General features: G+C 45.0%; 2 protein-coding genes across 8 annotated transcripts in view; one reads left to right on the top strand and one right to left on the bottom strand.

The window, feature by feature from the left end:
- Positions 1-7,798: 7,798 nt before the first annotated feature.
- PRELID3A (PRELI domain containing 3A) lies at positions 7,799-82,872 on the top strand. 2 transcript variants are annotated; one of them, XM_077267689.1, is made up of 7 exons: positions 7,799-7,912; positions 41,900-42,068; positions 42,578-42,667; positions 45,240-45,310; positions 58,613-58,715; positions 63,836-63,922; positions 82,685-82,872. In XM_077267689.1, the coding sequence occupies exons 2-6, from the start codon at positions 41,931-41,933 to the stop codon at positions 63,887-63,889; spliced, it is 456 nt and encodes a 151-aa protein (XP_077123804.1). In that variant the 5' UTR covers positions 7,799-7,912; positions 41,900-41,930; the 3' UTR covers positions 63,890-63,922; positions 82,685-82,872. The 2 variants fall into 2 exon arrangements, with proteins under 2 accessions (XP_077123804.1, XP_077123803.1); XM_077267688.1 differs by lacking the exon at positions 7,799-7,912 and adding an exon at positions 8,182-8,434.
- Positions 82,873-95,243: 12,371 nt separating this feature from the next.
- Positions 95,244-129,462, bottom strand: part of SPIRE1 (spire type actin nucleation factor 1) — a 230,589-nt gene continuing 196,370 nt past the window's right edge. For 2 of the 6 annotated variants that reach the window (XM_077270155.1, XM_077270156.1), the window contains 8 exons: positions 118,789-118,879; positions 112,173-112,315; positions 108,651-108,821; positions 105,360-105,497; positions 102,978-103,048; positions 102,333-102,360; positions 102,092-102,228; positions 95,244-98,552 (listed from right to left, as the gene is read on the bottom strand). In XM_077270155.1, the coding sequence (XP_077126270.1) occupies positions 98,291-98,552; positions 102,092-102,228; positions 102,333-102,360; positions 102,978-103,048; positions 105,360-105,497; positions 108,651-108,821; positions 112,173-112,315; positions 118,789-118,879 (1,041 nt within the window). In that variant the 3' untranslated portion in view covers positions 95,244-98,290. Of the gene's footprint in view, positions 98,553-102,091; positions 102,229-102,332; positions 102,361-102,977; positions 103,049-105,359; positions 105,498-106,744; positions 106,781-108,650; positions 108,822-112,172; positions 112,316-118,788; positions 118,880-129,462 lie in introns of all 6 variants that reach the window. The other 4 variants (XM_077270159.1, XM_077270160.1, XM_077270158.1 and 1 more) reach the window with 3 other exon arrangements.

Raw genomic sequence — 129,462 nt, 5'->3', positions numbered from 1 at the left:
TAATACTTCCATCAGCTGCTGCCTGCTCTCTCTGTTAACAGTTGAGCACAACTCTCAACATTGCCCCTGCTAGCGCTGATCGCAGCGTGATCAAGCACACATCAAAATTCACAATAGACTGCCTCAAAAGGTGCAAGCTGAAGGGATTACAATGGCCCTCACAGTCCCCTGATCTGAACATCATTGAAATTCTGTGGCTAGACCTCAAAGTAGCAGTGCATGTCAACCCAGCAATCTCACAGAACTGTAAGAATTTTCCAAGGAAGAATGGAGGAAAATCCCTCAATTACTGAAAAACTCTTGGCTGGCTACAAAAAGCATTTACAAACTGTGATACTTTCACAAGGGGGTGCTACTAGGTACTAACCATGGACAGTGCTCAAATTATGCATCAGCTCATGTTCCTTTTTATAGTTTTTAAAAAGTAAAATATGAAAAAAAAATATTTTTTGCCTAAAATACAAAAGAAATTTGTGATCTTTAACTTTAGCCCTTTTAGAGATCATTTAATCTTCAACTTGTTTAACTGTTCACTGTACCATTTACTTAACAGTAATTTTGACTAGGGAGGTCCAAACTTTTACATGTAAAGAAGAAGAACAAAGTCCTAGAAGTGATGATGTGACCCCACAGACAGACTTCATGATGGTGAGATCAAGGCTTTGTGGGCCTGTCTTATCATTTCCAGGACTCTTTGCTCTTCTGTACCTAGAAGAATTCTTGCCGTTTTGAATGCAAAGGGTGTTCACTGACTGGCAAATATTAATTTTAGATTTCTCTTTTGTTCACTCGCTTTACATTTTGTTGATAAATATAAATTATAACACTTCTATTTTTTTCAAAGCATTCTTATGGCATGGTCATGTCAGGTCATGGCTGGTGCTGAGCGCAAGTCAGAGGTGTACGCAGAAAGAAGACCCCTATGCAAGCCTTTTGCAGTCTAATAGCTCATCATAATGTACAGTTTCACCCAGTGTGGGACTGGGACCCCATTGTCCCACCAGTAACCAACTCTAGGGTCGCACTTTTCAGCTACATGAAAATGTGACATTATCCTCAATTGAAAATTTATATAACAATGAACTGGGTAGATTGTTAATGAATTTGACGCTGCCTTTGTATGTACATAGTGATTCAAGTCAGTAGCGTAGCCCGTGAGCTGGGAAGGGAGGGTGGTACCAGCATGGGGCACCCCACCCATCATCACAAGTTCAACTGTATTGGCTGGATGCAGCATCTGATGTCCCTGACACAGACACTGACGAGTGCGATGATCATTAGTTGATGCCCACTGTCCTGAAATTAGCAGATGCTCGGAGAAGTGGGGAAACAAATAGATGTTGTAATTTTTCTGAGGGTGCATTATACTATATAGAGTCTGAATATGGGTAGTACATTACACCATATAAAATCTGTCTATGGTGGTGCTTTATACTATATAGAGTCAGACTATGGGGAGTGCATTATACTATAAAGGCCTATTGGGAGTGCATTATATTGTATATAGTCTGTCTATGGGGGTGCATTATACTATATAGAGTCTGCCTATGGAGACTGCATTTCACTATATGGAGGCCTATGGAGAGTGCATTATACTATATAGAGTCTGCCTATGGGGAGTGCATTATACTATATAAAGTGTACCTATGGGGAGTGCATTATACTATATAAAATCTGCCTAAGGGAAGTGCATTATAGTATAGAGGCCTTTGGGGAGTTTATTATACTATATAGAGTCTGCCTATGGTGGTGCTTTATACTATATAGAGTCTGCCTATGGGGAATTCATTATACCAGAGAGGCCTATGGGGGTGTGTATTATACTATACAGAGTCTGCCTATGGGGTGCTTTGTACTACATAGTGTCTGTCTATTGGGGAGTACTGAATGGAGGCCTATACGAGTGCATTATACTATATGGAGGCCTATAGGGGTGCATTATACCATATGGAGGCCTATGGGGTGCATTATACTATATACAGGCCTATGGAGAGTGCATTATATGCATTATACTATATAGGCTTATGGAGAAATCATACTATACAGAGTCTTCGTAAAGGGAGTGCAGTATACTATATAGTCTGCCTATGGTGAGTGCATTATACTAAATAAAGTCTGCCTATGGGGAGTGCATATACTATATGGTGGCCTATGGAGGTACATTATACTATATAATATAATAGTTTTCACCTTTCTGACCCAGCCAATTTTTACAATTCTGACCACTGTCCCTTTATGAGGTAATAACTCTGGAACGCTTCAACGGATCCCACTGATTCTGAGACTATTTTCTCGTGACATATTGTACTTTATGATAGCAGTAAAATTTCCTTGATATGACTTGCGTTTTTTGTGAAAAAAAATAAATTTGGCAAAAAGTTTGAAAATTTAGCAATTTTCCAAATTTTAATTTTTATCCTCTTATATCAGAGAGTTATATTGCACAAAATAGTTAATAAATAACATTTACCACACATCTACTTTACATCAGCACAATTTTGGAACCACATTTTTTTTTTGTTAGGAAGTTATAAGGGTTAAAAGTTGACCAGCAATTTCTCATTTTTTCAACAAATTTTAAAAAACCATTTATTTTAGGGAACACCTCACATTTGAAGTCACTTTGAGGGGTCTATATGATAGAAAATACACAAAAGTGACACCATTCTAAAAACTGCACCCCTCAAGGTACGCAAAACCACATTCAAGAAGTTTATTAACCCTTCAGGTGTTTCACAGGAATTTTTGGAATGTTCAAAAAAAAATTAACATTTAATTTTTTTCACAAAAAATTTACTTCAGATCCAATTTGTTTTATTTTACCAAGGGTAACAGGATAAATTGGACCCCAAAAGTTGTACAATTTGTCCTGAGTATGCTGATACCCCATATATGAAGGTAACCCACTGTTTGGGCGCACGGCAAAGCTCGGAAGGAGCGCCGTTTGACTTTTTCAATGCAAAATTGGCTGGAATTGAGATCGGATGCCATGTTGCGTTTGGAGAGCCGCTGATGTGCCTAAACAGTGGAAACCCCCCACAAGTGACACCACTTTGGAAAGTAGACCCCCTAAGGAACTTATGTAGATGTGTGGTGAGCACTTTGAAACCCCAAGTGCTTCACATAAGTTTATAATGTAGACCTGTAAAAATAAAAAATCATATTTTTTCACAAAAATGATCTTTTCGCCCCCAATTTTTTCTATTTTCCCAAGGGTAACAGAAGAAATTGGACCTCAAAAGCTGTTGTACAATTTGTCCTAAGTACGCTGATACCCCATATGTGGGGGGAAACCACAGTTTGGGTTCATGGCACAGCTCAGAAGGGAAGGAGCGCCGTTTTGGAGTGCAGACTTTGATGGAATGGTCCGTGGGCGTCACGTTGCTTTTGCAGAGCCCCTGATGTAGGAAACCCCCCACAAGTGACCCCATATTGAAAACTCGACCCTCCAATTTACTTATCTAGATGTTTTATGAGAACTTTGAACGCCCAAGTGTTTCAATAAAGTTTATAATGCAAAGCCGTGAAAATAAAAAATCTTTTTTTCCCACAAAAATGATTTTTAGCTCCCAAATTTTTATTTTCCCAAGAGTAACAGGAGAAATTGCACCGCAAACGCTGTTGTACAATTTGTCCTGAGTACGCTGATACCTCATATGTGAGGGGAAACAAAGTTTGGGTTCATGGCACAGCTCAGAAGGAAAGGAGCGCCGTTTTGGAGTGCAGACTTAGATGGATTGGTCTGTGGGCGTCACGTTGCATTTGCAGAGCCCCTGATGTACCTAAACAGTACAAACCCCCACAAGTGACCCCATAATGGAAACTAGATCCCCCAAGGAACTTATCTAGATGTGTTGTGAGAACTTTGATCCCCCAAGTGTTTCACTAAAGTTTATAATGCAGAGCCGTGAAAATAAAAAATCTTTTTTTTCCCACAAAAATGATTTCTAGCCCCTAAATTTTTATTTTCACAAGGGTAACAGGAGAAATTGGACTGCAAAAGTTGTTGTACAATTTGTCCTGAGTACGATGATACCCCATATGTGGGGGTAAACCACTGTTTGGGCGCACGGCAGAGCTCGGAAGGGAAGGAGCACCGTTTTACTTTTTCAACGCAGAATTGGCTGGAATTGAGATAGGAATTACAGGTAATACAGGGATCAGCAGTGACATTATACACAGGAGCTCTGTGTATAGTGTACAGGTAATACAGGGATCACCAGTGACATTATACACAGGAGCTCTTTTTATAGTGTACAGGTAATACAGTGATCAGTGACATTACACACAGAAGCTTTCTATATAGTGTACAGGTAATACAGGGATCAGCAGTGACATTATACATAGGAGCTCTCTGTATATAGTGTACAGGTAATACAGTATCACCAGTGACATTACACACAGGAGCTCTGTATACAGTGTATAGTGTACAGGTAATACTGTGATCACCAGTCACATTACATACAGGAGCCCTGTATATACTAGTGTATAGGTAATAAATACAGTGATCACCAGTGACATTGTACACAGGAGTTCTGTATATAGTGTACAGTTAATACAGTGATCACCAGTGACGTTATAAACAGGAGCTCTGTATATAGTGTATAGGTAATACAGTGATCACCAGTGACATTATTGACATTATACACAGAAGCGCTGTATATAGTGTACAGGTAATACTGTGATCACCAGTCACATTTTATACAGGAGCTCTGTATACACTAGTGTATAGGTAACATATTGACTCAAAAGTAACTTCTCTAGTTGAAGTCCTTCATCTTCGCTTTTGTTCTTCATCCAGCTTAGATCACCATCACTTTTTCCAACCAGGACTCGTCTCTGCAGAAAATAACAAAGTTATCTAGTTGCAGCGCTTGCAGGGCACATAATTTTTCTCCAACTTCTACACTACACCAGATGAAAAAAAAAGTGCAGCTCCCCCAAAACAGTAACAGGCCAACTACATTGAAAAGAGTATCCTCATTAATACAATATATCACTAAAGTAAAAATATCCCCATCCTGGCCCCCTTGTGTCAAAGCCTAGCCCCTTGTGTCTCATTCCTGGCTCCAACCACATGTTCTCCCATCCCGCTCTATGTGTTCTCCATCCTGCCCCATGTGTCCTATGATTCTGTCCCATATGTCTCCATCCTGCCATATGTCTCATGATTTTTTCCCATGATCCTGTCCTATGTGTCTCCATCCTGCCCCTTAATGCTCCCCATCTGTCCCATAATTCTGTCCCATGATTCTGTCCCATGTGTCTCCATCCTGCCACATGTGTCTCCATCCTACCCCATATGTTCGATGATGCTATCCCATGATTTTGTCCCATGAGCCTGTACCATGATTCTGTCCGATGAGCCTGTCCCATGTGTCTCCATCCTGCCTCGTGTCAACATCCTACCCATGTAATAATTATAGGGGATAACTCAGGAGACTCTTTGCGTGGAACAAGACGACTACAGGACACAGTTTTATAAGTGGTAAAGTCTATATTATCACACGGTGATTCAAACAGGTGCAGAGAGAAACTCAAGTCCAGAACACTTGGTGTAAATAATAAACGCAGCTTAACAGTCTATAGGGAACTTCAGAGGAAAATGCAATCACGCAGAAAGTCTATGAAGCACAATTATTCTTGAGGATACTTGACACAAATAAGTCCTTGTTTTAGTCCAAACACAGATAGATATGCTGATAAGGCAGTTCAAATAATATCTTAGCTCAACCAGGGAGGTCTGGGTAATAGTCTCAGGTTTAAGCAGAGCAGCAACAGCTTACATGTCCAGCAAATGCAGATGGAAGTAAACATGAGCAGCAGATGAAGGAGGATTACTGGAAACTGGTGTATGCAGCAGGAACTCAGAGCAGAGTAGCAGGATCTCCACACAGGTTCACAGGAGCAGGTATATAGCCAGGGAGTCACCAGAGTCAGGAGCTGGATGCAAGGCAGAATACTCTAGCAAGGAAGAAGGAAACATCCAGCTCAACGAGATAGTGAAAAAACGTGTCGTTCCTTTATTCACTTCAATAATATATGTGGAGGATAAAAACATCAGCAACAACAGGAATAAAAACAGTATCAACGCGTTTCTGGTGACAGAGCACCCTTAGTCATGATATCTGTTATGAGGTCCGTCTCATACTTTTATACCAAGGTCCGGTGAACACACCGGTGCTGCAGTTGATTAACACATTTAACACAGTTGTTAAAAAAAGTGAAACACATGTGAGTGCATACAAAGCAAGATATAAGACAGAACAGAAAACACAAAAACAAATGATATGGCTAGATGGAAACACACAATATTACTTACAAAATTGTGTAAATTTTGTAAGTAATATTGTGTGTTCCCATCTAGCCATATCATTTGTTTTTGTGTTTTCTGTTCTGTCTTATATCTTGCTTTGTATGCACTCACATGTGTTTCACTTTTTTTAACAACTGTGTTAAATGTGTTAATCAACTGCAGCACCGGTGTGTTCACCGGACCTTGGTATAAAAGTATGAGACGGACCTCATAACAGATATCATGACTAAGGGTGCTCTGTCACCAGAAACGCGTTGATACTGTTTTTATTCCTGTTGTTGCTGATGTTTTTTTATCCTCCACATATATTATTGAAGTGAATAAAGGAACGACACGCTTTTTCACTATCTCGTTGAGCTGGATGTTTCCTTCTTCCTTGATCCTTCTACGCCCTGACACAGCGGTTCCGTGCTCCGAGTATCCAGAGATGTCAACCATGGTGAGCTGGACTTTGCTTTGCTTTATTAGAATACTCTAGCACAGACTGAAGGCTGGGGTGGAGTTTTATAGCAGGAAGACACAGTGCACATGAGACCAAAGACACCATCTTGGAAAAGGGCAGTAATGCACAAAAGGTAATAAAAATGTTCAGCGTCCTGACAACCCCATATGTCCTATGATGCTGCCCCATGTGTTTCCATCCTGCCTCATGTGTCCCATGATGCTGCCCCATGTGTCCGCTGATTCTGTCCCATGTGTCTCCATCCTGCCCCATGTGTCAAATGATGCTACCCAATGTTTCCCATGATTCTTTCCCATGTGTCTCCATCCTGCCCCATGTGTCCCATGATTTCGTCCCATGAGCCTGCCCATGTGTCTCCATCCTGCCCAATGTGTCCCATGATGCTGCGGATGCCCCATCTGTCTCCATCCTGCCCCCATCTGTCTCCATCCTGCCCAATGTGTCCCATGATGCTGCGGCTGCCCCATCTGTCTCCATCCTGCCCCATCTGTCTCCATCCTGCCGTATGTGTCCCATGATCCTGCCCAATCTACATATTGTGGCTTGCTGCTTTCCATAAAAAAAATAAATAAAAAGATTTTCTTTTCCTGGCTGCGGTCCATAGGCGTAGTCTCCTCTATCCATTTGAGGTGCGGACTCACCGGCGTATGGCAGTGATATCATACGCCAGCGACGTGCGCGGCGACATCAGCTGTCGGCCTGTGATTGGCTGACAGCTTTTAACTACTGCCGAGCGGGCCTGCACGGCAATAGATTTTAACTGAACATGCGTCCAAGGATGCATGTTCAGCTACTGAACCGGCAGGATCCTCATTCCCCAGGGACCAGGTGCCCAGAGGGGGGCCTGCTCCGTGCCCTTCTGCTCGCCGTGCCCCATATGCCAGGACAGTAATGCCCTGATGGCGGCCCTGGGCGGTAATATTAGTGTTGATCTTTGTACAGAGATTTTTTTTAATGAGAGCTCTGTCATCTGCTCAGGTTCCCCTATACCTACAATTAGTTGTAATCAGTGGCCCACCGGAGGATTCCCCTCTGGGCCAGTCCAAGCCTGCTTCGGAGGTAGATGTGGCCCCTTACTTACCCCTGTAGGACTGCACAGGTTGCACCAAATAATATGTCCGCCCCTTGCCCAGGTAAGAAGGAAACACAAGCTGTGACCAGGTGAGCTGTTTTAGTCCTCATGAACTATTAATACAAGGGCTGCGCTGAGAATGGTGGCAGCTCAGCCATGATGCCCAGTAACAGCCCATGCTGCAGTGAGTGCCATCTGCTGTTATCAGGAGGCAGCCCGTCGTGCCGTCCTCCATGTGCCTCCCTCAGGGCCGCACAGAACACAATGGACTGGACCAGCCCTCACGGTAATGACAGGAGTCCCGTGACGTGCGCTGCTGCTGATGCGACACGGTGGAGGGAGGGAGCATCCTCAGCAGCCGGTAACCAGGGAGGCAGCGGCAGAGCCGGTACACCGGAGCCCTCACATCCACTGGCTGCACCGTTCCTCAACCGCCCCATCCAGACATGCCGTATGCCGGGCGCGCACCTACAGGGCTGAGGACCCGTCCCCGGAGATGAGCAGCTCCACACCGCACTGAGCGCACATCTTCTCCGCACAGGGAGGAAGACATGAGGATCTGGAGCTCAGAGCATGTGTTCAGGTACCTGCGCCGGGCACTGTCCTGGGTCTGCACAGCCAAGGGATGCTGAGATGTGTATATACCTGATATAACGGTATACAGACGACTAATATATTACTGTATACACATGAACGCCATATAGTGTGATATAGTGACTGTATGTACCTGACCGCCAAATAGTGTGATATAGTGACTGTATGTACCTGACCGCCAAATAGTGTGATATAGTGACTGTATGTACCTGACCGCCATCATCCATATAGTGTGATATAGTGACTGTATGTACCTGACCGCCATCATCCATATAGTGTGATATAGTGACTGTATGTACCTGACCGTCACCATCCATATAGTGTGATATAGTAACTGTATGTACCTGACCGTCACCATCCATATAGTGTGATATAGTAACTGTATGTACCTGACCGCCACCATCCATATAGTGTGATATAGTGACTGTATGTACCTGACCGCCAAATAGTGCGATATAGTGACTGTATGTACCTGACCGCCATCATCCATATAGTGTGATATAGTGACTGTATGTACCTGACCGCCATCATCCATATAGTGTGATATAGTGACTGTATGTACCTGACCGCCATCATCCATACAGTGTGATATAGTGACTGTATGTACCTGACCGCCACCATCCACATAGTGTGATATAGTGACTGTATGTACCTGACCGCCACCATTCATATAGTGTGATATAGTGACTGTATGTACCTGACCGTCACCATCCATATAGTTTGATATAGTGACTGTATGTACCTGACCGCCACCATCCAGATATCTGAGGAAAATTTAAAAAGATGGGACAGGTGAGAGTTATATTAGTGAAGTGAGGTGATAGACCTGTCTAAAGAGATGTATTTTTAAAGCACGCTGAAAAATATGGGGGCTAGGGATTAGTCAGATTGTTTGGGGTAGTGCAATCCATAAAACTGGCGCAGCACAATAGACGTCTTGGGGAGCATGTCATAAGAATTGGAAACAGTCTTATCTGTCAGAATATGAATCATCAGATAACTTCTCCCACAGATAGGTTTGTATCGCTATATGATACCAGTCTGGTTACTGGTGTCCCAATCTATCAAACAAACTGGGGTCCATTATCCACCTTGTATGTGCACTACCGCTCCTTTGAAAGGTTTCTGGTGCATTTACTTTGGTCAGTCTCCCACTTTGTGTGTATTTAAGCTCCTGAGCGTCTGTGGATCGCCAGCTCAGACGGATGTTACAGCCCTGGATCAGTTTCCTAAATTGTTCCTCTATGGACATGAATGTTCTCTATTTCTTCCAAAGTTTGTGCTCTGATTAAAAATGAATACCTGTGGTTGAGTTGAATGGTTGTTTGTTCCACATTATAGATTCTGTCTATAATGGCTGGTAATTAGAGAGGGATGCAGATAATAGAGCATTGGAAGAGGAAGCAGAACTTACTAATGGCACTACACTGATAGGAGTTCATTCAGCAGAAATGTCATCATTGCACCGTTATAAGGCATGTCTTCAGGAGAATGACGTGTAGGAGAGAAATATAGACTTGAAGCCCCTAATACACACTGATCCACCTTAACATATGATTAACCCTTGTCCCCTGATATAAGGTTTGGAAATATAAGGCAACAAATGTACAGATCGTTCTTGAAATGGATCTGTTTGAAGCAGGAGAAAATGCAAGTATTGTGTGTAGCTCCTGGATCTTGGGAATGATTTCATGAAGCTTCCAATACATTGTCCTTGTACCAGGGCCGGACTGGCCATCGGGCAGTTCTGGCAAATGCCAGAAGGGCCGGTGCCAGTAGTGGGCCGCTGCACGCCGACTCCTCCCCCCCCCAGCGCCGCCGCTGCCGCATTCAACTATATAGTTGAATGCAATGATGGAAGAGAGAGCGTCACCTGATGCTCCCTCTCCCATCATTCCCCGCTCTGCCTCTGACACTGCGGGTGCCCGCGCACTCACTGTGTCCCAGGCAGTGCAGCGGCAGACGCCGAGACAGGAGCAGGGAGCACCGCAGGCACGAGGAGAGGTGAGGAGTGTTTTTTTTTTCTGGACTGTGGGGCCATTCTAGGGAGTGAGGAGTGATGTGGGCTCTGCTGTATACTACTATGTGGGCTGTGCTATATACTACTGTGTGGGCTCTGCTGTATACTACTGTGTGGGCTGTGCTGTATACTACTGTGTGGGCTCTGCTATATACTACTATGTGGGCTGTGCTATACACTACTATGTGGGCTCTGCTGTATACTACTGTGTGGGCTCTGCTATATACTACTATGTGGGCTGTGCTATACTCTACTATGTGGGCAGTGCTGTATACTACTATGTGGGCTGTGCTATACACTACTATGTGGGCTGTGCTATATACTACTATGTGGGCTGTGCTATACACTACTATGTGGGCTGTGCTATACACTACTATGTCGGCTCTGCTGTATACTACTATGTGGGCTGTGCTGTATACTACTGTGTGGGCTGTGCTGTATACTACTATGTGGGCAGTGCTGTGTACTACTGTGTGGGCTGTGCTGTATACTACTGTATGGGCTCTGCTATATACTACTATGTGGGTAGTGCTGTATACTACTGTGTGGGCTGTGCTGTATACTACTGTGTGGGCTCTGCTATATACTACTATGTGGGCTGTGCTATACACTACTATGGGCTCTGCTGTATACTGCTACGTGGGCAGTGCTGTATACTACTATGTGGGCTGTGCTATATAATACTGTGTGGGCTCTGCTGCATACTACTGTGTGGGCTGTGCTGTATACTACTGTGTGGGCTCTGCTGTATACTACTGTGTGGGCTGTGCTGTATACTACTATGTAGGCTGTGCTATATACTACTGTGTGGGCTCTGCTGTATACTACTACGTGGGCTGTGCTGTATACTACTATGTGGGCTGTGCTGTATACTGCTACATGAGCTGTGTTATCTGCTATGCGGGTTGTGCTATATACTATGGGGGTATATTATATTCTATGGGGGAGGCTGTGTTATATACTATGTGGCTGTTATATACTATTGTGGGGGTATATTATATTCTATGGGGAGGCTGTGTTATACTATGGGGGGCTGCAGTATATTCTATGGGGGCTACATTATATATTATGGGGAGGTGGGCTGTATTATATTCTATGGAGTGGCTGTGCAGCGCCCCAGAGTCCTGGTCGTTGCAGTACTGTGGCTCCACCGCTAAGGGGGGCTATGGTACGTCTGATGGCACTGAAGGAGTTCATCTGACCAGGTATCACAGACACCAATACATTTCACAGTCTGGCCTCCAGGGGGAGCTAAGGGTTCTATTTATTAGGCCACTCCTCACAGTCTGGTAAAACTGAGGGTTAGGCAAGAAGTTAGATAGAAAGATGACTGGGTTGGAACCAGGCAACACCTTGTGGCAGAGGGTGTTGTAGGGGAAGATTCGGAGGGGTCCCTGTCAGGGGTGGGATCCTGACAGAGGCCTAGCAACCAGAGAGAACGTTACGGGACCGCGCCTGCACGATATAGCGGCGGTACCCCAAGAAAGGATAAGAAGCGAGGTATATTGTGCTGAGTGAGAAACGAGATCAACGCAACAAGGAGAATACCAGTAGGAGTCGTGCTGTAAGACGAGGCAACATCCTACTGAGGCGCATAACCGGTGGCCGGAACGCCGAGGAAGTATAGAGCTCCAAGCCAAACTTCGAACCTACAGCAGGACAGTCAGTTACAGGCGGGCTGTCTCACCCAGACCCAGGAAGACACAGGGGGGTAACAACAGGAGTGGGGCGACGCAAGAGTCCCGGAAGAGCTCCGAGCCTCCTGTCATACGGGTGCGTCCTAACCGTAAGATCAGGGGGACGTAGAGGGAGAACATCAGAATCGAGTTGTGAGGGAACACGAGAAACAGACACAACAGTTGTGGGGTACTATCCCGTAAGCACAGCAGGGGAGGACCACAATACAAGCGCAGGAAGGTAGGCACAGATTTCCACCTGCAAAGGGAACTCTGGAGTTGCCATCGGACCGGCCGGACTTGCGCAGCCCTGTTAACCGTATTCCGGATTGAGGACTCAGAAGCCTTCAGTAAAGAGGTAAAGAGACTGCAACCTGGTGTCCTCGTTATTGACCGCGACCGGCACTACACCGCACCATAACCTCAGCACCATACCACATCTATTATTGTACGCCCCTCAGCAGGGTCACGGACCGGGTCTAGCCACCGTGACAACCCCAGAGCAGAGACTCAGAGGCCCGGTACCAGGTACCCCACGGCCCTGCGGCAGTGGGGGCGCTACAACTTGGCGTCACGAACAGGATCTACTTAAGCCTGAAGAATCAGGTCATGTGTGCCTTGGAACTGTGCTTTATTGTACTTGGACTGTGACTTATTGCAAATACTGTGTAGTGCTACTGGCCGCCACTTGCCGCCAAAATCCGCCATTACAGCGCTGAGGAGAGCGCAGGAGAAGAAGAGAGGCGTGGAGTGGGCGTAGACAAGCTGGAGAGCGCGAACGACCATGGCCGCCCAGTCTAAATATTTCTGTGTCCTGAGGACGTGTCCGTCAGCAGCCGAGGTCCGCCTCCTCATTCTCTTTGGAGGATGGAGACCATGGAGACGGGGCCGCCCACGAAAGAGACCGCGGGAAGAGGACACCAGAGAGGAAGCGAAAATGGCGACGCCGGAAGCACCGCGGGGGAATGACCCGACTCAGCAAGAGGCTGCACAACCCGACACAGCCCCGGACATGCCATCGTTGCGGGAACTGACCCTTGCGGAGCTACCGATGGGCCGACCCCCTCGGCCGCTGTCCGAGGAGTGTGTGGCTGCAGCTGAGGCCCGGCAGATAGCCTACCGCCTGGAAGCCGATGCCCGTGTGATCGCTCGGCTGGGCCAACCTACAGAGGTCCGCCTGTCTCCGGTGTCCCCCGCTTCTTTCATCCCGACCGCGGCGGAGTGTGAGCTGCAGGCACAGGGCCTGAGGATCCTGCCGGAGGCGGAGCACCTGCAGTGCCTGATGACAGCGAGGCGGAACAGACCCCAACCGGCAGCCCAGGTCGATCTGAGGAGCGTTGAGGAGGTTCCACCGTCGCACTGGGGTGTAGTGATATCCTTTAACTCCCGGAAAGGAAGGGGAGTTATCCAGGAGATCGGGGAGCCACTGCAGGTCCGTGTAGATCGGGAAGAAGTGTAGCCCTGCGGGGGAAGGTACGATTCCGACCTGGAGCCTGGCGATGCGGTGACCTACACCCGGTGGAGGAGGGAGGTCGGCTGGATAGCTCGGGGCGTCCAGCGATGTGTCGCACTCCAGGCCGATACCGGGACATCTGAGGACGAGCCCCCTGCAGAGAAGGCGATGGAACCTGCCTCTGTGGAACCCCCAGAAGTCCGGGCTCACCGTGTGCCCCTGGGTCGTGCTTGCCCACGAGTAAGGAGGGCATCTCGCAGAGGGATCCTGTCGCTGCTGGAGCCAGGACCGGCCCTTGCTGCACCAATGCGACCCGTTGGCCGGGTGAGGCCTGGAAGGAGACCACCCCCTACACTACAAGAAGACTAAGTAAGCAAGAATGCTTTATTGATTGTACATAGTTAATTGTTTTCACTGTTTTGCTGCTAAAACCCGTCCAGGGTTAACTCTTAAAGGAATCCCTTTGTTGACCCGGGATCCCTTTGTTGACCCGGGATCCCTATTGCCTTTTGTTTGTTTTCTATTTTTGCTCCGTTATCAAAGGACTGCTGAATCATGGACGGTGAATGATTCAAAAACTGATCTTGTAAATAGTTTGCACCTTCTTAAAGGTGCTCTCTACTGGTTTTATAAGCGAAAGGACTCTTTGCAAAGACACTGGTCGCAGAACCAGCATCGGAGTCCTTACTGCAAACAGACTTGCAGCTTGAGAAGTTGCACTACCTCATAGAGACTTGGTCCCCTCTTAAAGGGGATGTTCATCAAAAGCACTTAAAGAATGATGATGTTTTGAAAGAAAGTACTGATAATGCTGATATGTAAAAGTTATATGTAGCTAACTGGTTGATTGTAAGAAATGTTTAATAATGTTAATAGAAGAATGAGGACAGGAAGTTAACCCGTAGGGGTTAGTGGTGAGTCCTCTAAGGAGCCATATAGAGATGGCTCAGTGATCTTGAACTGAAAGAAAAATGATATGTTCTATACTGTGTATAGTAGTGGAAGGACAGTAGGCCCGGGCGGAAAGGGGCGGTCCTGTATAGAAAGGAGAGGCAGTAGGTCTGGAGCAGTTAGGACAGGCGGTCCTGCAGACGTAAAGAAGGAGAATGCATAAAAGTTAATTAGCCTTATATGTGATATAAGAAGGTCTTTAGTGGATTTAGCGAGTACGTCCTTAAAGGCAAGGTTAAATTATTGTTCAAAGATTTTGCACTTAGTAGAATACCCGGTTGGGTAAGAAAAGTTATTTAAAGTATTTAACTATGTTTGTAACGTTCAAGTGTCCTCACCTCCCATAAAGGGAAGCTCTGTTAAAAAAGTTTACTTGTACTTGCATTTTCAAAATTGTATGTCTTTTTGCTGACATGTATTGTTGTTTTCTTCCCAGTCCAGGAGTACTGGATTTAACCGGGGGGGAGTGCAGCGCCCCAGAGTCCTGGTCGTTGCAGTACTGTGGCTCCGCCGCTAAGGGGGGCTATGGTACGTCTGATGGCACTGAAGGAGTTCATCTGACCAGGTATCACAGACACCAATACATTTCACAGTCTGGCCTCCAGGGGGAGCTAAGGGTTCTATTTATTAGGCCACTCCTCATAGTCTGGTAAAACTGGGGGTTAGGCAGGAAGTTAGATAGAAAGCTGACTGGGTTGGAACCAGGCAACACCTTGTGGCAGAGGGTGTTGTAGGGGAAGATTCGGAGGGGTCCCTGTCAGGGGTGGGATCCTGACAGAGGCCTAGCAACCAGAGAGAACGTTACGGGACCGCGCCTGCACGATATAGCGGCGGTACCCCAAGAAAGGATAAGAAGCGAGGTATATTGTGCTGAGTGAGAAACGAGATCAACGCAACAAGGAGAATACCAGTAGGAGTCGTGCTGTAAGACGAGGCAACATCCTACTGAGGCGCATAACCGGTGGCCGGAACGCCGAGGAAGTATAGAGCTCCAAGCCAAACTTCGAACCTACGGCAGGACAGTCAGTTACAGGCGGGCTGTCTCACCCAGACCCAGGAAGACACAGGGGGGTAACAACAGGAGTGGGGCGACGCAAGAGTCCCGGAAGAGCTCCGAGCCTCCCGTCATACGGGTGCGTCCTAACCGTAAGATCAGGGGGACGTAGAGGGAGAACATCAGAATCGAGTTGTGAGGGAACACGAGAAACAGACACAACAGTTGTGGGGTACTATCCCGTAAGCACAGCAGGGGAGGACCACAACACAAGCGCAGGAAGGTAGGCACAGATTTCCACCTGCAAAGGGAACTCTGGAGGTGCCATCGGACCGGCCGGACTTGCGCAGCCCTGTTAACCGTATTCCGGATTGAGGACTCAGAAGCCTTCAGTAAAGAGGTAAAGAGACTGCAACCTGGTGTCCTCGTTATTGACCGCGACCGGCACTACACCGCACCATAACCTCAGCACCATACCACATCTATTATTGTACGCCCCTCAGCAGGGTCACGGACCGGGTCTAGCCACCGTGACAACCCCAGAGCAGAGACTCAGAGGCCCGGTACCGGGTACCCCTCGGCCCTGCGGCAGTGGGGGCGCTACAGCTGCATTATACTCTGGGGTGGCTGCATTATACTCTGGGGTGGCTGCATTATACTCTGTAGGGTGGTGGCTGCATTATACTATATGTGGGCTGCATTATACTGTATCGATGATTATGGGGAATACGTTATACTTTATGAAGAACTATGGGGTGTATTATACTATGGGAAGTGAATTGTACTACATGGATGACTATGGGGGTGTATTATACTATATGGAGCACTATGAGGAGTGTATTATGCTATATGGAGGACCATGAGGAGTGTATTATGCTATATGGAGGACTGAGCAGTGTATTTTAATATATGGAGGACTATAGGGAGTGTATTATACTATATGGAGGACTGTGGTGCACATTATAATATATGGAGGATTATGGGGTGTATTTTACTAAACAAGTAAAATGCTGCATATTCAGATTGTTTTTGCTGGAACAAAAATCATTGTTCTCAGCAGCACATCGCCGTGTAAACTGTAAATGCTGCTGATATCATGATACTGTACGGGGATCTGTTAGTGATCGTTCTGTCCCATCATTATTCCTCAGCTGGTGGAAAGAGGCCGGGAAACAAGTGTGAACAACTTCAGTATTGTCCATCAAACTCATTTAGCGGCCTGAACTCAGCGCTTGTAAATACAAACGAAATGCTTTTGTGTGATGTGCAATATGTTAGCACTTGGGGCCCCATTTTAAACTTTTCTTGGCGTAGGGCCCCACTTTGCCTAAAACCGTCCCTGCCTACAAGTGTACAAAGATATACAGTCACCATGTGACAAGTGGGCCTGTGTAACTTAAAATGCCAGGGCTGAATTTTAGTCCCAGTCTGGCCCTGCCTTGTACCGATGTCACATCCAGAGGCAGTTGGGAGCTGTGTAGTGAGTGATGCCATGGAGAATAGGTGTTGTTTATGTGCCATGTCCCTGGGAGTACATGGTCTACCCCTTGGGGGATGATTTGTGTTAGGTGCCTTCACTTTAGAATAACAGCACGTACAGGTGACTATGGCAGATCTTGCAGATCAGAAATTTCACAAAAGCTTGTGTGGCATAGCTGCCATCCTATGATAACTAAGTATTTAAATTGTTTTTCAAAAAAAGTAATCTAAAATGTCTGCCATCACCTATTTCAGGCTACAACCCGTCCTTGGCAACCATTATGATGGGTTGCTGTCTGTAGACACAAAACATGTCTTAGATCTACTGTAAATCTGACAGGCTTACAACGAGATGTGCAGCAAATCAACAGTAGGTAAATAGGCATAAAACAATGGAGGGAATGGGATGATGCAAAAAATGAGAGAGAGAAAATGGTATTCTCAGACTTCTGCCAGGTACCTGGGTAAGTTAGCCTGAAAGCCTGTAATATTGCACAGCATCATTTTGTACCACCACTATGGTTTACAAACATTAGCTAAATTACTTGGATAGTGTGGACTGTAAAAATCGAGATATGGTAACTCTCACAAATATGTAAGGGGATCTGCAAAATGGCTGATTAACATACAGTATCAGTACAGGCAGCTAGGTCATAGTGTATCGTGCTATGGAGAAAAACATGCACTGGCACTGGGACATCCTCTTTTTTCTGCCTTCTAGTAGTCGCTTTCACCCGAGCAATATCTACACTGACAAGTAGGTGATAGCACTTCAGTAAATAAGCATTGGGATCAGTGCCAACCATTTTCTATGTATTTATTATTTATAAAATTCAGAAAAAAAGGCGATTAAACTTCACATTAGTGCATGTTTTTAGTCATTTTTTATGCAGATATGTGGCTTTGTGTGTTCTTCTGCAATTTTTGGGATGGCCGTTCTTGCTGCTGTGACATTACATCCTCTGTACAAAGCCACACCTGCAGTATTTTTTTTGTGGGGAAATGCACATAAAGCATCTATAAAAATACAGCAACCTTTTTGATGCAGAAACTGAGCTCCCCATTAAAAGAAGCTTCTTTGTTGCCCATCTGACTCAAGGTGAGCCTCCAAAAGCCTTTGGCTCACTCTTGAGTGCAGATGCACCAACTTCTGTCTGCTGCCACTCCTGAGCAAGCTCTGCACTGGAGTTTAACCAATCCCATGGCTGAATACTCTTCAGGAATTAATCCGGACACTTTCTGGACTTTCTTGGGAACCCTGAAGCCTTCTTCAGAAGATGCGAACTCTCGCTTTGAAGTTCTTGATAATCCAACAAATGGTTGATTTAGGGGCAATCTTACAAGCAGCAGTGTCCTTGCATGCAAAACCCTTTTAATGCAAAGCAATGTTGACTGCACTTGTTTCCTTGGAGGTATTCATAGTAATCAGAAGACAATGATTTCAAATACCAGCTCCCTTTTAAAGCAACAAGTCTGCTCTTATAAATCCAATTAGCATGACAGAGTCATATCAGCTGCCTTGCACTCTTTAACGCTTAGGGTAGAGACAGACTGCTGTATTTCGCTTGTGAGAATCGCATCGTAAATCTCGTACTGGCTGTCGGCTCACCTGAACTGAGCTTGACATCTGCATAGTAATCCATCACGCTGTCTTGCTCAGGTCAGGAGAGGTGCCAGGCCAGTGCGTGCAGTGCGATGCGATTATCGCACGAGAAATACGGCAGTCTGTCTCTGCGCTTACTCCTGATCTAAAGAGAAGATTTCTGAAATGATGTAAACAGATCATTTTATGGCAGGGTTGAAATTCAGTGAAAATTAGGTTTTTGTGATTTCACTAATATTTATATCAAGGAATTACTTTTCATTTTTTTGCAATTCATCTGATCACTCTGCATAATAATCTAGAGGTAATGCAAATTGCCATTGTAAAAACTGAGGCAGCAAATATTGTGAAAAACAAAATTTGTCAGTTTTTAAAACTTTTGGCCACAACTGAATGGTAAATATAGACATACTATACAGAGTTTTGGTTTATGACTTTATTGCCTTCAAAATGCAATGCTCTGATTAAGACATTTTTCCATTTTTCCATAAACTTTTCTTTAGGACTTGGAAAACATCTTAACAAAATATTACAAAGTAAAAAAAGGCTTCGAATTTGTGTGTTTTTTTTTTTTTCAAATTAAATACGCTGATGAAATGGTATTCTTTGTCATGTTGTGGTGGATTAGATGATCTCGTATTCCTTTTCAGTATTTTTTACTAGGCTTAGCTCTCTTAGAGGTGAAGGTTTTATTTAATTAACAGTCATATTGCTTTTGGGATCATAGACGTCACCATTGTCTACCGTACCTTCCATACACAAAGACATACCCTTCGTCACCCATTCACTCTTTTATGTCATGTCTGTCACGTCCCGGGTACAAACCTTTTTGGAATAATATAAGTCTTCTCTGGACTGAGTGCTGCTGTGTCCTGAATATCAAGCACTTTAAGTCAGCTGCTTTTATGTATCGCACATGGTATTGCACTTATGTAATGGGAAAGGAATGGTTTTTGTTCTAATGGCAGTGCCAGGCTTACTGAAAAAAATAACAGTCAATAGTAGGACACAGCACAAAGTAGATTAGGCTAGGAACATAGCCTGTAGCTAAACAGTTCGCCCACAAATAATTGTAATATTAGAGGCGATGTACTCCCATGAAGGTAGACACACAGAAAAGAAGAGTGTAGTAAACTATTCAAAAACACTAGAAAATACCTGCCTACTATAAACAAACAACTTTATTGATCCAGTGTTAAAAAGGGGGCTTTTTACTATATCAGGGGGAGCCAGAATGGTGAAAAGTGGGTGTACTGGCCCTAATAACGGCCTAGCAGTTACCCTACCTTGCCATGGAGGTTGGCACCCTAGGAATCGATGTGGCACCCCCGCTCCACGTCGGCTTACCCTTACTGACCATATTGAACTCTGAAGAGAAAAGAAAAGAAAGAACCACCGTGAAAAAATAAATGCTAAAATGTAAATGTGACCCTAATAAACCAGATTATTGTAGACACAGGGTGGGTCTAACTAAACTATCCAGTTCATTCACATATTTGTTACGGACTTCAATATTGGAATACAGAGTAATTGCTCATCAGGAGCAAGCAATTCTAAATCAAAATGTTGGTAAACAAGGCACAGGGGAATGACCAGTAGGTGATGAATGGGATCCAATAAATCTTAGGACATGGCCCAACATATGCACATGAACAAATTCATAATAATCCAAGACATACAGATGATATCTACAAGGTATTCATCATTAGTCTATTCATATCTGTCCTGTAAGCAACCAGTTGAAGACACCAAATCCATAATTATGCATGGAGTAAAATCCCGAAGATAGAAACAAGTATGTTGCACTGTCCCGATTGGCCTCAATAGGGTAGTTAAATAATCTGAGACCACGGATTACATGATTCGGGTCGGTTTTTACCATCCCCAGTCTCGTGATCACTGTTATTCACAGAATAACGGCAATTGCAAAAAAGAGTCTGATTTCTCATTCATTTCTCTCTCCTCTGATATGATCTAGCATACCAGAGGAGAGAGAAATGGGGTCCCCTGAATTCCCCCCGGTACCTCCGGTATCCCTGGACCCAGTGGCGTAACTACAAAGTTATGGGCCCCGGTGCGAACTTCCAAATGGGGCCCCCCCCCTACCTCCGTGACGCCCCCCCACCCCCTTCCCCTAGATACGCCTCGGACTGTTGCAGGAATCTCCTGCACTGCAACATGGTGTTGGGTGCCAGCACAGCCCGCACAGTGGTATATCCAGCACAGCCCGCACAGTGGTATATCCAGCACAGCCCGCACAGTGGTATATCCAGCACAGCCCGCACAGTGGTATATCCAGCACAGCCCGCACAGTGGTATGTACAGCACAGCCCGCACAGTGGTATATACAGCACAGCCCGCACAGTGGTATATACAGCACAGCCCGCACAGGGGTAAATACAGCACAGCCCGCACAGGGGTATATACAGCACAGCCCGAACAGGGGTATATACAGCAGAGCCCGCACAGTGGTATATACAGCACAGCCCGCACAGTGGTATATCCAGCACAGCCCGCACAGGGGTATATACAGCACAGCCCGCACAGGGGTATATACAGCACAGCCCGCACAGGGGTATATACAGCACAGCCCGCACAGGGGTATATACAGCACAGCCCGCACAGTGGTATATACAGCAGAGCCAGCACAGGGGTATATAGAGCACAGCCCGCACAGGGGTATATACAGCACAGCCCGCACAGTGGTATATACAGCACAGCCCGCACAGTGGTATATACAGCACAGCCCGCACAGGGGTATATAGAGCACAGCCCGCACAGGGGTATATACAGCACAGCCCGCACAGGGGTATATACAGCAGAGCCCGCACAGGGGTATATACAGCACAGCCCGCACAGGGGTATATACAGCAGAGCCCGCACAGGGGTATATACAGCAGAGCCCGCACAGGGGTATATACAGCACAGCCCGCACAGGGGTATATACAGCAGAGCCCGCACAGGGGTATATACAGCAGAGCCCGCACAGGGGTATATACAGCACAGCCCGCACAGGGGTATATACAGCACAGCCCGCACAGGGGTATATACAGCAGAGCCCGCACAGGGATATATACAGCACAGCCCGCACAGGGGTATATAGAGCACAGCCCGCACAGGGGTATATAGAGCACAGCCCGCACAGGGGTATATACAGCAGAGCCCGCACAGGGATATATACAGCACAGCCCGCACAGGGATATATACAGCACAGCCCGCACAGGGGTATATAGAGCACAGCCCGCACAGGGGTATATACAGCAGAGCCCACACAGGGGTATATACAGCAGAGCCCGCACAGGGGTATATACAGCAGAGCCCGCACAGGGGTATATACAGCAGAGCCCGCACAGGGGTATATACAGCAGAGCCCGCACAGGGGTATATACAGCAGAGCCCGCACAGGGGTATATACAGCACAGCCCGCACAGGGGTATATACAGCACAGCCCGCACAGGGGTATATACAGCAGAGCCCGCACAGGGATATATACAGCACAGCCCGCACAGGGGTATATAGAGCACAGCCCGCACAGGGGTATATAGAGCACAGCCCGCACAGGGGTATATACAGCAGAGCCCGCACAGGGATATATACAGCACAGCCCGCACAGGGATATATACAGCACAGCCCGCACAGGGGTATATAGAGCACAGCCCGCACAGGGGTATATACAGCAGAGCCCACACAGGGGTATATACAGCAGAGCCCGCACAGGGGTATATACAGCACAGCCCGCACAGGGGTATATAGAGCACAGCCCGCACAGGGGTATATAGAGCACAGCCCGCACAGGGGTATATACAGCAGAGCCCACACAGGGGTATATACAGCAGAGTCCGCACAGGGGTATATGCAGCACAGCCCGCACAGGGGTATATGCAGCACAGCCAGCACAGGGGTATATAGAGCACAGCCAGCACAGGGGTATATAGAGCACAGCCAGCACAGGGGTATATAGAGCACAGCCCGCATCTCATCCCCCCCCCCCCCCGATAATGGCCCCACAGTCCGGTGAAAAAGAAAAAAAAAACTCTCCTCACCTTTCCTTTTGCCCGCGCTGCTCCTGGTGGCTGCAGTCTGCCCAGGACACTGCAGGTGCGCGATGATATGACGTCATCGCGCACCCGCAGTGTACTGTCAGAGGCAGAGCGGGGAATGATGGGAGAGGGAGCGTCAGGTGACGCTCTCCTCCATCATTGCAATTTGCATTGAACTATACCGGTGTCATAGACGCCGGTATAGTTAAATGCGGCGGCGGCGGCGGCGGCGGGGAGGAACAGTGCAGCGGCCCACTACTGGCATCGGCTCTTCTGGCATTTGCCAGAAGTGCCCGATGTCCAGCCCGGCCCTGCCCTGACCTGCCGGCCCGGGGCCCCTGACCTGCGGGGCCCGGTCGCAATGGCGACCGCTGCGACCGCGGTCGTTACGCCCCTGCCTGGACCCTCCAGCTCTGTTCCCCGGCCCTCAGCATCTTCTTCCGGGAAGAAAATAGCAGGTGCATGTGCAGTGTGTCCGCTGAGATCTGCCGGCCGGGACCTGGCAACAATAGATTTTCCTATTGGTTAATTTTGATCACTGTGATAGACCCTATCACAGTGATCAAAATAAAAAAAAATAGTAAATCAAACACCCCTTTATCAGCCCCTTAGTTAGGTAAAAATAATAACAGTTAGAAAAGTATTTATTTCCATTAGAGTTAGGGTTGGGGCTAGGGTTACGGTTGGGGTTAGAGCTAGGGTTAGGGTTGGGGCTAGGGTTCGGGTTAGAGCTAGGGTTAAGGTAGGGGCTAGGGTTGGTGCTAGGGCTAGGGTTGGGGCTAGTGTTGTCTTGGGGTTAGGGTTGTGTTGGGGTTGAGGTTGTGTTGGGGATTCGGTTATATTGGGGTTACTAATAGAGTTAGGGTGGTGTTGGGGTTAGGGTTGGCATTAGGGTTAGGGTCAGGGGTAGGGCTGTGTTAGGGTTGGAATTAGAATTGGGGGGTTTCCACTGTTTAGGTACATCAGGGGGTATCCAAACACGACATGGTGCCCACCATCGATTCCAGCCAATTTTGGGTTCAAAAAGTCAAACGGTGCTCCCTCCCTTCTGAGCCCTGCCATGCGCCCAAACAGTGGCTTTCCCCCACATACGTGGTATTGGTGAACTCAGGAGAAATTGCACAACAAATTTTGTCATCCATTTCTCTTGTTACCTTTGTGAAAATAAAAAAGTTCGGGTCTAAAGTACATTTTTTGTGAAAAAAGTAAAATGTTCATTTTTTCCTTCCACATTGCTTTAGTTTTCGTGAAGCACCTGAAGGGTTAATACATTTCTTGAATGTGGTTTTGAACACCTTGAGGGGTGCAGTTTTTAGAATGATGTCACTTTTGGGTATTTTCTGTCATATTGACCCCCCAAAGTCACTTAAAATGTGAGATGGTCCCTAACAAAATGGTTTTGTAAATTTTGTTGGAAAAATTAGAAATCGCTGGTCAACTTTTCACCCTTATAACATCCTAACAAAAAAATTATGTTTCCAAAATTGTGCTCATGTAAAGTTGACGTTTGGGAAATTTTATTTATTAACTATTTTGTGTGATGCAACTTTCTGTTTTAAGGGCACAAAAAAATAAAAGTTTGAAAATTGCAACATTTTTGCCAAATTTCCATTTTTTTCCCATAAATAAACGCAAGTTATATCGAAATTTTTTTACCACTAACATGGAGTACAATATGTCACGAAAAACCAGTCTCAGAATCAGTGGAATCCGTTGAAGCGTTCCAGAGCTATAACCTTATAAATTGACAGTGGTCAGAATTGTAAAAATTGGCTTGTTATTAAGGTCAAAATTGGCTCGGTCATTAAGGGGTGAAATGAAGATCTTTATTAATAAGGGAAAAATAAATCCAAACCTAAAGGGCCTTGTGAGAAAGTGATTTCCCCCTAAACCTAATAACTAGTTGGGCCACCCTTAGCAGCAACAACCGCAATTAAGCATTTGGATAACTGGCAACGAGTCTTCGACAACTCTCTGGAGGAATTTTGGCCCACTAATCTTCACAGAATTGTTGTATTTCAACCACATTGGAGGGTTTCCGAGCATGAACCGCCTTATAAGGTCATTCCACAACATCTCAACCGGATTAAGTTCAGGACTTTGACTAGACCACTCCAAAGTCTTAATTTTGTCTTTCTTAAGCCATTCTGAGGTGGAGTTGGTGTGTTTTGGATCATTGTCCTGCTGCATAACCCAAGTGTGTGTCAGCTTGAGGTTATGATCAGGTGGCCAGACATTCTCCTTCAGGATTATTTGGTAGACAGCAGAATTCATGGTTCCATTTACCACAGCAAGTCTTCCAGGTCATGAAGCAGCGAAACAGCCCTGGAGCAGCACACTACCACCACCATATTTTACTGTTGGTATGATGTTCCTTTCCTGAAATTCTGTGTTACTTCTGCGCCAGCTGTAATGGGACATACACCTTCCAAAAGGTTCAACTTTTGTCTCGTCAGTCCACAGAGTATTCTTCCAAAAGTCTTGGGGATTATCAAGATGTTTTCTGGTAAAACTGAAACGAGCCTTTATGTGCTTATTGCTCAGCAGTGGCTTTCATCTTGGAACTCTGCCGTGCAGCCCATTTTTGTCCAGTCTCTTATGGTGCAGTCATGAACACTAACCTTAACTAAAGCCTGCAGTTCTTTGGATGTTGTTGTGGGGTCTTTTGTGACTTCTTGGATGAGTCGCTGCTGCTTTCTTGGGGTAATTTTGGTCGTCCGGCCACTCCTGGGAAGGTTCACCACTGTTCCATGTTTTCGCCTTTTGTGGATAATGGCTCTCCCTGTGGTTCTCTGGAGTCCCAAAGCTTTATAAATGGCTTTATAACCTTTTCCCAACTGATAGATCTCAATTACTTTGTTTCTCATTTATTCCAAAATGTCTTTGGATCACGGCATGATATCTAGCATTTGAGGATCTTTTGGTCTACCTCACTTTGTCAGGCAGGTCCTATTTAAGTGATTTCTTGATTGAGAACAAATGTAGCAGTAATCAGGCCTGGGTTTGGTTAGGGAATTTGAACTCAGCTTTTCAAAGATGTGATAAACCACAGTTAATTTATGTTTTAAGGGGAGGGGCAATGACTTTTTCTGTGGGTTTGGTTTTCTTTTTCCCTTAATAAGACCTTCATTTATAAACTGCATTTTGTGTTTACTTGTGTTATCTTAGTCTAATATTTAAATTTGTGTGGTGATCTAAAACATTTAAGTGTGACAAACATGCAAAAGAATAGGAAATCAGGAAGGGGGCAAACACAAGAGCCAAAGATGCCAAAAAGTAGGAGGCTGTTTCCAGAGCTCACTAGCCACTGGACCGGGTTCTGCAAATCGATTCACACCAACCCTATGGCTAAGCATATAGAACATGTGTGCCAGTCTGTTAGGCACTGCATCTGAGGAGTCTTGGTGGGCATGAAACACTGTGAGAACACATAGTGATAAGAGCATGGTAAACACTTCCATTAAGACCTTTAACCCCTTTCTGACGTCAGATGGGATAGTATGTCCGACGTCAGAAGCCCCGCTTTGAGGTGGGTTCCAGCGGCGAGCCTGCCTCAAGGCCGTGACATGTCAGCTGTTTTCAACAGCTGACATGTGCCCGCAATAGGCGTGGGCGGATCGTAATTCTTTTTAACTAGTTAAATGCCGCTGTCAAACTCTGAAAGCGGCATTTAACGTGCGCTTCTGGCCGTCGGGCCGGAAATACGCGCATCGCTGACCCCCGTCACGTGATTGGGGTCAGCGGTGTGTCATCATGACAACGAGAGGTCTGGTTGATGCCGGATTGCTATGAGCACCACCCTGTGGTCGGCGCTCATACAATGCTGTAATTCTACTACACAGATCGGAGCATCGCCTTTATGTAGCAGAGCCAATCGAGTTATGGCAGCTTCTAGCCTCCCAGGGAGGCTACTGAAGCATGCCAAATGTAAAAAAGTGATCAAAAATATGAAAAAAATAAAAAATATATAAAAGTTTAAATAACCTCCCTTTCGTCCCATTCAAAATAAAGCAATAAAAATAAAATCAAACATGCACATATTTGGTATCGCCGTGTTCAGAATCGCCCGATCTATCAATAAAAAAAGGATTAACCTGATGGCTAAATGGCGTAGCGAGAAAAAAAAATCAAAACGCCAGAATTACGTTTTTTTGGTTGCCGTGACATTGCATTAAAATGCAATAACGGGCGATCAAAAGATCGTATCTGTGCAAAAATGGTATCATTAAAAACGTCAGCTCGGCACGCAGAAAATAAGCCCTCACCCAACCACAGATCAAGAAAAGTGCAGATGCCATGGGTCTTGGAAAATTACGCAATTTTTTTTTCTTTTTTTTTTTTTTTTAGCAAACTTTGGATTTTTTTTCATCACTTAGATAAAAAAAAAACCTAGACATGTTTGGTGTCTATGAACGGATCGAAGCAACTCCTAGGGACTCATTTCTTAATCCTAAACCCAGATGCACGAATGACCGTTTGAGATTCATTACTACCTTCCACAATCAATAGGATCGCATGAGTAAACTCTTCAAACACCATTGGAGCATTCTTAAAGGGAACCTGTCACCCCGTTTTTTCAAGATGAGATAAAAATAGCGTTAAATAGGGGCAGAGCTGTGCTTTACATTAGTGTATTTTTTGTGCCTTTATTCCCCACCTATGCTGCCGAAATACCTTTGTAAAGTCGCCGTTTTGGGCTGTCACTCACACTGGTCTGGTCATATGGGCGTGGTGACATCGCTGTTTCTCCCCCAGATCTTGCTCATCTTTCCGTTGGTGGCGTAGTGGTGTGCGCATGCCCAACAGGCGAATCCACTGCGCAGCTGAAGGAAAAGAGCGCGCTCTGCTCTATTCAACTTTTTATCGGTGGGCGCGGCCATCTTCCTGAGGCCGCGCGTGCGCAGATGGTAGTGCTCGGCTTCCCGGGGCTTCAGGAAAATGGCCGTGGGATGCCGCGCATGCGCAGATGGAGATCGCGGCGGCCATTTTCCTGAAGCCGAGTTTGCATCAGTGGCGACTCATTTTCTCCAGGTACATTCTAGTAGCCTGCGAGGCCTACGAGTGGTGGGTTTGCAAAAATTACCTAATAACATCCGTAAAATTGATTTACAGGGTGAACTGTTCAGACTGGAATCCAGATGGATATGCAGACTCAACACGGTTGCCCCTCAGGGTTTAAATGAGGAATTATTGTTTTCACGATTCTTCATGCCATAAATTAGTGGTCTACAGTATGATGCAAAGCTCTTTGATCATGTCTGACGATTGAGGGTACACTTTATAATTTATAATTTTTATTTTAATATATTTTGTTTCAAGGTGGCTCCTACCGTCAGATATGATGAACCTTCAAGCTCATTGCATATGCTGTTTTTAAAAAATTCACAAACATTTTTTTTTGTTTAATTATTGTTTATTTTACAGTGACTTATTTATACTTTATAAAACGTTGGTTATTATTTTTCTTTTGCAGTTTCTCAGTTCTTATATATGTAATAGAGTGCAGGGTTGCGTATGTCACCACGGAACAGACAGACCAACTGTTGAGGGGAATTTATTAACAGGAGTAGATTCTCCTCGCAGGGAGTAAACGGGGTTAATAGAGGTAAATCAATAGTAAACAGTTAAACGGAAACGAATGGGTTAACGAGTGTTCTTGTAACTTATCAGTCCAGGGAGATCCTGACTGAAGGGTCCTTATTCCAATGTGGGTACCGTCACCAGCAACACTTGTCACAGGTCTGTCTGGACCTTGGTCTGTCTCTATAAGGATGTCGCTAAAAGGATAATAACAAATATTATAGCAGAAATATGCCAGAAATGAGCCAGAAGTGAACAGAAGGTAAGACTAACCCCTGTTAATAACTGTACTCAATTTCATTAACTTTCTGCCACACTATGCTGTCATACGCTCTAACAGTTTTGGCTCCCTTACTCCTCACTCTCCTTCGCTATCCTCAAACACCAGCACCCCCTAACCAAGTAATAATCTCTCCTTCCCTCCTGCCTCCCCACCTGACCTCCTCTGCTGACCTTCTCCTCAACCTCAGATCTCTCCTAATAAAACACAAAACAAGCCGCCCACTCTCCTTCTCTCACCTGCTCTGTCTCTCTCTGCTTCTCCTCACTGCTGGTGACATATCTCCCAATCCTGGACCCCCACAGCTCATACCAACCATTACTACCCCCTCCTATCGCTCCCAACCCACTATAAATACCCGTAATCTTGCCCACCTCAAATCCGTGCCCATGACACCCACCCCCCTGCAACCTTTCTCTGGATCACTATGGAATGCCCGCTCCATCTGCAATAAACTCCATGTGATTCACGACCTCTTTACCTCTCGCAATCTTTTCTTTCTGAGCATCACCGAAACATGGCTGACACCCTCTGACACAGCCTCCCCTGCTGCACTATGTTACGGTGGGCTCCTCTTCACCCACACTCCTCGCCCTGGCAACAAACATGGTGGAGGAGTGGGCCTTCTCCTTTCTTCCAACTGTACCTTTAACGCAATCCCACCTCTACCCTCCCTTATCCTCCCCTCTTTTGAAGACCACTCTGTCCGCATCTACTCCCCCTACAACCTCCAAATGGCCATCATATACCGACCTCCGGGCCCGGCCACTGCCTTTATTGACCAATTCTCCACCTGGCTCCTTCACTTTCTCTCTGCTGACATTCCCACCATCATCATGGGTGACTTCAATATCCCCATTGACACCCACCAGTCAGCAGCCTCCAAACTCCTGTCCCTTACTTCATCCTTTGGACTTACTCAGTGGTCCTCCTCAGCCACCCACACAGATGGACACACATTAGACCTGGTCTTCACCCGTTTATGCCCCCTATCTAACTTCACAACCTCCCCTCTTCCTCTATCCGACCACCATCTACTCACTTTCTCATCCCTGCCCTCCTCACCTGTCACCCATGTCCAGCACCATGCACACCCACGCAGGAATCTCGCACACCTAGACACCCACACACTCTCTGACTCTATCCTACCACTGTCCTCTATATCCTCACTACACGACACAGACACTGCCACTGCTTTCTACAATGCCACTCTTGCATCAGCTATTGACACGGTTGCCCCTGTCATGCATAGCAGAGCGCGACGAACCAATAGACAACCCTGGCACAATAACATCACTAAAAAGCTTCGGCAAGTGTCCAGAATTGCAGAACGGCGTTGGAAGAAAACGCATTCACAAGATGATTTCACTGCACTCAAACAAGCAACACTGGCATTCAAATCAGCTCTCACCTCTGCTAAACAGGCCTATTTCACAACCCTCGTATCTTCCTTATCCCACAACCCCAAACAGTTGTTCAACACTTTTAACTCCCTCCTCCACCCACCACTGCCCCCTCCAACTTCCCTAATCGTTGCCGAGGACTTTGCCACGCACTTCAAAAATAAGATAGACCAAACAAGGCAAGTCTTTGTTGTCCAACCACCACTACCCCTTTGTATGAGAGATCAATGCCCAAACCCCATAACTTCACTCTCCAAAATCTCTGAAGGGGAGCTTGCTCAGCTTCTCTCCAAATCACACCTCACCACTTGTGCACTTGACCCCATCCCATCCCACCTCCTCCCCAACCTCACCACCACACTAATCCCATCCCTAACCCATCTCTTCAACCTTTCACTAACTTCTGGTACCTTCCCCTCTGCCTTCAAACATGCCACAATCACACCTATCCTCAAAAAGCCATCCCTTGACCCAAGCGCCATGTCCAGCTATCGCCCCATATCTTTGCTCCCATTTGCATCCAAACTCCTTGAGCAGCACGTCCATGCTGAACTTTCCTCTCACTTTGCATCTAACTCTCTCTTCGACAACCTACAATCTGGCTTCCGTCCCCACCATTCCACTGAGACTGCCCTGACCAAAATTACTAACGACTTACTTACAGCCAAAGCTAACAGACAGTTCTCTATTCTCCTCCTCCTAGACCTGTCCTCTGCCTTTGACACAGTTGACCACTGCCTCCTACTACAGATCCTCTCTTCCTTTGGGGTCAAAGACCTCGCCCTATCTTGGATCTCCTCATACCTTGCCAACCGCACATTTAGCGTTTCCTACTCCCATACTACCTCTTCATCTCGCCCCCTCTCTGTTGGTGTCCCTCAAGGCTCTGTCCTAGGACCCTTACTCTTCTCAATCTATACACTCGGCCTGGGACAACTCATAAGGTCCTATGGCTTCCAGTACCATTTATATGCCGATGACACTCAGATCTACCTCTCTGGTCCAGATGTCACCTCCCTGCTCTCCAGAATCCCAAAGTGTCTATCAGCCATATCCTCCTTCTTCTCCTCTCGCTTCCTCAAGCTCAATGTGGACAAATCTGAACTAATTATCTTTCCTCACTCTCGCATATCTTGCCTACCTGATCTATCTATCAAAATAAATGAAATCACACTTTCCCCTGTCCCCAAAATCCGCTGCCTCGGAGTAACCCTTGACTCTGCCCTGTCCTTCAAACCGCACATCCAAGCTCTCGCCACCTCCTGTCGCCTCCAGCTCAAAAATATTTCCAGAATCCGTCCTTTCCTCAACCCACACTCTACCAAAATGCTCGTGCATGCCCTAATCATCTCCCGCCTCGACTACTGCAACATACTCCTCTGTGGCCTACCTTCTAACACTCTCACACCCCTCCAGTCCATCCTTAACTCTGCTGCCCGACTAATTAATCTCTCTCCTCGCTACATTCCTGCTTCCCCTCTTTGCAAATCCCTTCACTGGCTCCCAATTTCTCAGCGTATCCAGTTTAAAATACTAACACTGACCTACAAAGCCATCCATAATCTTTCTCCTCCGTATATTTCCACACTAATCTCTCAATATCTTCCCTCACGTAATCTCCGGTCCTCCCAAGACCTCCTCCTCTCCTCCACGCTTATTCGCTCCTCACCCAATCGCATCCAAGACTTCTCCCGAATATCACCCATCCTCTGGAATTCAGTGCCCCAACACATCCGGTTATCCACTACTTTTGGATCCTTCAAAAGAAACCTGAAAACCCATCTCTTCAAAGAAGCTTACAGCCTGTAAAGACTACACGGCCACCTCAACACCAATGGAGCTACTGCAACCCTCGACCTACTGTCTCCTTCCCCATAATCCTGTAGATTGTAAGCCCGCAAGGGCAGGGTCCTCTTCCCGCTGTACCAGTCAGTCATTGTTAGTTTTGTTTACTGTAAGTGATATTTGTATTTTGATGTAACCCCTTCTCATGTACAGCACCATGGAATTAATGGTGCTATATAAATAAACAATAATAATAATAAAGTCTGAAGTCTTTCCTGTCTTCTGAGAACTGGAGACTCCTGGAGACTCCGGGGTTAAACTTTTGCAGTCTGTTCTTCTCAAAGTGAAACTGGAACCAGGAAATATAACAGTCTCCGTCGCTGCTGCAAGAGCCTCTGTGCACCAGGCTGACAGTCTCTCTGTAGTAACGGTGTCACACACACACTGGGCAATTACTTATCACACTCAGGGATCTTCGCTTGTCACTGCGGTCACCAGGGTTGCACAGTCACTGTCTCTGATTCAGGAGGCTTCCAAATCTACACCCCCACATCCAGCCTTCACTCTGGTGGGTATCTCAGCCTCAGTGCCCTCACGGGGAGCACTACTTTTAGGGGAGCACGGCGCTGCAGCCTGCCCTCTCTTTGGCGCGCTGCCTTCTCTCCGCTCTCCCGCTCTTTTCTGACCACTCCCCTCTCTTTTCCCAGCAGTCACCACGTCCCCTCTGTCCAGGGCAGAAAGTCTTCCCCCCAGCAACCCAGCTGTCTGGCTAAGTGGTTCCAGGCAAGGAGCAGGGAAAGCAACCTCCTTACATTCCCCCTCTCTTAAAGCTCGCCATTCCACGGGCAAGGACTCTTCGTGCTTCTCTTTGTTCTTTGGAGGGGAGTCAGATACCTGCGATTCTCGCATCTTCTTCTGCTTTTCTTCTTGTACATACTCCCAGACTAAATGGTTTAGGAGCTGCTCATCAGTCAGGTTGAGATATGCTTTCTCTGCTTCGTCAACAACTGCTGTCTTCTTCTTTTTCTTCTTCTTCTTCTTAGCTTTGCCGCTAGCAGATGTCTGCGTAGATGATTCATCCTTCTCCTTGTCGTTATCGGAAACTTTAGGGACTTCTTGTTCAGGCTCCTCAGTTTGGGGGCTTAGTACAAGCAATTCTTCTCCATAGCTCCCCCTCTCTTTGACAGGAGCATTCTCGTCAAAGCTTGAGTCAGATGAATTAAGACCTTGCAGGCCGGACTCTTTGTCATCTGCGTCGGGCTCTGCAGACATCACTACCCAGGGCTTCTCAACCACACGCCCTGTCCGATCAGGAACTGGTGAGCTGACAGCCAGCACATTCTTCACCTCAGGGGATGACATCAGTGGTTCCTCCTTCTCATTGGCTCGGACCTTGAAAACGAGTGTCGCAGGAACACTTGGCACTTTCTCTCCCTCTTCGGGAACTCGTGCTGGGCAAGGTAGTAAAGCACTTCGGTGGTCTTCTTGAGTGAACGTCACTTTCTTTCCTCCGGACTGAGTCTCACCAACAAAACCTTCAGACCCAGGCTGTAGATCCACCAGGTTCGCCTTTACGCGTTGGGACAGCGCAGTCATTTCACCAGAGATGCTTGACACCTTCTCCACCTCTCCTTGGTGTCTGACATTGTGATACTGTCTTGTCCTAGGTGGAACTCTTCTCTTCCTGCCGTACCATTCCCTCCAGGGGCGACGTTCCCTCCAGTTAGCAGGACCCTCAGAGGGGTGAGCGGATCTCTGCCACCGCTCTTCTCGGGTAGGGCAATTTCTGGACATGTGTCCCACCTTTCTGCACGACCAGCACTCACGTCTGCGTCGGTCTGGAGGGCGCTTCAGTCTGGATCGTCGACTTCGGCGGGGGACATCTCTCATCTGCGGTTGCTCTTCACCCCAGGATATGGAGTTACACTCTGGGGCCACCACTGAAGCCATCTTCATGCTGCGCACCTCTCCTCTATCTCTTTCTGGCGGCTTCCGCACGTTACCTCGGGGTATGCCGCTGGTCCCCAAAACGGCAGTAAGGGCTTTCCCCAGACTCTCAATCTCCTCCCAGATTCTTCTTATCTTCAGCTGGGAATCTCGGGTCCACATCGCCTCCTCTTCATTGTGACAGAGTACTCCGCAGTTGTAGCATCTAGGCAGTCGTCTTCGCCGAGCGGCACTAGTCTCACTTTGGGGGGCGGTCTCTCTTTCTCGCACTAGAGGGCTGTACTCTGCAGCAGGGATCTTCTTATATTCAGCCACCTCCTCACGGACTCGCTTAACCTCCGTCTTCAAGTCTTCTACCCATTGAGGGGCTGTTACCTCCCTGCTCCATACCTTTCTCACTGGCCCTACCACCCCTTGCTCTTGCTCGCGCGTGCGTGCCTCACTCCCGACCTCAGAGAAAGTCATATCTAGCTTTACGCGCATGCGCTCTCGCAGGGCCTGTTTCACTAACACATCTCGCAAGCCTGTCACCAGTTGGTCTCGCAGTACAACGTCAATTGACCCCACACCTATGCCGTCCTTCCGTATAATGGCAGTATGAAGCTCCTGCAGTGCGTTCATATATTGCGTCACGGTCTCCCCCTCTCTTTGTACCCGGCGGAACAGTCACATGCGCAGCTCCCCTACGTCAGTGGGGTCCCTGTTATGGTTCTCAATGGCAAGAGAACATAGCCCAGCAAACATAAGTACTAGCTCTTGGAAGGATGGAAACTAAACTGACCATGAACTAAACCTGCCGCACAACTAACAGTAGCCGGGTAGCGTTGCCTACGTTTTTATCCCTAGACGCCCAGCGCCGGCCGGAGGACTAACTAATCCTGGCAGAGGAAAATATAGTCCTGGCTCACCTCTAGAGAAATTTCCCCGATAGGCAGACAGAGGCCCCCACATATATTGGCGGTGATTTTAGAAGAAATGACAAACGTAGTATGAAAATAGGTTTAGCAAAATTGAGGTCCGCTTACTAGATAGCAGGAAGACAGAAAGGGCACTTTCATGGTCAGCTGAAAACCCTATCAAAATACCATCCTGAAATTACTTTAAGACTCTAGTATTAACTCATAACATCAGAGTGGCAATTTCAGATCACAAGAGCTTTCCAGACACAGAAACGAAACTACAGCTGTGAACTGGAACAAAATGCAAAAACAAACGAGGACTAAAGTCCAACTTAGCTGGGAGTTGTCTAGCAGCAGGAACATGCACAGAAAGGCTTCTGATTACAATGTTGACCGGCATGGAAGTGACAGAGGAGCAAGGTTAAATAGCGACTCCCACATCCTGATGGAAACAGGTGAACAGAGGGGATGATGCACACCAGATCAATTCCACCAGTGGCCACCGGGGGAGCCCAAAATCCAATTTCACAACAGTACCCCCCCCCTCAAGGAGGGGGCACCGAACCCTCACCAGAACCACCAGGGCGATCAGGATGAGCCCTATGAAAGGCACGGACCAGATCGGAGGCATGAACATCAGAGGCAGTCACCCAAGAATTATCCTCCTGACCGTATCCCTTCCATTTGACCAGATACTGGAGTTTCCGTCTGGAAACACGGGAGTCCAAGATTTTTTCCACAACGTACTCCAACTCGCCCTCAACCAACACCGGAGCAGGAGGCTCAACGGAAGGCACAACCGGTACCTCATACCTGCGCAACAATGACCGATGAAAAACATTATGAATAGAAAAAGATGCAGGGAGGTCCAAACGGAAGGACACAGGGTTAAGAATCTCCAATATCTTGTACGGGCCGATGAACCGAGGCTTAAACTTAGGAGAAGAAACCCTCATAGGGACAAAACGAGAAGACAACCACACCAAGTCCCCAACACAAAGCCGAGGACCAACCCGACGCCGGCGGTTGGCAAAAAGCTGAGTCTTCTCCTGGGACAACTTCAAATTGTCCACTACCTGCCCCCAAATCTGATGCAACCTCTCCACCACAGCATCCACTCCAGGACAATCCGAAGATTCCACCTGACCAGAAGAAAATCGAGGATGAAACCCCGAATTACAGAAAAAAGGAGACACCAAGGTGGCAGAGCTGGCCCGATTATTGAGGGCAAACTCCGCTAAAGGCAAAAAAGCAACCCAATCATCCTGATCTGCAGACACAAAACACCTCAAATATGTCTCCAAGGTCTGATTAGTCCGCTCGGTCTGGCCATTTGTCTGAGGATGGAAAGCAGACGAGAAAGACAAATCTATGCCCATCCTAGCACAGAATGCTCGCCAAAATCTAGACACGAATTGGGTTCCTCTGTCAGAAACGATATTCTCCGGAATACCATGCAAACGGACCACATTTTGAAAAAACAGAGGAACCAACTCGGAAGAAGAAGGCAACTTAGGCAGGGGAACCAAATGGACCATCTTAGAGAAACGGTCACACACCACCCAGATGACAGACATCTTCTGAGAAACAGGAAGATCCGAAATAAAATCCATCGAGATGTGCGTCCAGGGCCTCTTCGGGATAGGCAAGGGCAACAACAATCCACTAGCCCGAGAACAACAAGGCTTGGCCCGAGCACAAACGTCACAAGACTGCACAAAGCCTCGCACATCTCGAGACAGGGAAGGCCACCAGAAGGACCTTGCCACCAAATCCCTGGTACCAAAGATTCCAGGATGACCTGTCAACGCAGAAGAATGAACCTCAGAAATGACTTTACTGGTCCAATCATCAGGAACAAACAGTCTACCAGGTGGGCAACGATCAGGTCTATCCGCCTGAAACTCCTGCAAGGCCCGCCGCAGGTCTGGAGAAACGGCAGACAATATCACTCCATCCTTAAGGATACCTGTAGGTTCAGAGTTACCAGGGGAGTCAGGCTCAAAACTCCTAGAAAGGGCATCCGCCTTAACATTCTTAGAACCCGGCAGGTAGGACACCACAAAATTAAACCGAGAGAAAAACAACGACCAGCGCGCCTGTCTAGGATTCAGGCGTCTGGCGGACTCAAGATAAATTAGATTTTTGTGGTCAGTCAATACCACCACCTGATGTCTAGCCCCCTCAAGCCAATGACGCCACTCCTCAAAAGCCCACTTCATGGCCAAAAGCTCCCGATTCCCAACATCATAATTCCGCTCGGCGGGCGAAAATTTACGCGAGAAAAAGGCACAAGGTCTCATCACGGAACAATCGGAACTTCTCTGCGACAAAACTGCCCCAGCTCCGATTTCAGAAGCGTCGACCTCAACCTGAAAAGGAAGAGCAACATCAGGCTGACGCAACACAGGGGCGGAAGAAAAGCGGCGCTTAAGCTCCCGAAAGGCCTCCACAGCAGCAGGGGACCAATCAGCAACATCAGCACCCTTCTTAGTCAAATCAGTCAATGGTTTAACAACATCAGAAAAACCAGCAATAAATCGACGATAAAAGTTAGCAAAGCCCAAAAATTTCTGAAGACTCTTAAGAGAAGAGGGTTGCGTCCAATCACAAATAGCCTGAACCTTGACAGGATCCATCTCGATGGAAGAGGGGGAAAAAATATATCCCAAAAAGGAAATCTTTTGAACCCCAAAAACGCACTTAGAACCCTTCACACACAAGGAATTAGACCGCAAAACCTGAAAAACCCTCCTGACCTGCTGGACATGAGAGTCCCAGTCATCCGAAAAAATCTAAATATCATCCAGATACACAATCATAAATTTATCCAAATAATCACGGAAAATGTCATGCATAAAGGACTGAAAGACTGAAGGGGCATTTGAAAGACCAAAAGGCATCACCAAATACTCAAAGTGGCCCTCGGGCGTATTAAATGCGGTCTTCCACTCATCCCCCTGCTTAATTCGCACCAAATTATACGCCCCACGAAGATCTATCTTAGAGAACCACTTGGCCCCCTTTATGCGAGCAAACAAATCAGTCAGCAGTGGCAACGGATATTGATATTTAACCGTGATTTTATTCAAAAGCCGATAATCAATACACGGTCTCAAAGAGCCATCTTTCTTAGCCACAAAGAAAAAAACGGCTCCTAAGGGAGATGACGAAGGACAAATATGTCCCTTTTCCAAGGACTCCTTTATATATTCTCGCATAGCAGCATGTTCAGGCACAGACAGATTAAATAAACGACCCTTAGGGTATTTACTACCCGGAATCAAATCTATGGCACAATCGCACTCCCGGTGCGGAGGTAATGAACCAAGCTTAGGTTCTTCAAAAACGTCACGATATTCAGTCAAGAATTCAGGAATCTCAGAGGGAATAGATGATGAAATGGAAACCACAGGTACGTCCCCATGCGTCCCCTTACATCCCCAGCTTAACACAGACATAGCTTTCCAGTCAAGGACTGGGTTATGAGATTGCAGCCATGGCAATCCAAGCACCAACACATCATGTAGGTTATACAGCACAAGAAAGCGAATAATCTCCTGATGATCCGGATTAATCCGCATAGTTACTTGTGTCCAGTATTGTGGTTTATTACTAGCCAATGGGGTGGAGTCAATCCCCTTCAGGGGTATAGGAGTTTCAAGAGGCTCCAAATCATACCCACAGCGTTTGGCAAAGGACCAATCCATAAGACTCAAAGCGGCGCCAGAGTCGACATAGGCATCCGCTGTAATAGATGATAAAGAACAAATCAGGGTCACAGATAGAATAAACTTAGACTGTAAAGTGCCAATTGAAACAGACTTATCAAGCTTCTTAGTACGCTTAGAGCATGCTGATATAACATGAGTTGAATCACCGCAATAGAAGCACAACCCATTTTTTCGTCTTAAATTCTGCCGTTCACTTCTGGACAGAATTCTATCACATTGCATATTCTCTGGCGTCTTCTCAGTAGACACCGCCAAATGGTGCACAGGTTTGCGCTCCCGCAGACGCCTATCGATCTGGATAGCCATTGTCATGGACTCATTCAGACCCGCAGGCACAGGGAACCCCACCATAACATCCTTAATGGCATCAGAGAGACCCTCTCTGAAATTCGCCGCCAGGGCGCACTCATTCCACTGAGTAAGCACAGCCCATTTACGGAATTTCTGGCAGTATATTTCAGCTTCGTCTTGCCCCTGAGATAGGGACATTAAGGCCTTTTCCGCCTGAAGCTCTAACTGAGGTTCCTCATAAAGCAACCCCAAGGCCAGAAAAAACGCATCCACATTGAGCAACGCAGGATCCCCTGGAGCCAATGCAAAAGCCCAATCCTGAGGGTCGCCCCGGAGCAAGGAAATCACAATCCTGACCTGCTGAGCAGGATCTCCAGCAGAGCGAGATTTCAGGGACAAAAACAACTTGCAATTATTTTTGAAATTTTGAAAGCAAGATCTATTCCCCGAGAAAAATTCAGGCAAAGGAATTCTAGGTTCAGATATAGGAACATGAACAACAAAATCTTGTAAATTTTGGACTTTCGTGGTGAGATTATTCAAACCTGCAGCTAAACTCTGAATATCCATTTTAAACAGGTGAACACAGAGCCATTCCAGGATTAGAAGGAGAGAGAGAGAGAGAAAGGCTGCAATATAGGCAGACTTGCAAGAGATTAAATTACAAGCACACTCAGAACTGAAGGGAAGGAAAAAAAAAAAAAAAAAAAATCTTCAGCAGACTTCTCTTTTCTCTCCTTTCTCTGTCAATTAATTTAACCCTTTTTGGGCCGGTCAAACTGTTATGGTTCTCAATGGCAAGAGAACATAGCCCAGCAAACATAAGTACTAGCTCTTGGAAGGATGGAAACTAAACTGACCATGAACTAAACCTGCCGCACAACTAACAGTAGCCGGGTAGCGTTGCCTACGTTTTTATCCCTAGACGCCCAGCGCCGGCCGGAGGACTAACTAATCCTGGCAGAGGAAAATATAGTCCTGGCTCACCTCTAGAGAAATTTCCCCGATAGGCAGACAGAGGCCCCCACATATATTGGCGGTGATTTTAGAAGAAATGACAAACGTGGTATGAAAATAGGTTTAGCAAAATTGAGGTCCGCTTACTAGATAGCAGGAAGACAGAAAGGGCACTTTCATGGTCAGCTGAAAACCCTATCAAAATACCATCCTGAAATTACTTTAAGACTCTAGTATTAACTCATAACATCAGAGTGGCAATTTCAGATCACAAGAGCTTTCCAGACACAGAAACGAAACTACAGCTGTGAACTGGAACAAAATGCAAAAACAAACGAGGACTAAAGTCCAACTTAGCTGGGAGTTGTCTAGCAGCAGGAACATGCACAGAAAGGCTTCTGATTACAATGTTGACCGGCATGGAAGTGACAGAGGAGCAAGGTTAAATAGCGACTCCCACATCCTGATGGAAACAGGTGAACAGAGGGGATGATGCACACCAGATCAATTCCACCAGTGGCCACCGGGGGAGCCCAAAATCCAATTTCACAACAGGTCCCCATGCGTCTCCTCAAGTATACGTAATACTTTGCCCAGGGTATCTCTCGCCTGGGGGGGTCTGAGCATAACAGAGTCCCGTGCATCCCCCTCTAGGGCCATCACAGCTATTTCTGCCTGCAGAGCCGGTGTCATAGGATGCATCCGCATCATCCCTCGGATGCGCTCCGTCCAACCCCACAACATGACATTACTCCCTGAAAATCTTGGCAGGTTAGCTAACATGGCTCCCAGGGAGATGCTAGACCTGGGACCTCCATCAACTGCTTGGTCTGCCCCTTCCGCGCTACCGTGTGACATCCTGCCGACTACGCCAAGTGTAATAGAGTGCAGGGTTGCGTATGTCACCATGGAACAGACAGACCAACTGTTGAGGGGAATTTATTAACAGGAGTAGATTCTCCTCGCAGGGAGTAAACAGGGGGTTAATAGAGGTAAATCAATAGTAAACAGTTAAACGGAAACGAAAGGGATAACGAGTGTTCTTGTAACATCAGTCCAGGGAGGTCCTGACTGAAGGGTCCTTATTCCAATGTGGGTACCGTCACCAGCAACACTTGAAGAGTCTGAAGTCTTTCCTGTCTTCTGAGAACTGGAGACTCCTGGAGACTCCGGGGTTAAACTTTTGCAGTCTGTTCTTCTCAAAGTGAAACTGGAACCAGGAAATAGCACAGTCTCCGATACTTAAATTTTGAAACATCTCTATTTACTTGCTGAACAGACACTATCTCTGAGGTCGTGCTGTACGGGCTTCTTTTGTGAGTGCATAAGTCCTCCCCAAGGGGTGAGATGCATGGGTGCACTTCCTGTCTATATGGAACGCACAAGTGTCTATTGCGCATGTGCGGTAAGTTGCGTTGGCAGGAAATTTGTCTGACGTATTGCCAGCTGTACACACGCAGCTTTTGCCACATTTCCGGCCAGCGGAAGGCATAATTGCGTGGCTTAAATAGTGGAACGCACGCGGATACACTGCGCAGGCGCTATATTCTGACCGGGGTTACATACAGAGTTATAGATATCGTTTACAGTAAACAAATTTACGATGACAGACTAGTACAGAGGGGAGAAGACCCTGTCCTTGCGGACTTACATTCTATGTTTGCACTTATTTTTTTTAATAAAGCTTTTTTTCACTTATTATATACGGTGTGGGTACCTTCATATTGCGTCCTCTTGTCCTCTTCTTCTCGTGTCTATGAACTCGTAATGACCTAGAGAATCATAATGGCAGGTCAGTTTTAGCATTTAGTGAACCTAGCAAAAAAGCCAAGCAAAAAACAAGTGTGAGATTGCACTTTTTTTGCAATTTCACCGCACTTGGATTTTTTTTTAACCGTTTTCGAGTACACGACATGCTAAAACCAATGGTGTCTTTCAAAAGTACAACTTGTCCCGCAAAAAATAAGCCCTCACGTGGCCATATTGATGGAAAAATTAAAAAGTTTTGGCTCTGGAAAGGAGGGGAGCGAAAAACGAAAACGCAAAAGGGTAAAAAAAAAGTTACAGTCATGAAGGGGTTAAATGCTATCGCATTGGGGTTTGTTAGTCAGGTTAGGGAATGGTCACTGCCGATCTGTCTGTATCTAGTAGAAATGATCACTGTATAAACTGTACGGGCATTAGTCTGTAGTCAGTACTACGTATTGTTGTAGCCGTCCATGTATGATATTCTTGGCTCACAGTTGTCCTTGGAAGTAATTTTTCTTCGCCCCCAGAAAGACTTACTAGAGTTACGTATCTTTCCATAGTAAGAAATGATGGCTATAGTTTTGATATTAATATTTTCTGTATTATTACTTAGTCACCCATGGGACACCGTGATAAAGGCGGCTATGAAGAAGTACCCTAATCCCATGAATCCATGTGTAGTCGGTGTGGATGTGGTTGATCGGAATCTGGATAATCAAGGAAGGTTACACAGTTACCGTCTTCTTAGCACTGAGTGGCGTCTGCCGAGTCTTGTCAGGGCAGTAAGTACAATTTGGTAGAAATCATTTAATCAAAAAGTCACTTCACATACTAAAAGATTTTTTCATTATCCATCCAAGTCAGATGCTATATTGGCGTCACAGATATTGGGTTAGATATCTAATAGCCCCCAAAAGTTGTGAAATCTGATTTTCCACACATTGCTATATATTCGACTTATGCATATTGCTTTATTCTTGTTAAACTGTGGGAATAAGCCCAGATTCACACATCTGTGTTTTGCGGACTGTTCTCGGATTGGCCACTGCTCCACTCACCCATATATGTCATGATGCCGGTCTGTGCATTGCAGTCCTACCTAGACCGCAGAACACGCCTGAAGCCGACCTCAGGTTTGCACATTAGTGGAATGCATTCCCACGTTTTTTGCTGCAATCATGGTAGAACTGCAATGTTTTTGTCACGATTTTAGAAAATTACGACAGAAAGATGTGTTTTCTGTAATCAGAACCTTAATGGGCTAAATTATATTACCAAATTTTAATTGCAGATTCTTGGAACCAGCAGAACGTTGACGTATATAAAGGAACATTCTGTAGTGGATCCAGCAGAGAAGAAGATGGTGTTATGTTCAACAAATGTGAGTGCCATTTGGATATGTTTCCTCGCTAATATTCTGTAATAATCGCATTGGGCAAGCAGACTCGAGACAAGCATTTCTATGTAACTTTTGCCTGTGGCTGGTTTGTAGTGGTTTATATTGTACCATGTATCATTTATTTATTATGCTTACTTATATAGCGGCATCATATTCCGCAGTTCTGTACAGACATTGTCATCACTGTCAATCTAGATTGGCTCACAATCTAGATTTCCTATCAGTATGTCTTAGGAGGAGACCCACACAAACACGGGGAGAACATACAAACTCCTGGCAGATGTTGTCCTTCGTGGGATTTGAACCCAGGACCCCAGCGCTGCAAAGTAACAGTGCTAACCACTGAGCCACCGTGCTGCCCACGGTCTATATATACTGTATAGTCCCATTCACCTCACATTGTTTTATACTTATAGTGGGTAATTCAACAAGCTGTTTCCTCCAGTTTTCCAGAGTAAAACTGTTTTATTAAAGGTCACAAAGTTTTTACTGAATTCATATTTACGCAATAATTCTGCGACTTTGGTGCTTTTACAGCTGCGTCCACGTTTTGAAAAGTGGTCTGATCTCGCTCTACAAATTCACAATTATATCACAAAAGTAGCGTACATTATGACAGAAATGTGCACTATCTTATGAATAGAGTACACGTTGTGCAGTGGCTGCAGCTTAAAGAGGCAGCAAATTCACCAAGAGGCGCACACCTCCTAACTGAATTTGCTGCTTCTTACCACAGCATACACTTCATCAACACTGAATCGGGGTCCTAAACTTTTTTTTTCAAAACATCTCCATGAAGTATATTAATGTTTTTTCTTAAAAATATTTTGTGAAAATGATGGTCTTTGCAAATCTAACCCTAATTAAAGCCTGACTAAGGGACTCAGGAGTCCCAGTACCAGAGATAGATGGGGGTCTCATTATAGTTATCTACTAGACGTTAATGGCATATCCTGTGAATGTACCATTAATATCTAGAATAAGCATAACCTATTAATGATAGCTGTATATCATCTCTAGGCAGGGGAAGCAGCCCAAGGTTCTCTAAGCAGAAATTGGAGATCTTTTATCGTCACCCTATACATCCATGGACTATTGCTATGTAATGGCCTAATCAAGAAGTGCAGACAAAAATAGTTGCATTAGATTCCAGAAATCTTTAAAGTACACCTGAAAAATTGTGAGTTAAAATAGAACTTTATTCCGTCATTTTAAAATTGTGGTACAAAAAGTAGTCATATTATGTGTTTCAGAGTTATGCCTCATTCATGACTATATGCCATGTATGACAATTGGTAATGGAACACAATCTCATTGTCAAGCTAAATTTAAAGTATTTTCATATAGTGAATATCGCAAACAAAACTAACAAAATAGTATAATAGAAAAAGGGGGGAAAAACCTGCATATACTGTACAAACTATATTTCTCAGGATTTCCTTTCTAAAATCAAGTCCTGCCGGAAGTCTAATATACGCATCAAACATCCAGCACCCCTCTCTATCATGTAACAGTCCTGCCTCTTGCTCCAGGTAGAGACCAGTTGCACAAATAATTTGCATTAGACAAGCTTATGCCTGCCATATTGGACTTCCCATAATTACTTATTATCCACATGTGTACAGGGTGTGTTTTCTTTGAGCTGAATTGTTATTTAACTGGTTTTATTGTTATGCCAGGACTAAGAATGCATGTTGAATTCAAAACGCGTTAGTTTTCAGCTTTTCTTTTTTCTTAAGCGTTATATATTTGCCATGGATTTTAACTGACAGGCAATAAAATATTTTTATTTTTGGATGAAGCTGAACAACTACATGTCGATAGCCCCGTCAGTGTGTGTACGCCCAAATCCCCTTTTTGATGTTTTCCCCAACAGAGCAACTAAACTTATGCTAAGAAATTTAGAAGAATAGGAGAAGATAAATCAGTTAAAAGGAATCTGTCAGCAGGTTTTTCTACCACAAAGTAGCATGCATCTAAGAAAGGTCACTGTAAAGGAGTTAAGGTCATACTTTTGTTGCATAAAATCAGTTTCCCATTTTTTAGTAATCCCTTACACAATATTTATGCTAATGAGCCACAAGTACTGTGGGCTTGGTACTCCACTTATAGCTCACCTGCCTCTCCCCTTTATTCCCCATCAGCCTCTGGTCATTGACTTGACAAGTCACTGTGCTCTGAGTGACCTTCCTCCCCCACCCCAAGATGTCCTGCAGGCACCTTACAGCGCATGCCCCACCCCAGGGAATAACATCATGTGCGCAAAATCTCAGGAGGGGGAGGCAGGTCACTCAGACAAGACTGATCTGTCAAATCAATGACCAGAGGCAGGCAGCGGGTGGAGAGCTGTAAGCACAGTGCCTCCTTTACCACTTTACAGCAACTTTGCTTAAATGCCATTAGTTGGGGAAGAAAATCTTCTGACAAATTCCCTTTAATGGATTGGAAACAGTATACTGAGCATAAAATCATACATTTTGAGTAGCATGTATAGAATTGAAATTAGTTTCATGCTAGATGGTTCTAACAATGGTATTTTATTTTGTTATTTTAGATTTCACTTACAAATTTAGTATCTGTGGATGAAAGGTTGGTTTATACTCCTCATCCTGAAAATTCAGAAGAGTAAGTAAAGTAAAAAAATAGACTTTTACGTTTATATTTCATTGTTTTTCACATTTCTATCTTATTTAATTTAGTGGTAAATGGTATGATTACATTTGCATTTATTTTTTTTATTGGTACCAAATCTTGAAAGGCCTGAAATAAAAATGATAATCTTTATTTAAAAGTAAACTGACAGCTGATGTATGCTACCCAAACCAACACTGGGACGTTTCAGTGAAAATTTACATTAAAAAGCCATCCGTGGATCAGGCAGCTCTGGTGACTTGTCCACTTCTCGCCACTTAATGGATAGATCGCTCCCTATGTGAGAGTAATAATAATAATAATAATTTTTATTTATATAGCGCCAACATATTCCCCAGCACTTTACAATTAAGCGGGGACATGTACAGACAATAAATTCAATACAAGTTAAGACAATTTAAACAGTGACATTAGGGGTGAGGTACCTGCTCGCAAGCTTACAGTCTACAAGGAAATGGGGGGACACAATAGGTGAAAAGTGCTTGTTATTTCAGGTCTGGCAATTATAATAAATAGGGATTTTCATATAAAGCTGCATGATCCGGTCATCAGCTCGTGTGTTTAAGTGCAATATTCAAGTATCAAATGCAGTTATCATGTGCATGGAAGGTGTGGGGACAGATGAATAGTAGGGTGCAGATTCCCATGCAGATAATATCTGGAAGGAGGGAACAGGACAAAGTTAGTTTACTGAGTAGTTGATGTGGTAGGCTTGTTTGAAGAGATGGGTTTTTAAAGCGCGCTTGAATAGGTCAGGGCTAGGTATCAGTCTGATCGTCCGGGGAAGTGCATTCCAGAGAGCTGGCGCAGCACAAGAGAAGTCTTGGAGACGGAGGTGCGAGGTTTGGATTACGGGGGATGTTAGTCTTAGGTCATTTGTAGAACGGAGGGCACGTGTAGGGCGATAGATGGAGATGAGAGAGGAGATATAAGGCGGTGCAGAACTGTGGAGAGCTTTGAGGCTGAGAGAGATGAGTTTATACTGGACCCTGTAGCGAATGGGTAGCCAGTGTAATGACTGGCACAAAATGGAGGCATCGGTGAAGCGGCTGGACAGAAATATGACCCTGGCTGCCGCATTCAAGATGGATTGGAGAGGAGAAAGTTTGGAAAGAGGGAGACCGATCAGAAGAGAGTTGCAGTAGTCCAGACGAGAATGATTAAGAGCGACAGTAAGAGTCTTAGCAGTTTCAAAGGTGAGAAAAGGTCGGATTCTGGACATGTTTTTAAGATGCAGGTGACAAGATCGAGTGACTGATCGGATATAGGGAGTAAAGGAAAGGTCGGTGTCGAATATGACCCCAAGACAGCAGGCATGCTGCTTGGGAGTTATGGTTGAACCCTCCAGGGTAATTTCGATGTTGGGTAGAGTGAGGTTAGTAGAAGGGAGAAACACAAGTAGTTTAGTTTTGGAGAGATTTAGTTTCAGATAGAGGGAGGACATGATGTTAGAGACAGCAGACAGACAATCCTTGGTATTTTGAATTAGAGTGGGGGTGATGTCAGGGGAAGAAGTGTATAATTGGGTGTCGTCAGCATAGAGATGGTACTGGAACCCAAATCTGCTGATTGTTTGTCCAATAGGGGCCGTGTAAAGAAAGAAGAGGAGGGGGCCTAGGACTGAGCCTTGCGGAACCCCGATAGTAAGGGGACGAGGAGAGGAAGAGGAGCCGACAAAAGATACAGTGAAGGAGCGGTCAGAGAGGTAGGAGGAGAACCAGGAGAGGGCTGTGTCCTTGAGGCCTATGGAGCGGGGCATAGTGAGAAGGAGCTGGTGATCCACAGTATCAAATGCGGCAGATAGATCCAGGAGAATCAGCAGAGAGCAATGACCTTTGGATTTAGCTGTTATTAGATCATTAGAGACTTTAGTGAGGGCAGTTTCAGTGGAGTGTAAAGAGAGAAAACCAGATTGTAAGGGGTCGGGAAGAGAGTTATCCGAGAGATAGCGGATTAGACGGGAGTGGACCAAGCGTTCCAGGAGTTTAGAGATGAAGGAAAGGTTAGAGACAGGTCTGTAGTTAGCCATGCAGTTCTGGTCCAGGGATGGCTTTTTAAGTAAAGGGGTAATGAAGGCATGTTTAAATGAGGAGGGAAAGATACCTGAAGAAAGAGAGAGGTTAAATATTTTAGTCAGGTGAGTGGTGACCACTGGTGAGATAGACTGCAGGAGAGGTGAAGGAATGGGGTCACTATTGCAGGTTGCAGGCCGAGCAGAAGTGAGGAGCTTGGAAACTTCTTCTTCTGAAACAGGCTCAAAGATGTCTAATGAGCTTGAGGTGCGGCAGGGAAGGGGATCCAGGCACTGAGGAGATTGGGCTGAGATATGAAGATGGATGTGGTTGATTTTTTATAGGAAATAAGTGGCCAGATCCTCACCACTGAGATTGGAGATGGGGGCCTGTACTTTAGGTTTCAGGAGGGAGTTTAAGGTTTCAAAAAGGCCTTTTGGGTTGTTGGATAGTGAGGTGATGAGGGTGGTGAAATAGGATTGTTTGGCCAGAGAAAGGGCAGAGTTATAGGTTTTGAGCATGAACTTATAGTGGATGAAGTCTTCTGCTAAGAGAGATTTTCTCCACTGCCGCTCTGCACACCTTGAGCAACGCTGAAGAAAGCGTGTTTGCATAGTGTGCCAGGGCTGCCGTTGTCTGTGTCGGGTCTTTCTGCGTGTAGAAGGTGCTGCTTCATCCAGGGCATTCTTCAGTGTAATATTGAAGTGTGACAATGCTAAGTCTGGACAGGAGAGGGAGGAGATGGGGGCTAAAGATGTGTGGAGGTTGTCCATAAGCTGCTGGGTATTAATGGTACGTGTATTCCGATAATTGTGGTAAGTGGGGGTGTCCTGGGTGAGGAGACAATTATTGACAGAGAAGGAAAGAAGGTTGTGGTCCGAGAGCGGGAGAGTGGAGTTAGTAAAGTCATGCAGCGATCCGGGACGGGAGAAAACCAGGTCCAGAGTATTCCCGTCCTTATGCGTAGGAGAATTAGTAAACTGTGAGAGGTTGAATGAAGAAGTTAGAGAAAGAAGATGAGAGGCAGATTGGGAGAGGGGATCATTGATGGGGATGTTAAAGTCTCCCATGATGAGGGTGGGGATGTCACAGGATAGAAAATGAGTAAGCCAGGTGGCAAAGTGGTCTAGAAACAGGCGGGGGAGCCTGGAGGGCGATAAACAACCGCCACCCACAAGGAGAAGGGCTTAAAGAGTCTGACGGCGTGGACTTCAAAGGAAGGAAATGTAAGTGAGGGAACCGGGGGGATGACCTGGAAAGCACATTGTGATGAAAGGAGTAAACCAACACCTCCACCCTGTCTGTTCTCAGGTCTGGTGGTATGTGAAAATTCCAGCCCACCAAACGAAAGAGCGGCAGCAGTGGTGGTGTCTGAGTGCTGGATCCAGGTTTCTGTAATAGCCAGAAGGTTAAGGGAATTAGAGAGGAAAAGATCGTGAATTTAAGTTAGTTTGTTACACACAGACCGAGCATTCCAGAGAGCATAGTGGAAAGCAATAGGAGAAGGCATGCACTGAATGTTAATAAGATTAGCAGGGTTTCTATATGTAGCTGGAGGAGAGTAATGTATGCTGGTGGAGGGAGGTCCAGGGTTTGGGGAGATGTCACCTGCATCTAGTAGAAGGAGAAAAAACAGAAAGAGCAGGTGGTGGGATGATTTGTATGAACGTTTTGAGTGCTGCATGGGCAGAGTATAGGTTTACACCTGTCACTCAAGGGGAGCGAGGACGAAGGAACCTGCATGTTGGCCTCTTGGGTTAATCACCTGAGTGCCATGATCCCCAGCTGACTTTTGAATGCAGTGTTTCAAAGTAAAATACACCTAGCTAAAATAATTCATGCTGCTCTTTGTTATAACAGCATAAATCAGCTGTCAGGTTCATTTTAAGTACTTGCAGTCCACGCAATGACTTAAACCGACAAACGCTTATGGCTCTGCAGTGACATTTTAGAACATCGTGCAGAGTCAGCTGCTGCTGCCTAGAGATCATGCAACTGAATGAGCTGTCATCTTAGTAACAGGCAGAGTTGGTTTATTACCATCTTTTCCTTCTTAATCACTGTATACAGAGTGCTAAACAAATACTGTGCATAAAGTTTAGTAAGCACTAACAGCGTTTTCTCCTGTCTTAGTGATCATGTCACCGCTGGGTGCTTGGAGGGAGGAGGAACTGTTGGGTCCTTACAGACCCAGTTTAGTTATGCAGTGCAGGCTGGAGGCTGAATTTGCCCCTTTAGGCTATAATCTCACATGGCATCTCATTTGCGGACCTCCATCAGTGGAAGTACTGCAGCGATATCATTGCGAAAAAAGCGAGAAGGAGCCGCAAAGGACACCCACTGAAAAGGTTTAGCTTTGCATTCATCTTTGCAGTATTGAATGGCATGCTGCAGATCTTAAACCCGCAGTTCTTGTCAATATCTACAGCAGATATTTTTTGCACCATGGGCATATTTCTTACATTATCATGTACTACACCTTCACTGTAATAATTTGAATAACTAAACAAAAATGAATTTTAGAGCTTTTAAAACTGCATACACAATAAAGAATAAAAAAAGGAAAATGTGCCTGGACTTGAAAGGAGTAAAACATTACCGTATGTCAAAAGGAATACATTGATAACAATACACAGCAGATAAGCATAATTGACACCACATAAGTTAATAAGCGTGTTTTGCTTGAGTTCATCCCAACTGTTCTTTCCTATACAGTATAGTTTCCTTGACATGTGAACATGTCAAGCTTTCTTTTCCTTCCTCAGGGTCACCGAAACCTTGTTCACCCTCTCTGACACAGCCTCTTCATCTGCACTTTCTTATGGTGGATTTCACCTTTCTCACACCCTCTGCCCCAGCAACTAGCATGGTGGAGGAGTTGGTTTTCTCCTGTCAGACAACTGCTTATTTACCGAAATCTCTTTGCCACCCTCTGTTACCCTCCCTTCTTTTCAGGTGCACTCTGTATGCTTCTACTCCCCTTCCAGCCTCCAACTGGCTGTCATTTACCGCCCCCAGGGCCAGCCATCATCTTCTTCGACCACTTCACTACCTGGCTACTTCATTTCCTTTCCACTGACATCCCTCTATCATCATGGGTGACTTCAAAATCCCCATTGACACTTCCCACTCAACTGTCTATAAACTTCTATTTCTTACTTCCTCCTTCAGCCTCGCTCAGTGGTCATCCTGAGCAACTCACAAAGGTGGCCACACGCTGGACCTCATCCTCACCTGCCTCTGTTCCCTATCTAACCTCTATAAGTCACCTCTCCCTCTGTCTGACCACATCCTACTTACATTCTCTTCCCTCTCCTCTCTAGATGCACAATCACCAGAAACTTGCACACCCTCGCAGAAATCTCAAACACCTTGATTTACACTCACTTTCTGAATCCCTTCTCTCTCAGCCCTCCTGTTATGACCCCAATGGCGAGGGTCTCAGAGAAACAAGTAAGTCTGCGACGTACAAAAATCCAGCTCATAGGGCAGTGGTAACTGGGTTGACCATATATCTACTCCTAACGCCAACACTAGCAGTAGCCGGGGAACATGCCTACGTTGGTCGCTAGATGTCTCGCGCCAGCCGGAGGACTAACTACCCCTAGAAGAGGAAAACAAAGACCTCTCTTGCCTCCAGAGAATAGACCCCAAAAGTAGGATAGTAGCCCCCCACAAATAATAACGGTGAGGTAAGAGGAAATGACAAACACAGAGATGAACTAGGTTTTAGCAAAGAGAGGCCCACTTACTAATAGCAGAATGTAGTAAGATAACTTATATGGTCAACAAAAACCCTATCAAAATCCACGCTGGAGATTCAAGAACCCCCGAACCGTCTAACGGCCCGGGGGGAGAACACCAGCCACCCTAGAGCTTCCAGCAAGGTCAGGAAACAGATTATATACAAGCTGGACAAAAATGCAAACCAAAACAAATAGCAAAAAGCAAGGAAGCAGACTTAGCTTAATCAAGCAGGAACCAGGATCAGTAGACAAGAGCACTACAGATTAGCTCTGATATCAACGTTGCCAGGCATTGAACTGAAGGCCCAGGGAGCTTATATAGCAACACCCCTGACCTAACGACCCAGGTGAGCATACAAGGGATGAATGACATACCCAGAGTCAAATCACTAGTAGCCACTAGAGGGAGCCAAAAGGTAAATTCACAACAGTACCCCCCCCTTAGTGAGGGGTCACCGAACCCTCACCAAGACCACCAGGGCGATCAGGATGAGCGGCGTGAAAGGCACGAACTAAATCGGCCGCATGCACATCAGAGGCGACCACCCAGGAATTATCCTCCTGACCATAGCCCTTCCATTTGACCAGGTACTGAAGCCTCCGCCTGGAGAGACGAGAATCTAAGATCTTCTCCATCACGTACTCCAACTCGCCCTCAACCAACACCGGAGCAGGAGGCTCAGCAGAAGGAACCACAGGCACAACGTACCGCCGCAACAAGGACCTATGAAATACGTTGTGGATGGCAAACGACACCGGAAGATCCAGGCGAAAGGATACAGGATTAATGATTTCCAATATCTTGTAAGGACCAATGAAGCGAGGCTTAAATTTGGGAGAGGAGACCTTCATAGGAACAAATCGAGAAGACAGCCATACCAAATCCCCAACGCGAAGTCGGGGACCCACACCGCGGCGGCGGTTGGCAAAACGCTGAGCCTTCTCCTGTGACAACTTCAAGTTGTCCACCACATGCCCCCAGATCCGCTGCAACCTATCCACCACGGAATCCACCCCAGGACAGTCAGAAGGCTCCACATGTCCCGAGGAAAAACGAGGATGGAAACCAGAGTTGCAGAAAAATGGCGAAACCAAGGTGGCGGAACTAGCCCGATTATTAAGGGCAAATTCAGCCAACGGCAAGAAGGTCACCCAATCATCCTGATCAGAAGAGACAAAACACCTCAAATAAGCCTCCAGAGTCTGATTAGTTCGCTCCGTTTGTCCGTTAGTCTGGGGATGGAAAGCGGATGAAAACGACAACTCAATGCCCATCCTACCACAAAAGGATCGCCAGAACCTGGAAACAAACTGGGATCCTCTGTCCGACACAATATTCTCAGGAATGCCGTGCAAACGAACCACGTTCTGGAAGAACACAGGAACCAGATCAGAAGAGGAGGGCAGCTTAGGCAAAGGAACCAAATGGACCATCTTGGAGAAACGATCACATATCACCCAGATGACAGACATGCCCTGAGACACCGGAAGATCAGAAATGAAATCCATAGAGATGTGTGTCCAAGGTCTCTTCGGGACAGGCAAGGGCAAGAGCAACCCGCTGGCACGAGAGCAGCAAGGCTTAGCTCGAGCACAAGTACCACAGGACTGTACAAATGACCGCACATCCCTTGACAAGGAAGGCCACCAAAAGGACCTGGCCACCAGATCTCTGGTGCCAAAAATTCCCGGGTGCCCTGCCAACACCGAGGAATGAACCTCGGAAATGACTCTGCTGGTCCATCTAGCAGGCACAAACAATCTGTCAGGTGGACAAGAGTCAGGCCTACCAGCCTGAAATCTCTGCAACACACGTCGCAGATCTGGAGAAATAGCAGACACGATAACTCCTTCCTTAAGAATACCCACAGGTTCAGCGACTCCAGGAGCATCAGGCACAAAGCTCCTAGACAGAGCATCGGCCTTCACATTCTTAGAACCTGGTAAATACGAGACCACAAAGTCAAAACGGGAGAAAAACAATGACCAGCGGGCCTGTCTAGGATTCAGGCGTTTAGCAGACTCGAGATACATCAGATTTTTGTGATCAGTCAAGACCACCACACGATGCTTAGCACCCTCGAGCCAATGACGCCACTCCTCAAATGCCCACTTCATGGCCAACAACTCCCGATTGCCCACATCATAATTTCGCTCTGCCGGCGAAAACTTCCTAGAGAAAAAGGCACAAGGTCTCATAGTAGAGCAACCAGGGCCTCTCTGCGACAAAACGGCCCCTGCCCCAATCTCCGAAGCATCCACCTCAACCTGAAAGGGAAGTGAGATGTCAGGCTGGCACAAAACAGGCGCCGAAGTAAACCGGCGTTTTAACTCCTGGAAAGCCTCCACGGCAGCAGGAGCCCAGTTAGCTACATCAGAGCCTTTCTTGGTCATATCCGTCAGCGGTTTAACAACGCTAGAGAAATTTGCGATAAAACGACGGTAGAAGTTAGCAAAACCCAAGAACTTCTGAAGACTCTTAACTGACGAGGGTTGAGTCCAATCATGAATAGCTCGGACCTTGACTGGATCCATCTCCACAGCAGAAGGGGAAAAAATGAACCCCAAAAAGGGAACCTTCTGTACACCAAAGAGACACTTTGAGCCTTTTACAAACAAAGAATTTTCACGCAGAATCTCAAAAACCATCCTGACCTGCTCCACATGCGAGTCCCAATCATCAGAAAAAAACAGAATATCATCCAGATAAACAATCAAAAATTTATCCAGATACTTCCGGAAAATGTCATGCATGAAGGACTGAAAAACTGAAGGTGCATTAGAGAGACCGAATGGCATCACCAAGTACTCAAAATGACCTTCGGGCGTATTGAATGCGGTTTTCCATTCATCGCCCTGCCTAATGCGCACAAGGTTGTACGCACCACGAAGGTCTATCTTGGTGAACCACTTGGCACCTTTAATCCGGGCAAACAAATCTGACAACAGCGGCAAAGGATACTGAAATTTGACAGTGATCTTATTTAAAAGCCGATAGTCAATACAAGGCCTCAAAGATCCGTCCTTTTTGGCCACAAAAAAGAATCCCGCACCAAGAGGGGAAGAAGAAGGACGGATATGCCCCTTCTCAAGAGACTCCTTGATATATGAACGCATCGCGGTATGTTCAGGTACCGACAGATTAAACAGTCTCCCCTTAGGAAACTTACTGCCAGGAATCAAATCTATTGCACAGTCACATTCCCTATGAGGAGGCAGTGCACTGGACTTAGACTCGCTGAAGACATCCTGATAATCAGACAAATACGCCGGAACTTCCGAAGGCGTAGAAGAAGCAATAGACAAGGGCAGGGAATCTCCATGAATTCCATGGCAGCCCCAACTTGACACTGACATAGCCTTCCAGTCCAAGACTGGATTATGGGTCTGTAACCATGGCAAACCCAAAACAACCAAATCATGCATTTTATGCAGAACAAGAAAACGTATTACCTCCCGATGTTCGGGAGTCATGCACATGGTAACCTGTGTCCAAAACTGCGGTTTATTTTTTGCCAATGGCGTAGAATCAATACCCCTAAGAGGGATAGGATTTTCCAATGGCTCAAGAACAAATCCGCAGCGCTTGGCAAATGACAGATCCATAAGGCTCAGGGCAGCACCCGAGTCCACAAACGCCATGACAGGATACGATGACAGTGAGCAAATCAAAGTTACAGATAGAATAAATTTAGGTTGCAAATTACCAATGGCGACCGGACTAACAACCTTAGTAAGACGTTTAGAGCATGCTGAGATAACATGTGTAGAATCACCACAGTAGTAACACAAGCCATTCTGGCGTCTATGAATTTTCCGCTCATTTCTAGTCAGGATTCTATCACATTGCATTAAATCAGGTGTCTGTTCAGACAACACCATGAGGGAATTAGCGGTTTTGCGCTCCCGCAACCGCCGGTCGATTTGAATAGCCAGGGCCATAGAATCATTCAGACCTGTGGGAATGGGAAAACCCACCATCACATTCTTAATGGCTTCAGAAAGGCCATTTCTAAAATTAGCAGCCAATGCACACTCGTTCCACTGGGTCAGCACGGACCATTTCCGAAATTTTTGGCAATACACTTCAGCCTCGTCCTGGCCTTGAGACATAGCCAGCAAGGCCTTTTCTGCCTGAATCTCAAGATTGGGTTCCTCATAAAGCAAACCGAGCGCCAGAAAAAACGCATCAATGTCAGCCAATGCCGGATCTCCTGGCGCCAGCGAGAAGGCCCAATCCTGAGGGTCGCCCCGTAAAAAAGAAATAACAATTTTTACTTGCTGAGCGGAGTCTCCAGATGAACAGGGTTTCAGGGACAAAAACAATTTACAATTATTCCTGAAATTTCTAAATTTAAATCGGTCTCCGGAAAACGGTTCAGGAATCGGTATCTTAGGTTCTGACATAGGACTTCTGATAACATAATCTTGTATGCCCTGCACACGAGCAGCAAGCTGGTCCACACTTGTAATCAAGGTCTGGACATTCATGTCTGCAGCAAACACAAGCCACTCAGAGGTAAAGGGGAAAAGAAAAAAAAAAAATGAGAGAGAGAAAAAAAAACTCAGAGCTTTCTTTCTTATAATCCCGCTTCTGCAATGCATTTAACATTTAATACTGGCCTGGCAAACTGTTATGACCCCAATGGCGAGGGTCTCAGAGAAACAAGTAAGTCTGCGACGTACAAAAATCCAGCTCATAGGGCAGTGGTAACTGGGTTGACCATATATCTACTCCTAACGCCAACACTAGCAGTAGCCGGGGAACATGCCTACGTTGGTCGCTAGATGTCTCGCGCCAGCCGGAGGCCTAACTACCCCTAGAAGAGGAAAACAAAGACCTCTCTTGCCTCCAGAGAATAGACCCCAAAAGTAGGATAGTAGCCCCCCACAAATAATAACGGTGAGGTAAGAGGAAATGACAAACACAGAGATGAACTAGGTTTTAGCAAAGAGAGGCCCACTTACTAATAGCAGAATGTAGTAAGATAACTTATATGACAAAAACCCTATCAAAATCCACGCTGGAGATTCAAGAACCCCCGAACCGTCTAACGGCCCGGGGGGAGAACACCAGCCACCCTAGAGCTTCCAGCAAGGTCAGGAAACAGATTATATACAAGCTGGACAAAAATGCAAACCAAAACAAATAGCAAAAAGCAAGGAAGCAGACTTAGCTTAATCAAGCAGGAACCAGGATCAGTAGACAAGAGCACTACAGATTAGCTCTGATATCAACGTTGCCAGGCATTGAACTGAAGGCCCAGGGAGCTTATATAGCAACACCCCTGACCTAACGACCCAGGTGAGCATACAAGGGATGAATGACATACCCAGAGTCAAATCACTAGTAGCCACTAGAGGGAGCCAAAAGGTAAATTCACAACACCCTCCTAATCCAAAACCCGCTTAGCTTCTCCGCCATTATGGAAGATAAACTTTACTCTCTACTCTCCAGATCACATCTCACCAATTGTGCACTTGACCCGATCCCGTCCAACCTTATCCCACACCTCACCAGTCTTCTTCGCAACCCTAACCCATTTCTTCAACCTATCACTAACTGGTGTCTTCCCTTCTTGCTTCGATCATACCCATCCTTAAAATGCCCCCCTTGATCCATCCTCTGTGTCTAGCTATCGCCCCATATCACTTCTCCCATATGACTCAAAAACTATTGGAACAACACCTCCATCTTGAACTGTCCTTCCATCCCTCTCCCTGAACCCTCTTTGACAGCTTACAATCTGGCTTCTGACCCCATTTTTCCACTGAAACTTCCCTGACTAAAGTCACCAATGACCTACTAACCACCAAATTCAAGCGACACTACTCTGTCCTCCTCCTCCTGGACCTGTCCACTGCCTTCGACACAGTGGACCATTCCCTCTTACTACAGATCGTCTCATCTCTTGGCATCACAGACTTGGCCCTATCTTGGATCTCTTCATAGCTAACAGAGACCGGACATTCAGCATTTCCCACTCACACACCACCTCCTCATCTTGCCCTGTATCTGTTGGTGTCCCCAAGGTTCAGTCCTAGGGCCCCTGCTCTTTTCCATCTACACCTTCTGCCTAGGACAGCTCATAGAATCCAATGGCTTTCTGTATCATCTCTATGCTGATGACACAGATCTACCTCTCTGGACCCGATATCACCTCAGTACTAACCGAAATCCCTCAAGGTCTGGCCATTATTTCATCCTTCTTCTCTGCTACATTTCTAAAACTTAACATGAATAAAACAGAGTTCATCATCTTTCCCCCATCTCACTAAATCCCCTCTTTTCCACTTTCTGCCAACTCCAACTCAAAAATATTTCCGGGATCCGCACATTCCTTAATCATGAGTCTGCAAAAACACTAGTGCAGGCCCTCATCATTTCCTGCCTCGACTACTACTCTAAGACTCTCGCACCCCTCCAATCCATTTCTAAACTCTGCTGCTGGCTAATCCACCTGTTCCCCCGCTATTCCCTGCCCTCTCCTCTCTGCCTAATGACTACAGTTCAAAACCATAACCACAGCATGCAAAGCCTTCCGCAACCTGTTTCCTCCATACATCTGTGACCTAATAATAATAATAATAATAATAATTTTTATTTATATAGCGCCAACATATTCCGCAGCGCTTTACAACTTATAGAGGGGACTTGTACAGACAATAGACATTACAGCATAACAGAAATCACAGTTCAAAATAGATACCAGGAGGAATGAGGGCCCTGCTCGCAAGCTTACAAACTATGAGGAAAAGGGGAGACACGAATCTCTTGATACTTACCTGCACGCAACCCCCGATCCTCACAAGATCTCCTTCTCTACTCCCCTCTTATCTCCTCTTCCCACAATTTCATACAAGATTTTTGTACGCTCTACCCCAGCATATCAGACTCTCTCCTACAGTAGAAACCTTCAAAAGGAACCTTAAGACCTACCTCTTCTGACAAGCCTACAACCTGCAGTAACCACCAATCCACCAAACTGCTGCATAGCCAGGTCTCCCCACACCTACTGTATCTTCACCCATCCCTTGAGGATTGTGAGCCCTCGCAGGCAGGGTCCTCTCTCCTCCTGTACCAGCTGTTGACTTGTTTTGTTCTAGAATATTGTACTTTTTTTCTTATGTATATCCCTATTCTCATGTAAAGCGCCATGGAATAAATGGCGCTATAATAATACAGTTAAACACATGGTATACAAATGCATACAACCATACCGGCTGTGAGAGTGTTAGAAAAAGTTTCCAACAAAAACTTTAGGCCTCTCTCAGATGTCTGTGAATCATGTACAGTAGTAATCTGTAAATGGTCTTGTATATTATTAATCGCTGATGCTCTAAAAAAAAAAAACGGATTGTACACGGATGGCAACTGAGAAAGAAAGTTTGTTTTTTTTGGATGAAACTGATCGATTTGATTTAGATGCTCTTTTGAATCTACACTTATATACATTAATTCTGGTTTAATAATGTTTCATTTCAGACTTGCTTCTCTATGTGGTTTCTCATTGTAGGACGGTCCTTACACAAGAAGCCATAATTACTGTAAGAGGAGTCAGCTTAAGCAGTTACCTAGAAGGACTAATGGCCAGCACCATCTCATCAAATGCAAGAAAGGTATGAAGAACATGAGAAATACTGAAAAAACATCACTGATACATAAATAATAAAGCCCCCATACACTTGAAAAAACTGTCGGATAAACAATGGATTGAGTGATAGCTTTCTTCCCTGACTCCCCCAATTACAGAAGTGCTGCCTATGTCGAGGGTTCCTGTGCTCTCTATGAGAGAGCCGCTGCTAGACATCTCTAGTGGCACCTTACCTCTTAAAGAATTGCATTCTGAAACCAGAAATTTTGGACCTTTCTGTCCTCAAACATCATCTATTGAAGGACAGGTGTGAGGTCCCAGTACACATTAGACTGTTGGTCACTCTTTGATATGATCAGTTTCAGCCAACCTTAGTCTGATTTGTATGGGGGCCTTAGGACTATGTCCCCACCAGAAAGAACATCCTGACCCTGCCTCCCACCTAGCTCTAATGTCCTGTCTCCTAGTTAGGCTCCTAGGAAGCCAAGCACTCAGCAAATAGCACAAGAGAGTCTCTCAACCGTAAAGTTTATCAAGCAAATTTAGTATACCCCAAATGAGCATAAAATCAGCTTGAGTAGGTGAAACTTGGGAGGAGAAGCTTGGAATGATATCACCACACGGAGAGGAATATGTGAATATGCTTTGATTTTATTCTCGTTTGTGAGTGTATATTAAAGGTACATGGCTACAGGATAAGGTCAGTAAAAAAATACTTTTTAACAGGATGGAAAAACATGGTGTGAAGCTAGCTTCAGAGCCTACATTTCCTTAGACATTTAGATGTGTCAATAGTTAGCCATATTCTACTCACAAATGTCCAGTAAGATAAGATATGGTGGATATTGGCTCTGTAAGAATAAAATTCAGGTCCTGGTAAAAGCTGGCAGAGCAGATAACCAGTAGATTTCTTGTGAAAGCAAAACACCTGGACACCTCTTTATTATATGTAAGCAATTCCACTGCATGGGAATCTGTCAGCAAAATTTCAGCCTCCAAACTATTTATATGCACATATAGTTCTTTCAAAGACAAGTCCACTCCTTACATGGCCAGTCTGTTCCTCCATTACTGAGAAATTAGTGTTTGAATTGATATGCAAATGGCTATGGTAGATCTGCAGCCTCTGTCACTCCGCCTCTATTCTCCCCACAGCTCCGCCTCCTCCTGCTTGACTGACATGTTGACTCCTCTGTTCTGTTTGACTTAGGGCAAAGGAGCCATAAAGGAGAACTAATCAGATACCCACCTTCTATTTACATGTTGTATAGTGTTGCCTGACATGAAATGGAACTTTTATTATACTAAATGGGGTATAATATAAACCAGATGGAAAAAGTGAGTTAGAAACCAATATGCTTGGCCCAGCATTTGGATTAATATATAGATTGTGAAACCGATCTTTATTCAAGAATATACTTTGTATCAAGGCATTGAGAGCTTGTGTACTTGGCTCAGTGTTTCTATTCCTAAGTAAATGATTGTAATGCTATGCTATATATGTACAATGATCATTGAAAGTTTGTGAACCCTCCAGATTTTTCCAGCTCTCTGCATGAACTTGTGCTAAATCTCCTGTCACCTAGTGACATGGGACTGTGGGTACTTATCCGATCCCTCGAACTAGGGGCTCCCTAGGCTATCCATGTCCCCCGGATTACCCCATATGGTGGAAATGTCAGGGAGTGGTAGCTTGCTATGCTCATTTTACCCTTATCTGTTCTCTCCCCCACCCAGGCAGGTGTGAGGCTGACGTGTATTTGCAAACACTAACTAGATAGATAGGGGTAACAGACAGGGATAAAAGAAAACTACAATCATATAAATACACTCACAAAACAACAGAGTAAAGGTACCGTCACATTAAGCGACGCTGCAGCGATAGCGACAACGATGCCGATCGCTGCAGCGTCGCTGTTTGATCGCTGGAGAGCTGTCACACAGACCGCTCTCCAGCGACCAACGATGCCGAGGTCCCCGGGTAACCAGGGTAAACATCGGGTTGCTAAGCGCAGGGCCGCGCTTAGTAACCCGATGTTTACCCTGGTTACCAGCGTAAAAAAAACAAACAGTACATGCTCACCTGCGCGCCCCCAGCGTCTGCTTCCTGACACTGACTGAGCTCCGGCCCTAACAGCACAGCGGTGACGTCACCGCTGTGCTTTCACTTTAGGGCCGGATCTCAGTCAGAGCAGGAAGCAGACGCTGGGGGCGCGCAGGTGAGCATGTACTGTTTGTTTTTTTTACTTTTACGCTGGTAACCAGGGTAAACATCGGGTTACTAAGCGCGGCCCTGCGCTTGGTAACCCGATGTTTACCCTGGTTACCAGTGTAAAACATCGCTGGTATCGTTGCTTTTGGTGTCAAACACAACGATACACGGCGATCTGACGACCAAATAAAGTTCTGGACTTTATTCAGCGACCAGCGACATCACAGCAGGATCCTGATCGCTGCTGCGTGTCAAACTAAACGATATCGCTAGCGAGGACGCTGCAACGTCACGGATCGCTAGCGATATCGTTTAGTGTGACGGTACCTTTAGAAACGGGAGGACTAGGAAGGAAGAAACCAAATGGAAGAGGATAAAGATAAACATGCAAAACCATCTCCATGCATTAATCTCCAAAAAGCTCTCCAATCGCCAACTCCAAACACGGAACTTTCTCCTTCAACTCCAAACTACTGTATGTAGTGGTAAACTATCACTAGCAAGGTCAGAAGCAAAGAGGAAAGTTCTTATGTCTGCTGGGAAAAAGGAACTCAGAGCAGCTGATACAGTCCAAAACAGAGAACTCCAGAAGTCCAACTAGAGCTGGTTTTATCAATGGGATGAAAATCAGGAGTGAGTGGGTGACCTGTTTTATTTTAAAAAAGAAGGATCTATCAAAGTCTTATATTGACACGACGTGTTTCTGAATCAGATCGTGGCTGCAGGAATACAGCCAGTTATATCTCTCTCTCTCTGAAACTCTTCAGCATTCCAGAGAAAATATATTTTAAAGATCATGCCGGGAAGAAGACTATGAGACAAATATAGACCATATATGGAACCATTAATAATCAATAGGCAGACAGATCAGAAGCCAAGTGGCCAAATCTTCGGCACAACATTGAAGTAGGACACTCCTAAATACAACTAAACAGAAAAATTGGAGTACTGAGTCCCAAAATTGATAAAAAGGTATAAATTTATTTGACATCTACTTGTACAAAAAACATAATTACATAAATCAAAAACATTATATAAAACTGGCAAAAATTAAGAGACCACTGCAAAGTGTTCAGTTTGTCTGATTTTTGTCTTTATAGGTATATTTTTTTAGTAAAATGTAAATTGTTCATTTATTCTATAAACTTCTGACAACATGTCTCCGAATTTCCAAGCAATAAATTTTGTATTTTTTTTCAGAAAAGGAGAAATGGTAAAAATTAAAGAAAAACACAGGGCTTTCAGACCTTAAAGAATGCACAGAAAGCAAGTTCATAATCATTTAGAAACAACTAATGTTTTAACTCAAGAAGAGTTCAGAAATCAATATTTTGTGGAATAACCATGATTTTGAATCACAGCTTTCATGCGTCTTGGCATGCTTGCCACCAGTCTTTCACACTGAATCTGGCACAAAAATGTAAGCAGTTCTTTGTTTGATGGCTTGTGACTATCCATCATCCTCTTGATTACATTCCAGAGGTTTTCAATGGGGTTCAGATCTGGAGATTGGGCTGCCCATGACAGGGTTTTGATGTGGTGGTCTCTTAATTTTTGCCAGAGCTGTATATAAAACAGTACTAGAAACACATAAAGCAGCAGGATCAGGTAGAAAGTGGCACAAGTGTTCTAGTTATAACGGGCAAATATATAGTAAAGTGCTTAGTGCTTATTTCAACTGGGAGTAAGTAGAGTGGATATCAATATTTTCATTGTATCATTGTCTTAGTGCGTATAATGTCCCTGCTGCTTTGTGTCTCTAGTACTGTTTTATTTATATATTTTTTTTTATTTATGTAATTATGTTTTTTGTGCAAGTATATGTCAAATAAATTTATACCTTTTTGTCAATTTTGGGACTCAGTACTCCAATTTTTTCTGTTTAGTGGGAAGAAGACTAGTCTTGCTCTATGCTGGCAAGTTTCTCTTAACACAGCTAGAGGTGATTGATGGGTCTCTCATTATAGGAGTCACCTGTCAATCTCCTGCAGCAGTACCGGGAAAAGCTGAATGGGGCGACTCCGGACTAGTCTTGTCCTGGGCTATGGTCCCCTGGCATGATCTTTAAAGTATATTTTCGTTTCAGATAAAAATATACCAGGCTGTAATCATTGCAGCCAGGATCTGATTTATGTTGTCTGTGATTTGGGCAGCATGAATCAGGTGACGATTCCCTGTACAAGGGGTGAGCTGCAATACCACACACAACCTGTGAACTGGAGTGGCACTGTTTTTTTTTTAGTAAAAAGCAGTCATATCTTCCTATTCCAGGATAACCCCTTGAATGGTACCATATTGCAAACACAGCTGTGCTTCCCGATCACTCTGTACAGGGTGGGCCATTTATATGGATGCACCTAAATAAAATGCTTGACCTGCTTCACGAAATTTGGCAAGCAGTTTGCTAACTGTAGCATGGGAGATGGGAGGTCTTGTAGGGTGTCTTGCATTGAAATCTGCTGCAATGACCCAGGTACTGCGTTCACCAGATATCAACACAATTTCTATCCGCTCCTCACGTGTTAACCTCTGCGACATGTCACTGGCTGTAAACAAAAAGAAACTTGTAAATAACTCATGAAAGAATAAAGTTACGTTAAAACCAAGCACACCATTGATTTTCTTGTGAAATGCGCAATAAGTTTGATGTGTCACATGACACTCTTCCCATTGGAAAAAATAAAGTTGGATCCAAAATGGCCAGCTTCAAAATGGCCGCCATGGTCACCACCCATCTTGAAAAATTACCCCCCCCCCCCATATACTAATATGCCACAAACAGGAAATTGATATCACCAACCATTCCCATTTTATTTAGGTGTATCCATGTAAATGGCCCACCCTGTAGATCTCTTGAAAATCCTGAATGCTTTTTATGGATCCCCTTACCGTGATTTCATCTGCATACTGACTTAATTTCTGTGTCCTCCTAGGGGTGGGATGCAATTGAATGGGTCATTGAGAATTCTGAGAGCACAGTAAGCTAACAGTGTCTGCCTCCACTGCTTATACTACTAAGGGTAAGTAAAAAAGTCTTCTGTACCTTTCACCTGTGTGACCTGTGAATGTACACCTGGAAATGAAGCATGAATATTACCTATGATGGTGACTAAAGAGGTAAAGCATAGGACACTGCCAAGTCAGAGTGTCTTCTCCATGTGACAATACAGGTTTCAATCGACAATTAGAATCCCCAATATCAGGATTTATTAAGGTATGTGCACACATTGCAGATTTGCCTGTGGAATTCCCTGAACAGAATCTGCACCTCTTGGCAGAAAATGCAGGTAAAAATCCGCCCGTTTTTGCTGCCTTTTTTGTGCGTTTTTGAAAGCTAAATAAAGTTCTATTATTGTGGAGCGCCCCCACACTGCCGCAGGGCCGAGGGGTACCCGGAGCCGGGCCTCTGAGTCTCTGCTCTGGGGGTTGTCACGGTGGCTAGACCCGGTCCGTGGCCCTGTCCGTCAGTGGGGGACGTCCGGTGAAATAGGTGGTAGTAATGGTAGCGATGTAACGGTGCGGTTGTGGGGTGTAAGTCGCGGTAAATAACGAGGACACCAGTTTGCAGTCTCTTTACCTCTTTACTGGAGATCTCTGAGTCCTCAGTCCAGAATACGGTTCACCAGGCTGCGCAAGTCCGGCCGGTCCAATGGCACCTCCAGAGCCCTCCTCTCAGGTGGAAATCTGTGCCTTCCTTCTAGCGCTATGTGTTGTAGTCCTTCCCTGCTGTGCTCACGGAAAGTGACCCCACAACGGTTGTGTCTGTTTCTTAAGTTCCCTCACAACTCGATTTGATGTTCCTCTGTAATCCACCCCTTCCCTGTATTCAGGTTGGAATGGCACCCGTTTGTCAGGTAGGCCTGGAGTTCTTCCGGGACCCTAGAGACGCCCCTCTCCCGCAATTGCCCCCCAAGACTTCATAGGTGATATGTGGTAGACAGCCCGCCTGAGACCGACTGTCCTGCCGCTGTTTGGAGTATGGCTTGAAGCTGTATTCTAATCCACTCCCTCGGCGTTCCGGCCACCGGTATTGCGCCTCAGCAAGGTGCTGCCTCTTTCAGCACAACCCCTGCTGGTATTCTCCTTCTGCTTGATCTCGTTTCTCACTCAGCACAATCTGTCTCGCTTCTAGTCCTTTCCTTGAGTCCCGCCGCTTCCAGGAGCCTGCGCGGACCCGTTACGTTCTTTCAATGCCAAGCCTCTGCCAGGATCCCACCCCTGGCAGAGACCCTACAGTCTCTCCCTTCACAACACCCCCTGCCACAGGGTGTTGCTCCGTTCAATCCCGTCAGCGTTCTCTCTAACTTTCTGCCTGACCCCCAGTTTACCCACTATGGTGGGGAGTGGCCTAATGAATAGCACCCTTAGCTCCCCCCGGAGGCCCAGCTATGAAACATATTGGTGTCTGTGATACCTGATTGGAGGAACTCCTTCGGTGCCATCGAACGTACCATGGCTCCCCTTAGCGGCAGAGCCACGGTACTGCAACGACCAGAACTCTGGGGCGCTGCACTCCCCCCTGGTTAAACACAGTACTCCGGGACTGGGAAGAAAAACAACAATACAGATTAGCAAAAAGACATACAATTTTGTTGAGTGCAAAACGATAAGTATACTTGAACAGGCTTCCCTTTATGGGAGGTGAGGACACTTTTAACGTTACAAACATGGTCAACATTATAAATTACAGGCTATGCATAACTCCTGTTACCCAACCGGGTATTCTACTTAGTGCAAATTCTGGAACAATAAATTAACATTGCCTTTAGGAAACATACACTCTTAGTTTACCAAAGGCCTTCCTATAATCACATTACAGGGTAAGGTAACTTCACATTCTCCTACTTTGAACCTGCAGGACCGCCTGTCCCTATGGCACCAGACCTACTGCCTCTCCTTTCTTTTACAGGACCGCCCTGTTCATCCAGGGCCTACTGCCTTTCTCTACTATACATGGTATAGACATAACATTCCTTTCGCTTAAAGAACTCTGAGCCAGCTCTACTCGGCTCCCTTAAGGACTCACTCTCTAACCCCTACGGGTTCACTCTCTGTCCTTAGTAACAAAGTAACTTTCAATGGGGACGCGGGGTTTACCTTCTATCCTCACCTTCATTATTACTTTGCTTACTTTCAACTATGCAGACCTCTATCTCTACCCCTACGGGCTCTCTGCATCTTTTCTTTCTGCAAAACATTATTTAGACATTTCAACAAATTCAACACATATAACTTAGCATGTAAAACAGTTACATTTCTTTTCAAGGCATCATTATGGCATTACTGTTCTGCAACAGTATCTCTCTCAAGTTCAGTTTCTCACATCCCCTTTAAGAGGAGACCAAGTCTTTCTAAGGTAGCTCGTCTTCTCAGCCTACCGGCCCATGCAAAGGTTCCGGCATGGTATCTTCGCAAAGTGTCTTTAACTAGAACCGGTAGGAAAGGTATCTTCACAAAGTGTCTTTGGCTCAAACAAATAGGGCAAATATCTTCGCAAAGTGTCTTTGGCTAAAACCAGTAGGGAGCACCTTTAAGAAGGTGCAAACTATTTACAAGGGAAGTTCGAATCATGCACAGTCCATGATTTCTGCAGTTCTTTAAACTTGTGCAAAAATTTTAGGAAAACTCAGAACAACACAGGGATCCCGGGTCAACAAAGGGATCCATTAACCCTGGGCGGGTTTAGCAACAACTCAAAAGAACAAAAGACAAACAGTAACTATTTACATTTTCAGGTTTCCGAGGTTTACTCTTCTTCTGGTGGCTGGGGCTCCCGGCCCCCGGCCACTGCAGCACCAGTGTCCTCGGTTCGAACATGCAGATGGACTCGACTGGCCAGCTCCGGGGCTGCCACTAGGCGTACCGTTGCGATGGTGACAAGTTCAGGCGCTCCCGGGACCAGGTCTGGGGCTGCAGGTGCCGCAGGCCCAGACATACACCGCCGAACATTCCGTGCATACCACCCCAGCGGGTTCAAGTGGCGGCTGTAGGTCACTGGATCCCCCTTTTGTAACGGTTCTCTGCTTCGGCCACAACAAGGAGCCCTCACGTTACAATGCGCAACGAAAACATCAGTATCCAGTCCCGGCTCGTGTATGAGGCCCCACCCCCTTTTTACATGGTAGGCCAACACAGTGCCTCGCCTTACCGCGTCTCTGTCATCCCATGCCAGGGGGGGTTGTTGTACTTTCGGTGGGCCCATCGACTCAGCTCCTCTCCGTCCTTTCCACTGCAGAATCAAGCACTGTCTATATTGTTCCCATGTAAGCACCGCAAGAGTGGACCCGTTCTCCCGGGATCCATCTGCTCTAAACCAAGGGGTGTCCCACCGAAGAACCACTCCATCTAAGCTCACATCCACAGGCTCCCCCACTCCAGTCGACAGCGGTGGCACCATCCTCCCCAGGTCGTCGGGGGATAGCACCATTAGCCCTGCCGAGATAAGTCGCTCCCTACTGCGATGGAGGTGGGCCATGGAAGCGGGCTCGTGAAGGGGAGCAGGGGCGTCGGCCATACCTGCGTCTAATGTGGTTCCATCGGTGTCGCTCCGGTCCGTTAACAAGGACGCTGGAATCGGCTGCAGCCCGGACCGGGGCCCCGCCAATGGGATGCTCGGATTCCGCTCCGCTTGCAGTGGTTCCTCCTCCTCTAACTCCAAGGTCGGGATTGGTGGACATAGCTCCGCTGTCGGATCCGCAGGCTTCCGGTCCGTCTCCGGTGAAGAAGGGCAGGCCTGAACCACTTCTTCCTCGCTCAGGCACTCGCCGTTCATCATCGCTGCCTGATAGTCGGTGGCAGTGCATGCACCTGACTCCGCCATTTCTCTGAGGTCGGGCTTCTCCATCACCCGCTTCCCGCCGTTGCATATCAAGGGGTGTTTCTCTTCTGCTTTGGGGCAGGTCATTCCTCTGCAGCCAGAAGTGCAGGGGGCGGTAGCCATTTCTCGCGCCACACTGGGAGTCTCCGCCCATAACACGCCCTCCTTCCCCTTGGGTGTAGCAATGGCGGCGCCTTTTGGCGGGAACTTTTGGCGGCTAATGGCACAGCACACAGTCTTGCAATAAAGTACAGTCCAATCACAGTAAATCACAGTCTCTAGACACACATGACCTGATTCTTCAGGCTTAAGTAGATCCTGTTCGTGACGCCAAGTTGGAGCGCCCCCACACCGCCGCAGGGCCGAGGGGTACCCGGAGCCGGGCCTCTGAGTCTCTGCTCTGGGGGTTGTCACGGTGGCTAGACCCGGTCCGTGGCCCTGTCCGTCAGTGGGGGACGTCCGGTGAAATAGGTGGTAGTAATGGTAGCGATGTAACGGTGCGGTTGTGGGGTGTAAGTCGCGGTAAATAACGAGGACACCAGTTTGCAGTCTCTTTACCTCTTTACTGGAGATCTCTGAGTCCTCAGTCCAGAATACGGTTCACCAGGCTGCGCAAGTCCGGCCGGTCCAATGGCACCTCCAGAGCCCTCCTCTCAGGTGGAAATCTGTGCCTTCCTTCTAGCGCTATGTGTTGTAGTCCTTCCCTGCTGTGCTCACGGAAAGTGACCCCACAACGGTTGTGTCTGTTTCTTAAGTTCCCTCACAACTCGATTTGATGTTCCTCTGTAATCCACCCCTTCCCTGTATTCAGGTTGGAATGGCACCCGTTTGTCAGGTAGGCCTGGAGTTCTTCCGGGACCCTAGAGACGCCCCTCTCCCGCAATTGCCCCCCAAGACTTCATAGGTGATATGTGGTAGACAGCCCGCCTGAGACCGACTGTCCTGCCGCTGTTTGGAGTATGGCTTGAAGCTGTATTCTAATCCACTCCCTCGGCGTTCCGGCCACCGGTATTGCGCCTCAGCAAGGTGCTGCCTCTTTCAGCACAACCCCTGCTGGTATTCTCCTTCTGCTTGATCTCGTTTCTCACTCAGCACAATCTGTCTCGCTTCTAGTCCTTTCCTTGAGTCCCGCCGCTTCCAGGAGCCTGCGCGGACCCGTTACGTTCTTTCAATGCCAAGCCTCTGCCAGGATCCCACCCCTGGCAGAGACCCTACAGTCTCTCCCTTCACAACACCCCCTGCCACAGGGTGTTGCTCCGTTCAATCCCGTCAGCGTTCTCTCTAACTTTCTGCCTGACCCCCAGTTTACCCACTATGGTGGGGAGTGGCCTAATGAATAGCACCCTTAGCTCCCCCCGGAGGCCCAGCTATGAAACATATTGGTGTCTGTGATACCTGATTGGAGGAACTCCTTCGGTGCCATCGAACGTACCATGGCTCCCCTTAGCGGCAGAGCCACGGTACTGCAACGACCAGAACTCTGGGGCGCTGCAATTGAACAACAAAAAAAAAGATATGTGATGTCATTTCTTGTCCAACCTCCTCTTTTACTTTTGTCCAAATCACACTCCATTACACACAGATAGATAGATAGACAGACAGACAGATAGATAGGTAGATAGATATGGGATAGATAGATAGATAGATAGATAGATAGATAGATAGATAGATCTATACATAGATAGATAGATCTATCTCACTCCTTCTATCTTTCTATCATCTATCTATCTCATTCCTTCTATCTATCTATGAATCTATCGATATTTAGATAGATAGAAGGACTGAGATAAATAATCTATAGATAGATAGATCTACATATAGATAGATCTATTCATCTATGGATAGATGTATATGGATAGTTAGATAGATATATGGATAGATATATCTATGTATCTATAGATATATCTATCGATATATCTATATATCTATCTATAAATATATCTATAGATAGATATATCGATAGATAGATATATCCATATCTGTCTCTATAGATATAGCCATAGTTATATCTATAGATATATCCATAGTTATATCTATAGATATATCCATAGTTATATCTATAGATATATCCATAGATATATATATACAGTTAGGTCCATATATGTTTGGACAGAGACAACATTTTTCTAGTTTTGGTTATAGACAATACCACAATTAATTTTAAACAAAACAATTCAGATGCAGTTGAAGTTCAGACTTTCAGCTTTCATTTGAGGGTATCCACATTAAAATCGGATGAAGGGTTTAGGAGTTTCAGCTCCTTAACATGTGCCACCCTGTTTTTAAAAGGACCAAAAGTAATTGGACAGATTCAATAATTTTAAATAAAATGTTCATTTTTAGTGCTTGGTTGAAAACCCTTGGCTGGCAATGACTGCCTGATGTCTAGAACTCATGGACATCACCAGACGCTGTGTTTCCTCCTTTTTGATGCTCTGTCAGGCCTTCACTGCGGTGGTTTTCAGTTGCTGTTTGTTTGTGGGCCTTTCTGTCTGAAGTTTAGTCTTTACAAGTGAAATGCATGCTCAATTGGGTTGAGATCAGGTGACTGACTTGGCCATTCAAGAATATTCCACTTCTTTGATTTAATTAACTCCTGGGTTGCTTTGGCTTTATGTTTTGGGTCATTGTCCATCTGTAGTAGGAAACGACGACCAATCAGTTTGGCTGCATTTGGCTGGATCTGAGCACACAGTATGGCTCTGAATACCTCAGAATTCATTCGGCTGCTTCTGTCCTGTGTCACATCATCCATAAACACTAGTGACCCAGTGCCACTGGCAGCCATGCATGCCCAAGCCATCACATTGCCTCCGCCGTGTTTTACAGATGATGTGGTATGCTTTGGATCATGAGCTGTACCACGCCTTCGCCATACTTTTCTCTTTCCATCATTCTGGTAGAGGTTGATCTTGGTTTCATCTGTCCAAAGAATGTTCTTCCAGAACTGTGCTGGCTTTTTTAGATGTTTTTTAGCAAAGTCCAGTCTAGCCTTTTTATTCTTGATGTTTATGAGTGGCTTGCACTGTGCAGTGAACCCTCTGTATTTACTTTCATGCAGTCTTCTCTTTATGGTAGATTTGGATATTGATACGCCGACCTCCTGGAGAGTGTTGTTCACTTGGTTGGCTGTTGTGAAGGGGTTTCTCTTCACCATGGAGATTATTCTTCTATCCTCCACCACTGTTGTCTTCCGTGGGCACCCAGGTCTTTTTGCATTGATGAGTTCACCAGTGCTTTCTTTCTTTTTCAGGATGTACCAAACTGTAGATTTTGCCACTCCTAATATTGTAGCAATTTCTCGGCTTGTTTTTTTCTGTTTTCGCAGCTTAAGGATGGCTTGTTTCACTTGCATGGAGAGCTCCTTTGACCGCATGTTTACTTCACAGCAAAACCTTCCAAATGCAAGCACCACACTTCAAATCAACTCCAGACCTTTTATCTGCTTAATTGAGAATGACATAACGAAGGGATTGCCCACACCTGTTCATGAAATAGCCTTGGAGTCAATTGTCCAATTACTTTTGGTCCCTTTAAAAACAGGGTCGCACATGCTAAGGAGCTGAAACTCCTAAACCCTTCATCCAATTTTATTGTGGATACCCTCAAATGAAAGCTGAAAGTCTGAACTTCAACTGCATCTGAATTGTTTTGTTTAAAATTCATTGTGGTAATGTCTATAACCAAAATTAGAAAAATGTTGTCTCTGTCCAAATATATATGGACCTAACTGTATATATATATATATATATATATATATATATATATATATATATATATATATATATATATATATATATATATATATATATATCTACACCTAGAGATATATCTACAGTATAGTTATATCTATGTATAGATGGATATATCTATGGATATATCCCTAGATATATCCATAGATATATAATAGCAAGGCTGATGTTTATTAATGAACAATATGTTTAATTTAAAAAAAAAACGGGAAAAAAATGGCGTGGCCTCCTGCGCAATTTTCTGCACCAGAGGGGGAAAGCCGACGGCCTTGGGCCAATATTTGTAGCCTGGGAAGGGGGTAATACCCATGGCCTCTTCCCAGGCTATGAATATCAGCCTGCAGCTGTCTGCATAGTCTTTACTGGCTATTAAGATAGGAGGACCCCCCAAAAAAATGACGTGGGGTCCCCTGTGTTTTATAGCCAGAAAGGCTACGCAAACACCTGTGGGCTAATATTCATAGCCTAGGAAGGGGCCATAGATATTGCCCCCCCCCCCCCCGGCTATAAACACCATCCCGCAGCCACCCCAGAAATGGTGCATCTGTTTTGAACAGCTGACATGTGCCCGCAATAGCGGCGGGTGAAATCGCGATTCACCCGCCACTATTAACTAGTTAAATGCCGCTGTCAAACGCAGACAGCGGCACTTAACCGGCGTTTCCGGCCGGGCGGCCGGAAATGAGCGCATCGCCGACCCCCGTCACATGATCGGGGGTCAGCGATGCTTCTGCATTGGTCCTTGAGACCTCTATGGTTTCTGATCGCCGGTAGCTGTGAGCGCCACCCTGTGGTCGGCGCTCATAGCACACCTGCATTTCTGCTGCATAGCAGCGATCTGATGATCGCTGCTATGTAGCAGAGCCGATCGCGTTGTGCCAGCTTCTAGCCTCCCATGGAGGCTATTGAAGCATGGCAAAAGTTAACCCCCCCCCCCCAAAAAAAAAAAAAAAAAAAAGTAAAAAAATATGAAAAAAATAAAAAAATATAAAAGTTTAAATCACCCCCCTTTCGCCCCAATCAAAATAGATTAATTAAAAAAAAAATCAAACCTACACATATTTGGTATCGCAGCATTCAGAATCGCCCGGTCTATCAATAAAAAAAATCATTAACCTGATCGCTAAATGGCGTAGCGAGAAAAAAATTTGAAACGCCAGAATTACGTTTTTTTGGTCGCCGCGACATTGCATTAAAATGCAATAACGGGCGATCAAAAGAACATATCTGCACCAAAATGGTATCATTAAAAATGCCAGCTCGGCACGCAAAAAATAAGCCCTCAACCGACCCCAGATCATGAAAAATGGAGACGCTACGGGTATCGGAAAATGGGGCAATTTTTTTTTTTTAGCAAAGTGTGGAATTTTTTTTCACCACTTAGATAAAAAATAACCTAGTCATGTTAGGTATCTATGAACTCGTACTGACCTGGAGAATCATAATAGCAGGTCAGTTTTAGCATTTAGGCTACTTTCACACTAGCGTCGTGCACTGCACGTCGCAATGCGTCGTTGTGGATAAAAAACGCATCCTGCAAAGTTGTCAGCAGGATGCGTTTTTTCTCCATAGACTTTTATTAGCGACGCGTTGCATCGTGTTTTGGCGCACCGCCGCCACAAAAAAAGTTACATGTAACTTTTTTTGTGCGTCGGGACCACGGCGCGACGGCCCAGTACCGACGCTAGTGTGAAAATAGCCTTAGTGAACCTAGCAAAAAAGCCAAACAAAAAACAAGTTTGGGACTGCACTTTTTTTGGCAATTTCACCGCACTTGGAATTTTTTTCCCGTTTTCTAGTACACGACATGGTAAAACAAATCATGTCGTTCAAAAGTTCAACTCGTCCCGCAAAAAATAAGCCCTCACATGGCCAAATTGATGGAAAAATAAAAAAGTTATGGCTCTGGGAAGGAGGGGAGCGAAAAACGAACACGGAAAAATGGAAAATCCCAAGGTCATGAAGGGGTTAATGTCACCTTGCTATTGTAAGGTGACATTAAGCCCGGTTAGTAATGGAGAGGCGTCACTAAGACACCTATCAATTACTAGAAAAAAAGAAGTTGGCTGACAGCACTCACTTACTGGGGCGCCCGTGTTCGGTCCAGGGAACCTTCCAGGACAAGCAGATACTTTAAAGAAAAGTCACAGCGCTCCATCCAGGTGTAATGGTTAAAAAGAGGTAGCTTTATTATGCCATCAAAGCAGCAACGTTTCGACCTAAGTAGGTCTTTTTCAAGCATACACAAAGTAAAAAGGGCCGGCTTTAAATAGTGTGGATACCACGCAGGGCACCAATCACCATCCGGTCGCCGCCCACAGATCATAGACATTACATCCGAATACAAAACAAACATCAGACATCCACATATTAAAAACCAACTAGCGCCAATATATATAACAATAATCAAATACCGAAATGCATTGAATTTATACAAACTAATAAATGTAAACAAAGTACTGTGCAATCCACTCGGTGCATTCAGGTTGTCATGGAGATCTCCACCAATCCACACAGGGCACGTGAGATCTAACTTTAGACCGGCTAGAACCCAAAATGTTACATCTAATGAGAGATTGGCTATGAAAGCCCTGGCTGAAAATACCCTACTCACGATTAAACCAGCCGACAAGGGCGGGGCGGTAGTTGTGATGGACAGTATAAAATATAGGGCTGAGATTCTACGTCAATTAGAAGATGCCACTGTGTATGAAAAATTATCCTGTAATCCGACTCTTCGATTCCAGAAGGAGTTGCAGCTTGTGGTCAGTGACTCCCTAACCATGGGACTCATTGACCACAAGCTGTCTGAAATTTTGATTACTGAGGCTCCGGTGATACCGGTACTGTATGTATTACCTAAAATACATAAGGACCTAATGAACCCCCCGGGACAACCTATCGTCTCGGGTAGGGGTTCTTTTTTTAACAAACCTGCTATTTTCCTGGATCGAGTGTTACGCCCTTATGCTACCTCAGCTAGATCATATATTAGAGACACAAGTGATTTCCTTGAAAAAATTGATGATTTTACGGTATCTGAGACGACTATCCTGGCATCTTTTGACATTGTGTCTTTGTACACGTCTATTGAACACAATAAAGGTTTGGAGGCGGTCTCCTGTGTGCTATCGGGCTCTGACGTGGCCCCGGAGTGTGCACGGCTTGTCCTCACACTGCTTGAATTTATCCTTAGACGGAACTTTATTCTTTTTGGGGATGATTTTTTCTTGCAGTTGAGAGGTACCGCCATGGGGTCCAATGTGGCCCCCATTTATGCTAACATCTACATGGCGGTACTTGAGGACAAGTTCGTGTACAATTCCATCCTCTGGCACCACGTCAGAGCCTGGTGGCGCTATATAGATGACATTTTTGTGATTTGGGAGGGTAGCTCTGAGGACTTGGATAAGTTCCATCTAGAGCTGAATCAAATATATCCTGAATTACAGTTCACCTTGACTTCCTCACTAACACAGATACAGTTTCTAGACACGTTGGTATATAAAAATGAGAATAAATTATGCACCGATCTGTTTGTCAAAGAAACGGATAGGAATGGGCTATTATTATTTGATAGCAATCATCAAGGAAAATGGTTGGCTCCTTACCATGGAGCCAACTTTTGAGAGTGAGGAGAATAGTTTCAGACGAAGGGAGGGTTGACAAACGATTAGATGAGATGTGCTCCAAATTTATAGCAAGGGGGTACCCCGGGAGGGAAGTGGCTAAGTACAAACAAAAGGCGATTAGTTGTTCCCGTGAGAGTACTTGACACAGGACTCAGGTCAGACAGTCATGTGAACGCATTCCTTTTGTATCTACATTTAGTGCGGCAAGTAATGAGATTGGCAATATTCTTAGAAAACATTGGGCCCTTCTACAACGTGGCCTACCATCGGTTCCGGGATTTGTGATGCACCCAATGATGTCTTTTAGACGGGGACGCAATCTAAGAGATAGGGTTGTAAAATCTGATATTGGACCTTCAAAATCTTTGGTGCAGAGAACCTTGGGCACAGCCAGACATGGGAATTTTCCTTGTTTGGGCTGTGCCTGCTGTAATAACATGCTAAAAGGGGAATTTTTTTACCATCCGCACACGGGTAAAAAGATTTTTTTGAAGGAGAGGTACACTTGTTCCTCCAGTTTTGTGGTGTATATGATTGTGTGCCCATGTGGACTCACCTATGTGGGCGAGACGACCATGGAGGTGAGGGCCCGAATTAGCAAGCATAAGAGCACGGTGAGAACGGGCCTCACTGAGTTACCTGTTCCGAAACATTTTATTGAAAAAAGACATTCGGTGAACCAACTTAGGTTCAGGGTAATTGACAGTGTTCCGGTTCTGAGGAGGGGTGGTGACAGAATTAAAATTTTAAAAAAGAAAGAACTACGTTGGATTTATACACTGGGGTCGCTACAACCAAAGGGCCTAAATATTGACTTTAATTTTCATGCTTGTGTGTCTTGAGCAAGATAGTATATGATATGGGTCATTCATCAGTATTTGTTTTTAATTGGCATCCATTAGGGATATGTATTTAATCACTTTTTGTTTTTCTCTTTTTGTTTTTCTTTTAGGTGGGATGGCCACAGTCGGTTGTTAGGAGGCATGGGATGCCTGGGGATAATATCAAGATTGGTATTCACATGGTAGTGTGTATTTTCCTTTGGTTTCCCTCCTTATGCCCCCGACTGTTGCTTAATATTATACACTAATAATGAATGTTAGGTTTTGTTTTTAGTATATGTGGGAGATAGGTTGAAGTTCGGTTAAAAGTCTAATGGGGAATGATTACTCCTCTTGTAAACTCTGCTAGAGCTTCGGATGTTGTGCCTGTTGCCTAGGTGATCGGCGCTGCCCTGTGTCACGTGATGCGGTGAGTGTGAGGTGGGCGGGCGGCGTCGCTGGCTGGTTGATCCACAGTGTGTGCATGCTTCCTGTTTGCGATGCGCCTGCGCACTCGCATCGCCGCTATCTGGGGACCGGATCGTGGACACTTCCTGTCTACGGTGCGCTTGCGCACTCGCATCACCGCGATCTGATGATCGGGACAAGACGCCAGATTATGACGTGAGTTTGTGATGCTCACTAGGAACTTGTAATGGCAACTTTAAGTGGAGACATATGTATGTCCGATTGTCTTGAGATTACTGATAGGCGGTTGGACCTGTTTTGGCGGCGAACTGGGAGTGATCTGATTGGTCTAAAATCATGCCCGTGCCCTGTGTGGATTGGTGGAGATCTCCATGACAACCTGAATGCACCGAGTGGATTGCATAGTACTTTGTTTACATTTATTAGTTTGTATAAATTCAATGCATTTCGGTATTTGATTATTGTTATATATATTGGCGCTAGTTGGTTTTTAATATGTGGATGTCTGATGTTTGTTTTGTATTCGGATGTAATGTCTATGATCTGTGGGCGGCGACCGGATGGTGATTGGTGCCCTGCGTGGTATCCACACTATTTAAAGCCGGCCCTTTTTACTTTGTGTATGCTTGAAAAAGACCTACTTAGGTCGAAACGTTGCTGCTTTGATGGCATAATAAAGCTACCTCTTTTTAACCATTACACCTGGATGGAGCGCTGTGACCTATCCATTACTAATCCTATAGTAGTGAAAGAGTTAAAAAAAAAAAAAAAAGACAGCCAGAAAAAATTATTTTAATATTCTTAATTTCACCATACTTACAACCACGCCTAATTCCTGCGACGCCCTCGATTGCCTGAAAAAAAATAATAAACCAACTGTATACAATGGCTCCTGCAGTGTATCACTGAAGAGGTTACATTTAGTTCATTGTCTCTCTTTATGGCAATGCTGTGCTGTGCCATAAGTGACAGTATGAGCTATACAATACTCAGCGGCGGAGGGATAGAGTGCAGAAGGATACCTTCCGTCATTGTATCCCGGAGCCCCTGGAGAGCGGTCGCATCAGCTGATGGTACAGCTCTCCACGGGAGATCGTCGTGGGACAGTGGTATTATTTGGATTACGCCGGACACAGGGAGTATATTGTTGGTTTATTTTAATTTTTTTTTCAGGCAAGCGATGGCTTCGGGGATTAGGTGTAGATGGTGAGTATGAACTATATATGTACTGTATGTGTTTTTTTTTTTTCTACATTCAACACATTAGCCGGATGATGGGACTACTACTGTCCCATCATTGGCTAATATGTCAATCACTGTCACTGTAGCAGGCATAGCCAGATGGGACTTGTAGATGCCTGCACACACAAACACACACTGACACAGCCCCGTGGACAGCCCCGCCGACCTCCCGCACACCGCCCTGTCGACCCCCTCGCTGACCCCGCACACAGCTCCGCCAACCCAGCACACAGCCCCGCAGACCCACACACACAGACCCCGCCAGCACACACAGACACGCACACAGTCACCACCCACACACTTCCCTCCTCCCGGGCCGCAGCGTTTCTCGCACCCACATCCGCAGCAAAACCTCAGATCTTTTTTACATCTGCGGTTTTGCTGCGGAAATGGAAGTCAATGGGTGCAGAAACGCTGTAGTTCCGCACCAAGAATTGACATGCCGCAGTAAAAAAACTGCAAATCCGCACATTTTTTTCCGCAGCATGTGGACAGCATTTTTTAATTTCTCATTGATTAACATTGTGTGCACAACGCACTGCGGATTTGAGGCAATTCAAAAACGCTGCGAAAACACATAAAAAAACCGCAACGTGTGCACATACTCTAATTATCCGTACGTACCAGGTAGAAGGATGCAGAACTCCTGCAGGATACTCCTGTAATTTGATCTGAACCTTTTTCAGACGCAGATTCGGCCAGTGAAAAAAAGTTCATCAGCACTGCCCCAATAATAACCAAGTGCTGTCTCTTTTTTTTCACGGACTGCACTCAGACCGAAAATACGACCATGTGAACGAGCCCTTAGATTAAGTTCCCACAATTAGTTTTTGACACTTCAAATTTTCGCTGTGCAGTATTCTCAGCCTCCTGAAATTCCAGCAAAGTGGATAAAATTTCATGCCCACTGTGCTTTTTTGTCACTACCAAAATAGAAATGGTCAGCAGTGATCTGCACCTCCAATATCAATATACCAAAACAACAAAGGAAAGGCATATAAAAGTAATGAAAACTTTATTAATACAACAATACAAATATTAAAATTGTCATAAAAAGCAGGGAGAAGTATCAGATGAGTGAGCTCAGTACCAGGAGTACAAATAAACCCTGTAACCAGGGATACTAATTGGTAAGATGTAAGGTATTAGTCTGCTACACTACAACAATATGACACCAGATGGTATAAATATTAACTGGTACTAAGGCAGAGGGCAGACCTGTGTATGATCATAGATTTTGGTGCCAGCAATCCACTATATATCCACTATAACTTGCAACATGTCAGTTTCACTTGTAAATATGCTGGGTTTTATGTGCAGATTTTCCCCATAGAACTGGAAAATCCACATGTAAAAACGTATCCGCGCTTTTAGTCTGTTTCCGCATGTACTCTGCACGTGTCTGTGTCAGTACAGTTTTGGCAGAGCCACATACCGGGAAGTATCAAAAGCAAACCTGCCTTGTTTAGCACATGACATATCAAAAAGAAACAAAAATCGCCCCGTAAAAAATACGATAAAAACACATCGATGTGAATACTTTTCTGCCCAATGATGACAGAAGTATTCTAGGAGTGATACCTTTATTGGCTAACCAGAAAATAATATTATTTTCTGGTTAGCCAATAAAGGTATCACTCCTAGAATACTTCTGTCATCATTGGGCAGAAAAGTATTCACATCGATTTTTCTGGCTAACACGGTACCACAATACAATTTGTTATTGTACATCATGATAAAAACACATGTAAGGAACGCACTCAGAAAATGAAATAAAAAAATGCAAGTAACCGAGTAGGTACAGAAATTCTGCAACATCAAAAACTCACTAAATTATCATTGTGGGAACATAGCCTTAAAGGGTTTGCCCAGGATTAGGAAAAATATTTGCTTTAGTTTCTCAGGAACAGAGCCACCCTTGTCAGTGGACTGTGTCTGGTATTGCAGTTTAAGGCCGGCGTCACACTGGCGAGTTTTACGGACGTAAGAGCGCAGAAACTACGTCCGTAAAACTCGCATAACATACGGCACAATTATTCTCAATGGGGCTGCTCCTATCAGCCGTATATTACGGTTCAGTATTATACGGCTTTCTACGGCCGTACAAAATCGCAGCATGCTGCGTTTGTCAGCGTACTGCGCAAAAAAATCGCCAATGAAAGTCTATGGGGGCGAGAAAAATACGGATTCCACACGGACCAGCAGTGTGACTTGTGAGAAATACGCAGCGCTGTTAGTGAAAAGTCGGTAATTCAATTGCCGGCTTTTCATTTCTACTGCACAAACCCGACAGGATATGAGACATGGTTTACATACAGTAAACCATCTCATATCCCCCTTTTTTTTGCATATTCCACACTACTAATGTTAGTAGTGTGTATGTGCAAAATTTCAGCGCTGTAGCTGCTAAAATAAAGGGTTAAATGGCGGAAAAAATTGGCGTGGGCTCCCGCGCAATTTTCTCCGCCAGAATGGTAAAGCCAGTGACTGAGGGCAGATATTAATAGCCAGGAGAGGGTCCATGGTTATTGGCCCCCCGTGGCTAAAAACATCTGCCCCCAGCCACCCCAGAAAAGGCACATCTGGAAGATGCGCCTATTCTGGCCCTTGGCCACTCTCTTCCCACTCCCTGTAGCGGTGGGATATGGGGTAATGAAGGGTTAATGCCACCTTGCTATTGGAAGGTGACATTAAGCCAGATTAATGATGGAGAGGCGTCAATTATGACACCTATCCATTATTAATCCAATTGTAGGAAAGGGTTAAAAAACACACACACACATGATTTAAAAGTATTTTAATGAAATAAACACAGCGGTTGTTATAATAATTTATTGTTCTCTCAAATCCATTTGCAGTCCCTCGCTTGGCAAAATAATAAACGCACAAGATACATACCTTCTGATGTACTGTTAGGTCCAACGATGTAATCCATCTGAAGGGGTTAACTAATATTACAGGCAGGAGCCCTGCTATAATGCAGCTGTGCTCCGTGCCTGTAATCCCCGGCGAATGAATGAAATGTAGGTCATTGACCTACATTTCCTTCAGTCGCGGTGAGGCGCCCTCTGGTGGATGTCCTCATATGACCTGGAGCGTGGGAAAAAGTTCCCAGGCTGCAGTTCATGAGAACATCCACCAGAGGGCGCCTCACCGCGACTGAAGGAAATGTAGGTCAATGACCTACATTTCATTCATTCGCCGGGGATTACAGGCACGGAGCACAGCTGCATTATAGCAGGGCTCCTGCCTGTAATATTAGTTAACCCCTTCAGATGGATTACATCGTTGGACCTGACAGTACATCAGAAGGTATGTATCTTGTGCGTTTATTATGTTGCCAAGCGAGGGACTGCAAATGGATTTGAGAGAACAATAAATTATTACAACAACCGCTGTGTTTATTTCATTAAAATACTTTTCAATCATGTGTGTGTGTGTTTTTTAACCCTTTCCTACAATTGGATTAATAATGGATAGGTGTCATAATTGACGCCTCTCCATCATTAATCTGGCTTAATGTCACCTTCCAATAGCAAGGTGGCATTAACCCTTCATTACCCCATATCCCACCGCTACAGGGAGTGGGAAGAGAGTGGCCAAGTGCCAGAATAGGCGCATCTTCCAGATGTGCCTTTTCTGGGGTGGCTGGGGGCAGATGTTTTCAGCCACGGGGGGCCAATAACCATGGACCCTCTCCTGGCTATTAATATCTGCCCTCAGTCACTGGCTTTACCGCTCTGGCGGAGAAAATTGCGCGGGAGCCCACGCCAATTTTTTCCGCCATTTAACCCTTTATTTTAGCAGTTACAGCGCTGAAATTTTGCACATACACACTACTAACATTAGTAGTGTGGAATATGCAAAAAAAAGGGGGATATGAGATGGTTTACTGTATGTAAACCATGTCTCATATCCTGTCGGGTTTGTGCAGGAGAAATGAAAAGCCGGCAATTGAATTACCGGCTGTTCACAGATATCGCGCTGAATGAAATCTAAATACAGAATATATATATATGTGTCACAATGACATATATATATATATATATATATATATATATATATATATATATATATATATATATATATATACTGTATATATGTTTTCCCGAACATTTGAGCACATAAATCCATTAGATGTCGGTTTTGCAAGCCTGCGCGAAAATCTCGCAGTACGGATGCCATACGGATTACATACGGAGGATGCCATGCGCAAAATACGCTGAAACACCCTGACTACGGATCACTATTTTGGGAACATTTCTCCGTATTACGGCCGTAGTACGGACATATAATACGTGGAGTATTGTCTTACGCCAAGTGTGACGCCGGCCTAACCCTGAGATGAAGTGAATCGGACTTGGCTTCAGAACTCAACATGAGCAAGGATCCCATTGTTTCTGTGGAAAAAAAACACCCCAGAAGGACTCATTAACGGGAATCTGTCAACAGATTTTTGCAATGTAATCTGAGAGCACCATGATGTAGGGGAATAGAGCCTGACTCCAGTGATGTGTCATTTACTAGTCTGTTTCTCAATACAATCAGTGTTTTTTTCAGTAGATTATCACTGCAGGACAAGTTGTTCTTGTGCCTCCTAGTCCAACCAAACCCTCAGCACTGATTGGCAGCTGATCTGTCAGTGTACATTGTACTCAGAAACTACCAATCAGGGGTGTGGGAGTGGTTATACAGGGCTCAACATTCTGAGCTCTGCTAGATCGGCAGCAGACAAAAATGGGTTTCCATCACAACTGCTGCATCCAGAAAACTAAGTGATACATCGCTGGAATCAGGGTCTCTGCCCCAACCTAATGCTGCTCTCAGTTTAAATAGCAAACCGCTGCTGACAGAATCCTTTTAAAATTCTCCAAACCTGCCAGGCTGCATGTCTGTGGTGGATTTAGGCAAAGTAACAGTCTTCTGCCAACGACTGCATGTGTATGACCTCATTTATTCCAAAAAATATTAGCCCTACCATGTTAATGTATGAAGATGCATTTTTCTATACCTGTTATAAAAAAAATGAGACAACAAAGGGGAATAGAAAACCTTCAGCTGACTGCCTCTGTCTTTCTCTTCTTCTTAGATTCAGGACCAGTCACTGACGCACTAATGACATTGCGAATGTAGCTTCCCAAACAGATGCAGTCCGCTGTATGACCGCCGTCATGGACCACCGACCTGCATCAGAAAGATCTTCTATTTCACATTTTGTATAATTAGTTTTTAAATGACCACTGGATGCAATAAACAAACATTCCTTACATTTCCATATCCCAGATGCTGGTTGTACTTTCTATCAGTCAGTTGTGAAGATCTGGGCTGGCTGCGGCTTTGTGCACATGGGGTCTTATAGACGCCACTGTACCCACATTGATTTTGAAGCAGATGACACTTCAGGAAAATGGCAGCAGGGTTTTCCCTCTATCGTCTTTTCTGACTCTTTCAATGTCCTTCGCAGCTTTTTTTATTCTATATATAACATAATGGCGGTTTCCATACAGAAGCTGCGAGTAAATAGAAAGATCACACTTCTTTTAGCTGCCTCACGGTAGGTAAAGCCTGAATCTGTTAAAATAAATGACAAAAGAAGGGACATAAGAACAGAAAGTCGTTTTGATATTGCAATGCATATGTTCATTCTTTTTGGCATTTTTAGTGTTTTTTTAAGGCCAGATTAAGACAGATTGTGCCTAATAATGTGTGATTTTACCAAACTACTGCTTGAAAACCAGTAAGTGACAAAGCAATGGACTCAGTATCTCATGCTACTGTCAGATTGGGCAGTATAAAATATATACTTTTATATATAATGTCCTTATTGAAAAAAATCATTACCCTCTATTAATTGCACTTGAGACTAGCCAAAATGGAGAACAATTACATTCTTTAAAATGTATTAATTTACCAAAACGAGTTTAGACAAGGATAATTAACTTTCTTAGATGGTGATAATCATAATTTATTCTTAAACATGGACGATTATTTTTTCCTATTATTTTTTATCCAACACTTGAAATGCGCCTATCTATTCATATCTGCTTGCTGTTTGTTCTCAAACCCTAACTCCACATGATTCAAGTCACCATTTGCTGAAAAATATATTCCCCAGCCTGAATACAGGCTCACTGTTAGAATCTATTACTTTCAGAGAACGTACCGTATTTACTGTCCAAAGAGCAAAACGTTGTACCAGCTCGGGTGTAATAGGGTTAATCCAAGGCACAAGCTATGCTCATGTGTAGCGTTCCAATGAAAATCCAAAATGCATGTTAAGTCCAGCCACATGGATACAGCAGAAAATCTTCTTTATTGAATATAGAGTAACAACATGTTGTAACAGAGTAACATGATAAAATGAGGTATGGTGCCTACGCCTTACGAATGGTTAACCCACTCTTAAACATGGCAAAGTAAGGCGCCATACCTCATTTTATCATGTTAGGCAGTGTGCACACGTTGAGCATTTGACAAGTTTTTTACCTCAGTATCTGTAAGACAAAACCAGGAGTGGGTGATAAATACAGAGGTGGTGATGTGTTTCTATTACACTTTTCCTCTGATTATTCCACTCCTGGTTTTGGCTTACAATCACCGAGGTAAAAAACTGACCAAATATTGATGTGTGAACATGGCCTTACTCTGGTACAAAAAAAAGGCCACATGCACACGTTAACCCTGCTGTACTGTTCGGGTCTATGCGACCTGAAAACAAAAAAAAGTTTGTGAAGCTGTGTCCCATGGGACACCTGTCTGTCACTGTGTCCCACGCCGTAATCCATATCTGGAGTATATACAGTTTTCAACCAGGACGATGCCAAGATGCGACCGCCCTGGCTGAAAACCACTGGTGAATGAGGAGATGCTGCCAGTGCAGTTTCAGTTTATGTTTATTACAGGAGAACGAGGGAGTCACAGGAATTAGGAGTTCAATAAAGATGGGAAACTGTGTTTAGTGTTTGATTTCACTAAAATACTTTATTCTGGCTGTGTCTTTATTTAGCCCCTTAACAACTATTGGATTAGTAATGGATAGGTGTCTAATTGACACCTCTCCATTACTAAGCCGTGGGCTTGATGTTATGTAAGAGTGCAGGGTTGAGTATGTCACCACGGAACAGACAGACCAACTGTTGAGGGGGATTTATTAACAGGAGTAAAGGCTGAGTCACACATAACGATATCGTTAACGATATCGTTGCAACGTCACGCTTTTGGTGACGTAGCAACGATCCCCGCTAACGATCTCGTTATGTGTGACAGCAACCAACGATCAGGCCCCTGCTGGGAGATCGTTGGTCGATGGGAATGATCAGGACCATTTTTTGGTCGCTGATCACCCGCTGTCATCGCTGGATCGGCGTGTGTGACGCCGATCCAGCGATGTGTTCACTTGTAACCAGGGTAAATATCGGGTTACTAAGCGCAGGGCTGCGCTTAGTAACCCGATATTTACCCTGGTTACCATTGTAAAAGTAAAAAAAAAAAACAATACATACTCACATTCTGATGTCTGTCACGTCCCCCGGCGTCCACAGGGTTAAAACTGCTTTCGGCAGGAGCGCTGCTAATGCACGCGCTGCTGCCGAGAGCTTCCCTGCACTGACTGTGTCAGCGCCGGCCGTAAAGCAGAGCACAGCGGTGACGTCACCGCTGTTACTGCCGGCGCTGACACATTCTGTGCAGGGAAGCTCTCGGCAGCAGCGCGTACTTTTACAATGGTAACCAGGGTAAATATCGGGTTACTAAGTGCGGCCCTGCGCTTAGTAACCCAATGTTTACCCTGGTTACCCGGGTGCTGCAGGGGGACTTCGGCATCGTTGAAGACAGTTTCAACGATGCCGAAGTCGTTCCCCTGATCGTTGGTCGCTGGAGAGAGCTGTCTGTGTGACAGCTCCCCAGCGACCACACAACGACTTACCAACGATCACGGCCAGGTCGTATCGCTGGTCGTGATCGTTGGTAAGTCGTTTAGTATAACTCCAGCTTAAGATTCTCCTCGCAGGGAGTAAACGGGGTTAATAGAGATGAAGCAAACAGTAAACAGTTAAGCGGAATCGAAACGGTTAACGAGTGTTCTTGTAACTCATCAGTCCAGGGCCGTCCTCACTGGAGGGTCCTTATTCCAACGTGGGTACAGTCACCAGCAGTGCTTGAAGATCCTGAAGTCTCTCCTCTGTCTCCTGGGGAACTGGAGACTCCGGGGTTAAGTCTTAGAAGTCTTTTCTCCCAGTGAAGCTGGAAGCAGGAAGTAACAGCCACTCTGCTGCCAGTCTCTGTATATCAGGCTGGCAGTCTCTCTCTGCAGTAGCAATGCTACACACACACACTGAGCAGTTTACTTTGTCACACTCAGGGGTCCTGGCTTGTCAGTGCGGTAACCGGGGCTGCGCGCTCAGGTCACTGTCAAGGGATACGTCTTCTCTGATTACGGAGGCTTCCAAGTCCACACTCTCACATCCAGCCTTCACCATACCTCTCAACTTTTGAAGATGGGAAAGAGGGACAAAGTTTGCAAATTTTAGGCCACGCCTCTGACCACACCCATTCATAATTAGTCACACCCATATTCACGTCCCAACCACACCCATTTAGCACTGCTGATCACACAGTTTCATATACAATTATAAACAATAAAATATGGCCACGCAGTGCTCCATACCGTATAATGGCCACACAGTGCTCCATACTGTATAATGACCGCACATGATGCTCCATACTGTGTAATGACCGCACATGATGCTCCATACTGTATAATGACCGCACATGATGCTCCATGCAGTATAATGACCGCACATGATGCTCCATACTGTATAATGACCCCACATGATGCTAAATACTGTATAATGACCGTACATGATGCTCCATACTGTATAATGGCCCCACATGATGCTCCATACTGTATAATGACCACACATGATGCTCCATACTGTATGACTGCACATGATGCTCCATACTGTATAATGACTGCACATGATGCTCCATACTGTATAATGACCGCACATGATGCTCCATACAGTATAATGACCGCACATGATGCTCCATACTGTATAATGACCGCACGATGCTCAATACTGTATAATGACCGTACATGATGCTCCATACTGTATAATGGCCCCACATGATGCTCCATTCTGTATAATGACCACACATGATGCTCCATACTGTATATTGGCCGCACATGATACTTCGTACCATATAATGGCCACACATAGCTACTCCTACACACGTGGCTGCGCTCCGTACACTTTGCACACACGGCTCCACTCCGTACACACGTGCTCTGCTCCATACACCTCATACACACGCGGCTACACTCCGTACACCTCGTACACATGTGGCTCCGCTCCGTACACCTCGTACACATTTAGCTCCGCTCCGTACACCTCATACACACAAGGCTCCGCTCCATACACCTCATACACACACGGCTCCGCTCACCTCATACACCCACGGCTCCGCTCCATACACCTCGTACACACACGGCTCCGCTCCATACACCTCGTGCACACACGGCTCCGCTCCATACACCTCGTACACACGGCTCCGCTCCATACACCTCGTACACACACGGCTCCGCTCCATACACCTCGTACACACACGGCTCCGCTCCATACACCTCGTACACATTCAGTTCCGCTCCGTACACCTCGTACACACACGGCTCCGCTCCGTACACCTCATACACACACTGCTCCACTCCATACACCTCGTACACACACGGCTCCGCTCCATACACCTACGGCTCCGCTCCGTACACCTCGTACACACACGGCTCCGCTCCGTACACCTCGTGCACACACGGCACCGCTCTGTACACCTCATACACACATGGCTCCGCTCCGTACACCTCATACACACATGGCTAACTGCAGACTTCTCCATACCTGATACGTCGATCTGCAATCACAGCAGCAGAGGCCAGTAACAGAGAGGCTGTCAGTGTCCATCCCACCCTGCTCAGCCCCACTCATTCCATGCACGATTAGTTTACTAGCCAGGCATGAGATTAGCTCAGCAGTCCACTGGTCTGCTGCTAATTGCGGCACCCAGGGCTGTGTACGGCAGATAAGCCCTGGAGGTGGTGACTGACTGTGTTGTAACTTATGTATCTCTCTTATGTCCCCTCTCAGTGTCTCCCTCTCTGAAGTTCTGTACCGCACGCACACTGGAGACTCACTGGAGACTCACTCAGGAACATATCCGAATGGGAAGGGGCGTGGCCTAACACAAGGGGGCGTGACACGTACCTCAAACATGTCTCCTCTCTCCCTCTGAGCTGTACCGGCGCACACTGGAAGATAAACAGACTGCAGGGGGCGTGGCTTAACACAAGGGGGCGTGTCGGCTGCTTCTCCTGCTGTCTGCGGGATCAGAGCGTCCCGTGCTGGACAGCGGGGCAAAGCATCAAAACCGGGACAGTCCTGCACAATGAGGGACGGTTGGGAGCTATGCCTTCACTACGACTGGTATCTCAACCTCAGTGCCCTCATGGGGAGCACTCTCTTTCGGGGAGCGCGGCACTGCAGCCTGCTCTCTCTCTGGCGCGCTGTCCCCTCTGTCCTGCACGCTCTGCTCTCCCACTCTTTTCTGACCACACCCCTCTCTCTTCCTCTCTGCCCCCAGCAGTCACATGATCCTTTCTGTCCAGGGCAGAACGTCTTCCCCCCAACAACCCAGCTGTCTGACTAAGGCCTCTTTCACACTTGCGTCGGTACAGGTCCATCACTATGCGTCGGGCCGACATACCGATGCACGTTGTGAAATTGCGCCACGACGTGGGCAGCAGCTGCAGTTTTTCAACGCATCCGCTGCCCAGTCTAAAGTCCGGTGAAGAGGGGGCGGAGTTTCGGCCGCGACGTATGAAAAAACGTTCACTTGAACGTTTTTCTCTACGACGGTCCGCCAAATACCGACGGATCCAGTGCACAACGGACATGACATGTGGCCATACGTCGCAATCCGTCGGCAATACACGTCTATGGGAAAAAAAACGCATCCTGCGGGCACATTTGCAGGATCCGTTTTTTACCCCAAACGACGGATTGTGACGTACGTCACACGACGCAAGTGTGAAAGAGGCCTAAGTGATTCCAGGTAAGGAGCACACAATCATAGATTAACATTGGTCCGAATTCAATCCGATTTTTTATTGGATTGAATTCGTCCGATTTCATCGCAAGTGGGCATGAGCCCTAAGTCAGCAAAGTACGGCATCAAGACATAGACACTGTGACAGCAGCAGGTCATACGCTCTAAACACTCAGGTACACACAGGAAAAAAGACTGAAGAAACACCTGAAAAGACTCAGGGTGTGCGAGTCGTTTCAGATTTGATGTATGAACTAAGGGGACAAAATGTGACATGTGACAACTTTTTTATATTGCACCAAAGGGGGCAGCTGTTGCTAAACCGAAAACTTACAATGCTGGGCACTGTAAGAAAAAGCAAGCCAGAACTGCCGCAAGATGTCTGTGGTAAAAGATGTTCATAGTTCAGCGTTTTACCTTACTGGAGATACGACCGTGGTTTCTTACATTTCCAAAAACAAACAAACAGGTCATTCTGATGATCACAATGCATTATTCCACCAAAGGGGCAGTGGACACACTAGATCAACTCATAGCTACGTACACAAGAAGATCAATCAATGGCCAGTGGTTCTATTCTGTTCTATTCTATAACATTGTGGATGTATCTGCCTACAATGCATTTTTTTATGTTGCAAAATAAAGCCCTATTGGAACGCCACTAAACTGCGTAAACGAAGACTCTTTCTGGAAGAATCAGGAAAATCACTTGTTATGTCATCTATTTTTGGAAGAAAAGTAAAACCCCCAAATGAAGGAGCAGCAGCAATAGTAACTCGTATTCCACAGCAGCTCGACAACGCAAACCCACGGCCTCCAGCAGCACTGCAAAAAGGCTAGAGGACAAGATAAGATGCAGCATTTGTCCATCTTCGTGTGATAAAACAAATATTACATGTTCTAGTTGTAGTAAATATTTATGTAAAGAACATGTGAGTTATTTCTGTGCAGAATGTAAGAATGCCTGAATATAGCAATAAGTGAACATGTACAACTCTTTGCTTTATTTTCTTTTGATTTCATTTTTCCTTTGTGTTTGACCAACCATGTTCACATACAGTTACATAATGCAACTGTTATTGAAATAATATGCTTTGAGTAGCTAAATGTCAAAATTAATAGACTTGGATATGTCACATTGACCCAAACAGTACAAGTGGACAGACAAATGTGAAGAGAACAGAAGGGTTAAGTATTTGGTGATTTATTTTTACTTCAGTATCTGTAAGGCCTCTTTCACACGTCAGTGGCTCCGGTACGTGTGGTGACAGTTTCCTAACGTACTGTAGACACTGACACACGTAGACACATTAAAATCAATGTGTCTCTGCACATGTTAGTGATTTTTCGCGGACCGTGTGTCTGTGTGCAAAACACAGAGACATGTCTACGTTTCTCCGGCAGCACGGTCCGCAAAGCGTCCCTGTCACGATATGGTATGAAATATCATATAAGTTTAGTTTCTCTTGCTTGCTTGCTGTGGGCTAAGCCCCCTTCTTGGAGTGATTCTGCAACAGCTTTTATGGCTGGTAGCTGCAAATTCCTGACTTTCAGCTCCCAAATCCCTCATACCTGTCCCAAAAGAATTTTTACGACCGCTAAACGTAGCTGCATAGACAGTTGTACCAGCTTAAACTGGTAGAGAAGCTTCCAGAATCCATGAAAGTCCTTTGTTCTGTTTTTGTAAGATATTAGGCAAACCAATTAAGATAGGAACAGGAAAATGCATATTCTTAAAGTCCATCGGAGCATCTATCCATCACTCTAAACACGGGCTTTTAACTCCATCTGGTAAAGAAGTAGGGATTTCTCTGTAATTAGGCATCACACATAGGACATATTTGATCTCATTAGAATGCCAACGTTAATACGAGATGAATGCTGGGTTTGTTATGACTATGACATGTTTTGTAGCGGAGTTATAGATATTAGACCAATTTAAGGTTGAATTACTCAGACTGAAGAGAGAGGAGGGTCTGGATAAGCCAGCCCTTTCTGTGATGTCACAGGCTGCAGGTTATAAGTTTCTGGCAGGCTTCCAGCAGGCAGTTCAGTTTTTTTACCTGAAGAGCCCTGAGCAAGTCCTAATGCACTGGGACGTATGGGAACTCCACTAGCCTGGTTGCCTGCAATGCTCTGAGAACATGTGAGTGTTATCTTTTCTCCTTTAATCCTTTTATGTTATAATTACCTTGTACATATTTGCAATTGTCTCTTTTTGTAACATATTTGTAAAATATTTTGATAAAGCACTGCCTAAACTTTATGGAGTATAATAATTAATACTAGATTCGTTCTCCTGCTCTAAAACGTACCGTCTCTTGAAGGGAATTACGCTACTGTGTTGGGTTAGCTTTGGACCCGTTTAATCGAAGCTGGTGGCAGCATACCGTGTGCAGGCCTTTGGGTGTTGTTGCAGCGACAGCGGCGTTGATAATTATTGTCCCTGCCTGAGCGGGAGTAATTTATCGCGTCGCTGCAGCGTGCCCAATAGCCAGTACATAGCAGGCAGCCTTTCTGGCGACTAATTACCCTAGGTGCAGTACCTAATCTGACCTGACAGAAAGGGGGCGCCAAAGAGCTGCAAGGTTTAAGTCGAACTGTAAGCGGGTTATTCATAGATCCCTGCAGTTCATGGTATATTGAAGAGCAGTGGGATACCTAAAATAAGCCCCTGCTGTAAACTAAGAGGTCAATAGCCTTGTGTGTGTTTCTTTTATCACATTGTAGCAGTGGAGGGATAACTAAGATTAGCCCCTGCACATGTGATAGCCGTCTGTTGGCCTAAAGTCACCCCGATCCGTGGCGTAGGGGTGACGGTCACGGTGTGGATCCCTGACATATTGGTGAAAGCAGTCAGGGGTTCGTGACAGTCCCGCACACGTGCACACGGAGAACAGTGTGCACGTACCGCCGCAGGAGAAACAGCGCTACAGTAAGCGCTGTCCCCCCCTGCGTGTGGTGCTGAAGCCGACATTCATTCCTTCTCCCCAGCAGCGTTCGCTGGAGAGGAATGAAAAATCAAGTTTTTTTAATTTTTTGTGTTTAAAATAAAGTTCGTGGTCACCTCCCGCCTCCTGTGCGCCCGCCCGCTTGCATTAAAATACTCACCCAGCTCCCGCGATGCCTTCTCTCAGCGCCGGCAGCTTGTCCTGTGTGAGCGGTCACGTGGTACCGCTCATTACAGTGATGAATATGCGGCTCCACCCCTATGGGGTTGTTGATCAGTGAGACCCGCACCGATCAGCAGAACAGGGAACTTTGAGTGTAGCGGCAGTGCACATTCTTGCTCCATTCATACCCCAGGGAGCTGCGCTTGGCTTTTTCCAGCAGCATCAAAGAATCAATGTTGTGGTGGTCGGCGTCCATCCTGCTGTTCCAGTCTATAACAGGAATAAAAGTCCCATTTAGGATTAAAAAAAAATCCTAGATCTGCCAATCAGTGAAGGTCCCAGCAGTTGGATCCCCAATCCGGTCACCAAGTAATTATCTATCCTATGATTATCTATAGGATTGGTGATAACTTGTTTTTACTGCACAACCGCTTTAAGGCTTTGAGTATGTCACATCAAGCACTGAAATACGCATACAACATTATTATTATACATTTTTATAGCACCATTTATTCCACGGCACTTTACATGTGAAAAAGGGGGCAAATATAGACAAATACATTAAACATGAGCAGAAAACAAGGCACACAGGTACATAAGGAGGGAGGACCCTGCCCGTGAGGGGTCACAGTCTGCAGGGGATGGGTGAGGATACACTAGGGGAGGGTAGAGCTGGTTGTGCGGCGGTTCAGTAGGTTGAGGATCACTGCAGGCTGTAGGCTTGTCGGAAGAGGTGAGTAAGCTGTTCCACATTTTTGTTGTATATGAATGTCCTCTGGTACTTTTCCTTTAACCCCTTAGTGACAGGGCCAATTTTTCAAGTGTGACTTATGGTTTATGACTGTATGGTAATAACTCTGAAACGCTTCAACCGATCTAATTGATTTTGAGATTTTTTTTGTGACACATTATACTTTATGTTAATGTTAAATTTATGTTGACATTTTCTGTACTTAAAAAAAATTACAGCAATTTGACAAAAAAAAAATCAAAAAATTTGTAGTTGTTAAACTTTGAATGATTATCCCTTTAAATTATATTATTTATTATTATAGCACCATTTATTCCATGGACCCTTACATGTGAAAAGGGGTGTACATAATAAAAAACAAGTACAATAATCTTAATCAATACAAGTCACGACTGGTACATAAGAGAGGACCCTGCCCGTGAGGGCTCAAAATCTACAAAGGATGGGTGAGAATACAATAGGCGAGGGCAGAGCTGGTCGTGCAGCGGTTTGGTGATTTCTGCAGGTTGTAGGCTTGTCGGAAGAGGTGAGTCTTCAGGTTTCTTTTGAAGGTTTCCACGGTAGGCGAGAGTCTGATATGTTGGGTAGAGAGTTCCAGAGTAGGGGGGGATGTGCGGGAGAAATCTTGTATGCGATTGTGGGAAGAGGAGATAAGAGGGGAGTAGAGAAGGAGATCTTGTGAGGATTGGAAGTTGTGTGCAGGTAAGTACCGGAAGACAAGTTCACAGATATATGGAGGAGACAGGTTGTGTGGATGGCTTTGTATACCATGGTTAGGGTTTTGAACTGGAGACTGTGGGGAGCCAGTGTAGGGATTGACAGAGAGGAGAGGCCGGGGAATAGCAGGGGGACAGGTGGATTAGAAGGGCAGCAGAGTTTAGGATACAATAAAATACAATGGAGGGGCGCCAGAGTGTTAGAGGGGAGGCCACAGAGCAGGAGGTTACAGTAGTCGAGGCGGGAGATGATGAGGTCATGCACTAGAGTTTTTGTAGATTCTAGGTTGAGGAATGTACGGATCCGGGAAATATTTTTGACTTAAAGTCGGCAGGAAGTGGAAAGGGCTTGGATATGTGGTTTGAAGGAGAGATCAGAGTCAAGGATTACCCTGAAGCAGTGAACTTGTGGGACTGGGGAGAGTGAGCAGCCATTTAATGGATAGGTCTGTTGGGGAAGTCGAGTAAAATGGGGATAAGATGATGAATTTTGTTTTGTCCATGTTAAGTTTTAGAAATCTAGCAGAGAAGGATGAAATAGCGGACAGACATTCTGGGATTTTGGTTAGTAGGGAGGTGATATCTGGTCCAGAGAAGAATTATTATTTATTATTATAGCGTCATTTATTCCATGGCGCTTTTCATGTGAGGAAGATCTGTGCCATTAGCATAGAGGTGATACTGAATGCTGTGAGATTCTATGAGCTGTCCCAGGCCGAAGGTATAAATGGAGAAGAGCAGGGGCCCTAGGACTGAAACTTTTGGACTTGTTACATGAGTGATAGCTATTGCAAATTCTACAATACCATACAGCAGAGGGGCTTTATATAAGTCAACCTCTTGTATGCCAATGTTTGTGACCTACTCCCTCTTCCTCAGTTACCAGTAGGCATTTTATTGTTAGCTGAACAATAGAAAAAGAAAGTTCAATGCGGTGGCGGGGGAGTCGGCACTGGCGACAGGCGGGCCCCCCTGCCTCACAGGGGCCCCATAGCGGCTGCGTGATGTGCCATTAGCTGAGGGCCCCTGGGGGAGCGGGGGCCCTAGGGAGCTGCCTGCCCCTAACGCCGGCCCCCCGAAGCCTCAGTGTACGGTACCGTGAATGGGCCCCCCCATCTCGCCAGGGCCCCGGCACTTGCCCGGGTGCTGACGCCGGCCCTGGTCCAAAGGGGTTAATCTATGATCCTGATCGTCCAGTGAACTGTGATTAAATATTTTTTTGTAAGCCAGCTGTATTTCTCTGTGTGGGTAGTTGACTCAAAGGGGTTCCCTGTGGAGGTATGTTGTCGGGAGGGATAGGGTTAATTAGTCTCCTGCATGGTGCTGCCAGGTTCTGTGTCCCATGTGTATCTGCTGCTTCAGATGCCCAGGCTCCACTTTCACTTTTCACTGTGTTATTGTGCAATGGCTGTGAGAGCAGGTTTGCACTCACTCCATCCTGTGATAGGGGTACAGGGGTTGCACACAATCCCCTACCCTCCTTGTCTGACTCTCTGGGCTTGTCTGCCTCAGCGTCCACACAGGAGGCCAGCGCCATCTTGTACACATGTGGTGCTTCAGGAGATGTGGCGGCAGTAGTGGTTGCCTGACAGAAGCCAGGATCTCCCAGAGTTCATGTGGCAGGAGTGAGTCTCCAAAGCAAGCACCCGGGCGGGTAAGGCAGGGATCGATTCTATATTACCTCCGTTTGTCCTGGTTAGTATGCCCGGTGGAGATGTAGCAGAGGTGTGGTCAGAGGTGCTGACAGGCTGCTGCGGAGGAAGTAGGAATGGATGTTTCCCTGTGCAGTGGATGTGGACAATGTAGGGGCAGTAAGCTTGCCCTTTTTGGTCGTTCCCATGCCGTGGGGAGCCGGTTAGTCAGGTCTTTTTGTCACTGATGTAGAGGAGCTCCAGGATATGTGTCTTCTCAGATCCAGAGCAAGCCATTCCCCACCCCACAAAGCCCATTTTTAATGAAGGAATGTACGCAATCAAGATTTCAAGGCATTTTATTGTCCTCACAGAAGCCCTGCAGCTGCCGCTGTGGAGAAATGTACAAGGAGGTAAAAGATAACAAGGAACAGATCCATCATGGGATGGGAGTTCAGAACATCTACAATCAATGAAGGCTGGAGTCACCACATGGCAAGGGTAGGCAACCATTGGCACTCCAGCTGGTTCGTGCTTGCTGGAGTGCCAGAGGAATTGTCAAATGGTACAGTATGCATGCCCTGCAGGCTGCCAGGAATAAAGCACTGAAGAACTCACCTAATGGTCAGCCAGATAAAAGGACATAATAAAAAACAAAGTAAAATAAACACTGCTCACAAATGTTCTACATTGCACATCGCATGGTGCTTACACGGAGCCAACAGCTAGAAAATAAATGCCTTAAATTATTACAAAGGAACCATAATTCTGCAGCTTTGACGTAAAACAGTCATCAATGCAGAAAATCCTAATACAACAAGATGCTAAAACGGACATAGTTATAGTCAATGTACATATAAATATACCTCTCCTCCAGTGTCGGGCCTTCCGGTCTGTAGTAAGAACACACCCCTGTTAATAAATATCATACAGGTATTTACAAATGAGAGTTTCGGTTTTGTAAATCAGAACCTGATAGTAAAAGATAGAACTAGTGCACTCGGGCATGGACCTGTAATGCTTAGCCGCACCAGTACTGCACAGTATTTACATCCGGGCGACAGCTGCCAATCATCCCTGATCTAGACCAACACAAGAGTAGTAGATGTCCAAGAGGAATCTACCCTCAACTGTGGCACACAGCAATGCTTTACAGGTACAGGGAAGAATTATTACTGTATTTACATATTTTTCCAACCCCATTAAGGAAAAATAAGGTATATAAAAGATTCGCCATTTGGCAGCTGGTAGAAACCAGTACAGTCTTTGTATTGTACCAATAAAGGTATCATACTTGCTACCATATTGCTATAACGTATCTGTATACAACTGAGTATAAGCTAGTAGATGACTTTTTATTCCCACTTTTATTATGGATATATTTAGATAGCAATTGTAAAAACAAGCATTTCTCTAATGTACTGATTATTGAAAATTGGCAGCCATTGTTTAGATATTAACACCTTTGTTTATAGCTCATTGCCTAAGAGACCGACCACTGCTGCTGTCTAGCGTATAAGGCGTGCGTTAACGCCGGTGGTTGGGCTTAGTAGGTAACAGCACATGCTCCAACAATCCTGGCCAGGTTCAAAAGAGGTCATTAGAAAAAAAAAAAAAAGCTTACAAGCACTGCCACATGTTCTGTCTAGCAGCGGTGGTCGGTCTCCCGGGCAACAAGCTGTAAACAAAAGTGTTTATCTCAAGAATAAATACAATTTTTTAATAAGACGTGAATTACAAAATTGCTTGTATATACAAGCACTAACTGAGAAGATGCATTTATGAAGATTGGAATAACTCCTTACAATGGCTTTCCAAAATTGTAAAAATGAAAAAGAAAGTTGTCCAGAAAGAATGGGTATAAAATAAGAAAGGAACCCACGCTCACCCGTTAAATTGCCTGCCGCTGCTGCACCAGTTCATCCTGACAGTCTTGTTTACTTTGCTGCAGCAATGACCTCTTGTCTACCATATGACTACTTCAGTCACTGGCCATAGGACTCATGTGCTGTACACTAAGCCCAGTGATTGGCTGCAGCAGTCACTTCGGTAACTGGGACATCATCACAGCAGTCTCAAACAAACATTGATGCGTTTGTTTTTCTTCTTAAAGCATCTTTTTCTTTTTTTTGTTGTGTTTTGAGAGTTGGGTCTTTTTTTCTTTAGTGTTTTTGTGACATCTTTTTTAGCGTAATTTTATTTTTAAACTCTATTCAACAATGAAGAGTCTCTGTGCTAGTGGCTTATAAAAAAAATTCTGGCAAGATGCTTAAAAAATCCCACTGACATCTAATGTAAAATATAGGGCATCTTTAAAGTTAAAAAAAATCCTGAAGAATGGCCAGGTCACTTCTTGTAACCGCTCGGGGTCTTTGGAAACCTGAAACGGTTAAAAGATGCTCAAATGCCTGAATATATGAACAGTAAATAGTTTTTCCTTAGCAATGCATACAATCTGTACATGGTTTTGAGAGTTTTCTGGGCACTTTTTCAGGTGACATGGGCTTCGGAGTCCACTTGCCCGAAATAAGTCGTCATATGCACATACTCAAACGGGCGAGTATGGAATCGTTTCTTATTTTATATCATTTAAATTATTATTATTATTATTTTTTTTTTTTTGGGGGGGGGGGGGGGATCTTAGAAACGTCATGTAAGGAACCAGAGTATAAATTCAGTGTTTTTTTCATCCATTTCATGTAATTTCTTCAACATTCATCTATCCACTAAGTGAAGAGAGAAAATGAAAACTGGTATAAACATCTATCAGCTTTATCTCATGAAGGGACAGAATGACATTTGGTCTGGGAAGACTTCATTTGGCACGGAAGAAGAAATTAAACTGCTCTGATTTTACAGTTAATCACTTCTACATTTCTAACAGAGAAAATCGCTGTTGACTAGTACCCTATATCATGAAAATACCTGAAGGTCCAATATCCCAGCATAGATGCTACCCTAAGTAGTTCTTCTGCATGAAGACATCGTTCATTGTCAATTTGGCGACAGCTAATAATGATTAGTAAAATATAAACATTAATACACACAAAAAATACAAAAACAGGCCTACTATTTTAGTAGAACATTGGGATATGTACTAGTTTGTGAGGTAACAGCTTTATCCTCATAGGCTTCTTCATCAGATCTCCAGTACAGTCCATGCAATAGTGATTAATTACAAATGGACGAATTCATAAAAGGCAATTGTTGCTTTTATCCAGTGCAAACCAAAGGCTGCACCCAGAGTGTAGATGCAGGAGGGCTGTGTGCTATTCTGCAGATCCAAGATTAATCAAGCCATTTACAAAAAACAAAGGAGGAAAAAAAAATCTGATCGTTCATGAACAAAAAAAGCAAATGACAATAAAATCTGATTAAAAGGCACGAGAGTCAGATCTCATTAATTGTTCTCTCTGTGGGGCGGAATTCAGAATTCCCAGAAGTAGAAGACAAGTAAAAGGACTGCGTCTTCCGTTTTAAGCGAGCCCTCTTGTTAGCGAGCGTCAAGCTGCGGCGGCTGGAGCTAATGATATCCGAGATAAACTTTTTGCAGTCCACACACACTTCCATGGTGCTCCAGTCCTCCATAAGCTCTTTTGGAAACTGAAGCTCATCATCTGATTTGTCAATAGACTTTGACTTGGAGGACAACCTAAAAGGCAGAAACAGTTGCATAGTAATTACATCATCACCTTCATACAACCAATGCAAAATAGCCTGTTAGGTAAAAATGTGAGTATCTAAACAAGATGATTTTCAAATTGTTCCATGGTAAAATTTAAATGGCTGCCCAGTAATGACATTCTCTTAAATAGAATCTAATCTGTCAGTAAGACCAACCCTCACACAGGTCATAGGAAGCTGATGATACCTTGATATCTGCAATCCAATGTCTTATTCCAGAGAAATCTCAATTTTTCTTATATGTAAATTACCTCTTCCAGGCACTGGGAAGGACACTGCTTGGAAGATAACTCTGCCTCCAGAGATTATTTTACATGAAGGGAAGTTACCAGTGTGAGACAAGTAACTAACACACAATAGGATAACTAAAATTTGTCTTCTTGCAAACACATTTTTTGCAGCTCTCTTGAGCTCTGCTGTATTACAACCATATTACAACCCTGTCTGCCTGTGAGCTGGAAGCTGAAGCGGAGAGGAACCTGTAGATGTGTCAGGTATAATCACACACGGCTCTGCAGTGAGATCAGGAGAGAGCGACCATCACACTGGTAATCATCATACATCATACTGGTCACTCCCATTCATGTACAATAATCTCTGGAGGCAGAGGAATTATCCAGGCATCAACTGCCTCGGAGCCTGGAAGAGGTCATTTACATAAAGCGATAAAAGATGATTTCTCAGCAACAACACAGCTGATATGAGACATACAGGGAAAATATTCCCTTTGAGATCAGATAAAAGTGAGAATCCATTTTTTTTTTTTTTTTTTTAAATTAAATCTGAACCACATGCCCCGTTGACAGTGGCAGAATGTCAAGTGTTTAATAAAAAATTACCCCCCATGTGTGACCCCTAATTATAGATACCATCTTACGATCGACAAATGACTGTTTACATTGAGTTTTCTAACCACAAATGGTTACTCAGGGGCTCCGAGCATTAAATCTTTTAGTAAAAGTCTCCCCCCCCCCACACCACAAAAAAAAGCATAATTAGGTTGCGCAAATTAGACTAAACCTTAACACTTTCACGACCGGAGCTTTTTTGGTTTTGCGTTTTCTTTTTTCCAATATGGCCATGTGAGGGCTTATTTTTTGAGGGACGAGTTGCACTTTTGAATGACACCATTGGTTTTAGCATGTCGTGTGCTCGAAAACGGGAATAATATTCCAAGTGCGGTGAAACTGCAAAAAAAGTGCAATCCAACACATGGTTTTTTGTTTGGCTTTTTTGCTAGGTTCGCTAAATGCTAAAACTGAACTGCGATTATGATTCTCCAGCTCATTTCGAGTTCATAGACACCAAACATGTCTAGGTTATTTTTTATCTAAGTGGTGAAAAAAAATTCCAAACTTTGGTAAAAAATAAAATAAAAAATAAATAAATAAATGGCGCCATTTTCCGAGACCCGTAGCGTCTCCATTTTTCGTGATCTCGGGTTGATTGAGGATTTAGTTTTTGCATGCCGAGCAGACGTTTTTAATGATACCATTGCAGATATGATTTTTTGATCGCCCGTTATTGCATTTTAATGCAATGTCGAGGTGACCAAAAAAATGTAATTCTGGCGTTTTTTTTCTCGCTACACTGTTTAGCGATCAGGTTAATCCTTTTTTTTTTTGATAGACCGGGTGATTCTGAATGCGGCGATACCAAATATGCGTAGGTTTGATTTTATTTTTATTGTTTTATTTTGAATGGGGGCGAAAGGGGGGTGATTTGAACTTTTATATTTTTCTATATTTTTAATCACATTTTTTTTTTTTTTTTTAAACTTTTGGCATGCTTAAATAGCCTCCATGGAAGGCTAGAAGATGCCACAACCCAATTGCCTCTGCTACATAGAGGTGATGCACAGATCTCCCCTATATAGTAGAATTACAGCATTGCTATGAGCACCGTCCACAGGGTGGTGCTCATAGCAGTAGTCTGGCATGAACAACCCTAGAGGTCTGAAGGAGACCTCTGGTTGTCATGCCGACGCACCGCTGACCCCCGATCACGTGCGTGTATTTCTAGCCCGATGACCGAAAGCGCACATTAAATGCTGCTGTCAGAGTTTGACAGCGGCATTTAACTAGTTAATAGGCGCGGGCAGATCACGATTCCGCCCGCGCCTGTTGCAGGCACATGTCAGCTGTTGAAAACCCATCTGACGTCAGAAAGAGGTTAAAGAGCAACCATTGTTTGAATTATTTATTTAAGAACTCAATAGAACAAGCCACAGTAAGAAACTTAGTAATATATCTTATCAGAGAAATCCGCTTCTTTCTCCTCCTGGACTGATCATTAATTCTCAATTCACAGGTAAAATCTGTATTCAGTGAAGACAGAGTGTTACATTACTGAGATAGGAAATGGCAGTTGGTGCCTTTAACATTCTATGAAAAGGAAAGAAAGAGGAGCTGAAAGCAAACAAACATTCTGCTGCAACTTCTACTGAAATGACACTTTAATGTGGTAATTTGGTATTAAAAAAAATATTATCCATCCCCTGTATAGATATTAACTGTTAAATTGGAGTTGGTCTGACACTGGGACCCCTCACCCACCCCAAATGAATGCTAGAAAGGTCCCATGTCCACTTCTGAAATGAAGTGTGTTATGCATGGGAGCAGCTGCTCTACTGCAAGTCTATGGGATTGATGAAGATAGCCAAACGTGGTACTCCGCTATTTCAATCAGTCTCAGAGACTTAAAGGGGTTGTCCACTACTCGAACTGCACCTTCTTAAATACTACAGTCCAGTGTAAGATTAAAAATAACAGACACTCACCTCCCACAATGGTGCTGTTCCAACGATGCCAAAAACGATTCCCAGGGCTTGTGTGACATGTTTATGTCATGTGAGCACTGCAGTCAATCAGTGGCCACTAATGAGCTGGTTCTTTCATACATCCTTTGGATGAAGCTCAGAAGGCCAAAAGAAATGTAATAACTGCAGCTCATAAGCGGCAGCTGATTGTTATGTTATGTGATCACTGCAGCCAATGTCACATGAGCTCTGGGACATGCAGCCGGTGGTGTGGGAGGCGAGTGTCTTATTTTTACTCAGGGGAATATAGTATTTAAAAAAGGGCTGAGTAGTGGATATCCCCTGTAATGCAGCAGAAAGAAGCTTGATCGCCTGCAGTGCCATTCATACATGTGACAGGAGACCTGTGGTTTGTAGTGGGCACCTCAGCAGAATGAAGAAGCATATAGCTGTTCCATTGGTCTCACAGAAGGGAAGGCATGTGCATCACCATTCCATTGACGTTCTTGGGAACGGTGAGGGTCTTAGTGATTGGACCCCCACCAATCATACTGGGTGGATTGGTAATAAAAGTATTTTATTTGACAAATACCTTAATGGTGCACAAGACATGCTTTAAATTGCAAATAACTGGATTTTAGCGGTGTATCTTGTGTAGGGAGGCTACAGAGGTGGATTGTGTGTATGAGCTGGTCTGCGGTAAACATGGAGTAGGTCCATGTACAGGTTATAGGCAGTCTATTACTTACTTAGGTAAAGAACGCAGGGGACGATGATGACTGGTGGAAGGCCTTTCGGGCCTCAGGAAGCTCTCCCCTCTCTGCAAGGCAGAAGGTCCCAGAGAGAAGATAGGGAGGGTGGCATATGGCTTTGAAGGTAGTCTCATCTGTAATAACACAAATGTAAGTACTGATCGTTGGAAACATAACCCACATATATGTAATAAGCACGCACAATAATAGTATGGGTAATATCTACTTAGAAACTTACCTTTTTGCAACATTGAGAACACACAGGCCTGGAAGCACAAAACACAAGAATGAGACTGATCACACTGATTGCACAAACCCAAAGGCTATGTGCACACGTAGGAAAAGAGGTGCAGAATTTTCTGCACAAAATCCGCATCTCCTGGCAGAATCTGCAGCCATGGATTTGCCGCGGTTTGTATGCGGATTTTGTGCAGTTTTTATGCGGAATTGATGCGGATTTTGTGCGGATTTTCAGCGGTTTTTGCCACTGCGGTTATTTATCATGGAGGGGTGCAGAAACGCTGCAGATCCGCACAAAAGAAGTGACATGCACTTCTTTGAAATCCGCAGCAATTCCGCACCATCTGCACAGCTTTTTTCCCCCCATTGAATAACATTGTACTGTACATCACAGTGCGGATCTGCAGCGTTTCTGCACGGAAAGATCCGCTGCGGATCCGCAGCAAATCCGCATCGTGTGCACATAGCCTAACACACCAAGTATAGACTTATCAGTGTATATCAATAAAAAAAAGCACAGAATGAATAGAACAATAGATCATTTCTATTAAACAGACAAGTTTTCTAAAACATAAGCATAATTTAACCCATAAAAAATCTAAGCAAAAACTGTACGTAAATACATATCTATCTGTATACATACCGTTTACAGAACTGACACGTGTAAGACCACGTAAATAGGGAAAACCTCTTTGTTCGACAACATAAACAAAGCTGAGGGAAAAAAAAAAAAAGAACAAAATGGAGAAGAGTCATCTAAAACCGCAAATCAACATTATCTTGGTGGAAATTTATCAGCCGTTAGAAGCTGCAGTACAGAACAACAGAGAGGAGCAATTAAAGGGAATCTGTCAGCAGGATTTTCCATTTAATCAGAGAGCAGCATAATGTTAAAGCAGAGACCCAGATTCCAGGGATGTGTCACTTACTGGGCTGCGTGCTGTAGTTTCAATACAATCGGTGTTTTATCAGCAGAATAATGTAGGATAATCTGAACTAGGTGTTTCATATAAGCAAGCCCTTATGGAGCGGTGGCAAGAGGGGTGATAGTTGGGGGGTTGATGTCACCTTTGTATTTTCAGGTGATATCAAGCCCAGAGGTTAGTAATGGAGAGGAGTCAATAAGACGCCCCTGTTACTAACCCCATAGTCACATTGTATAAAAACACACACACACACACACACACACACACACACACACACACACACACACACACACACACACACACACACACACACACACACACACACACACAGAATAAAGTCCTTTCATTGAAAGAATGAAAATTTCCCACTGCACTCTCGCCGACATCGGAAAAATGAAGTGAGTTCATTGGCTGTTAACTCCCAGGACCTTTTTGACGGCACCACAATCGTGTTAACTTTCTCACATTCGCGGTGCCATCAGACATGTAATAGGAGTTCACAGGGAGACACTGAACACACACTGCTGGATGACAGGCTGTATGGTCGCATCATGCAACCATGCAGCCTGCCATCTAGATGTAGCAGAGCTAGACCCATCGTGGGACAAATGGATTAGCCGGATCTCGTCTCCCGAGATCTCGTTGCCGAGATCTCAATCTGTGCATGCGACACCTCTGGCGGCCACTTTCCTGGAGGCCACGGCATTGAGGCAATGGAAGTGCGGGAGGCTCCGGGCTTTAACAAAATGTCGCTGGAGCGCCCTCACCACCAAGCACCGCAGAACCTGCTGCAACAGCCTGGGATGGGAGTGAGATCATCACCCTGCAGCGTCGGACCACCACAAGAATCGCCCCACTCCTGCTGCCACCACGCTAATTGTAAGTACATTTTCAACTATAAGATGCACTCGTTTTCCCCAAAAATTTTTGGGGAAAAAAGCGTGTCTTAGAGTCCAAAGAATACGGTACTTACTACTGACATCAGCCGATAGACCTGTCTGAGCACGTATGGACTAGTCCATTATAATATTAACGCAATATATATATATTGTTAATATTATAAGTGAGTATGCTTTGCAAGTATAACTTAAAACGTAGACGTGTCAGGCAAATTCAGAGTTCAGATTTGGAATCGGCGCATTCAATTGAGTATAAATCATGTGTTTTTCTCTCAGTAGTAAAATCACTGTTGGGCAGTGTAAGGATCGTTCTCATCTAACCTGCACAACAAGCGCCACAGACAGAGATGTACTCTACCCTGGATCCAACTGTGCTGATGCCGAGCACCAACAGAGCGGCCTGTGAATCCAGGACTGCTGGCAAGGTGAGGACCAGCCATTACTGCTCAAGTACAGCGCACTTCATCAGTTTATTATTTCCTTTATGCTGAATGGAAACATAAATCTGGATAACCCTGTTACCACCTGTATAACGCTGGCACTGGTTTAGTCTCTATATATTGTTTGGTTCCGTTTCAATAAAAATATTCAGGGCCGTGTGTTGCGGCCAGTGCTGTTGGAGAACACCAAGATGTTCTTGTGAAGAACAAAAAAATGATTTCCAAATGAAAAGGCCCATTTCTCTGAAACTGTATGGATGACTGAAAAAAAAAATCGAAATATTTAAGAGAGCAGAGGGGAAAAAAAACCCAGCCCCTTTTGACCTTTAAAGTCCAGAAATCATGTCCACCATCTGTGAGTGATTTAGGCGTCATACGGTGGCTCAGTGGATAGCACTGCAGCCTCACAGCACTGGGTTCAATTCCCACCAAGGACAACATTTGCAAGGAGTTTGTATGTTCTCCCCGTGTTTATGTGGGTTTCCTCTGGGCATTCCGGTTTCCTCCCACATTCCAAAGACATACTGATAGGGATCTAGATTATGAGCCTCAATGGGGACAGTGATGACAATGTATGTAAAGCGGTGTGGAATATGATGATGCTATATAAGCAATGTATATAATAAATAATATGTATATCTATGTATACCTGCAAAAGAGACTTGGCTGTAGGAGGAGTGGCGCTCAATGAATACTCTTGGCTTCTGCTCCTGGCACAACTCCCAGTATACAAGCCTGAAAATCTAAAAATCAGACTTACCTTTCCTTTCTTGAGCGCACTATAGACTTCTTTATACTGCTGATACTTCTCCAGCTCGGCCTTCACCAGGACTTGGCGGATGTGCATTACTTCCTCCACAGTAAGAGCCAGACACTCTACGGGATAACAGAACTCCTCCTGAAATTAAACACCTTGGATTAACACCAGCGCTAACAAGCAGATAACAAAACCATGGATTCCACCAACCGAGCACCTCTGTTAGTAGTAGGAAGATATAGAGGTGTACTGATACACCGGGGTGTGAAAGAGTGTATGGAAAACACAAGATGTCTTACTGACTGTAGCTCCTCTGCAACACGACAGGAGACAACAAGGTCTTTCCCCTTAATTCATCAATACCGCCAATTTCTGTCCTCGCTCCAGTGTCACATGTAGTGATATACGTGACGTGGGCAGAGTAGTTAGAGGGTAGTGTTAGTAAGTGATTAGCGGGAGAGATTCTTAGCCTGTGGTGTTTGAGTATCAGGTGTAATTAGAGTAATACATTATCAGGACCCTGGTCCAGCGGCCATGTTCGTATTCCGAGGCTGTGAAATGGGAGCCCTGTGATCTGCCTCCTGCCGGCATCCCCCTTTCCTACAGATTAGCCGATCTGGGTGGCGTCATGAACACATGATTTCACTCAAGACCAGCGATTTAAAAGAGGCGCAGAGAATGCCGGCAGGTAGAAGGGAGATCATAGCGCTCCCATCCGATGGGCACGCAAAACTAATGTGGCCGCTAAACCAGGCTCCTGCAAATCAATTCATTGGGGAGATTACCTGGTATCATGTGCCACCACAATCACCCACCACACACTAAATATCTCCGTGCACACCACAAGCAGGCAAAATCATCAATAAGTGTCTACAATAAAGGCAGAAAAGCCAGCATCACTTGCTCATGACGGCATTTCTAAACAGCATTTGCCACTTCTAAAAAAGAAAAAAAAATTGTAGTAAATATAAATTGTTGAGTGAAGTCACCATTGCACCTCCAATGCCGGTTGTTACTCATTTTTCCCATAAAGATAGGCAGATTTGCCATTTAGGAATATGGAGAACTTTGGAGACTTCTGAAAACTTGACATTACAGAAAAAAGACCAATATTTAGTGGATATTTTAGGTTGAAAAAGTACAAAACGAACATTAATTATTCTGCCTTTAAATTAGACAATTTCATTTCCTAAATGACACCAGGAAAACATTAGCATATAAAATGTTTAGCTCCTATTAGTCTTCATTCTTCCCAAGTATCAGTTCTAACTCCTATTGTGCTGGAGGCCTTGGTGTGAACAAGTACGGCAATCAGAACTATAGGAGATGACAAGTAGAGAAATATCACCTGCTCCTATATATGACTTAAATGTTTAACGATAACATACCCCTTTGGGTACATCCGTGACCGGGAGGCTAACCTGCTTTTAGGAGAAACCAGAATTGTAAGAACGTATACATTAATTGTGAATATCAGATTATGTAAAGCACTTGGAAACCTTAATTTGATTTACAGATGATGCATCTAAAACGCTAAATTCTTGGGAATTGGGTCATAAATATGGAAAAAGTTAACCCTAAAAATATAGCGTACTTTTTATTGCAAATTATTGAAACAATTTATTGATTGAATGAAAAATTAAAATTCATATAATGGTTTTGAAAGTCATATAAAATGATTGAAAAAGCTGGGGTACTACAGGTCACAGCTGGTAGAGGAGGACCTGAATGGCTCGATTAGTTTCAGCATCTTTAAGCGCCAAGTTTTGTCCTCTTCACCCTTTCTGGAACATCTCTTCTGATACCTCACGTTGTGATACTCATCGGTTATTCCTCCGGATATGTATGAATGAACTGACCGCTCTCTCCCTACTTTCAGCAATGCCTGGAGCAATGCACGGACACTCACCCTACTGGTAACACCCGGATGTCAAGTTACCGGTACATTTTCAGGAGGAATAACAGAAGTAGCCTCGACAGCCAAAGTATTAGTAGCTTTACATATGCTGTTATTTTGGAGGATTCTTTTCATTGGAGTTTTTTAGTGTGTTACCACACTGAATATTCATGTGTCTGTTAGTGATAAAATGCTAATGTTTATCTGAATCATAAAGAAAAGAACAAGGAAGGACAGCACAAACTTTATGCAACATCTTTTTTTCCAACTTAAAGAGAATCTGCCACCAGATTTTTGCTACTTAATCTGAGAGCAGCATAACGTAGGGACAGAGACCCTGATTCCAGCAATGTGTCACTTACTGTTCCGCTAGAGTAGTTTTTTTTTTTTTTTTTAAATAAAATCATTGTTTTATCAACAGGAGATTATCAGTAGAGGACTGGTAAATATCCTGCTAAGTCGTCCATCCATGCCCACACCACTGATTGGCAACTTTCTGCCTATGCAGTGTTTACAGAAAGCTGTCAATCGGTGTTGTGGGTGGGATTATACAGAGCTCAGAGAACTTGTACATCTGCAGCAAAGAAAACAGTTTGGGCAAAATAAGTGATACATTGTTGGAATCAGGGCCTCTGCCTCTTCACCACACTGTTCTCAGATAGGGTAGCAAAAACCTGGAGACATGATCCCATTATATGGAATCTATCCACTGGTTTTGCCAACTCATCAGAGAGCAGCATAATGTAAAAACAGAGACCCCGATTCCAGTGATATGTCACTAACTGAGCGGCTTGCTGCAATTTTGATAAGATCAATTTTATCAGCAGGAAGTTATCACTAGTGAACTAGTAAACCTGCTGCCATGTAATCATTCATATTTATGATCTCTGTGTAACCCCACCACCACCACTAATTGGCAGATTTCTGCCTATGCACAGAGTATACAGAAAGCTGCCAATCCGAAGTGTGGGTGGGGTTATACAGAGCTCAGCAACCAGAGAAGTGGTAGATCAGCAAGAGAAAAATCTGATTTTATCAAAACTGCAGCAAGCAACCCAGTATGTAACATCTCTCTGAAATCAGGGCCTCTGCCCCCACATTATGCTGTTCTAAGATGGGGGAGCAAAAACCCGGTGACAGATCCCCTTTAAACTGTAGCCATTTCTACCTGAATGGAGGAAAATCAGGTCAGGACTCATAAATGGCCTCTGAAGGCTCATGAACCACGCATGGTGACGTTGCTTTATCAGTTTGCGGTCCGGCTCTATGATTTCTAATTTCTGATTACATTGATTGAAAAAGGCAAACAAAATCATCTTTAGATTTAGTCCCACTGCAAAATCATCAGGACGGGTGGTACAGATGCTGCAGCTTAGGTACAGATGAAAGAGGCAAACCTGGGGGGCTCTCCACCTGCTGGCATAAGCCTTCTCAAACAGATAAAACATAGCCCCAGCTGCCCCAAAAATGGCTGCTTCAAAAGGATGAGACCCCAACAAAGAAGCTGTGTGTATGGTGGAAAATGGTCGAAAAGCCGTCCTTGGAAAGAAACTGGTTATCCTAGGAACCTGGGTAATAAATAGGGAGGAGAGTGAAGGGCAGGTTCCCCAGGGAGCGTCCGGCGTGTTCACATCTGTCCTGCATGGCTGTAACACTGGACATCGCACATATGCCGCACAGCAAGTTCATTTATCATTTCTCCTGTCATTACACTTCACATAGAAGGCAGAATTTATAATCAACTAGGTCTAATCGAGAGTTTTCCAAATAATTAAAAGCTAAAAAAATAACGTAACAGGACACTTATTATTTAAGTGCTAGTGTTCAATGGACCCTTGGGGTGGTGCAAAGCCAGGCCCAACACATTGGAATTTGCATCTCTAGTCTAGGATCTAAGGGTACCGTCACACATTGAAATTTCCATCGCTACGACGTTACGATTCGTGACGTTCTAGCGATATCGTTACGATATCGCAGTGTCTGACGCAGCAGCGATCAGGGATCCTGCTGAGAATCGTACGTCGTAGCAGATCGTATGGAACTTTCTTTCATCGCTTGATCACCCGCTGACATCGCTGGATCGTTGTGTGTGACAGCGATCCAGCGATGTCTTCGCTTGTAACCAGGGTAAACATCGGGTAACTAAGCGCAGGGCCGCGCTTAGTAACCCGATGTTTACCCTGGTTACAAGCGTAAACGTAAAAAAACAAACCGTACATGCTCACCCGTCGGTGTCCTTCAGGTCCCTTGCCGTCTGCTTCCTGCTCTGAGTGCCGGCCGGAAAGTGAGAGCAGAGCGCAGCGGTGCTGCGATCTGCTCTCACTGTACGGCTGCACTCAGAGCAGGAAGCAGACGGCAAGGGACCTGAAGGACACCGACGGGTGAGTATGTACTGTTTGTTTTTTTTACGTTTACGCTGGTAACCAGGGTAAACATCGGGTTACTAAGCGCGGCCCTGCGCTTAGTTACCCGATGTTTACCCTGGTTACCCGGGGACTTCGGCATCGCTCGAGCGCCGTGATTGCAACGTGTGACCGCAGTCTACGACGCTGGAGCGATATTCATACGATCGCTGCGACGTCACGGATCGTGCCGTCGCAGCGATGAAAATTTCAATGTGTGACGGTACCCTAAGGGATAACGCTTCTCCTTGTGGAGAGTGACATGCCAGTGTGAGGAGGCTTAAGAGCCGTGCAATGCTCCTCTGCAAAATTAAATATGGAAATTGCCTGTTCAGAGAGGAAGAGGACTAGAACTCTATAGTGCCACCTGTTGGAAGTAGCGATCTCTACAATGCACAAACCAAATTCCGTGCAGTAACTAGCGGTCAGTGCCAATTTTAATGCCACACTTTGTACACTAGGGGGCAGCAAGGTAAGCAGAAAGGTGAGTGTCCTGGCATTAAAAATCCTCGCATCAGGGATCTAATGTGCGGAGAATCTGTGTCCATCACTTAATTCGCTCTGGTGAACGCAGTGATAAGACAGTCATATAATTGGCATCTATAGCGAGTGCTTCGCTTACAGGCTCATTATCATTAATTGTCCTGTTTGCATGAAACATAAGATTGCACATAAGTAACAAGCTACTTCTAACAAACATGGCCGAGACTCCACATTACGGTCAGAAGTACTCAGCGCTGTTACCATGGACCTCGTGTGAAAGTTATGGCCATCCGCAGCTCAGGAAATAAAAGCTGGATTTTCACTCAACAAATGAAAATATTACAAACACATGAGAACCAGGGCTGGAAACACTTGTTACAACTAACGTGTTCTGATAAGGTGTTGTCTTCGGCGTGCTCGAATAATATGTTGAAGTCCCCGCGGCTGCAGGTCTCAGGCTGTTTGACAGCTGCAACACATATAGGGGTTTCCTGCTTATTAGGCAATCCCTGCACATGGTGTGCTGTCAAACAGCCGTGAGACATGAAGAGCGAGGACTCTAACAAACTTTTCGAGCACACTGAAGAAACTCAGCACACGAGCATGCTCAGATAACACCTTATCCCAGCACGTTCGCTCATCACTAGTTACAACCATTTAGATGCTCAATTTCTTTTTATATTTGTACAGTTGGTGTTTTATGCACAATTCCCTTTGTGTTAAATGACATATACCACTAGATAGGCCCTTTCAGAATAGTGAATTTATAGAATGCTCTACGATATATACTGCAGCTGTGTACATCAAATAAAAAAAGGCCCCTCAGTCACTTAGGCACTTCCCTGCACGCTCTAAGAGCTGGAAAGCAAAGAGTTAAATCATCATTTTATTAAGGTCTATATGCCCAATAATAGCGGTATCTGTCCAGGCATCCTCTCATGCCCAATCCCACAAGGATCATGGGGAGACGCTAGTACAGCGTTGGACCACTCTCGGAAAGTACCAACCAGGGTTCACCAGCCGGAGAAAATGATTTTCCTTTGGAAGCTCCAGAGTGTCCCATTTTTCTTTTTAATCCACCATGTGCTTCCAGATACAGACTTTTTTTTAATTAGTGGCAATTTTTATTGTCTTTGGCAAGGGGGCGTGACTCACAAGGTTATTATGCAGAGCAGCCTAAAGACACGCCCTCAAAGGTTCTGTGAGAAACTCCCTCTTGGTAAACACCATACAAATTTGCTCTAAATAATAATAAGGCCTGTATTTTGAACTGTACGATGGATTTAAAAAAAATAATTCAAAAAACAGAATGCTCAGTAAGCAACAGGAATAAAACAGAAGTAAAAACTTGCCACTTTTGCCCAGGTGACAGGTCCTCTAATAAATCTCAGTGTTAACATACCATGCTACCACATTGGTTATGGGAACATTAAATCTACTTAGTCCCAGTAATTCACAATTAATCCACCGTTTTGCAACTATTTAGCATGATATTGCAATGAAACTGAAAAACATAAATAATTCATATGTAGGTGTCCCAGGTACTTAGCCATTACCCCATATTACTACCCTGTGTCAGGTTACTAGACAACTAGCTGCAGCAGGAGCCTCCCCCCTTTTTCTTATCTTCACACCGTCCTGTACGTTTGGGAATATACAACTGCCCAAATGTAACAAACTTTAAATAGTCATAAGCAAATTATCTGTCTTCTGCAACGGCAGGCAGAATGTTTTCATCATTTTATGATATATATATATATTATTTTTTTTACATGTTACGCAATACTCACACTATTGACTGCTAACATGAGATCAAACTTTCACTATATAAAGGTGGTTATTGTTTACACAACACGGCAACAGTTAAAGTTGTACGGCTCTTTCAACACAATTCACCTTAGAAGTCCCTGTCTCATGGGTTGCTTTTATTTATTGCGGAATATTTTTTTTTAATTACATCTGTGTAAACCAGAAAACTATGTGCAGTGATTAATAAAAGAGTAAGCTGGTAAAAGAACAATGAGGACTGCCTACCAGAGATCTGGAGCTTTGTCGCGATGGAGGAATAAAGTGCCGCACATTGGTGGGAGTCTCTTTCTCTATAGAGTGGCGCCTCTGTGGAGTTTGCCTCCTCTCAGGCTGTGGTGTAGAGGAGATGGGCAAGAACCTCGGCGGCGCTGTAGATTCAATAAAAGACCAGCAGAGTTGAGCCAAAAAGTTAGTAAGTTCATATATACGCATACACGCACACATACATATACACACACGTTTCTAAAAAAAATAATATATATATATATATATATATATATATATATATATATATATATATATATATATATATATATATATATATATATATATATAATCTTTATATGTGTGAAAAAGTGTTTGCCACCTTCCTGATTTCCTATTCTACTGCATGCATGTCACATTTAAATGTATCAGATCACCACACTAATTTAAATATTAGACATATATTAAACAAAGATAACACGAGTAAACACAAAATGCAGTTTTTAACTGAAGGTCTTTATTATTAAGGGAAGAGTAAATCAAAACCTACAGGGCCTTGTGGGAAAAATTAATTGCCCCCTTCCCTCCTTAAAGCATAAATTAAATGTGGCTTATCACATCTTTGGGAAGCAGAGTTCAAATTCCCTAGCTACACCCAGGCCTGATTACTGTCACACCTGTTCTCAATCAAGAAATCACTTAAATAGGATCTGCCTGACAAAGTGAAGTAGACCAAAAGTTCCTGAAAAAATAGACAACATGCCGCGATCCAACGAAATTTTGGAACAAAGGAGAAAAGTAATTGAGATCCATCAGTCTGGAAAAGGCTATAAAGCCATTTCTAAAGCTTTGGGACTCCAACGAACCACAGTGAGAGCCATTATCCACAAATGACAAACACAAGGAACAGTTGTGAACCTTCCCAGTAGTGGCCGGCTGACCAAAATTACTGCGACGACTCATACAAAATGCCACAAAAGGCCCCACAACAACATCCAAAAAACTGCAGACCTCATTTGCCTTAGTTAAGGTCAGTGTTCATGACACCACCATAAGAAAGAGACTGGGCAAAAATGGCCTGCATGGCCGAGTTCCAAGACGAAAACCACTGCTGAGCAGTAAGAACATAAAGGCTTGTTTCAGTTTTGCAGGGATACATCTTGATAATCCTCAACACTTTTCGGAGAATACTCTGTGGACTGACGAGACAAAAGTTGAACTTTTTGGAAGGTGTCTGTCCCATTACATCTGGCATAGCAGTAACAGCATTTCAGAAAAGGAATGTCATATCATCAGTAAAATATGGTGGTGGTAGTGTGATGGTCTGCGGCCATTTTGTTACTTCAGGACCTGGAAGACATTCCGTGGTAAATGGAACCATGAATTCTGCTGTCTACCAAAAAAACCTTAAGGAGAACATCCGGCCATCTGTTCGTAACCTCAAGCTGAAGTGTACTTGGGTTATGCAGCAGGACAATGATCCAAAACACCAGCTAATTCATCTCTTAATGGCTTAAGAAAACAAAATTAAGACTTTGGAGTGGCCTACTCAAAGTCCTGAACTTTATCCGTTTGAGATGCTGTGGCGTGACCTTAAAAAGCTGGCTCCTGCTTGGAAACCAACCAATGTAGCTGAATTACAACAATTCTGCAAATATGAGTGGGACAAATTCCTCCAGAGTGTTGTAAAGGACTCATTGCTAGTTATCGCAAACGCTTCATTGCACTTGTTGCTGCTAAGGGGGGCCAAACCAGTTATTAGGTTTAGGGGCCACCACTTTTTTCACTTGGCCCTGTAGGTTTGGATTTCTTTTTCACTTAATAAAGACCTTCTTTATAAACTGCATTTCATATTTACTTGTGTTATTTTTGTTTAATATTTACATTTGTTTTGTGATCTGAAACATTTAACACACATACACACACAAATATGTATACACATACATACACACAGACATATACATGCACATTATATGTACAGTACATACACAAATATACTATATATACAGCACAGACCAAAACTTTGGACACACCTTCTCATTTAAATTTTTTTCTATATTTTAAAAGGGAACCTGTCACCTGAATTTGGCGGGACCTTTTTTCGGTCTGATGGGCGGTGTTTTATTCCTTTCCCGCTGGCCGCACGCAAGCTGTAATATTGCCTTGAAGTTGATTCGCTTTCCTCCTTAGAACACGCATGCGCAAGGCAATCTTGCCTTGCGCACGCGCAGTATGCTTTGCCCAACTGCGGGAAAAGCCGAAAAGCATTAGTGTGCATGCGCCGGTGCACTATGTCCCGGAACACAGCAAAATACTTCCGGGACATAGTGCGCCGGCGCATGCGCACTAATGCTTTTCGGCTTTGCCTGCAGTTGGGCAAAGCATACTGCGTGTGCGCAAGGCAAGATTGCCTTGCGCAGGCGTGTTCTACGGAGGAAAGTGAATCAACTTCAAGGCAATATTGCAGCCAGCGTGCGGCTAGCGGGAAAGGAAAGGGTGAATAAAACATCCGAAAACACCGCCCATTGGACCGAAAAAAGGTCCCGCCAAATTCAGGTGACAGGTTCCCTTTAATGACTATGAAAATTGTACATTCACACTAAAGGCATCAAAACTATGAATTAACATATGTGGAATTATATACTTAACAAAAAAGTGTGAAACTACTGAAATTATGTCTTATATTCTAGGTTCTTCAAAGTAGCCACCTTTTGCTTTGATGACTGCTTTGCACACTCTTGGCATTCTCTTGATGAGCCTCAAGAGGTAGTCACCGGGAATGGTTTTCACTTCACAGGTGTGCCCTGTCAGGTTTAATAAGTGGGATTTCTTGCCTTATAAATGGGGTTGGGACCATCAGTTGTGTTGTGCAGAAGTCTGGTGGATACACAGCTGATAGTCCTACTGAATAGACTGTTAGAATTTGAATTATGGCAAGAAAAAAGCAGCTAAGTAAAGAAAAACGAGTGGCCATCATTACTTTAAGAAATAAAGGTCAGTCAGTCCGAAAAATTGGAAAAACTTTGAAAGTGTCCTCAAGTGCAGTGGAAAAAAACATTAAAGGGAACCTGTCACCACGTTTTTGGAAGATGGGATAAAAATAGCGTTAAATAGGGGCAGAGGTGGGCATTACATTAGTGTGTTTGTTATGCGTTTATTACCCACCTAAGTTGCCGAAATACCTTTGCAAAGTCTCCGTTTTCGCCTGTCAATCAGGCTGGTCTGGTCAAAAGGGCGTTGTCTTCCCCCAGATTTTGCGTAGTTTTCCGTTGGTGGCGTAGTGGTGTGCGCATGCCCAAGGTCCCGAATCCTCTGCCAGGGGATTTAAAAGAGCGCGCTGTTCGTTTTCATTGGTGATCGGTGGGCGCGGCCATCTTCCTTTGGCCGCGCGTGCGCAGAAGCGGCGCTCTGCTGGCCGCGGCTTCAGGAAAATGGCCGCCGCGATATCCATCTGCGCACGCGCGGCATCCCGCGGCCATTTTCCTGAAGCCGCGGCCAGCAGAGCGCCGCTTCTGCGCACGCGCGGCCAAAGGAAGATGGCCGCGCCCACCGATCACCAATGAAAACGAACAGCGCGCTCTTTTAAATCCCCTGGCAGAGGATTCAGGACTTTGGGCATGCGCACACCACTACGCCACCAACGGAAAACTACGCAAAATCTGGGGGAAGACAAGACGCCCTTTTGACCAGACCAGCCTGATTGACAGGCGAAAACGGAGACTTTGCAAAGGTATTTCGGCAACTTAGGTGGGTAATAAACGCATAACAAACACACTAATGTAATGCCCACCTCTGCCCCTATTTAACGCTATTTTTATCCCATCTTCCAAAAACGTGGTGACAGGTTCCCTTTAAGCGCTACAAAGAAACTGGCTCGCATGAGGACCGCCCCAGAAAAGGAAGACCAAGAGTCGCCTCTGCTTCTGAGGATAAGTTTATCCGAGTCACCAGCCTCAGAAATCGAAGGTCAACAGCAGCTCAGATAAGAGACCAGGTCAATGCCACACAGAGTTCTAGCAGCAGACATATCTCTACAACAACTGTTAAGAGGAGACTTTGTGCAGCAGGCCTTCATGGTAAAATAGCTGCTAGGAAACCACTGCTAAGGACAGGCAACAACCAGAAGAGACTTGTTTGGGCTAAAGAACACAAGGAATGGACATTAGACCAGTAGAAATCTGTGCTTTGGTCTGATGAGTCCAAATTTGAGATCTTTGGTTCCAACCACCATGTCTTTTTGCGACGCAGAAAAGGTGAACGGATGGACTCTACATGCCTGGTTCCCACCGTGAAGCATGGAGGAGGAGGTGTGATGGTGTGGGGGTGCTTTGCTGGTGACACTGTTGGGGATTTATTCAAAATTGAAGGCATACTGAACCAGCATGGCTACCACAGCATCTTGCAGCAGCATGCTATTCCATCCGGTTTGCGTTTAGTTGGACCATCATTTATTTTTCAACATGACAATGAACCCAAACACACCTCCAGGCTGTGTAAGGGCTATTTGACCAAGAAGGAGAGTGATGGGGTGCTACACCAGATGACCTGGCCTCCACAGTCACCAGACCTGAACCCAATTGAGATGGTTTGGGGTGAGCTGGTCCGCAGAGTTAAGGCAAAAAGGCCAACAAGTGCTAAGCATCTCTGGGAACTCCTTCAAGATTGTTGGAAGACCATTCCCGGTGACTACCTCTTGAAGCTCATCAAGAGAATGCCAAGAGTGTGCAAAGCAGTCATCAAAGCAAAAGGTGGCTACTTTGAAGAACCTAGAATATAAGACATAATTTCAGTTGTTTCACACTTGTTTGTTAAGTATATAATTCCACATGTGTTAATTCATAGTTTTGATGCCTTCAGTGTGAATGTACAATTTTCATAGTCATAAAAATACAGAAAAATCTTTAACTGAGAAGGTGTGTCCAAACTTTTGGTCTGTACTGTATATACTATATATACATACACTTCCGTTCCAAAGTTTACGGTCACTTAGAAGTTTCCTTATTTTTTAAAGAAAAGCACAGTTTTTTTCCAATGAAGCTAACATTAAATGATTCAGAAATACACTCTATACATTGTTAATGTGGTAAATGACTATTCTAGCTGCAAACGTCTGGTTTGTAATGCAATATCTTTATAGGTGTATAGAGGCCCATTTCCAACAACCATCACTCCAGTGTTCTCATGGTACTTTGTGTTTGCTAACTGTGTAAGAAGAGTAATGGATGGTTAGACCACCCTTGAAAACCCTTGTGCAGGTATGTTAGCACAGATGAAAACAGTTTGGCTGATTAGAGAACCTATAAACCTAACCTTCCTTTGAGTTAGTTGAGAATCTGGAGCATTACATTTGTTGGTTCCATTAAACGCTCAAAATGGCCAGAAAAAAAGAACTTTCATGTGAAACTCGACAGTCTATTCTTGTTCTTAGAAATGAAGGCTATTCCATGCGTGATTTTGCCAAGAAACTGAAGATTTCCTACAACGGTGTGTACCACTCCCTTCAGAGGAGAGCACAAATAGGCTCTAACCAGAGTAGAAAGAGAAGTGTGAGGCCCCGTTGCACAACTGAGCAACAAGACAAGTACATTAGAGTCTGTAGTTTGAGAAATCGATGCCTCACAGGTCCTCAACTGGCAGCTTCATTAAATAGTACACGCAAAATGCCAGTGTCAACGTCTAAAGTGAAGAGGTGACTCCGGGATGCTGGCCTCCAGGTCAGAGCGGCAAAGAAAAAGCCATATCTGAGACTGGCAAATAAAAGGAAAAGATTAATATAGGCAAAAGAACACAGAGATTGGACAGAGGGAGATTGGAAAAAAAAGTGTTATGGACAGACGAATCCAAGTTTGAGGTGTTTGGATCACACAGAACAACATTTGTGAGACGCAGAACAACTGAAAAGATGCTGGAAGAGTGTCTGACGCCATCTGTCAAGCATGGTGGAGGTAATGTGATGGTCTGGGGTTGCTTTGGTGCTGGTAAAGTGGGAGATTTGTACAAGGTAAAAGGGATATTGAATAAGGAAGGCTATCATTCCAATTTGCAACGCCATGCTATACCCTGTGGACAGCGCTTGATTGGAGCCAATTTCATCCTACAACAGGACAATGACGCACATCACACCACCAAATTATGCAAGAACTATTTAGGGAAGAAGCAGGCAGCTTGTATTCTATCTGTATTGGAGTGGCCAGCGCAGTCACCAGATCTCACCCCATTTAGCTGTTGTGGGAGCAGCTTGACCGTATGGTACACAAAAAGTGCCCATCAAGCCAAACCCACTTGTGGGAGGGGCTTCTGGAAGCATGGGGTGAAATTTCTCCAGATTACCTCAGCAAATTAACTGCTAGAATGCCAAAGGTCTGCAATGCTGTAATTGCTGCAAAGGGAGCATTCTTTGACGAAAGCAAAGTTTGAAGAAGAAAATTACTATTTCAAATATAAATCTTTTTTTCGAACCTTGTCAATGTCTGGACTAGATTTTCAATTCATTTGGCAACTCATTTGATTAATAAAAGTATGAGATTTCATGGAAAACACAAAATTGTCTGAGTGACCTTAAACTTTGGAACCATAGTGTATTGTGTATTATATAATACAGAGAGAGAGAGAGAGAGAGATAGTATTTGACACTCACTTTTTCTTCCGCCCGCTGTTCCTGGAGATGCATCATCAGGCTGGGAATTAGACACACTACTGCTGCTTGAAGATTTGTGCACTGACTCCTCCTGAATAAAGGGGAGATTATTATAGTATGAATGATAGGAACTTGTTAATTTATGAATATCTGAAATATACACACATACTTTACATCATTAGCTTATATAAACCTTTAGAGTATATTTCGTCCCATATTATCCTGTGGTCTCAGAAGCGAAGTCATTAGCATTTATCCTCGGTATTTCCTGGCACCAGCCTGTACCCATCATGCAGGAAGGCTGTGTGCATGCAGCGATGGCTGACTGAGTAAATAGAAATTAATAAACACTAATCTCCTTTTAGGTAATCTATAATCCTGTTGCACGTTTGAGACAAAAGCAAACTAAGCATGTATGGCAAGAACATCTTTCTGATTAAGATCAACCATCAAAGAACTGGTAATCTGCCAGCACAGACAAGACGCAGCATTACTTTCAAGAATAAGGGCGAATAGGGAATATTTAAAGAAAAGCTCTATCTTAGAGCCACTAAACAGTGTATCTGTGAGAGTCATAGAGATTCTAAATATTTATTTACAAACGGACGTCAATTAGTGATTTGGCTGGCGTTTGTGCGATGTCCTCGGGAGGTAATCCCTGATGGTACGTATAGCTCCAACAGATGCCACTGTAAAGGCACAAAGGTTCATGTGTTGCCCATAGGCTCCCTATTTATTCATGCGGCATACTTGTGTTTCGGTATAGAATAGTGCAGTCTGTATTCTATACAGCATAATAAAGGTATACTGACCTATGGCATATGACGGCATAGCAAATAATCCACTGCCTTTTTTAAGGTATTACGTTATAAAAGAAAATGAAGTGCATTTTTGATGCGTTTTTTCCATGCGGAATTGGGCCAAAAACGCTATGGAATCCTTATGCAAGCTTATTCAATGACAATCCTGAAGTGTTGTGAACATGATCAGTAAATTTGCTTAAGTATTTGCAGTACATTTTTTTCTGCAGCATGTCAATTCTTTTTGCGTTTCTGCAGCGTTTTTCACCCATTGACTTCAACTGAGTCAGTCAAATTAGCAGCAAAAATGCAGGTATAAAAATGTTTGCGGATTTGCTGAGTTTTTTGTTTTGCATTTTACTGGCTTCCTATGGTGCTTCCCATGCTGTCATCTGTGTGACAGCGTGGGAAATACTGGTGCAGTGGTTCTTATTGGAGGTAATGCTACCGCCGGTAAGGCTGTTGGTCAGAGAGCTGCGGGCTAACACTGTCAGATGTCAACGTGACCCCGAAAGCTGTCACTGTGACCCTCAGCGGTGGGCTGCATGGGCTGATGAGACTACTGACAGTGACAGCAGATGCTGCCGATGGGAGACGTGGTCTCATCTGCCGGCGCCTGTGCTCACAGTTGGAAAAAAAAAAAGTGTAAAATAATTACATACACATTAATTGTCATGCTCGCGCCCAGACTGGTTGGCGCGGGCGTGTGGGGGAATGTGGCCCCACTGTGCCACAAACCAAACCTCCCTGGAAGGGGCGTAACTAAGTAGCTTCCTAGGTGTTCGCTGGAGCCTCTGATGGTGAGGTCAGACTTGTGCAATAGGAAGCTACCAGGTACCACTCCAGGGTGGAGTCTGGTTGTGGCTGCTGATCCCACCGGGGAACGGAACATAGACAAGCAAGCGGGCACGGCTGGCACATAGGCAGGCAGACGGGTACAACAGGAACACTGTCAGGCAGGCGGGCACGGCTGGCTCTCTGGTAGGCAGGCGGGCACGGCTGGCTCTCTGGAAAGGCAGGCGGGCACGGCTGGCTCTCTGGCAGGACTGGTGGACAAGACTGGTATACTGGAAGAACCGGTAGGGACCGGTCTGCAGGCAGGTATGTAGAACGGGTAAGAACCTGTTCAGACACGAGGACCTAGGAATAAGTAGATAAAGACCGCAAGAGCGGATGCAGAGCGAAAGCACAGGAGCTAGAGCCAAGAACAGAAATGCAGGAGGCGGAGCCAAGAGCAGGAGGCGGAGCCAAGTGCAAAACCGCAGGAGGTGGAGCCAAGAGCTGGAGGCGGAGCCAAGTGCAGACAGGCAGGAGGCGGAGCCAAGAGCTGGCGGCGGAGCCAAGTGCAGGAGAAATAGAACCGCAAGGAGCGGAGCCAGGTAGAACCGCAAGGAGCGGAGCCAGGTAGAACCGCAAGGAGCGGAGCCAGGTAGAACCGCAAGGAGCGGAGCCAGGTAGAACCGCAAGGAGCGGAGCCAGGTAGAACCGCAAGGAGCGGAGCCAGGTAGAACCTCAAGGAGCGGAGCCAGGTAGAACCTCAAGGAGCGGAGCCAGGTAGAACCGCAAGGAGCGGAGCCAGGTAGAACCGCAAGGAGCGGAGCCAGGTAGAACCGCAAGGAGCGGAGCCAGGTAGAACCGCAAGGAGCGGAGCCAGGTAGAACCGCAAGGAGCGGAGCCAGGTAGAACCGCAAGGAGCGGAGCCAGGTAGAACCGCAAGGAGCGGAGCCAGGTAGAACCGCAAGGAGCGGAGCCAGGTAGAACCGCAAGGAGCGGAGCCAGGTAGAACCGCAAGGAGCGGAGCCAGGTAGAACCGCAAGGAGCGGAGCCAGGTAGAACCGCAAGGAGCGGAGCCAGGTAGAACCGCAAGGAGCGGAGAGGAGCTGCGGGAGGGGTCTCTGCAGCAAAGCTGAGCAGAGCCACAAAGAATGTGGAGAGAAGCTGCAGCAAGGGATAACTGCAACAGCAGAAGATAAGCTGAGTAGAAAGGAGCAGAAACGCAGAAGTGAGGAGCAGAGGTAAGGTCACAAAGGTTCAGAGCTGCAAGAGTGCGGAGTGTAAGCAGACTGAGAATACAAGGAAAGACAACAGGGAAGGAAGCCAAAGACTAGGAGACCGAGGTAAGACCAAGTACAGACAAGGCAATGGAACAAGACACAAGGACAAAGACACTGGGACCAGGATATTCTGCCTACTGGTGGGCAGACAACAAGACCAAGGAAATAACACAGAGAATCCTCCAGAGAGGGAGTAACTCAGAGCAAGGCCAGGCAAACTCAGAAGCAAGACACTAACTGAGCTAACACATTGCACAGGCCCAGAACACTGGGTGGAGCTGAACTATATACTGGAGGCCTCTTGACAATTGGTCAGGAACAGATTGGACAGATGCACCTGATTCCTATAAGAACCAGAGAGTTCAGGTGCCGCCCCTCTATACACAGAACCATGAAGCATGCAGAGAGCAGAGACACAGAACATGGAGCTGGCAAGAAACAGAAACCACATCATGACCTGGAGCAGTGGGTAAGATAGTGTGAGAAATGCGAGGCCATGCCGTGATGCCAGCAGAGTTGTTACATTAATATAAAAATAAAAACCTATTATACTCACCTAACACCAAATCACTGATGCTCTTGTCTCCTAGAAATAATGTAAAATAATAAACCAACATATACTCACCTGTCTGCCGTAGTCCAAGTAATCCAGAGTGTCCCACAGCATTCTCATGTGTAGAACAGTCACATCAGGAGATGTGACTGCTCTATCAGCCTCCGGCAATACACTGAGAGGAGGTAAATGGTCCCGCAGTGTATCACTGAGCTGCCGTGAGAGTTCACTAGAGTTCATCAGCTCCAGTGCTCTCACTTACGGCACCGCTGCGTGAGAACTTTCTCACGCATCAGTGGTGCCGTAAGGGAGATCACTGGAGCTGATAAACACCAGTGAACTCTCAGAGCAGCTCAGTGATACACTGTGGGAGCTATTACCTCCTGTCAGTGTATCGCTGGCTGTCTTTGAGAGCAGTCACATCAGTGACTGCTCTCAAAGTGATCAGGATCATTGTGGGACATTACATTTCTCTGTGGACAGGTGAGGAATATTGTGGTTTATTATTTTATTTTTGTTGCAGGAGACAGAGTGGATTAGGCGTGCAGTAAGCATGGTTTAATTAAGATTATTAAAGGAGTCTGTGTCATTATTTCAAATAAATTACTTTATTCTGGGTGTCTGTGTTTTTATACAATATCACTATGGGGTTAGTAATGGACAAATGTCTTATAGATGCTTCTCCATTACTAACATGTGGGCTTGATGTCACCTGAAAATACAAAGGTGACATCAACCCTACAAATATGAACCCTCACTTGCCACCACTACAGGGCAAGTGGGAAGAGTAAGGCAATGTGCCAGATTTGGCGCATCTTATAGATGCGCCTTTTCTGGGGGCGGCTGAGAGCTGATATTTTTAGTCTGGGAGGGGCCAATATCCATGGCCCCTTCCAAGGCTAATAATATCAGCACTCAGCTTTCCCTCTGCTGGTTATTAAAATAAAGCGGGAGCCCACTCAATTTTTTTTCTTTAAAATTAACAGTTGCTGTCTGTTTACAGTCTATGTACGTTCATTCTGTTAACGCTCCTACATAGGCTGGTGACGATGTGTGTGTGTGTTTGTGTGTGTGTTTACTTATTGGCTTAGTGATGAAGGTGTCAGGCTGACATCTTTTCATTACTAAAGGTACCTTCACACGAAACGACTTTAACGATATCCCTAGCGATCCGTGACGTTGCAGCGTCCTGGCTAGCGATATCGTTTAGTTTGACACGCAGCAGCGATCAGGATCCTGCTGTGATGTCGCTGGTCGCTGAATAAAGTTCAGAACTTTATTTGGTCGTCCGATCGCCGTGTATCGTTGTGTTTGACAGCAAAAGCAACGATACCAGCGATATTTTACACTGGTAACCAGGGTAAATATCGGGTTACTAAGCGCAGGGCCGCGCTTAGTAACCCGATGTTTACCCTGGTTACCAGTGTAAAATGTAAAAAAAACAAACAGTACATACTTACATTCGCATCCCCCGCCGTCTGCTTCCCACACTGACTGAGCGCCGCAAAGTGAAAGTGAAAGCACAGCACAGCGGTGACGTCACCGCTGTGCCCTGCTACTGCCGGCGCTCAGTCAGTCAGTCAATGCAGGAAGCGGACACCAGGGGACGCGAATGTAAGTATGTACTGTTTGTTTTTTTTACATTTTACGCTGGTAACCAGGGTAAACATCGGGTTACTAAGCACGGCCCTGCGCTTAGCAACCCGATGTTTACCCTGGTTACCCGGGGACCTCGGCATCGTTGGTCGCTGGAGAGCGGTCTGTGTGACAGCTCTCCAGCGATCAAACAGCGACGCTGCAGCGATCGGCATCGTTGTCGCTATCGCTGCAGCGTCGTTTCGTGTGAAGGTACCTTAAGCCTAGGGCTAGGTGTCAATGACAGCTGCTGATCCCAAGCCATAATCGCATTACTCTGATGCCACTGTATCAGCATGAAAAAGGCGGTGTTGAACCAAGAAATTTAATCACAAAGCTTTTTTAAAAATATCTATTTAGCTCAAAAAAACCTTCATTGCTGTACAAAAACACACGCAAAAAACGCATACAAAAAAGTGCGCTTTTTCCACAGTGTTTTTCCTGCCAAGAGATGCAACATGCGCACATAGCCTAAAGGGTTTCTAAAACCCCGCTCCTTATACATGTATGAACTGTAGCTAATGAGTCCCAAATACTGCGGATGGCAGAGAACACAGCCAGCTACACACAGATGGTGAGACTCAATACAAGGTCTGGGAGTGATGTGCAGCACTATTTATACAAATCGAGCCATTTCAGTCTGCTGCAGTAAGCTTGTAATGACTCGTGTGATGGCAGAACTGTACAGAAGCACAGGATCAGGGAGCGCTGAGTGCTGAAAGCAAAGCTTTTCCTGCACACGATCTTCCAGGTAGATCAGCATATTCAAAATGAAAAAGAAACAAACAAAAAAAAAAAAAGGGGGAATTAATCAAGACTTGTGTTTTTTACTTAAGTCTATAGGGCTGGAGGGCTGGAATAAGATGCACTGCATTCATGTGCGTCAAAATCCTAAAAATGTATACTATAATGTATGGCACTTTTGTGACCTTAATGACAGCAAATCTGAAATTATTTCGGCTGTTCTATGCCAGCTTTCGGGAGATAGGGCTTGATGAATTCCCACAATAGTCCAATAAATGTCAGCAGAAGTCAGTGAGGATTCCATCAAGACTCCCGACTATCACCCACGGCAGTTATATGCAAAGAAGAGGTGTCGCTGCTTCATACAGATACGTACACACGCTCAGTCTGCTGACATCCCAACCTCAGTCGGTTCTGTGTAAGGAGCAATCTCTGTACACAGCAGATGGAAGGGCAGATTTAAACAGTAAAAAACAAGAGTATAGTTCCTTGTACGAGTTATATGGTGTCCTAGGCATTTAAAAGGGTCCTTTCACCAGGCAAAATTGTCCATTTCTGCAATTATTATTCCTGCTGCTTCCCTGAGTAACCACCCATATGGTTCCAGAAATATGGGCCTTTTTGCTTAGTGCATATTTGTATGAATTTAACAAAGGAGCATGGCTCACAGTGTGTATTTGGAGGCGTGTCTTTGGGCTGCTCCGCCTTATTACCGTGTCAGCCACACCCACTCAGTAAAAACCTTAATAATTAGCACTAAATAAAGAGGCTCATATCTTTGGAACCATATGACAGATTACAAAAAAATGAATACTCAGGGGAACAGTAGGAATTAAAGAAGGTCACTTTCGACCTGGTGAAAGACCCCCTTTAAACCAGAGGTCTATTGTGGTGCCAAATAAAACTGAGTGGAAATACAGCCATATGAATGAGAAATTACTTTAAAACTCACACATTTTTGGCATAAAGATACCATGAAAACTCAGACATTTCAGGTGCTCCCCGATCGCTTTCCAACAATTGAAAAAAAAAAGCATTCAAGAAATGTATTTAAAGGATAGAATATATGTTTTTTTACCAGCCAACTAAGTGTCACAGAAACACATTAAGAGAGGCAGACCCTTAGGGCTCGCTCACATGAGCGTATAACTCGGACGAGTGCTATCCGATGTTTTATTGGATAGCACGGAGACCAATGCAGTTCTATGGGGCAGGGCAGATGAGAATTGTTTTTCCCCTGCCGATTCGGATATCATCCAATTATAGTCTGATTTACGTGGACAAAGACAATGGAGAAGATAGAGAAAGTCATAGTTACTCACCGTTAACGGTGTTTCTCGGAGCCCATGACAGCACTACGGAGAGAGGGGATCCGCCCTTCAGGGACAGGAAACCTACAGATAAAAGGGCGGTACCTCTCCCTCGCATCAGTTGGTTTACAGAGCATCAGAGGACCTCCAGGTTAGTTACAACAGAGAGAACATTATATTATAACATTTCTTAAAAGAGGAACCCCGTGCCTAAACCTATAGTATATACATCATATAAATTATATAAATTATATTTTAGAAAGGTGCTCACCGCACTCGTGATGGGAGGGAATAAGCAGGTGCTGTCATGGGCTACGAGAAACACCGTTAACGGTGAGTAACTATGACTTTCTCGGTCTCCCATGACAGCACTACGGAGAGAATTGCAGAGATTAAGCTTAGGGAGGGACCACCGCCTCAAGGACCCTTCGTCCGAAGGTTAAGTCAGATACAGAGGCTAGATTTAGTCTATAGTGCCTAAAAAAGGTTGATGGTGATGACCAGGTGGCCGCCTTACAGATTTGCTCTATTGATACCTCTGACCTCTCAGCCCATGAGGTAGCTACTGCGCTTGTGGAATGCGCTTTTATACCATCCGGGATTGTATTCCCCGAAGATGAATATGCCAAGGCTATTGCCTCCTTAATCCATCTGGCTAAAGTCCCCTTGGATGCCCGGAATCCTTTTCTGGGACCCTGAAAACAGACAAACAAAGAGCCTTCCTTCCTATACTCCCTGGTGGAATCTAGGTATTGGACTAGGCATCTTCAAACGTCTAGATTATGGAAGTTTAGTTCTTTCTCGTTTTTTGGGTTTGGACAGAAAGATGGCAGGGATACTTCTTGTGACCTATGAAATTTTGATGCCATTTTTGGCAAATAGGCTGGGTCGGGTCTAAGAGTGACTCTATCATCCAAGATTTTAGTGAAAGGTGGATTAGAGGAGAGGGCTTGAATGTCACTTATTCTGCTCGCAGATGTTAATGCTACTAAGAGAATAGTTTTGAGTGATAATGTTTTTATGGGAATCGTTTGTATAGGTTCAAATATGGAGGGCCCGTTAATGCTGAAAGGACTAAATTTAGGTCCCATGAGGGTATCTTTTGAATAACTAAGTGTTTTGATCTTGTAACCGCCTTGATAAATCTTATTATCCAAGGGTTAGCTGCAATGTTTTGGTTATATAGAGCTCCTAAAGCTGCTATTTGCACCTTAAGAGTACTGACTGCCAACCCCTGCTCCAGACCTTTTTGTAGGAACTCAAGGATTTTAGGGATTGAAGGCCCGTCCTGGATCTTTACCTTGGAGACAGATAGGAATTTCCTCCATGTTTTCCCATATATTTTAGTAGTGATGGGTTTTCTACTTTTTAACAGCGTAGCCACTAAGTTATCCGAGAAACCCCTTTCTCTTAATAGTCCCCGTTCAAAAACCAGGCTGTCAAATGGAGGTTCGACTCCTGTGGGTGGAAGATTGGTCCTTGATGTAGAAGGTCTGGCATATCCGGTAGAACCCACGGGTCTGATATCGATAGCATCCTTAGCCAGGAAAACCATGCCCTTTTTGGCCAGAATGGGGCAATAAGGATCATTTTTGTTTTGTCCTCTCTGACTTTCCGAATGACTGCCGGAATCAGAATGGTTGGCGGAAAAGCGTATGCCAGTTTGTGTGTCCATGGAATCAGAAAAGCATCCAGAGCCTGGGGATTCCCTTCTGGGCTTAGAGAACAAAATTTGCCTACTTTTTTGTTTTTGCAATTGGCGAACAGGTCTATTGTTGGTGTCCCCCACATTTTTGTGATCTGATTGTAGATGGATTGGTTTAGGGACCACTCGCCTTGTTTCAACTGAGTCCGGCTCAGGTAATCTGCCCTTTCGTTGTTTGAACCCTGGATGTGTAGTGCCGAGAGGGATAGTAAGTTTTCTTCCGCCAGTTTGATAATCTTGGCTGAAGAACTCATTAGTGAACGAGACCTTGTTCCCCCCTGGTGGTTTATATAGGCTACAGTCACTTTGTTGTCTGAAAGAATTCGGACATGGTGTCCCTGAATGTCGGCTAGGAAAAATAGAAGAGCATGATATACCGCCAAAAGTTCTTTTTGGTTTGAGGATGCTAATAGTTTTTGATCTGACCAATTTCCCTGGGCTACTTTGTCTCCCAGGTGGGCCCCCCACCCTCTGGGGCTCGCATCGGTTGTTATTATCCGAGAGATATTTGGTACCCAAGGGACTCCCTTTGACAGGTTTTGGTCTTTTCCCCACCAAAGAAGGGAATGAATAACTGATGAATCTAGGATGAGCCGGCTTTCCAATTTGTTTTTTAGTAACAATTGCCATTCCAGGATGTGCCACTGAAGCTCTCTTGTGTGAAATTGTGCGAAGGGTATCGCTGGTAGGCATGAGGACAGAGCCCAGAAGCGACATTGCTCTCCTTAGAGTCATTGAGGGATTGTGTAACGTTCGCGCTATCATGGACAATATGTTGTCTTTTTTGGGACCCGGAAGTCGGCATTCTTGGACCCGAGAGTCTAATGTTAGGTCCTAGGAACTCTTGTACTTGACAGGGTTCCAATTTCGATTTTTTTACATTTATAAGCCATCCCAAGTCCGTCAGGATGGTCATCACTTGGTCCCTCTTTTCCCTGCAACTTTGTGCTGAGTTGCTTGCGATAAGAAAGTCGTCCAGGTAAGGGATTATTAGTATATTTTGTTCCCTCACGTGGGCCATCATTTCCGCTATTATTTTCGTAAATATACGTGGAGCTATTGAAATCCCGAATGGAAGGGCTTTGTATTGAAAAAACCTGATTTGACCTTTTATGGAGACTGCCATCCTGAGGAATTTTTGGGATTGATCGTGGATGGGCACATGGTAGTATGCGTCGGTTAGGTCTATTACAACCATGTAGCAGTTCGGAAAAAGAATCTTTATAGTGGACCTTATTGTCTCCATTTTGAATTTGTAATTTACGACGTATTTGTTTAAGTTTTTTAACCCCTTCCCGACCCATGACGCCACATAGGCGTCATGAAAACCCGTGCCAATCCGACCCATGACGCCTATGTGGCGTCATGGAATGATCGCGTCCCTGCAGATCGGGTGAAGGGGTTAACTCCTATTTTACCCGATCTGCAGGGAGAGGGGGAGTGGTACTTCAGCCCAGGGGGGGTGGCTTCACCCCCCCGTGGCTACGATCGCTCTGATTGGCTGTTGAAAGTGAAACTGCCAATCAGAGCGATTTGTAATATTTCACCTAAAAAACTGGTGAAATATTACAATCCAGCCATGGCCGATGCTGCAATATCATCGGCCATGGCTGGAAACACTAATGTGACCCCCCCCCACCCCACCGATCGCCCCCCCAGTGCTCCGTTATAGGGTCCGGTCCCCTCCGTCTGCCTGCCGGCTCCCCCGTCCTGCTGTCCGCTCCCCCGTCCTCCTGCCCGCTCCCCCCCTGCTCCTATGTCACCCCCCCGTGCTCCGACGCCCCCCCCGTGCCCCGATCTCCCCCCCCTTATACTTACCGAGGCTCCCGGTCCCCGTCCGCCTCCATCATGGGCGCCGCCATCTTCCAAAATG

This window comes from Ranitomeya variabilis, chromosome 6 (assembly GCF_051348905.1).
Source record: "Ranitomeya variabilis isolate aRanVar5 chromosome 6, aRanVar5.hap1, whole genome shotgun sequence".
In the NCBI taxonomy this organism is placed as follows: Eukaryota; Metazoa; Chordata; class Amphibia; order Anura; family Dendrobatidae; genus Ranitomeya; species Ranitomeya variabilis.
This window is presented reverse-complemented; position numbering and strand designations above follow the sequence as displayed.

Excerpts from the sequence above, each read along its gene's own strand:
- PRELID3A (XM_077267688.1), top strand. The coding sequence starts at position 8,403 with ATGAGGATCTGGAGCTCAGAGCATGTGTTCAG. Across the intron at positions 8,435-41,899 it reads AGCTCAGAGCATGTGTTCAG|TCACCCATGGGACACCGTGA; the intron begins GTACCTGCGCCG and ends ATTATTACTTAG. Across the intron at positions 42,668-45,239 it reads TGGTGTTATGTTCAACAAAT|ATTTCACTTACAAATTTAGT; the intron begins GTGAGTGCCATT and ends TTGTTATTTTAG.